The sequence below is a fragment of the Brienomyrus brachyistius genome, chromosome 22, assembly GCF_023856365.1.
Source record: "Brienomyrus brachyistius isolate T26 chromosome 22, BBRACH_0.4, whole genome shotgun sequence".
NCBI classification, from domain to species: Eukaryota; Metazoa; Chordata; class Actinopteri; order Osteoglossiformes; family Mormyridae; genus Brienomyrus; species Brienomyrus brachyistius.
This window is the reverse complement of record NC_064554.1, coordinates 12,801,003-12,924,705: the sequence shown is the minus strand read 5'-3', so window position 1 is coordinate 12,924,705 and position 123,703 is coordinate 12,801,003. Positions and strand designations below refer to the sequence as shown.

At 46.9% G+C, this 123,703-nt stretch overlaps 4 protein-coding genes across 7 annotated transcripts; 3 read left to right on the top strand and 1 right to left on the bottom strand.

The window, feature by feature from the left end:
• Positions 1 to 2,864: 2,864 nt before the first annotated feature.
• On the bottom strand, positions 2,865 to 4,814 carry socs1a (suppressor of cytokine signaling 1a). The gene is made up of 2 exons (XM_048991276.1): positions 4,284 to 4,814; positions 2,865 to 3,755 (listed from the first exon to the last, which is right to left on the bottom strand). Exon 2 carries the CDS (start codon positions 3,709 to 3,711, stop codon positions 3,094 to 3,096), a length of 618 nt encoding a protein of 205 aa, XP_048847233.1. The 5' UTR covers positions 3,712 to 3,755; positions 4,284 to 4,814; the 3' UTR covers positions 2,865 to 3,093.
• Positions 4,815 to 14,940: 10,126 nt separating this feature from the next.
• Positions 14,941 to 65,463, top strand: LOC125717893 (protein kinase C beta type). Of its 3 annotated transcripts, none has more exons than XM_048991244.1 (17): positions 14,941 to 15,295; positions 15,816 to 15,847; positions 35,823 to 35,905; positions 42,958 to 43,069; positions 43,884 to 44,012; positions 47,094 to 47,250; positions 47,546 to 47,680; positions 47,829 to 47,925; positions 48,103 to 48,249; positions 49,740 to 49,913; positions 50,041 to 50,132; positions 51,278 to 51,340; positions 51,931 to 52,069; positions 52,648 to 52,728; positions 53,275 to 53,382; positions 55,749 to 55,889; positions 62,900 to 65,463. In XM_048991244.1, the coding sequence occupies exons 1-17, from the start codon at positions 15,126 to 15,128 to the stop codon at positions 63,050 to 63,052; spliced, it is 2,013 nt and encodes a 670-aa protein (XP_048847201.1). In that variant the 5' UTR covers positions 14,941 to 15,125; the 3' UTR covers positions 63,053 to 65,463. The 3 variants fall into 3 exon arrangements, with proteins under 3 accessions (XP_048847201.1, XP_048847200.1, XP_048847202.1); XM_048991243.1 differs by lacking the exon at positions 62,900 to 65,463 and adding an exon at positions 58,701 to 60,702 and having other exon boundaries at positions 14,945 to 15,295; XM_048991245.1 differs by lacking the exons at positions 14,941 to 15,295; positions 15,816 to 15,847; positions 62,900 to 65,463 and adding exons at positions 33,728 to 33,888; positions 58,701 to 60,702.
• A 12,604-nt stretch (positions 65,464 to 78,067) lies between these two features.
• LOC125718403 (voltage-dependent calcium channel gamma-3 subunit-like) lies at positions 78,068 to 93,936 on the top strand. Its single transcript, XM_048992249.1, has 5 exons — positions 78,068 to 78,152; positions 79,162 to 80,454; positions 87,513 to 87,590; positions 92,835 to 92,975; positions 93,455 to 93,936. Exons 2-5 carry the CDS (start codon positions 80,250 to 80,252, stop codon positions 93,934 to 93,936), a joined length of 906 nt encoding a protein of 301 aa, XP_048848206.1. The 5' UTR covers positions 78,068 to 78,152; positions 79,162 to 80,249.
• Positions 93,937 to 109,664: 15,728 nt separating this feature from the next.
• On the top strand, positions 109,665 to 123,294 carry rbbp6 (retinoblastoma binding protein 6). 2 transcript variants are annotated; one of them, XM_048990526.1, is made up of 17 exons: positions 109,665 to 110,772; positions 111,753 to 111,852; positions 111,963 to 111,999; positions 114,264 to 114,308; positions 115,922 to 116,010; positions 116,091 to 116,187; positions 116,300 to 116,439; positions 116,566 to 116,738; positions 116,834 to 116,937; positions 117,119 to 117,486; positions 117,631 to 117,709; positions 117,796 to 117,856; positions 117,972 to 118,023; positions 118,108 to 118,467; positions 118,733 to 118,825; positions 118,911 to 120,785; positions 120,936 to 123,294. In XM_048990526.1, exons 1-17 carry the CDS (start codon positions 110,607 to 110,609, stop codon positions 122,551 to 122,553), a joined length of 5,457 nt encoding a protein of 1,818 aa, XP_048846483.1. In that variant the 5' UTR covers positions 109,665 to 110,606; the 3' UTR covers positions 122,554 to 123,294. The 2 variants fall into 2 exon arrangements, with proteins under 2 accessions (XP_048846483.1, XP_048846482.1); XM_048990525.1 differs by having other exon boundaries at positions 118,709 to 118,825.
• The last annotated feature ends 409 nt before the right edge of the window (positions 123,295 to 123,703 follow it).

Below are 123,703 nucleotides of genomic sequence, written 5' to 3'. Positions count from 1 at the left end.
GGTGAAGCCATGCTGGAGACTAGCCGTCGAACTTTAGTTTGACATTTAGAGCAACTAAGATTTGCTAAGCCCAAACGTTAGGTCAGACTCTATGGTTAGCTAATTAAAACTTCTCCTCAGTCTGGTGAACTAGCATTTGAATGCGGTGAAAGGTGAAAGTAGTGTCACGTGTCTCCAGTAGGGGGCGCCTCTGTGGACCTGCAGGCTGCTGCTTAGTATTGCTGGTGAAGCCACAGTAACTGTAGACCCCACAGACTAAATGCGCAGAGGATAAACTGCATGTCTCTTCGCGGAAATTCAAACACTTTTCCTGGAAGAGATAAAACTCGGTAACATCTTTTTTGTCTTCCTTATCAGAGATACATGCATACACTGGGGTCAGAAGTGATGAATGGCACCTTTAAACGCATGTGTGGATCTCCATGTGTGTGTGTGTGTGTGTGTGTGTGTTGGTTGGTGGTGGGGGTGGGGGGGTTTGCATAGATCACATTTGGGGACCAAAATGTCCCCTAAGTGCGGTAAAACCTGAAACTTCCTTACTTGTGGGGACACTTCTTCAGGTCCCCTTTTGGATCACCTCAGTTTTATAAGAATCTGTGAATGCAATCAAAAAAGTAAAAATGCCGAAAGTCTTGTATTCTGGTTGGTTTGCTTATGGTTTAGGTTGGGTAGGGATTAGGGTTTTTCCCATAGAAATGAATGGACATTTCCCATTTAGATAGGAAGACCAACTCTGTGTGTGTGTGTCACATAGTTATCAGTATTTGACCATTATATTTGTGGTTTTAAAGCTCAAACTAGTGTCCGGTTTTCACCAAACTGAAATCTAAACTACCTTTTTGATTATCCTGTTTCAAGAAGGACGTGTCAGTTAATGTCTGAAAGAGGTAGAGGCTGGTTTTGTGGCAAACGCATATGACACGGGGGAAAAATCCCGATCAAAGTTTGGCAGTATTAATTTCTAGAAATTCCTGCCTATATTATCAACCCGGTGATAAGTCAGGCAGATAATATACGTTTTATCTTTACCCGCGAATGTACAAGCACCATTGCGTCGACTGGTTTTCTTGATCGCCGACCTTCCTAATGTAGGCTGAATGTATTTCTGACAGTAACGCTCCAGTCCTTGAACACCCTGTGCGGTCCATCAGCTCGCGTGATTTCTTCCAAGTATTTTAACTTCTTTCATTATGTAATGAAGTTTTGTAGATAGCCTGTTTTATATTTATATATATATATATATATAAAATCATAATAAATCACATCACAAACACAGCTTCATCTTAGAAGCTGAAGATCATGAAGGAGTTAGGAAGTAATAAAGAATGGAATTCTTCCAGTATTACAAGGTGACTCTAAGCGATTACACTTTTGGGAAATGGGCCTGACTGGATTATAGGTTTCATTTTTACACCGATTTCTCTTTTGATAAACCGACGCAATTCCTGAAAACGAACAGAGAGAAAGAAACCAGGAAGCCCGAAAAAACTTCGAAAATTCCCTGACACGGCACTCAAAACACTTAATCGTTCGATGTTAAGCGTGGTAAATAAATCAATAAACCGTGGTCCTAAGGTACGTACTGTAGGAGCCACGTTTGTTTAAATCTTTAATTGCAAGACTGAAGAAAGTGAAGACTAACATTAAAGGTTATCATCGATGTGATCATTTGAACCTCACTGCTTATATATATTATGACAATCTCCATGAATGCATTTTCTGTAACCGCTTGTATTATGCTTTATATTGTTAACAATTTAATTGAAGGGGCACAAATAATGTAGCATTATGCCATTACGTATGTGTTAATTAACCACAAACTGTCTTAGTTACTGATCTCATGTTAATTCATCATCCATGAATCGTGACGCATGTTTTATCTCAAAGTTACTATATTTGTTACTACGTCTGTTAATTCTGCAAGCCTTTGTAAAGTAGCAAGTATATTTGTTCGTGATTTGTTCATAATTTGTACTTCAGTAATAAGTTATTACTCAGTATTTGTGCCCCGACAAGTAAAGGGTTACCTTTGTATTTATCAGACGGCATAAAATTCACCGACTGACACTTGATAATTTACCACAAATTTACCCAAGATATGCGTAATGACGGCTTTGTTATGGTCGCTTTGCAGGTAGTTAAACCGTACGGCGCTTCAGGTTGTGGCCGCTGTTCGCTATAGACGTCTGGGAGTATTTTAGGGTTGCGTTCCAGGCAAGCCCTGCCCTCGGCTCCCACGGGGTCACGTCAGCGCTACCCGCTACATTTCTTGTAAATGATACCCTGCAGTGCTGGCAGGCACTGGGGGCGGGGCTCCAGTGACAGTAAATCTCGTTTCGTTTGATTTACACATATCAGTCATCACAACCACAATCCAGCGATTAATTAATAACCCTGCGTTTTTAACTTATGGAAGACCGAGCACGAGCAAATCCAAACTTAATGCTGGATTCCCGCTCGTTTAGTTTGGAAAAATAGTGTAAAAACGGCTGATAACTGTATGCAGGGTTCATAAGCATGATTGGAAATCTTAAGAATTGCTTCAACATGTCTAATATTAGCTAGTTCGGTCTTCAGCACGAAACCACTGCCCCCTAGGCTAGCGTATTATTTGGCATGCTCTAAAGATGACTACTAATGAATATTAAAAACTGAAGCTTTCTGGCAGTAAAGATTTAAACGGAAGAGTCAGTAGCTTAAGAGGCGGTGAATATTACCGAGTGGCTATGCGTGTCACTGGCGTAATTCTGAGCTGTTTTGCTTAACGGGATCTGGTAACGCCAACCCTGGACCTTAAAAATTAAGCAAATGAGCGTGGGGGAAAAACTCACGGGCCGTAATGTTACACGATTAGAAACCAAGAATTATTTTTTTCAAAACAAAATTTATTTTCTTTATGAAAATATAAAAATATATTGGTCTGCATAGCAGATGTACGCCTACAGAACAGCGAGTGCCCTGCATAGTGTAAACATTGACAGACGTAAACGATTGAAATTGAGTGTATTGGTTTGCTACGAGATTTCCTAAAACATTGCAACAGAGTAGCAACTAGTAACTTGTCAAATGTTCCCCAGGCGTCCATCCGTACCATTACAAAGGGTATGGAAAAGATTTCAAAAATTTTTGGTGGACAGCGGCCAGTGGGATACTCTCTATTTTCTGTGCGCCCCATGTTTCAATAATCCTTTTCCGACACAACTCTTGGAGGGACTGTACCTTCACTCTTCTGCAAGGCTTGGTCAAAATCTTCTTCTTAACGTAATGTTCCAACAGTTTGAATAGAGAATCAAAAGTCTCCTTACTCCCATTCAAGCTAAAACGCGATCCCTGGAAACTGATGCGGATATTGACAGGCCCGGACGAAGATTTGTAACTCAGTGTGAAGAAGTAGTCCTTCCGGCTGCTGTCTCGGATCAGGAAACTTCCCACAGGTAGGTCCTTGAGATGCAGCTGAGCCTTTTCGGCATTTATGGAATGCCAATAGAAGCCACTTTCCTCCAGCTTTGATGTAGTCATGCTGATGATGCTGAAATCGTTCTGGTTCCTGAAAAGTGGGAAATGTGTTTGACATTCACGGCTGTCGGGTCTGTGCCGAATGGGCTGTATATTATCTGCCAACTGCTGGACTCTGTCGCGCTCTTCTGCTTCATTGCGTTCCACGTTAATAGGTTCTACCATCCTACAGAAAAGACCAGACTGCGTGGTCATCCATAGCGTCCTTCATTAAGGTGATTGAGATAAAGCCTTCTGATCTGGAAAAAAAGGGAAACGCACAAGTTTAATTCGGTGGGATCGGAATATTGCCATTTTACTTACCCCACCTGAACCCATTGTTACAACTGTCGCCACATATTAAAGAATAAAAAATAGAAGTACGCGCTGCTTTCACCCGACGTTCGAACCACGCTAATTATAATGAACTATATAGCTATAATTAAGTGGGAAAATGTTCGCCGCAAAGCTTTGGCAATTCCATTTACTGACACCTGGCTAGTAATTTTTCAGTTTTAGTTAACTCTAAGCTAACCGTATTCGCAAGTAATGCTGCGGCATCGCATTCGGGAAAAACATCTGATTCCCATATAGTCCACAACTGACTCTGGATGCGGCACACCAGCATCAACTAAAACGCAAACCAGTTGCTTCTTTAAGATACTAAGAGAAATATCTTGGTTAGCATTTAGCCTAATGGGTTTTAGGGAAGGATCAATTGTTTTTCCTAAAACCCACACTTATTAACATAAAGCAAGGCAACGATCTTCAAGAATGAACCACCTTACCGTCGGCACTATAAGCAATCTCCTTTGACAAATGCGCCCGCTGTGCAGCTGGCAGACAAATCCGTACAACCTACGTGTCTTGACTGCTCGTGTTGAAGCAGAGCAGATCTCACTCGGTGTGATTATTGTTTTCATCGACTCCGTTACTCTTGCCTTTAGACAAACACTTCGTGTGACGGATCAGGAAAGTAGATCCTTCTCTTACATGCCCAACATATGCATTGTGTCGAGCTCCGTCTATGGGTTTTACTTGCCGCTTAGCTCCACCCCGCGTTTGGCTTTCTTAGAATCCTTTCTGTTTCGTTTTAACTGATTCCGATGGAGAAATCTCAAAATGCTTTCATGTATTTTCTTGGCGTTTCTCTTCGAGGGAATAGGGAGTAGTGATGATTTTGAAGAGCATCATCGATTCATCAAAGAAAAACCACAGAATATTTTTTCCACGTTGCAAAGTGATGGCGGTGTACAGTTCTGCCTTTCAGGATCCTGATCGTAATTCGCATTGTTAAACGCATCGGATTTAGCTGCACCCGCAGAAATGAAATCACGATCGTGTAAACACGTGACCTGGTGAATAAAGATGTTTTGTAACAATGAATGATATATTTTATTAGTAATTTAAGTTGGTATTCAATACATTGCATGTCTCGTAAAAAAACGCAAACGCACAATGCAATTAATTAGCAATTTGCCGCCCCCTTGTGCAATCTCCTAAAAGAGAGATGTTTTTTACGGAAACTGTCGACCTAAAATCGCAAAATGAGTGCAAATGACAGCAAAAACATGCAGAATTCCTGGCTGCAAAGCTACAATTCTACTACTATAAAAATGACATAAAGATGGCGCGCAAAAACTACGTTGCTTCCAAAGAAATAAGAAAAGAAACCAAAAGTTAAAAAGGTCAAATTTACTTTCTGACTGTCTTTCTCTGTAAAGGTTGGGGGGGGGGGAGGGGTGGGGAGGGGTGGAAATGAAACCCTATAATCCAGCTGAGGGTCGCCATGGGGATGTGGGAGCTCTTGCCTCAGTATCATTTCTGTAGAACCACTAGATGATGCCTGTATACTGTCATTCCTGCCTAGTTCCCTTTAAGCAAATCTCCCTTCTTTCAACAGCATGTAATCTTTGTTGACACAGTAAACTAGCGCTGGTTTAGTTTGCTCTATAATCACTTTCTGCATTTCATGACAGAACATGTAAAACCCAGTATCTCCATATTGGTACCTAATCACAGCCAAGCATTTATACCTAGATATACTTTGGGCCTCAGGTGAGGAAAAAGGACCCCGAACGGTATCCTGGTGACCAAGCTAGGGTATTTTTTTGTGATTTATTGTTTTGCTGTTTTTTATGTTCTGGTGGGGAAAATGTTGAGATTTTGGTTTAGGAAATAAACCTGCTGATTGTAATCCATTCACCTAATAGGACCTAAATGTCGTCTGATACAAGGGTTAACGTAAGTTGCAGATTGAAAAAACAAGAGGTCATCTGGAAAGCACTTCTCACTAGCATTTAAAAAGATGTATATGCGGTTTATATTTGCATTTTTTTTATGTTTTGCTCCAGCTAGAACTTCAGGGTGTTTGTACCTCCTGGCTATAGAAAATTGGATGGATAGCTTGTGTTTACCTGTAAAGAAAGTTTAGACTCATACAAAATATTAATACCTGTCAATAGCCATTCTTCCTCTTTTGACGTCTTATGCTGTCTCAGTATCATATTTTTTTACATGTTTCTCAGTGGCTTAGTGGGCCTCACTGTGACCTCAGCCCACCAGGATTGAGGGTCCGATTCCTGCTCTTACTGTGTGGTGTTTGCATGTTCTCTGAAGATTTGCTGAAGTTTCTCCCAGTTTCTCCAAATTGCTTACAGTGTGTGAGTTTGTGCCCCTGTGCCTCACGGGATACGTGATTTAGAGGATGGATGTACAAAAAATGTGTACAGCATCTAAAACAATGTCTCTTCCCAGTCACCCTTCCTGAAAATCAAAAGCGTGAAACTGACCCTTCGGATAAAGCCAAGGTTTACAGGAAATTCAAGGTAAAGTTATCTGCAGAAGCTGCTCATTGGGGCCCTCTACTGGGCCTTTTCAGAATCCATTGCGACATGCGTTTCGGGTAGAGATATGGGTTTATGGGAAATCGAAAGTGAAAGTTGCTAAATCCAACCAGCTGACCGGCCCCTGTTACCCTCACAGATGGCCCTACCCCTTGAAACCTGAAACTCAGTTTACGGATATATTTTGAAAGTTACCATTGCTGCTCTAGCCTAACATGATCATGATAAATTTCAGTGTTAGTCTGACAGAAGGGTGCGCGACTGCTGCAATTCCAATTTGATGCAGTCAGGTTTGCCGTTGAATTAAACTGTGAGGTTTGCAGATGTTTACAAGAGCCAAGATTTTTTGGCACGTTTGGAATCATGTGCAGCTCACTCGATTTCAATCCCTGATCTCTGGTATTTGCAAAGATAAAATAAGATAAAATACATTGCACCCGCTGTTTCATCAATTCAATGAAAAGTTTCCTTACACTATTTAGCCTTATGCATAATAATTTCAGGAGCACGCCTGTCTCAGAAGGAAGAAACTGTGGATTTAATATACATCTTATTCTTATTATCTAATATACATATCTTATTCTTCTTAGAAAAGTTCAAAGATGCAAATTGCTTAGATGCATATATTATATTGAAGCATGGCTATTTTAAGTAAATAGCGTCTCCTTTTAATAGGGACGCACTATATGTCAAAATTAATTTGCTATTTACTTTAAATAAAAACTATGGAAACCTAACATGACCGACCCAGGGCCAGCTGGCTGGGACGCTTGTAATTTCACTGATGAAGTGCTATTCCCAGAAATCACGTGGGCAGAAACGAGCCAATCGCGAGAGTCCGTACTTTCGTTCGTCAGTTCAACGGGTGCATTGTTGAAACTCCTGGGAAAACAGACTCAAAGGCAAACAAATATCCCTGCCCCTATATCATCTTAGAATACATAGCGAGACGAATTAAGAACGTGACAAAACAAATTTGTACCAGATGGTTGCGTTCACTTACGAAAGACTGAGATTACGGGTAAACTTGCGGAAGATGAGTCGGTGCCTAAGAGGGAACATGGGGATAAAGAGAGATTAAAACGGTGGTGGCACAACAACCCTCACGTAGGAAAGCCTCATTCAATTAAATAATCTTAAATGATACGCCAAATAGCGGCTAAAGGTTACAGGGATTAAATAAACCGGAAGTTTAACAAATCTCACTTTGCAGTATAAAATGATGTCCTCCACCGCTTCTTCAGGCGCCCACTTTTGCATTAGATGAAAGTTGATGCCTATTTGTGCACTGAGGTAGTTCATCAAAATACATTAGTGTCTAAACCATTGGTACAATCCTAGGTTAGGTTGCTTTCCTTCAGATGCATGCAGTGCTGGCTCCCCCTTGTGGATACTATAAATATCACGCCTAAGGTACCGTCAGAGTCCATCCGTTCACGATCGGCTTTCAATATTATTTGAACCTTATGAAATCTGGGCTTACTGAATAAACACATTCCCTGTAATAATACGGCGCATCCATAGGTTACAATTATAGAATACCGATGCGTAAGGTTAATTTTAAAATTATTTCCAGTATTCTGTACGTTCATTAGCCTAATATGCATTTGCGCTGGAAAAAAACTTATGTGTAAAATTTAATTTATGCCGTGTACATATTTAGCAGACACCTTTGTCAAAAGCGACGTACAGGTGAGGCATGTAGCATATTGCAAGCATTCATGCTGTCAATGAGTCGACTAGGCGTAATTGCGGCTAGGCTGAGCTTCCAATGAATGCCCTATCTATATGAATGAATGTTTAAACAAAATGACAATTAAATTATGTTATTTTATTTTGATTGCGGTAGAAACATGCGCATGAAAATTAACACGGCGTAGGCTGCGGTTTCCCGACTGAAATACAGAAGATCATTTCGAAGCCCACGCAAGTCCCCGTGAAAAATGGGATGTCCTGTTCCCCAATCAGCTGATCAAAAGGAGCACGTGGCGGTTGCCAGATTAATCTTGCCATGGCCTACTTATGATGTGATTATTGTTAGCCGCTGAATTGCTGCATCTAATCTTTCGACCAGAACACATTAAAACTTAAGATATACGTCATATTTCTTTACCGTTAAGGTTTGTAGTAGACTGGTGGTGCAACAAAAAATAAACACAAAAACATAACAAAAAGGCGGGGCTTCTTTAATTCCATGAATGACAGGCATGCTTACTATGTCTTAAGTACAATTCAACGGTCTGTGCAAAGCGCTGTCAGTTCAGGTGATAAGGGAGTCAAGTCTTAGAGGTTTTGGCAACGAGACTAGCGATTTGACGGTGAATGGGGTGCGGGGGGCGGGGGGAAGGTTGAAAAATGCCCTCGTTGTCATGGTAACTGCCCAAGGACAGTGGCCTCGTCTTTCAAGTGACTAAATCACAGGAAAACAGCGTGAAACCATTTACTGTATAGCTCAGTCCCTCTACGCTTGTCTGTTCGGTATGATCCGGAATAGACAATGGGAGATTTGATGTTCTCATTGACTCGCCTTTGATTTCCCCGCGATGCAGTAATGCCGCTCTCTTCATGCTCAGCGTGCTCCTCTAGTGGAAGCCGAAGCAATGGCACAGTTCAGTGCTCGCAGCCAGCCAGCAGGGTACGTGGGCTATGATCTAATTTAGACCGCTGCCCGGAGGGAAAGAGTGGCTGAGACGCCGATTATTTTTATTTGATTTCCCCAAGAGCCGTCCTAGTCATATTTAAATGAGCATGGCTGTCACAGTGAACAAACTGTAAAGTGAAGGAGCAGAGACTTTATGAGTTAAGGAATCATAAAGTGCAGACATTCCTTTTATAATAATGTAAATTATTTACCTTACCTGCCCATCCGACGTTTAATTATATCACTACCGAGGGCTTTCAAAACGTTCAGCGGTTTAGTTGTGGTACTGTTTCCCAGTAAATATTATCAAGGTAACTACCTTATCCTCTTACCATTATCAGAACGATGGAGTTGAACTGTGGACTCTCGAATCAACATCAGAATCACGATTAAAAGAGAAAGTCTGCCCACTATATGGACACCACAACACGATACCTATAGAGGATGCGGGAATTATTGTTTTTTTTTTTTGCTAATGGTTTACCGTGTTCACAGGTGCGCACGGCTCCGTTCTGTGGCATAATCGACTTTCCGCCGCAGAGCTTATAGATCAGAGCCAAACTCGTGAGCGAACCGCCAGTCAACGGCCTATTCACCTCCTATGCGGTGACGTTACATAAGTGCGATCCCGCCTGTAGATTAGTCATGGTTGGTTTTTCCCAGGTTGTTCTGCAAATGAAGACGCATGCTGTGATGAGGAGGAAAATGTAGACTATTCTTCTTCTTTATTCTATTATTCTAACTTCTGAAAAAATAAACATTTTAATCAAGCTAGACACGAAGATCAACACATTGCCAATAAACAGAAATACTCTCCGTACCGACTTGCCTCATAATAATAACAATATTAATATAATATAAGCATAGGCCTACCATTTCTTAGGACAACTTATAAATCGTCAAAGGTTGACATATCCCCAGATCTTTTCAATAGCGAGAAACTCCCTTGGTGGCTTGCTAAGGCAGTTATGAAATGCAAGAGTATAGTTACCACTATCATTATGGGTCTGCTGTTACGCTGCATGCAGGTCGCTACGCCTGCAACGGCTGCATAGACTGAACAACAGAGTCACGGGGGCAGCTAAGGGAACCGGGTCGTCTGTACGGCGTTTGGGTCCGTGTCGCGCTCCTCTGAGCTTCCGGGGATTTAATGGCTGATGTTACGTTTAAGATTAATAATGGTACTTTATCCCGTTATCAGAACGGTTCGCTACCTACTCACTTAAGATACCGATAACACATCACACCAGGAGACATAACCCGGACTACCAAGTAAAATTATAATGCAAAATTAAATCGAATAACCTTTCCTACATAACAGCTTTATTAGTTTAAGTGCAGAACTCAGACAACTTTTATAATAAAACATTAAGTAAAGTAAGTAAGTCTTTTGAGTATAGGCTATTTTTGAAACAGTGAGGTCGGTCACGTTTATGGCAGTGATCCCAAGAAGGCGAGGATGGTTTTGCTGTAAACATTGTTTTGTTACTTTAGATGCTAAGAAGCACCGGTGCATTAATGTAAGTCTCGACTAATGGATGAACATCCAAAAGCGACAGCATGGGATACTGCCGGCCGCTACACACACAATGAGGTCGGGCACGTAATGCCCTTTCTCCCCTTTTCTCGATACGCAGGGACATTATCGCTGATGAAGTAAATCTATTTAGTTCTACTTTATAATTCAACAATAAATAAATGATACAGTTGTACGTGTGACTGGATGAATATTCATCTACTTGTTCATTATCTCAGAATCCCAGAGTGAGCACTGTTTATAACACTGGGGCTAGGCCAGATTATTGACGCCTTTTTGTTTTTCATAAGGGCATTTCCATGGCAACTATATAAAAAAAGCCTTTCACACTTCCGGCATCACCAATTAGCTTCATAAGTGGTCTGAGTCAAGAATATTTCACAGGTAGGGAGAATGAAAGCAGTCTTTCGGGTCACAAGTAACGTCAATAATCTAAAATGTAATACTGCAGTTTCCCCATCAGGGGTTAGCGTTTTGTGTAGCACTGAGAGCATTTTGTATGTAGGATAAACATCCACTGTTTATGCGTCAAAAACAGATTATTGTTAAAGGAGCTCCGGCAGAGATGCCCGTTGTTTTTTTCCCCACACACACACCACCTCACTGGAACACTAGATTGTCATTCCGACGCTTTATTCCCATAGGCAGTAGTTAAGATTGAGGAGCACCTTCCTGCATTCCGCAGAGAGCTCTGCCACACACACACACACACACACACACACACACACACACGCACACACACCTACTAATTGGGGACCCGGTGCACCGGCGCGGCGCCCTTCAGCCTCATGGCCGTGCGGGTCGGAACAGCAGAGGATGGCGGACGCGAGGCAGCGCTGCGGCTCCGTAGGCGTTCCGCAGGTGCGCCGGCAGTGAGAAGCGGGGAGCAGGTGGGCAAGGCGGCCCACAGCGTGCGCTCACCGCTCGCTCTCCTTCTCACTCTTTTCTAGCTGTTCTCACCGCTGCCGCAGAGCCCGGCAATTTAGCCCTGAGAAATAAAGACAATATATGGATAAAGAGACCACTGAGTTCAATATACTGCGGAGCTGTGTTTACTAAGCAGAAAGTGGGCACAGTAAGAATTTGGTTTTCATAACTTGGCCTATATGAAACGATTCACTGCGAATTATATGCTAATACCAAATTCATTAGCACAAAATTAGACAAACTGTAAAAACGGTTTGTATTCTTTTGTGCACAATAACAGTTTTTTCTGGTGTTATACAGAATATGTTTATTACAATGGAGCATCTCGAATTATTGGACGCTTCCATTGCACCTAATTGAATTATCTGAACGCAGTGATTTTATATAGAGTAACATTTAAGTTATATAAATATATTTTTTGTAGGCCTGTATATACAGACTGTAACGTAAAGCCATATGATATTCAATCTGAAATAACCATTAGTTGAAGTCTCGCTATGTAGTTGCATGTTAGGTGTGCATCTGCTAAATACAATCTGGCGATCTTAATAATTTGCGATCAAAGCTCATCCTCGCGTCAGTTTTTAACCAGAATTAGGCTACTGAAAAATCGTGAGTTCCCGTATAACGAGGACGTGATTAAGTATACAACCGCAGTCCCTAGAATGGTTTTACAGTTATAGGCTAATTTCATTACGTTGAAAATTTTGGACTCAAGCCTGTGCTGAGCCGTATAGCATTATTAAACAGTCCGGCGGGATGTTGGGCCGCTGTTTGGTTGCCCCCCACCTTGCACCTCACCGCTGGATCATCTCGAGGCAGCGAAGCGCGGTTTACATAAAACCAGGGTCGCCTGCTCTGCTGCCGCCTTCTGCCAGCGGATGCATAACGTCAAGGTGTCTTTCCTATAATAGACCATCTCACGGTGAAGGGAAATAGTGGTATTTAAATTGATTTTATCCATTTATTTTAGTGGCGTATTAATTACTTTGATCATTTTATGCCAGACGTGTCCCAAAATATTATATTAGTCACAGTGTATAGGCCTACTTTTTGCATACGAACGATGAGCATTTCAAGTGACGAAAGATTACCGTAAATAGGCCTACATACGATATATTGAGAATAATGGGCGTCTCATTCTCAGAGTATTACGATTAAGATTGTAAGGAATTACGAATTTATCGTTAAACACTAGAACCCGTATGTTACTATACCTGATGTCGAAAGTCTAAATATGTACTTGAATAATAACATAAATAAGCTGACTCACTATTCTAAATATAGATATTTTTATGCACATTATCCAGGCAATATCATATTTAATAAAATTCTTGTTTTATTTTGTAGTGTTTGACAGAAAGTTTCAAGGTAAATGATGAATGTTAAAAATTAAATGTTAAAATTATAAAATTAATATGCATAGCTGTGGAACATTGCGTGTAAATATGCATTTTAATGACCTGTACATATAGTACATGGCAGACTTATCTTGATTTTATTTATTTCATATGCAAAGCTTATATCCATAAACAAACAAACTATTCGAAATCAACTAAAGCGCATAACGGGTGTCGTTTAAATGTATGTTTTACTAAAACGTAGAACAATCAAACGAAAGCTTGCTTGTATAGATATTAGACTGGTGGTCTTTAAATAAAGCCAGGGGCAACGCAAAACAGAAAAGTATTTAGGCATGTTTATTATGAGAAGTCGATGAAATATATAAACCAACGAGAAGCAACATTTTACCGATGTGGGAGATAGGCGTACTTGTGTAAGGGGGCTCCTGTCTGGCGGCCAAATATACATGCATGCACATGTCCACATGAAGGCACAGGTGAGCACTGTAACGCAAAGTCAGTGTGTTTTGCGGATGGACTCTGCATATAGCCCATGCAAATTGGAAAGCAATTGCATGGAAACACTTTCATGACGCACAGTATTTATGCACCAGTGAAAGACGAATGGCTTACATGCCGGTGTTAAATTGCAGATATATTCTCTATTGAAGACAATGTTTTTTGTAAATATCCTTTATGGAGGAGATACGAAATTCAGAATTAGGTATACGTAGTATGCTGCCACACGGCCATCCATAGCTGTAGTGTGAAATTTCTTCCGCCCTTCTTTTCCAGTGTGGTCAGTAGAGCACAATTTTCAGTTTACACACGTGGCCTCGGCCTCGTTAAAGAACGCAATCTGTTATGGGCTCTCTCCTTAACGGCAGTTTCTCAATTGCAACGCACTTTCCAGTCTGTTCTCCACCATGGTGCCTCTCACGTCAATTTTAGACTCCGCTTCTCGCTGCCAGCTAACTGGAGAACCAAAACTGAGTCTTGAAAGAAGGCTGACCTCATTCGGATTAAACTGTGCGCCAGTGTCGTAATGAAACCTGTATGAGTTTCCCGTTGGTAAAACTCAAGTAGGACAGTAAAAAAATGCTTTGTTTTCATCAGAAGCAAATAACAGTTGCTGTTACTGCCATAGATCCCCTATTCTGAGAACGGAAGTCAGTGTGGAGCCACCGCCGAGTTCAATCAATAACTTGGTGTTTTTCAGAAAACGGGTGGAAAGGGCACTTGGATGCGCCGAAAGCAAGCTCTTTTGCCACCTGCTGCAACAAATTCAATTTATCAGAGGGCTCCCGACCTACGTAGCCGGTGCCCCGGGTCTCACGGGGCGATAGTAACCTGTAGCAGAAAAACAGTGGCAAAAAAAAGATAAAGACGCAGCTCACCGCCTACCCATGAAAAGCGGGAACAACAAAAGAGAAAGAACTTTATCCTTCTTTTCTCAGACTGTTGTCGCCATGAAGGTCTACAAATTTGCGCGTTTTCCAGCTAAATATAGTTTGGTAACTCAGTGATGCCGTTAGTTTGGCACTTTGATAGCAGGTACGCCGCCTGAGCTTTTCTGGGACTTGAACCCGCGGTCTTTGTTTCAGTCTATTTTTTCCTTAAAAGCTACGTCACTTCCTATGTTAAGTGAACTGACTATGCCTGACAGAAGGATAAAGTAGCATAAAATAGTCATGGTATTAATAGTATGATTACATAAAATAGACTTATTCCCGGGACAGGCTTCTGATGGCTGCGACCTTAATTGGATAAGTGGTTACAAAAAACGAATAGACGGATGCTGTGCGATGTATAAGCAAAAAATGTACTACATGCCCAAAAGCTTAGGGTTACGACCTCGAATTCTAGCAGTTATAACGGATATTTGGTTTATTTTGCATCAACAGATCATCATTCCCAGACCACGTTTCCAAAAGGATGTTGGCACTGAAGATCGTCAAACGATTTATGCGCGTGTTTGCACGACAATATGTTACTTTTCTCACAGAAATCAACTGATTTTAAGGTAATGGAGTTGCATCTGATTCACGCCGAGAAAAAACTCCAGCGCACCGCTGATTTACATATTGCAGCCTACTTGGAGAAGGCTGTCAGCCTCACACATTAAACTGGGCTGAAATAAAAACGGGAGAGGCGGGGTTTCGCAGCATCACATGTTACTGTGAGTGGGAGAAGCGAGGCTCCCTGCCCCTCAGTGCGCTGTACCCGCGGCTTCAGACGGCGACAGCGAAGCTCAGCACCCGGTCGCACAGACTCGAGACCGCAAACCATCTCACACATTGCAAAACTTGCAGTTTTACTCCATTTCCGCGTACAAGATGGCTGACAACGCACAGGGCAGCGACGGCGAAGGGGGTGAGCGGATGAGGGGCTTCGCAAGGCAGGGCGCCCTGAGGCAGAAGAACGTGCATGAAGTGAAGAACCATAAGTTCATCGCCCGCTTCTTCAAGCAGCCGACGTTTTGCAGCCACTGCACGGACTTCATCTGGTGAGGCAGTCCGGAGACTTAACCCGATGGATATTCTGATAACGTTAGTCAGGCGGTGTACACTACGGGTGACACTTGATGCCTAGGATGTTTGAATTACTCTGCCATGTAATTCATTTTCAATGCAGTCCTGTAAAGCTGCACAGACTCGTGTACTGGCATTAAGGTGAATTATTAACATTTCCAGCATAAACATTTCATCATGTAGTCCAGTTTGGTGATTTTAAGAATTTCAATCAATTTTTAAATTGCATTAAATGGGACACGTAACACGATGTTTACAAATAAGACACTTTGAACATAACCCAGAAAAGTTGTGTATATGAAGTGCTAATAATATAAATAGAAAATGTTTTAATTACATATTTGTTCAGAGTCCCCCCCCCCATATCCTAGCGATGTAAGTTAAAAATAATCAAAACTGCATATATTTTCTATTTTACACAACAAGTGTTTTATCACGCTTAAGTATTAACTTTAAAATTTTTCACCAATACCTATTTATTTGTTTGACTTTCAGGGGGTTCGGCAAACAGGGATTTCAGTGTCAAGGTAGGCAACCGAGAGCATCGGCCGCTTTAGAAAGACAATTGGAGAGATTTCTTCTCCAGCTACAGGCGGCAAAATGTTCGCATCCCTTGGCTGCATTTTACTGTGGAGCCCTTAAGCCGAGCGATGCCTTTCAGCACACGTCAATTACAGGGTCTCCACTGTACGTTAATTACGACTATAGGGCGATAAATCTTATTTTAAAAATGTGTTATTATTGTGTTAAAGTGCCACGGCTGCCTTAAATCATTAAGATGGATTCGGGACCTTGTCAATGACACCTGTATGAAGAGGCGATTTGTCGCTCATCTCCGTTTGTTGCCGGCAGTAGTGAAGCAGTTTTATTCTTTAATATTAATCATACGACTCTGAAACGGAAAACGTTTAAAAATACGGCATGAACTTACTTATTTTCTTTAACAGACAATTAACATGTTGGAGACTAGCTATGTAGCTAGTGCCATTAACAATGCAATTACATTAGCGTACACCTGCTCGTTTGACGTCCATGATTGAATGCGCACTGGAAGGTATTAACCTACATGTATACTGATCATCGCGCGTGAGGGTTAATTATGTAATTAGCGGGAGGCGCGGCCTCTCCCCAGCTGTGACAAAGTGATACGCTGTGACTTCCTAATCACACTCAATACGCGTAAAACCCGAACGTGTCTTCTGCGCATCTGAATCAATCGGGGACTAAGATTCCCGGCAACCATCCCTGCTGGTGAAGGGTTTCTTGATGTAATGGTGACCAGGGTAAAAGATACTCTTGACATTGTACAAGAAAAGGAATTCTCTACTGTATATTTCAGTTCTATTGCTTTCTCTTGACCCTAAACAAAATCTTGCAGAATTTATGGCCACTATGATAGGGGAATAGTCACCTCAGCTTTCCACTGCGACAAATGTGAAATATTTCATATGTAGCTAGACCTAGTAGGGGGTTTTTTAAAATAGATAATTCCTCTATTATGCGTTCCCCCCCAGGGGAAGATGCATTAAATCCCTATGCGTCATGTTGCCGTCGTTGATCACAAATGCCAGATAAATTTTCAGATCCTGTATTCTAAAACGAGCCAAATGCTTTGGATACGAAGGTGAAACACATGTAAATGTATATACTGAGATCTTGCATCACCTGGGTCACTGGTTGGCATGAGGATGTGTAGGTCTCTCATCCTTGTATGGATGTACATTGGCTTTGTATACATTGATGCCAGGGCTAGTTGAACTGTTTGCGCCGTCAAACCACATGATCTCTCTGCTGACTCACAAGGCGTCTTACAGGGTCAGGGTCCCGCAGTGGAGGTTGTAGCTGTCTTTGAGCAGCATGCTGCCGCACCTCCAGTCCACTTGCAGAACCGATAGTCGACATCCCACTCGGTGGCCTAGGTCTCTGTGCCTGTGATCGGAAGGTTGTCGGTTCGAGCCCGGCACATCCGCGAGACCTTGATCAAGGCCCCTAACCCCCAAGCACCCTAGACATTGCTATAGGTGACCAGTTTGCTCTCGCCTACAGAGATCGAGTTGAGGGGAGGCGCAAAGAGAATTTCCTCAGGGGGGGTCAATACAGTGTCAGTAATTTTTAATCCATCTTTTGGCTGCTTATGAGGGATGGGGTCATAGAAAAGCTTACAGTGGGGCCTGAGGTAAACTGTCATGTCAGTCCATATTCACACACACTATGGGCAATTTATAAACACCCGCTAGCCTGATTGCATTGCGGATAGAAACACACACAACATGCTATCTTTATACATATGAAAAGGAAGTGGGATTTGAACTGCAATCCTGGCGGCAGCAGGCAGCAAGGTTACCCACAGAGTCACTACGCCACTGGATGTGGGTTCTGCTTTTCTTGGCGTACAAACCACACGGATTGTTCATCTCCAGAGTTGTACTGAGCAGAAACATCCTTTAAAATGGCAAAGCTCAGCGATGGCTGTTTTTAACACAAACCTAAAATCATAAGCTCTTAATCTGCTGGTGGGATGGATAATTGTCTTTAATTCCACTTAAAGGCCTGATATGTAAATTCTGCATGGGCAGATGGTTTGCACCTAATTGTGCTTTATAATTCAGAGTAGTAATTTCTGATTAGTGGAAAATCGCGTTATGTAAAATAGACTAGTAACTTTTTTTTTAAAACAAAATGTAATATTTGATGCGACTGGTTACTGTAGAGATTTTTAGCAGGCTGGCCCAAACCCATGTGATGTCACATAGGGTCAGGGTCAGCTGAGCTCGTTTGGTTGTCTTCACCTATCCTGCTTACCGAGGGGTGGATCTCTTTAAGCCCCACCCCCTTGATCCATCTCACCTCAGAAACCCTTGGGCTTCCCAGACCTCACATCCAGCAGGATGCCGGGGCTCTGCTTAGGGGGTGGTGTGTGTCTGCATGTGTGTGTGGCTGTTTTTTTTTTTCCTTCTCAATGGTCTATTTTATTTTTTTTTGCGCCCCCAAAATGGTGAGTGGGTCAGTGTGATGTAGCTCTGGGCAACGGTGCCAATAAAATAAATAATAATGGCGGCCTGATCCCATTTTACTGTGATGCACGGCTGTAACGATTGCGCTCATTTCGGAGGTGCTTTTATACAGTGGTGGCCGGTGCCTCGCATGCTCTGATGAGGCGGTACATCGTACAGGTTCTTCCCACAAGTAAACAGGAACGAACAAACGTTGCACCTTGTTCTAGTTTCCGTTACTTCTGCAGGCCCCGCCTTTCCTGTGATTACTGACGGTCCCCCAACCATGACCTAATCCGTTTGCGTGTCCTTTCAAAGAAAGACACTCCACTATTATTTATCATATACCAGCCCCATTGGCAATCAAACTCTTCCACCTGCTCTAGTTAGAATTGATTGTTTGTTTTTTTTTTATTTCAGCTGAATTAACAACAGTGTGGACGGTTTTGAATTATTCTCTCCAGAAATGCTGGCAGTTCTGGGTGCCACTTTGCATCGCCTACAAACACAGCATGACCCAGCGAATGAGGAAGTTCAGGACGATCTACATGCAAACATTTGTCTTCTCAAAATAAAGCCCTAGCTTAGGACATTGACTGGGTGACTAACTTCACACAAGGGGATTGGACCCGCTGCCCTTCCCACTATCTCCATGGGTGGACTTTGTCGCTCCCTGTGACTTTTATCAGCTTTTAATGTGGAAGCTCGTCTGATGCATCCGATTAAAGCGATTCCTCCTGTCCAGCTCCATGCATTTCGAGATGAGTATAGGTTGCGTACCTGGCCGTGTGACACTGTGGCAAGGCTCCTATTGGGCTGCCAACCTGTGGTTTTTTTTTTTTTGTCTTTTAGCCACTATGCCACCTTCTGGTCAGATTAGGTCTGAAAGGAAAGACGATGGCAGAGCTACGGGGAGTTCGCCATAGTGAGATTTTTGCGTTAGAAGAAGCACCTCGAATTGTGTGAAACTGCTCTAGCCTGTAGACAGTATTTCATTAGCTACCAAGAAATTGTTTTTTGTGCAAGTGTTACTGTCAGTTGTATTTAACCTCGGCAACACTGTCACATTTTTTGAAAGCCCAGGATTTGTTTTTACTACAGCTGCGAAGTAACCCTGCCAACGAACTGCCTTAACAAGTGATTAGTTGATTGATAAATTTTCCTCCGATTTACATGGAAGCTTCCGGACAAAAAAAAAAACCCCTGATAGAATCGGATTCTTCCTGCCACTGGTGCCTTAGCTTCGTATTGAGGAGCCTGGCAGCCACCAGAATGTCGTAAGGAATAAGCATCAGCGCACAGATGGTTTATCGTTACCCAAGTGCGTTATCCGGGATCTGATGATCGCAGCTCTGGTGGCTCGGCGCTGACTGTACGCGATTCCCAAACACTCCTGCTGATGGAGTGAGAGAGACATGGCGAATGGCCGCATCTCGCGCTTTTTACATGGCAGAGATTTAAGTCCCGCCCTGTGGTCTCAGCGTGGGGGCTGTCTTGTCGGATAGCAGTCACCCAGGTCCCCGGGAGGAATCAGAATACCTCCTTAGCTCCACGCTCTAACTGTCGTTGTACCGTCATGTTTGAAAATGAAACCTCGGTTGCGGCAGATAGACCACCTGCTCAGCAATGTCATGTTTTGCTGTGTTCTCTCAAGCACCTGTGAGTCTTTCGGCATAGAAGCTGGTTGGAAATCCCCCCCCCCGCCCCCCCTCGCCCCCATAAGGCTGATGCAGGAAGATGGCAATTCAGTCTCAAGTTCCCCTGAACCCTGAATTCCAGGCCAACTTGGCCCCTGTGGTCCCCCCCCCAACGGACGCCAGTGAGATACCTGGACGCCGAGGCCCGTGATCTGCTCCCTGTCACCACGGAGACGCCTGGATGTTGGGGGGGGGAGGGAATGGGGGGGAGAGAGGCAGGTAGTGATGAGAGAGAGAGAGAGAGAGAGAGAGAGAGATGTAATCAGGAATAAGGTGCAGAAAATAAGTTTAGTGTTTTTGGCTGTATTCTTTGTTACTGGTTTATGATATGATATGATGTATTATTATGGTATATTATGGCTTCTCACGGACTTAGAGGCACTGGCCCCAGCTGAAGGCTCCCATCACTCACCAATTCAAAACAAAACATTGGCTAATGATAACGTTGATCCCTTTGTATGAATTATGGCCACTCTTATGCCTCAAATCGCCCCTTGCTGTTTCTGCTCTGTCAATACAAAATGATGTGATTCTAAATGAGAGAGAGGGAGGGAGAGAAGGTAATGGAGGCTAAGAAAAGGGCAAGTGCTGGGAAGATGCAAAGAGCCCGAGTCACAGGTGGATGGTGGGTGATGGTGTGACAGGGTCCCTGGGCCAGGATGAGAGGAGGAAAGGGCAGCAGGGTCGAGGGGGTGTGGGGGCAGGAGAGATGGACAGACAGCCCACGGGCTGAGCAGTCCAGCTGTCAGTCCAACCCCCTCCTCCCACTCAGAGGCACCCTATTCAGGCAAGAGCCTCTGAATATTACTCCAATTTACAAACTGCAAGTTTTCCCTTCCTGCTGTGTGTAGTATGCACTCTGCCAGGCACTCCTCTTGATTTAAGGCAGCTTCCTCGTAGCCGTCTGGGTGTTAATGGATGTACGTCGCTCAAGGGTACAACTGGAATTCCCATGACCCGTGTTAGCCACCAGCCCAGCTCCTGGCCTGCCAAGCCGCCCATCGCCCCAGTCGCTCTCTGCCCCCGATAATGTGGCCGGCCTCTGGAAATCCTGCAAACTTCACACTCACTGTTTACACTGCCGCTCCAGGAAACTTGTGTGTGGAAACATGGCGTCCGGCCTGGACTTCCTTCAGTCCCAGTGCCTCATGGGAATTAGAGCGACTGCGAGGGAACACATGGCGGCTTTGGAGTATCGTTATAATTAGCTACTCAGCATCTTTATTTATGCCGGACGCCATGTCGCTGAGAATACACCGAAAATGTGTTAGAGGGACAACTTTGCTAACCAGTCAAACGAGGTTAACAGTTATCTGACCTCGCTTAGTACTGGACCAGTCCGCTACATCGTTACTGAAGCCATTACACATGTATTGCATTTAATTTTTTTTTATCAGGCATTGTTGAGAATGCAGGGTCAGACAGTCCCTAGAGGGTTAAGGACTTACCCAGTGGCTTCACAGGTAATTAATCTGTTGACCGTGGGATTTGAACCACCGATCTTCTGTCTGATGACAGGCACAGCATCCTAACCTGCTAAGCCTCACCCTGCCCCCCCCCCGTGAGCGTATCCTAAGCGTGTCACGGCTTAACAATCTCTGTGTCCGCATGGTCATTTTTACCCATCGCTCTTGTGCGTCAAGTGGGTGGAGGGTATGGTGGCGACAGGCAGTGATGACAGTGTTCTGGCACTGAATGATCTATCTGTCTAATCCTGGTTCATACCCCAGATTCACCCCCCCCCCCCCCACCCACAGATCATTGCCCAAATGAACCCTGGGGTCACAGCCTGCAGGGATCCCCAAAGGGTTTGACCTCATTATCTTTTTCACCCCAGATTCTCGAGGAAATCCAAATTGACGTTCTGATCCTTCTCTCCGCTCGAGGTGCCACTGCTATCTCCGAGCCTCGCTTCTAAAACTGCGGGCTCTTTGAAGGCCCTATAAATAGCTGACATGTTCCATAGAGGAGGGATGGGGGGGGGGGGGGCGGGGGGATCTGCGTGGGTGGTGGAGTGAAGAGATTTGTGCTACTAGATATGTGAGAGGAGAAAATGACAGCTGCGAGAAACGGGTTGTGCAGATGAACAGCGTTAACGGATTTTGTGTTGTCTGTGTGTCGGGGAGCTGACCCCCCACCCCCCCCCCCCCCCACTACCCCAGGTCCCCCACTCTGCTGGTTTTAGAAAAGGTGTTTTCAGTGCCGCCTGACTGACAGCTTAAATATCCGGAGAGGTAGCTCAGTGTCCAAATATCGACGCTGGAAAGCAGAGCTGTACTGAGGCTGAGCCAGAAGCAGTTCTTTACAAGGTTCACAATGAGCTCCGGCATTTTCCAGAGAGGACTTCACTAAAGAATCCGTCCATATAATGTATGATCTAATTGCCCTGCATGTCATTATTGATGCGGTGGTGGCTTTAAATTTAGGCTCATCATTGTAGGTCAACTGTAGGGTCGTTCATCTTGAAGACTACAGTGGTTCTGTGACAAATTATCAGGAAGGTTGAGATTCTAATTCATCAGCCCAGAGCAGGGAGATACCATCTGTATGCTGGGGGGAGGGGTGTGCAGGAGAAACCATTTCATCAACTGTATCAGCAAATGACTCATGTGAAGTTCCCTGTGGCGATGTCCTCTTAGGAACTTTAAGAACACACTACGGATTAGGTGGTCACCTGTGACCATGCCGACAGGTGGCATTCATGAAAGTTCTTGCCGAATTCTCACACCAAGATCCCCAAAGTCATTGAGAATGCAGCGGTATATAGCCCTTGACATTGGCTTGTCTTACTTGGCTTTTTCCACTTACTATCTGCCATCACATTAGAGGATGCACCGTATTGATACCTCTTGGTTTGTTGTTTAGGCCGTGGGTGCTAATCTGATCGGTAAGATTGTGAATGAAATTGTCAGGTTTATTGTAAATGTGCTTCACTGGGAAGGGTGGCTCTTGGAAAACTTACTTCATTTTATGTCGAGTGTCGTTAGATCAGACTCCTTGAATCATGTCGTGAGTCTTGTGCCATGATGACCCAGAATCAAAAAGGAATCTGGTTCAACTTACTGCATAAGCAAGCAGCAAGGTTCTGGTGCCATTGTCCGGTTGCAGGACCTTATGGGTAAGCTCGACTAGTGATAGTAGCTGCACTGGGAGGCTTGAGTCCTACCTGTTGTCTCTTATTTCCCATCTTGGTGGTTCTCAGAAGCAGCTGGGAATTTTTGCAGATGCCGTGGGTGCAGAACTAGCGTTTTTGTTCAGGACTCGCCTGAAATGGAAGTGTTGAAAAGGTGGTCGATAACTCCTCACTTGCAGCTCTGTGGGAACAAGCGAGTTTTTGTGATGGAAACCCGGTGCCGGTTTTTCCTGTGGTTCGGCCTTCTCCGCTTTGGTTCATGCCAGCCTGCTCCCCAGATCTGTGGGCTGAGCTCCTCTCACTGCTGGGTCTTCCTCGTCTTGGCAGCCTGGCGCCCGGTCGGGGGGCCTGTCGCGCTCCTCTTTGAATGGTCATGTCACCGTGCTGTCGTCTGGAAAGGTCGCGCCGGATTTGGGTTGGCGACAGAATCGTTAACATCGTTGAGTCCCGGACTGCGGTGCTGCTCTCCTCATCTGTCACAAAGCTGTTTTCCCATCAACGAGCCGTGTTTTCGTAAAAAACAAAACCCTGTCAGGCTTCACCTGCCCACACAGCTGCTCGCGTCTGTTTGGGCCTCAGTAAACAGGCAGGCTGGGTGTTCTGTTGAACTGGGTGTTTTGTAGACTAGCGAGAGTCATAATGCCCTGTAATTAACTGCTTAACGCCGTATTACTTAAATGAAGTTTATATATTCACTCTTTTGTTTTAAATAACATTACTGCAATCTTTCTGTTCTGTCTTGGACCACTTAGTGGTCTACGGGAAGCTCCTCTGTAATGCTGACGCACGTTTTGAGGTTTAGCATATTCATGTAGTCTTTTTGCTCACTTATCTCGGCAGATGAGATACTCGCGGTTTGATATTTGTCGCTCGGTGGCACCAATTTGCTCTCGGTAATTTTTGGTTGGCGTCTAGTGGTGGAACGGAGTCACCCCTTGGTTCTTTGTTACTTTGACGCAGGTCAGTTTGAGCAGTTTGTTAAAATGGGTTGGGATCGTGCTTCAGAAGTCCCGCCCACCGTGGACATGTGACCTGGCATATGTTTGGCTTTTCTTTCCCACAGTAGTGTTTAGTAGTGTAATATGAATACATTTCTGTATATTTTGCCTTGCGTTTCCATTCTTTTTTTTCACCCTCCCCCCATGGGTCTCAGTCCATTGTCTACATTATCATCTTCTGTATGGTACATGTGGAATTGTGGGTAACCCCTATTTTGTGGTTGGCCCCGCCCATGTGACATTTTGCCTTGAAGTTGGCGCTGTCTGTCACCAGGTGATTGATTTTCCACAGAAGAGTGATGACAGCCTTTCGGGTTCTTCCTACTCAGTAAATAGTTTTTTTTTTTCCTGAGAATAATTCATTCTAAAATTTTATTATGCCGAAGTGTGTGAGGGGTTGGGGGGTGTATGACGTTCACTGCTAGTGTGACTCTTGTGCGACGAACAATCGGCAGGCAGGTTCTGGTGGTTCGTACTTCCCACTGAGGCTCCTGTCTCTCCAGCAGCAGCCTCCAGCATTCCCCATGACTCCTCTGCCACTCCCAGGCATGTATTCCTGGGGTTGGTCACTGCAGGTCCAGGGGATGATCATGTTTGCCTTTGTGGGGGGGGAGCAGAGAAGCCAATGGCGAGCATGCACCAATGTGCAGGCACAATATAAATAATGAATCACTAGACGGCCGCCGCCGCTGATTAATATTACATCAGCATATTGTGTTGTCATCTGGGTTTCGGGGGGTGGGGGGAGGGGGGAGGGGGGGTATTGTACGGCTGTCGAAACACCTAGTGGCGTCGATTCAGCTGTTGAGCGGAAAGACGCGCTGTGGCAAAGCGTTTGTTCGTTAATATTCATGCCCCCCAATGTGGCACGACAGCCGCTCATCAGGAAACGTTAGGGTCCAGTCTCCCCCCCCCCACCCCCCCCCCCCCCGCCACCCGTTCATATAAATAATGGTTGAGTCTGTTTCGAAGCTCCTGCTCGCGCCGATTCTCCTGTCCCCTGTGAAATGCCTGTCTCTTTGTGCCCGCAGTCCATTGTCAAGGTGTTGGAGCCCCCCCCCGGGCTCTCTGGCCTCTGACGCCGTTTTCTGGGCTCTATTGGACAAACTATAAAAAGACGCGTGCGAGGAATCCGCAGACACATCCACCGATCTCCACCATGAGCCTTTCACTCATTCATTGACGTTTCATTGGAATTGCCACAGAAATTCCCTCTAGGCACTTCCACTGAACCTACTTATTTGTTAATTTTGCATTTGAAAGGAATTGCAGTTTCTTGGACACCATTGTACCCCCCCGTTAACTCCATTTGGTCTTCTGTAAGGTCATGTGACACGGTGGATGCTGAACAGATTAGCTTGGCTTGGGTGTTGACTCCCCATTCCTGCGCCCCCACCTGGTCGAACCTCTCCAGATGTTCTGTCTTGAGACCAGCCGCCCTGGCAGAAGCAGATAGACACAATCACATTGATTCTTGCCATATGGGTGTGGAGGGGGGGGGGTCAAATTAATTACTGTTGGTTTGAGCCATTAATTACAGTGTGCTTTTTTTTTGTCAGACCTGCTAATTGAATTGACTTGTGTATGTGGCCATGGAGTTATCTAAAGCGCTACCTTGAAGGCGTTCATGGCTGAAGCACATGCGTGGCTCTGTGGGCGTCACACATGACCTTGGAGCACGTTGCCCCCGAGATCACCTCTGCAAATTTATGAGTTTGCAACCGTGATTCATCTGCAGTATGAGGGAGTGAACACCAACTTCTCCGGCGGAGAAACCGGAGCGCCGCTTTGCGGTCTGCCTATCCCGGGCCCCTGCCTTCGGCTTCTCCATGTTTATTAGAGGTCATCGCGTTCCCGTTTCACGAGTGACCGGAATTCTGGGCCATCTCGCCGCCAAATCAATTATTAAACTGTAATATCTGCGCGCTTCCACGCCCCCAGTATTTACCTTGTGATTATTCACTAAGCATTTCATTACTCGACAGGAGAACTGAAGACGCTGGGGAGTACTGGTACCCCAGTATAATTTAAAATTGGTGCTATGAAGTATTGATCGGTAGGTCGAGATGGAAGAAGAGACACTGAGCAGAACAAGTGGGGAAAATGATAACAGGCTGAAAACACTGAAGGGAAGAGGTGTGAGATGCTGTAGTTTTGCTCTTTGACTTACTCTTAGGTATGAATTTTCGGGTTGTTTTGAAATGCGACGCCTGCACTCACATAGTTAAGCTTTAGATATTTTTCTCAGAAGTTCCCCGCAGAGACTGGCTTTTGCATAATGTCGGGATCCTCGCTGCTCCGGTTCTAGGTGTTAATCAGGACCGGCGTCGCGGAGTTTCATTTGTTTGCGTAGGGGGGTCCAGGAAGGATGGAGTAATTATGCTGCATTTCCTCTTCAAATGACTTTAATGTGAGTGGGTCCTGCCTGGTTGCTAGGCAACAGGGCGACGTGGATGCTGCAGTCTTGGAGAGAAGGTCCGGGGCCTGGGTTATGCCGTGCGTGCTGAGAGTCGGCCTCCTGAAATGTGCCACCGCAAATTTTGCTAAGCTGCACATCCATGTTGCCATGACTGGCTGGGAACGAGCCCTGAAGTTTGGCGACCTTGCTGTTAACAGTGGACCTTCCGGAACAGCCTGTTGGCCTGGTTTCCTTCCACTGGGCATCACCTGTAAACATGCATTAGTGCTGTTACTATATCAACATCCAGTTTGCATGGGTGGGTGCAGTTTGACTTCTGCTTCTAGTCTTGGGAATTCCTGAAAGTCTCCTGTCCGTTTTCTTCCTCCCCTGACTAATCACGGCTTGTCCATGATTTGCATCTCCTAATGGTCCCGCATGCGAATAGCCCAGCGCGGTGGAAAGTAACGTTGAACATCTGCCGAGAGCGGCAACAACGAGGGAAGCGGCCAGGAGGTTAAAGCCTCGACCACTTAATTCACCGCCTGCCCGCTCGCTGGTCGGCACAGCAGCCCCCATGTGCCTGTCACCGAGATGGAAAGCTAATCAGAGGCTCCCCTGCAGCCCCGTCACCTGAACAGAGCAGAGAGCTTTCTCAAGCATTTCACACAATATGTAACACAACTGAGGAGAAGTGAATTACACTGGATGGATTAACTACCAGCCAGCCAGCCAACTGCCCCTACTTGTAATAATTTCAGCCGGTTTGATATTTCCTAAGGAACCATCTGTAATCTGGGTGTTTGTGTGAAAAAATGCTTCGAAAAATGAGTCAGGGCAGAGGAAAGGCAAATCACGGAGGTTTGGTTCCACAGTTCAGCACGATCTGGGTGGAGTGATATGCAGCATTTCTTTTGGACTTTTGTTTTTTGCGGTGAGTTGGGGTTTTTATCAGTTTTGCTTCTTATCACTAATGAACCCCTTCCTCCTGTCTGTTATGTCAAGGCCTGTCTGTGCGGAGATTTCTGCAGCAGAGTTTGCTGCTGAAGACTGACATCTGGTTGCTAAGCAATCTGGTTCACCTGGTTTGACGTCATGTTGAATCCTCAAGGCATCTCAAAAATCGGGAGATTTCCAGTAATTTAGGACAGGAATTAAATAGACGAAGTACAGACCGAAAACTTGCCGTCTGGGTGCAACGGAGGCCTGGGCTGACCAGCTGAAGGAGGTTGAGGGGTAAAGGATTCGGGAACATGGGGTGTTTTCAGGGAGAGAGATTCTGATAAAGTTCCAATGAAATGTTTACCCTACAAAGGAAAGCTAGAATCAATGCATCAGGTGTCTCGTGGTGCCTGAGAAGAATATGGGGATTTTTCAAGAAATCGCCTTTATTCAGGGTGGCTGTGAAACCAGGTCAGGTAGAAGTCAGCTGTGCTGGGAGTTTGCGTGCACTCAGAGAGATGTCACACATGGCTTTCCAGAACTACTATTCCTGTATGAGAAACAAATGTCGACATCCAGAACTAATGAATAGCAGGTGCTTTTATAGGGGAAAATAGAGATTTTCATCAATGTCAGCCCACCGAGAAGTGGTATTCTTTAAGCTTCACTGAGCTTCGTGCAAAGCCCATAGGGTTTTTCGGGGGTTGTTGACAGAAGCTAGGCCCTCACCCCTTCCTGTTTTGAGGGCTGTGTTCATCTGGTGGTGGGGGGGGGGAAGGAGAGACTAGCTCTCTCAAACACCCTTAACCCTATTAGCATTGCAGGCAGTGTTAGGATGCTAACCTCGATTAGCGTCAGTAGATGGAGTCGGGATGCTAGCTTTGGTTAGCATCTGCAGATAGAGTCAGTGTGCTAGTCTCAGTTAGTACCTGCAGATTGGGTTTGGAGTCCTACCTCCTTTAGCACACTGGCAATGCAGTCAGGATGCTAAAATCAGTTAGCACGCTGCAGAAGGGATCACGATACTGGTACTAGTAAGCACACAATCATGCTAACTATTACTTGGTCAGTGGGTATAGTCAGGATGTTAGCTTCAGTTAGCACTTCGGAGAACCATTCAGTCTGGCATCGAAGGGGGGGATCTTAGCTGATTCATCTCCTCTTTTTCTCCCGCTTTTGTTTTCCTCTGTTCCTCCATCTCTCCTCCCTTGTTATTCCCCATCCTACCAGAAGGTTCTGGTTGCGTGGGCTGGGAATAGGTGTGCATGCGGGGGCCTCGTATAGCTCAGGGTAGGTGGTGGTGATGAGGAGGGTTGTGTTATCGCGGGTGGTACACCGGAGAGAGTGGCCCTTCACTGGGAGATGAAATGCGGATTTAAGAGTCATCGTCATAGAGACGGGCCTGGCTGAGCTGGGGGGCCCGGCGCTGATACGCGTGCCTCTGACACCGGGGGGCACCGTGAGCGGCAGTATGGCAGCTCGGCCGGCATCCATCATGGTTTTCATTTCTCTCTTTTGTAATTTCAATTGCTTTAATAATCAGATTGCTCATCATTTAGCGCAAGTGAGGGCCCTTGATTATTTTTGATTGGCTGTTATTCAGAGTCGACAAGTGGCCAGCCGTGCTATTTTTTGCAGCTAATGCGTTGTAGCCGGGCCACGCTGCTCCCCTGGCTCACCTTTCAGGAAGTCCAACTGCGAGGTGTCCAAATTACCAGCACTTTCCGAGATAATGACCTCACGGGGACCTCACTCCAGACGGAATGATTTCCCCCTCAGGCTCACTCCGGGCAGTTGGATTTTTTTGGGGGTGACGGTACTCAGCCGCCACCGAACAGAATCACCGGGCCAAACTGAGAGGGAGGAAGACTATGACGGTACCAGATCGAAGGGTGACTCAGTGACCCTGCCTTGAGTCTCCTGGAGTCAGCGTGCCCCACCAACAGAGCGGATGTATTTATGTGTAGTGCGTAGGTTGGTGTTCACTTGCATAACTTTTTTTTTTTATAAAGGAATGAAAGGTGAAAATCATGTTCTTGGAATTTTCCGGAATTCTTTGCTGTTATTTCTTTTCATCTGGAGTCCACTGTTTAATGCTGCGTGACATTTGAGGAAATGTGCCGAACATAAAGGGTGCTTCCCGACAGGAGCGGTGAAAAGTTCTGCCTATTGTTTGCCCTCGAGAGTCATTTGTGGACACATTGTCAGAGGTAGTTGTGCTCTTGTTGACATGGTTCATTGGGTTCTTTGTCATGAATTCCATGCTTACAGCTTGGGAACTGGCCATTATACTTAACCGCGGTGTCCATAACAGCAGACAGTATTGGGGAGGCATCGGTAAATGCAAATCAGCTCCCAGCATCTGAACACCTGCTGATGTTTGCTGATCAATCACTACCCACTTGACGACACGTTACAACCTCGTAACTCAGTTTCCCAAAACCTCCACCCATGGAGAACATAGGTGGCAGTCATTCTAATCGCCCTGACAGGCCACTGGACGAGGTCGATCCGTTCGTCTGTTGGAGGGGCACCGTCTACTGATGTCTCTTCCTGTCCTGTCTGGGACCTCTCCAGGACGCACAGGTCGTGTTTTACATTGAAATTAATCAATAAAAAAAAACACATTGTAAGTTTGGGGGGAAAAAAAACAATTTTACTGAGATAATAGTATCGTTCTGATTGCTGGAATTGTGCTAAAATGTGGGTATATGGCCCTGAATTTTAATCACTTTGTTATTAGTTTGGGAATTGAACAGAATGTTTGCAGGATTCGGCTGAAGTGACTGCTGCTTTCAGGCAATCAAGCAAGCAGAAGCCCGTCAGAACCGAGCCGGGCTCTCACCGTGAACGAGACTTCGTTCGACCCTGTTCTAGTGGTTTTGGATTGGTTTTGTCACCGCGCTCCCTGTGGGCTGCGGTCATTTATGTTCGCAGTCGCTTCTCCGGTGCTTTCAAACATAAGTATTGTGGACGGAAAAAAAGAGGCGGCGATATCACACAGTTACACTTATCTAGTGCGTTTCCTTCCATTTTTCTGACATTTTAAGAAGAAAGAAGAATCATTGGAGGGAAGAGACCGTCTCCTCGTCTGAGCTCCGGAAAGTTTCTTCCCCCGTTTCCTTGAAGTATCACGGATGCTGCGCTTGCTGTAGTTAAGATAAGGCAAAATCCTGAAAAAGCAGGAATCGCAGGAATGCTCCGGCGCAGCTGAACGCCTTGATGTCTGCAGCATCCGCGCAGCCCGGGCCGCCATCTCACGCCGCTGGCTTTCTGTTGTCTGATTGTTTGTCGCTGCTCCATGGACGCGTTCGGCACGCCACTGCTACGGCGCGGCTTTCCGAGAGACGCTCTTCCATGTGGCGGATGTAAAAATGACAATAGCTACAAAGCGATATGTGCTTCTTGCTGTTATATCACTGGATACTGTGTGACCTCGGGTTCATTATTGCACTCGGTAGCTTTCCGTTTTGAATAAGCACCTGTGGTGTTTCTGACATCCCCCCCCCTCTGGTAATAGTCCTGCAGTTCTTATGTCAGTGCCATTTATCATTAGGGTAGGTGATACTGTTAAGATATAAATTAATCTTCTGTGTGACTCACCAGGCTTAAATAGGAAATGAAGCTGCTTTATAGAAACTTCTCATTAAATGGCTGCGGATTAAAATTAGGAAACTCGTACGTTATCCTGGGTATCCGCAAATACTTTATAGCAGTGTTTTCCAGTCCAGCCCTTTTTTTTGCATCCTCCCAGCTCCTTACTGTGGGAGGGAGCAACAATGTGGACCGGTTGTTGGTCTCCCAGGACCGGATTGAAAAACACTGTTTTAAAGGGATTGGCCCGTGTGTTTTATCATGTATATTGTTCAGCATGACCAAAGCAGACGCTGGCCCATTTTGATAAGGAACACAGATTTCATTGTGAGAGATACGGCTTGTCCTCCTATCTCTCCCATTCTCCACATCCTTTCCCCCCTCCCTCCCTCAAACGCGCCTTTGACCGCTCCCTCCTTTATCATTGGGCTCTCTGTTCAGTTTTTAGAGCTCTGTTGGGGTGATTTTAAAAAGTTACGCTACTGAGAACAAGTGGCGTAAGAAAACGGTGGATGGTAAATACCTCGAGGCTGACTAACATCGAGCTTTTTAGAGAGACGAGAGGAAAATGAGCCGGGACCTGCCTCAGACCGCGCAGTCACTCCTGGGTCGGATGGTAGGAACAGACACGGAAGTAAAACGATGGTCGCTTTCGCCTTGCCTCCTTCAAAGCTGTTGTTGGTTCCTATAGTCTGTTCTTCTCAGAGGAAAGGAAGCATGTTTTATTTTCGCCAGCTAACGGTGGTTTCACACTTCCTCCTTCCATTTACTAATACGTCTATTTATTTAGCAGGTGCTTCATGTGCAGCTAAGCAGATACTGCATCGCAAACTTAGGGACGAGGACTGTTGAATTGCGCATCCAGTGAGTGACCTGTAGCAAGTGCAAGTTTCGCATCGGACCAAGGGTTAGATGATTCATGGCACTAATGTGAGGAGCTAAAAGAAGAGCTGGGCTCCTAATAGACGTGTAAAATACGTACATGATTATCCAGTGTTGCCAGTAGACCATAACTAACGGATGGTAGAAGAAAGAGCAGGTTAGTTGTCGGATGAGCTAGTTGAGGTGGTTTAGGAAGAAATGGGTCTTGAGGTATTTCTTTAAATTTCAGTGGGATTCTGATGACCTGATGTGGATGAGTAGCTTGCTTCACCATCGAGGAACCGTCGGCAAGAAATGTCTGAGACTTGTTTTCATGTGGCTCGTCTTTCCCTCGCCCCCCACCCCCCCCCCAACTCTCTCTTTCCCTACTGCCATCTCCCGCTCAGCTCAAGGAGTCGGCATAAAAGAGGGTCATCCATGTGGGCCAGGCTTCTGAAGAGGCGCCGGCGGGGGGGGCGCCGGGGGGAAGGCAGTCGCAGGCGTGTGACACACTTCCTCAGCAGCTACCTGGGTATGGAGCGGCACTGAAGAATGTCGCCATGGTTAACAATACTTGTTGGTCGAGAGCCAGTGGCAAGGAGTTTAAGCGTGACCCGTTCCCCTGGCAACCCACTAAGGTGGTTGCAGGAATATTGTGTCCCTCAGGGTTGTGTATCGAGACCCGTCATGAGTGACCTGGTTTCTTAATGATTCTTCAGAGCCACATTGGATTGGCTGTTACTAGAAGTAGGAGGTTTTATGCTGTGGATACTGGGAGGAGGGTTATCGAGTAAAAAGGCTGGGAACAGGAAGGTTCTGGAAATCGACTTGCGCCTCCCCAGCCTTCTTTTCTCTCTCTTCGAGAACAGTTGTCCCCGAGGGAGCCCCACCCCCTTTCTGTTTTCGGCCGCCGGTGTCTGAGCTGGGCCACAGATGTTTGTCAGTTTCCGGAAATTCCAGGAAATCGAAGAGCTAGACTTCTGGCCCACTTCTCAGTGTCAAACTTCTGGCTGAGACTTGCTATCTCAGCCATGAGGTAGCCGTTAGGATCCCAGCTGGCCTCCGGGCATGCCTTAACTCCAGCTTCCACATTCCGGTCAGTCTCCTCAGTAGGACTCCTCCGAGGAGCACTTGTTAACTTGGTGTTGACACTGACTGCCCGCTCGTGGCATGTAGCACCCTGCCAGCAGGTGAAGGGCACCCAGCACAGACTGGTTTGACGAGCGCGGTGCACGCACAGCGGATGCTAATTAAATAACGCCTTGGCTCCGAGCGCAGTTGCTTCCCACCAGTGGCCATGTCTCTGCCAAGGAGCTCCGGAGACCATCTCTCTCAGGCCTGGGCATCTCTCCCAAACTGCCAGCAGGGGGAGCTTCGGGGGGGGGGGTGGTGTTGGTTCCGACCGAGGAGGCGGTTTTTAACTGTATGCCCGGCTGTTTGCAGGGCAGTTGCCGAACTGCAAACACTGCTAGCTGCCAGGACTGCATGAAGATGGGTCGTGCTGCACTGGCATGCGGACGCCACACTGGCGCCTACATCCGAACGCAAGCTGCCGATCTTCTGCTGCCCCCTTATTTTGGGGGGGGACGTGTCTTGTTGTTTTGTTGCACCATAAGGATTGGATCTCAGGGGAGTGCCGATAATCACGCTGCTAAATTCGCTTAGCATCAGGTAGCTGCGGTGACACTTTATTTCAACTTCACATCTAAAGTAGCCATGAAACGAATCCAATTATTATTGATGTGTTCATCTATCCCTGCCTACTTATTCTATTTTTAAAGCCGGAATCGTCCGGGTTGGGAGCTTAACGGGCCAGTCATCGAGTTGCCTTTCAGTCTTGCTGAAACAAAACCCAAACGGGGACGGGAGCGAGGCACAAAATGACGGCTGCATTTCATTGGCTTATTTGTTTTTATTTAGACGAGTCAACGGGTCATGCCGAAATCAAAAAGGTAGGTTGCCCTCGGTTACCGCTGCGTCTCCGACGTGTGTTATCGCTAAACGGCCTCTCTTCCTTCATGCTACCTGCTTCAGGCTTCCACACGGCTCTTCTTGACAGACGTGCTCTTTGCCCTTGAACACGGGACGCCTCGTTCTTCCCCTGGCGGCGTTCCCCCCCCCCTCCCCCCGCGTCCCCCCCCCCCCCCCCCCACGCGCTGCCTCCGAGCCGCTCTCTCGATGAGCCCTCGGTTGCGTAACCGGAGCTTCTCCCATTGTTGCGGCGGAATTGATTCGTGTCCCTGGCTGATTTTCACGTCCCATAAATCTTCCGTTGCACGCGGGCGGGGATAGTGTCGCTCCGCGCGCCGCGGTTTTGGTGGCTCCGCTCCGCTTCTCATCCACGCCGATGTTTCTGTTCCTTTTTCCCTCCGCCTCCTCATCCTGAATTACATACACCGACTGGTGTTTTTCTTTCTTTCTCAAACTCCCAGACAGTTTTAACACCTAGACAGAGTATTTGTTATACACAATTACGTGTTTTTACTCACTTTTTCATTGTGTGTGTCTTTTTTTTTTGTGTGGGAGAGAGGAAGACATCGGCTGAGTGACCGTGTGTGTGGGAGTACGAGGGGACCGCAGACCAGTGACGTGTGTGTGTGTGTGTGTGTGTGTGTGTGTGTGTGTGTGTGTTCCTTCTCGGTGTGCATGACTCCAGTTGAAATAAGGACTAGAATGGCGATTTGTCCTGCTTGTAGGAGAGAATAAAAAAATAATAATATAAAGTAGATGGTGACAGAGCGAGTGAGTCATGCCGTCTGTCCCAGCATCCTCTGCTCCTGCGGCCACAGCGGTCAGTGGCCTGCATAATCAGTGACTAATTATGAACTAGAAACCTGTGGTTCGGGGGGGGGGGGGGGGGGGGGGGGGCTGCAGCATGTGGCCCTAATAGTCACCTTCTTAACTTTACTCATGGGTGTTTTAACCCTTTTGTTCATCCAAAGTGACTTTTGCCATTTATATAAGAGCTACTCGGATGCAGTGCTCAGCTCAAAGGTACAAGGCCTGGCTCTTTAATTGCCCGGGGGAGTGTGGGGGTGCACGCGAGAGGCGCAGCTTGGCCCGTCGTCTTTCATCTTGCGGCGCGTATTTTCCCCACGTCCGCTTTAATCAGTCCTGCGGCTCACTGCCCTTTGATATCACATGTAGGGTGCAGTAAAACGGAGTGACCAGTTTGATTGTGGCCCGTTACTCTTACAGACAGGCGCTCGGCTGTCATGTTCTGGTCCGCCTGCCGCCCGCTGGAGCGATTTACATAGCCTCTATCCCCCCACCGCCCCCGGTCGTATGAGTGCCAGCACTAAGCTTTCACCGAGAGCCTTGCCAGCATTCTCTGTTTGTTCACAACGGCCTCCCAGACCTTGCAGTCCAGATGTGGTAGAGCGATCCAGCCTTGGGTTGTTTTGGGAAATGTGTCGAACCCAGAGCCAGCTGCAACGACCCATTTCACACCTCGAGCTTATAACCTCGTGTTTGTGTAAGAGATGCAGCTTGAGTAACGCTTCGCCGTAGTGCCACACACACACATTTCTACTCATATCTTTGTGGGGACTCTCCATTCATTTCTATGGGCAAAATCTTAATCCCAACCTTAACCCCTAACCCAATAAGTAACCAAACCAAATACAAGGCTTTTTGCATTTAAATTGTTTTTGATTGCAGTCACAGATTGTTATAAAATTGAATTCCCCCTTGTGGAGATCGAGAAATTGGTCCCCAGAATGTCAAAATAATAGGTTTTTATCACATTGTTGGGACATTCGTGGGGTCTATCTGACCCCCGCCCACACACACACACACACACACACACACACACACACACAAACAAGCCTCATGTGTCTGGCACAGCTAACTGACTCTCCTCTCCCCCCTCTCCTTATCTCCACAGTTTGCTGCTTCGTCGTGCACAAACGGTGCCATGAATTTGTCACCTTCACGTGCCCCGGCGCGGACAAGGGCCCTTCCTCAGACGTGAGTGAGCCAACATCCCCATCTCCCTGCCCTGAACCTGATCCATTTTCTCAAGTCAGCCAGGAGAGACAAGCAGACTCCACATGGAATCTGGTCTGTGCAGGACTAAACACCAGTCCCCTGATGCAACCGCTCATTATCCCTACAGAGCATTCGGGCCCCGAATTGATCCTTGTCCATTTAACTTCCGGTTCCCCCACCAAATGACGACCCCCACTAAATTAATCTTGAGGTTAATTTCTGGGTGCTATATATACCGGATAAACCCCGTTAGGGTGCCAGGCAGTAACGAGGGACTAATCGGAAGATGCGGCCTCCTCTTAATTAAGATGACCTGTGACTCGGTGACGAACCCCTCCATAGTCAGGAGGCTGTCAGGAGACTCGCAGTCAATGTCACCCCAAGATGAGTCTCTCCCGTAATCAATTACGAAGGGAATCGCTCGCCGCCCGTTATAGAACTGGGTTAATTAGAGCGATACTGCTGGGATTGGTGCACAGTTGGGCCTCTTACACTTTATCATATTATCAGCTAATGAAGCCTACATTCCCTCTGATTTCGCCGTGCCAGGATGCCGGCGCTTTTCGCCAAGCGGTTTGCACCGCGGCCGCTTTGGAAGGGGACCAGGAGTGGGAGCTGAGCGAGGGAGCGACGGCTGTGGGCGGGAGGGCAGGCGAGTGGGCGAGTTTCCCTCCCGCGTCCAGAGACGGCGGCCCCGCGGCCTTTGGGGACGAGGCAGGACTCTAGCTCTGGGAGCGTGGGCTTGAGGGTAGACCGGCAGCGATCTTTAGGACTGCAAAGAGGCTCCTCGTAGTCACGGTACTCGGATTAAAACCTGCTGGAAGTGCACAGCACGGCTGCATTCAAAGCATAGTCTAGGTAAGGGGACGGACTCACAGACCAGGGGTGCGAGCACAGGGGCATTGGCCCCAACTAAAAACTGATGGGGGCCCTCCAGTGTCACTCAATTTTAAACATATCATTGGCTAATGATGAGGTCGGCCTCGCTGTATGAATCGTCGCCTCTTAGAGCACCCACCTTAAAAAAAATCCTAGAATCTTCCCTGCCAGGAAGTGACACAGTACTGGGTCATCTGCCAGCTTGGGATGGTGTGGTTACCATGTCAACGCCAGACTACATGAATGACACCACCAGGGGGCGCCAAACCCTATGGAGGTTCAGGGTGACTAATTAATGCTGTAAAGGAAGGGAAGTCCTTTAAGGATGACGGTCCTACTCTGTGCTCAGGAAGTGAAGCGGTACAAATGTGTGAATGGATTCTTAATTCGTCTGTCCGTCTGTGCAATGAGCCTCTGCCAGGTTTGAGACACGATTGGGGGGTGGTTATCTTAGCTAAGATAAGGGGCACTTGGAGGCTGCTTTTATGGTTCCCTTATGAATAAAAAGTTTGTCCGATAAACTTACACTGGGAATTTGTATCTGTCTTGTATCTGCCTATCCAGGATCACGGGCAGGCTTGGAGCTGTCCCAGGCAGCAGTGGGGTCCGAGGCTGGGGTGCACTCTGGATGGGATGCCGCTGCATTGCAGGGCACCCACACGCATGCACTCATGATGTAAGCGTAGTTTAGCGTGACTACATGTCTTTGGACTGCAGCAGGAAGCCAGAGCAGACAGTGAGAACATGTAAAAAAAACACACATGCAAGGCGGAGGCTGGACCTGAACCACCAAGCCTGGAGGTGTGAGGCCAGTGTGCTGCCCTCTAGGGGTGACGCAGGACATTACTGATCTACCCACAGAGTCCGTCTTTCTCTCTCTCATATGGCTGGTGGCTCCTCGCTATCCGCGGTCTTGTTACTGTAACTCAGGCGCAAGCGTTCCCTCGGGGTCTATTGCCCTCCAATGATTCGTCACTTTCTATGTCTCGGCGTGGCCCCGGCAAGAGTTGGCTGGTATCAGCTCGCCGAGCTCGGCACACGCAAACGCACAAAGGCGCGGCCTTCTGGGCCTTCAGCACCTGCCACCTTATCGAGGTTATACCAGCGCAGCCCGGAAGCACTATTGATTGGCTGTGACCGACTGATCTGACCAATCCCATGGCACGCCCAGCCCTGTGACTGGCTAAATCTCGAACCCCGAGGCTCTTAAAGCGAGACGAGCAGACTCATTGCGTGGAGTTTTTTTTTTTTTCGTAAGACTTTGTGGAAATGAATCAGAGCCGCAGCCCCATGGCCTCTGTGGACACCCCAGTGTAGCAGAGCATTCCAGTCTGTTGGGGGGGGGCTGTTTAATTAATCTCTTAATTAAAAATCCTCAGTTCTTGGACTGGCTGACATTCAGATCTCTAATACAGTGACACAGATGTTGAGTATTTGGTCTGCTATAAAATTTAAAATAAGATGTTCCCTTTCTTCGTGCCGTTTATTTGCCCAGTTCGGAGCTCACCCAGGAACAATGCGGACTGGCCACCCTCCTCATACACGGGCAGCCGGCGTCAGCCCGGGAGGAACACGCTAAGCTATGTTTGCAGGCCTCCTAAGCATATAGAAGGATTCCAGCACCACGCCAATCAAGCCTGGCCTGTCAGAGCAGATCCTTCGAGGAGGTTAAGCAAACTTAGACCTTAGATCGAGAAGGTCGCCTGTTTTGATTGAGCAGTTGGCACGGTGATTTCGTGTAGTGATACAGCTAAAATTAAGCGGCAGAGACAATATGGGCTTTCTGTGGGCAATTTCGGTAAATATTTGCCTTTCCACTGAGTGTGCAGCCATTGGTTGCCATGGGATTCTATTTACCTTGGCTATTCTCTTTTTTAATTATTTTCATCTGACAGGTGTCGTTTGCTGTATTAGTCATCCTAGAATTCTTGCTAAAATGGAGAAGATTTTACACAACAAGGAGGAGCGGCACAGATTTAAGGCCCAGCTTTTAAGACGGCCTGATGTGGTACAAGGGAAATATATTTGTGTTTTTTTTTTTTAAACCACTGGATGCAGCGGTAAGGTGGTTGCTACCTTGTTACCCATTGACGAAAAACAAACACGACTTTTGGCTGCGTAGCAGCTAATGCTAATAGCCGACAATCATTTAGCGAAAGAACCTTACTTTGGTGAAAAGAACGAGTGGGGCGGAGCACAATGTGCCTGCACGTGGGAAAGCTCCTTACCCACCTCCGACCCCCACCCATGTCCAAAGGGGGCCACTATTTCCCTCGAGCAAGACCTGCGAGACCTCGCTTCCTGTCAGATCAGAGGTTAGCCTCTAGCTCACGGCTTCGCTTAGCGTTCGGCTACAAAGTCATTCGTTGGTATATAGCTGTAACTAATCGGCCGGGCGTCCCTTCCCATGTCGACACAGCCCATATGGAATCACAGTCCCCTGCAGCCGGGCCTGTCGTCTCTGCGATCCGGAGCCTTCCGTCAGACATGCTGCCAGGTTCGATTGAGTCCCTCCAGATCTCCACGGGAGGTCGAAATTTTTTTTTTCCTTTTTTTTTTCTTTTTTCTTTCTTTCTTTCTTCAGATGGTGGCTATAATTACCCAGCCTGAGATTCTCACAGCCTGAGCGGAGTCCCTGAAGTGGGTTCAAATTAGAAGGCAATTATGGTGGGGTCGGTACAGCGTCTCAAAGCTGTGGAGTGCTGACAGGGGTGCTGAAGACTGACAGATGCATCGAAAACCACGTTGTGCTCAAAAGACTGGGTGGTGAAGAAAGGGACTTATAAGCTAAACAGACCGGCTTCCGGGTCCCAGGAAGGATACAGCTGTCATGGCTTAGGGGTGAAAGAACACCGTGTACCTGTGCAAATCATCAGGAAAAATACCCAGCTCTTTTAATAAGCTGGAAGAAGAATGTCTGCTAAATAAGTGATGATACATTCTGAATTACCCTTTCATTAAGGGGTCACAGCGAAGAGAGATTATCCAGGGAAATAAAAATGATGGGGGCGGGGGGTGACTTCACAAGAACAGAAATAGTAAAGCATTTAAATGAGGGCTGTACCTTTCATTTCCCCAGATGGAAGCGTTAATTCCCAGTCAAGCCACTAAGTGGTAGCATGCCATACATGCAAACACAACGTTGTCCGACTCAGCTAGGTGGTAGCACATACTAGGCTAATGTTGCCCAAGCAAACCCTTTGTACCAAGTCGTATAACTTTTCTTGTGTGTTTGCTTCTCTGGTCCACTCCTAGGGCTCTGTTTTGACGTTCTAACGCAAGGCGTACTTAATAGTTATGGGCGTTTCCAAATCCATTTCGCTATTTTGATGGTGGAAAAACCAGACTTCGCACCAGCGCAAGGCGGAAAGGGGCTGTCCTAACTATCTTAATTATTCAGAGAAGTGTTTCGGGCGTAACATGCAATTAACGAATCGGAATGTCGCGTCTACTGCGGATTGCTATTACAATGGCAAATCAGATCGCTTTTCAAAGCAACTTGCTCTTTCGCAAGTTGAAAAGGCGTGAGCACGTCGTCTTCGGAAGTGCCACCGTACCATTTCGAGTGAAGCAGACATGGGATGACTTAGCGGCGAGTGTGTTCTCGTTTTCTGGCATCACCAGATCATCCACCCAGTGCCGAAAGCAGTATAATGATGTCAGAAGACGGGGAAAACGGAAGCTTGCTGCTGAACGAGAGCAGCGGCTGGTAACAGGGATTTAATTATGCGTGTGTATTTTATTTTGGGTCTGCAGTCTGCAAAATATTAATGAAAGTGCGATCTTTGTTCAAACAAAACACAACCTACAGTTTTTAAATATTCATATAAAATGCAACAGGACTGTTTTTTTACTTTCACAATTTAGATTCCTTACCAGGCTACAGGCGATTCAGCTCCTGTGCTAGCTGATCTCTCCTTGCCTGTGCTGCCGCCGTACACTCCTTTGTTGGCATCGGCTCATGTATAGTTAGCATCACGCCTTCTAAAGTCCTCTACTGTGTCCTCATTTATGTCCAACAGACATCCTTCACACATGGCAATGTTATGCAACATACAACATGCCACAAAAAACGCTGCGGCCGTCTGAAGGCTGTATTGTAGTGTTCCACCCGACTAATCTAAATATCTGAAACGCATTTTCCGCCACCAAAATGTCCTTTCAACCGCAGTATGTGCTTTATTCTGATAATGGACTCGAAAGGTTTTTTAATGCTACGGTTTGTTACTTAATATATATTAGTTTCCTTTTGGTTCTTTGGTTCAGATGGAAAATAGAGCCCATAGACTTCCTCAGGTCTGAGGATCCTGCATGCAGCTGGTGTGGACGTGGTGGAACCGATCCCTTTTGTCTGGTGCTGTGGGTCCCTGGGGCTTTTTGTTGTACATCCCCTCACCCATCCTGAGAGGGGTACTTCCCGCATCTATATTCCATCACGTTTGAGCCACACCCTCAACCCCCAATTGCTCACCCTACACTATGGACCAATGAGAGACTAACGTGAACAATGGAAAAAAAAATAAAAGAAGGCATCCAGGGTAAAACATAGATTTACTCAGTGCTGCTGTCATGGATGCATTCCTCCTGCACTGGGCAGTGACTGTACCGTAATCATATAACGCCCTCTAGTGGACAGCCATCAGATCTGGGTCCTGAGGTGTCAGTTGCTGCAGTTTCTCCGGTAATATAAGCTTACCTGAGCGATTGATGGCATAATCATAACTATAGACATAATCTGAACTGTCATGACTTGGCAGAGATGGCTCCTCAGACTCCGGATATAACGATGCACCATGAAACAATTAATTGAGCCTTTAAGTAACCAAGAGGGTTAATTAGGCCTGAGGGGGAAGCTGAAAAATTATTGTTTTTTATTGGTTAATATGCAGAAATGAACCAAATCATTTAACCTATTAAAATTTTCCAATATTCATGTGTTTAGCTCATTGACACTAAGCCTCAGGTCTGCTGACCCGGGAATCTGCATCCACTAGGAGTCTAAACTAATCCGCATCTGTGGGTGAGCTGATTTTCTGATTGCAGCTGGTTCATGTCAGAGCTCAGATATCAGCTGTAAGGGAGGCAGCGGTAGGACCCCGCCGAGGTTTGAGGTTGTCAGTCAGTACATGTACATTTAACATATTTAGCAGACATTTTTGTCCAAAGTGGCGTACAAGTGAGCCAAGTGGCACATTGCGAGCATTCATGCTGTCAAGGAGTCGGTTAGGTGTAAGTGCAGCTAGGCCGAGCTTCCAATGAATGCCCAGGTATGAGTGTAAGCATGTAGCAGCTAGAGAACAACTTCTGAGAAATCAATAGAGTTGTGTGATTAGATCCATCATACATCCTCCCAGATCCAACCTGCAGTCCCTGGACCCACCAGTAGTTCCAATTTTCACCACAGTCCCTGGGCCAAAACCCCATTTCTTGGTCCTGAAGTACACTAGACATATAGTAATTGCTTTTATTCAAAAACCACTTTTGCTTAAAACGGTTATTTTAAGTGCAGTGGCTCTGGCCATTACTCTGAAGCAGGGTCTACATCACACCGATCTGATCATTCTGGCTGCCGGTCCTCGTACATGAATACCTCGCTACTGGAATGCTCAGCATTACCTTCAAGTACCTTCTCACATCGCTCATGAACAGTTCTGCCCATCCCCTCCAGGGGGCACTGCCTTTGCAGTGCCAGCTCATTCCACCAGTGTGCTTTCTGCCTGCTGCCGACAATATGTACATATACACATACACGTACCTGCCGTTAATGACTTTTCGTTTAATGTTCTTTTTTAGGGTGTTTCGTTTGTATATTGTGTATTTTTAAAAGTGTTTACTTGCCTGCACTATATGTACTCCCTTTGCACTTTGTCTTGTTTTGCACTTTATGTTTGTTTGTCTGCACTTTATGTACTTTGTTGCCTTATTCACCAGAACTTCCCCCTGGTATCAATAAAGTTCCTCTTTCCTCATCTCCTCACCATATGCTTATGTAACCGCTGCTGTCTTTGTTTGTATATCCTTGTTCCTTATTGCTTCCTCTGAGCTGACAGTCCTCTGATCTAGTCTAGGTGTGTTTGGGTAGGGGGTGGGGGGTGTCGCCGAAGATGCCAGACTCTCTGGTTTCACGCCTTTCACTTTGTCGCCCTCTGCAGGATCCACGGAGCAAACACAAGTTCAAGGTGCACACCTACTCCAGCCCCACGTTTTGTGACCACTGCGGCTCTCTGCTGTACGGCCTCATCCACCAGGGGATGCGCTGCGACAGTACGTACACTCCTCGGCCGTTCTGGTCGGTTTGCTCGTGGAACTTTAGCTAATGGAAGTTTACCATCATCTTCACCGGTAAATGCCATTTTTTTTGTGTGCCTGATAGTGACACCTGGAGGGAGCATGTGGTATTGCACCATTACCTTTGCATTCTGTGGTAAATCCGATCGATGTGTTCAATGGACTATGAAGAGCAAGTCTATAAAAGTAAATCAGGCAACATATAGATCAGCTATGCTTAAATATGTAGTAAAATTATGCCTTTGGATCAGTGAACTCCAGAGTGGGACTTGCTAAAAATAAACATGGAAATCACTCCATCACTGGTGAAACGTGACAGTGATGGATGGTGTGTTGCTGTCTGTGTAAGGAACTGCCCTTCGAACCTTGTTCACTTGTCTCTCAGAGTCTATGTAGAGTTACTTTGTGGAGTGAAGTTCACTTAGGCCAAAGTATGTTCAGGTGTGTGTGTGTGTGTGTGTGTGTCACCAGCGCAGAGGTCGTGCTGTTCCCTCCGCTCCACGGTCTCTGCCCCAGCTTTTTGCACCGAGCCCCAGTCAAACCCTCCCATAGTCCCCAGTCATTGCCTGTCGTGGCTGGGAGCCTTTTGCTGTCCCGGCTGCGATGCCAAGCCGTCCTAAGCAGGTTTCGACTGGCAGCCTGACCGTCGGTGCAGGATTCTGGGGAGTGGACTCTCAGCAATGGCCACGCTCCCATACAGAATGCTTGCAAGAATAATGTAGTTGCCCCTTGGTGCCAGAAGGGGGCGACTTCACGCCTGTACCCTCTTCCCTCCTGGTCTTCTGCGCAGCCTGCATGATGAACATCCACAAACGCTGCGTGGCCAACGTGCCGAGCCTGTGCGGGACAGACCACACGGAGCGGCGGGGGCGAATTTACATCAAAGCCGAGATCAAGAACACCCTGCTGACCGTTTCGGGTGAGTTGCCCCAGCGGGCCGGCATGGCGCACGGGGGTCTCTGCACCAATCACGGTGTGTCCAGAGTGTGTTCAGATTGACTCGTCGTACACGCACACAGATGCCGTTCAGTGTGTGCGCATACTCGTATAGCCAGATACATGGTCCATTGTATGCACACGCTTGGGCGAGAGCGCCTGCAGACATGCACACGCTCTACGGCACGCACACGCTACAGCACACACCCACGTACATGGGTCCAGGGACTGACACGCGGAATCGGCCCGGCCTCACACACTGACAAGACTCCCACGCGAACAAAACGTTGCATAAGCGTAGATTACATACCGCAGGGGCACTGAAGTGCACGCGCATATATACACACTCGCTCGCGCACACACACACACACACAACTGTCCATGATTTATCGATACAGACGTGTTTACTGTCACTTTTAAAATATGGTGGACTAAGGACCCTCGCTATCCACAGCATGAAAATCGCATAATCACCTGTCACAGTGTAATCGCTCTGGAAAGCACGGCAATTTACCGCTTTACTCTGTTAAATTACATGTTAAATAAAAGCTAGTGATCAGCAGTAGAGGCCTCACTCGTTCTCGCATACTGCCCAGCGCTGTGAAAACAGCCCCTTGACATTCAAATTTCTTGGAGGTCATTCTTGGCTTTTAATTGCCACCTAGTGGTGGCAGCTGGGACTTACATAAGAACATCAAAAATAGCATTTGTCCTTGCTGTCTTGATGAATTTTACAGAGTACAAAGAGTACAGACTACAGAGGTTTAATAATAGGCGCCTTTCATGTTGCCCTGCTCCTATTTTTGGGAAGTAAAAACACTTTTGCCATAAAGTAAAACAATATGCATCTGAATCGATTAACTTTACAAACAGCAAGAACGGTGACATGCTTCAGCTGAAGATTTAGCATCGGGCTGAATGTTAGTCGTGTGTTCGACTTGGCTAGTTGTAGCTAGCATTGCAGCATTAATGGTGTGATCAGGGTGAGGGGGTTTTCGACGGACTGGATGCCTAGGAGCTGAACACCTTGTGTCCTTTCATAGTGAGCCTCTACTGCCCCGTTCTTTGTGATGTCATCCCATGTTAGTTCTTAATTGCGCAAAGCCTCACCATACCACTAGGTGGCAGCAGCAATTCAGCGACATAGACTATAAGGCACATTAGGCATTTGTGTACCTATTCTGAAATGATGGCTCCAAACAGGTTTTCTGTTAGTCCAATGCAGTGTGCCATAAAATGCTTTAAATGTTATAAATAGCCATATGCCATGTGAAAAGGAAGGGTAAATATACTGGGAGCCAAATACTGAATGGTAATTACAACAGATGTTCTCCAATATCTCCAGCAGGGGGCAGCATAAGCTAAGTTCTCAGTTGACTTCAGGCATGGCCCCTGACTCATATTGAAGTCAGGGCTTCTGAGTCAGGCTATAGGGCCACGGAGTTCATTCTAATGGAGCCAGATGTCCTGTGGCTTCATCACCAGCATAACATTGTTTTGCTTAATTCTGTTAATTAGCTGACATATTTAAAAGCATCTTAACGTGTTACTGGCCTTAGACCATTGTTTTTACTTGACTAAACTAAGTACCTCACATTTATTTATTTATTTATCACATGCATTTGTTCAAGGCGACGTACAAAGCGAGGCAGACAATATATCACAAACGAACGGCTGCCGGGGAGGAAGCTTTAGAACAAGTGCTGTTAGACTGAGTGCTGGAACAAGAGCCACACAAATCATTGTTAGAACATTGTCCTACCCCCTAGGACTTGAACCAGCAGCCCTTTCCATCCACCTTACATCACTGGCCTCCCTAGATTGATGTAAGACGGGCTGTACTGGAATCCTTGCAGCTTCAGTGGCTCAGCTTGGTGGATTTCACCGATCAACACGTCTCACATTTAATTTGTTTGCCTTGCACTCCTGAGTGACTGTGAATTATTTATTTGCTAAGCAGGTCAAACGCATTTGATCAGCAGTGGCTGACGGGCTGAGGATGTTTCTCATCTAGGGTGCAGGGGACTCGTCTCACAGAGTAGATTTTCCCTCCCTTTTTTGAAGTCTTGCTTCTGTCTCCCTTACTTTTGCCTCTGGTAGCTCTAGATCCCTGTAGCCATGCAAGCTCACTCGGAAGCCTTAGGCCAGGTATACATTGTCGGATTTGTAGTAGATTCGTAATGCCCTAAAACTGGAAGTGATGTCACAATGCGGCCATGAGGTGACTTCCTGTCCAAGGCCATTTTTTTCGCTCTGCTTTAACAGCAGTGTACTTTCACGATCCGCTCAGCAAGAATTTAGAAGAAAGGGACCATAGATTCATTTATGTTTGCTCATGAGGTTGTTCCCAACATTTGAATAGTTAATGAAAAAAACGCCTCTCGATTTGTAGGATCTCGTCATATTCTGTTTGACACAGGACTAGGTCACACTATGCTTTATAATTCAGTATGGTATCAGGGCAGATTGACCAACAGGGTGAAGAGTGGGGTGAATGGAATTGTTCCTGAAGTGTGATGCCAACTTCCTGCCGCTCATTAGTGACTCGTCAGCATGCTTTTCGCTGTTCCCAAAGCTATTCAGCGTTTTTTCCATTCACTACAGAAATCTGGGCTTGGCACATGGTCCTGGATCAAGTCACGCTTCTGCCAGAGCAGTTAGTTGGCTGTTGGGAGAACGTTGTCATGCCACTAGAAAACCTCCTGGCCTTTACACTGTGACTGCTGACAAGTCCAACTACACCGGTGGTCGAGAGGCCCAATGCCAGAGGGTGACACGGAAAGCCCTAATAATCACTGCGGGTAGACATGCTCTGGTGTAATCCCACCCGGTTCTGCATACTACGACATATTCAATTGTTCATATGTCAGTAGAACTGTAATCACAATAAAGTTGCAAACTAAACGTACAAACATGAATCAGAGTGACTTAGTGACCAGCAGTACAAGCAGCTGTCCGCGAAATGCCCAAGGGACCCAAGATGGAGCCCAGATGGACCTCATGTTTATACCCCTAATGAGGAACATTTGTGTTTATCTCTCTTTCTCTGTCTCTGCCATCATAGTCAAGGAGGCTAGGAACCTGGTGCCCATGGACCCCAATGGTCTGTCGGACCCTTATGTGAAACTGAAGCTCATTCCTGACCCGAAGAGTGAGAGCAAGCAGAAGACCAAGACCATCAAGTGCTGCCTCAACCCAACTTGGAATGAGAACTTTAAATTGTGCGTCTTAATACCCTCTGTGCTCATTTACCTCTCATCTGTTCTCTAAAGCCAGGTCATACATTTTCATTTTTCAACTCATTAGAAATTAAATTAGACTTGGTGCGCTTAATCAAAGGCCCAGCCCGGGCCTCCTCTTCAGCTGCTTGCTAAAATTCTTCTGTTGTTCTTATGAAGTTTATTTTGGTGCTCATAAAAATGTAATAGCTCTCGTGTGACACTCCCTGCTCCTGTCAGACCTCAATGTCATTAGGATGACCCCCCGCCCCCTCCCCTTTTCCCGCCTGTAATTCAGCAATCTGAAGGAGGCTGACAAAGACCGAAGGCTGTCCGTGGAGATTTGGGACTGGGACCTGACCAGCCGCAATGACTTCATGGGCTCGTTGTCATTCGGGATCTCAGAGCTGCAGAAGCAGGGGGTGGATGGCTGGTAAGGGGGCAGGGTTGCTCAGGGCGGGGTGGGGGGGGGGGGCCACCGCTGGGGCCCGACGTTCACTGGGCGTGAAATGCACCACTGACAGCTTTGATTGTCTCTACTGACTCGTCCCAAATGGCCCACCCCTTCACCTCGGCTTAAGGTTCAAGCTGCTCAGTCAGGAGGAAGGAGAGTACTTCAATGTTCCTGTACCCCCCGAGGGAGAGGAAGGCAACGAGGAGCTGATGCAGAAGTTCCAGGTGAACAGCCCTGTCCACCATCACCATGTATGACCACCCCCTGCCACCCCCCCACCCCCCCCCCGAATGGTCCTAGTGCCCCCATCTTCACTCTTCGCTACATCCCTCCCTTTTGTGACAGAGGTTTTGTCAGTCCCCCATCCCGCACACGAGTCACCAGTCCCCCTTGTTCCACAGAGAGCCAAGGTCGGCCCCAGCACGAAGAACACGGACAGCTCCTCCTCCAACGCTATCTCCAAGTACGACAGCAATGGCAACCAGGATCGCATGAAGCTGTCTGACTTCAACTTCCTCATGGTCCTGGGGAAGGGCAGTTTTGGGAAGGTAATTTTCCCCCTCCCCCTCCCAGGACAGCACATCACCCAATCCTAGATTCCTTCTATACTCTGTTTTCCCTCCACCTGGTTGGCTGTTTGCCTGTGGGCGGGGCTATGGCTGAGCATCTGTGGGCGGGGCTAAGCTGGGTCCCTGCTGACTGAACATGACAGCGGTGTGTCACACGCTGCGATTCGCTGAGTCGTTCGGCACTGAGAAGGGCAAACAGGCTTAAGAGGATGAAAGAGACTGGGGGGTGGGGAAGAGACAGAGACGGAGGAGGCGAGATAGAGAGAGCGAGAGAGTGTGAGCTAGTGCAGGGGTTTCTAGGTGGCCAGGGGTACTCTGGGAGCATGTGGTTTCTATGGCAACGAGCATTCCAATTGGTATCGATATGTTAATGCAGGCCAGCCGTCCGCCATTACACTCATTAGCCAGAGTCCTGGTTGACATTGTCGCTGTGGTATGGCTAGAAAATCATTTGGACTTTTATTCCAGTCCCTGCCACTGATGAAGCAGCTCATCACAGACGGGTATACAGATACTTCTAGGTTTATTTAGAAAGGCTTTGGCTTGTTAACCTGAATAATTACCAAGAAATTCAGCAATGAACTGTGAGCTCTTACAGACAAGTTTGATACCAGAACCAGTGCAGGCAGGGGAGATGGAAATGCAGTTAAATTTTTAACGTTTAATTTGACATATTTAGCAGATGATTTTGTCCAGAACGACAAACACCACATTGCAAACGTCCGTGCCGTCAAGGAGTCGGCTAGACGCAAGTGTAGCTAGGCTGAGCTACCACTGAACGCCCAGATACAAGCCATGTTGGAGCAGGAGCTCCACAGCAACACCTAACAAAGCAAAAAACTTAATATGAGTAATTAATGTCCAAAAGTGCAAAATAACATTCAGTGAATGTAGGGAGGCATTTAAGGTTAGAGAAATGAATTGAAGAGATGGGTCTTCAGGCTCCTTGAAGGTGGAGAGGGAGTCTGATGACCGGACGTCGTTCGCCAGTTTCTCTGGCCTGTTTCCAAGAGGAAATACTTTTTTTCACACCTGGAAAATAAGAACTTTAGTAAATGTATGAGAATATAATCAAATCCAAAGTGTGATGACAATTTGACACCAGCCCCCGTGCTGCAGACTCCATTGGTCTTTTCCGTCCGCCTGTCTGTGCTACTAGTCCCAAAAGCACCTCGGAAGCAAAGCCATTAGCATTAGCATGTAGCGCCACCCCTGTCCTGCCCTAGTCATAGCGGGTGTTAATATGTAGCGCCACCTCTCTCCTGTCCTGGTCATAGCAGGTATTAGCGGGTGTTAGCATGTGTTAGCATGTAGCGCCACCTCTCTCCTGCCCTGGTCATGGCAGGTATTAGCGGGTGTTAGCATGTGTTAGCATGTAGCGCCACCTCTCTCCTGCCCTGGTCATGGCAGGTATTAGCGGGTGTCAGCCTGTGGCTCCGGCCCCCCTAACAGCATTAACCATCTCTCAGGTGATGCTGGCGGATCGAAAGGGCACAGAGGAGCTGTACGCCATCAAGATCCTGAAGAAGGATGTGGTGATCCAGGACGACGATGTGGAATGCACCATGGTGGAGAAGAGAGTGCTGGCGCTGGCGGGGAAACCGCCCTTCCTGACCCAGCTACACTCCTGCTTCCAGACTATGGTGCGTCCCTGTTTGTCTGTCTGTCAGTCTGTATCTAAATGCATATGTGACTCTGACATCAGCCCTAAATGCTAGTTTGAGACACACACCTTTGTAGTCACATATTTGTCCCACCATCCTACTGCAGGACCGCCTGTACTTTGTGATGGAGTACATCAACGGGGGAGACCTCATGTACCAGATCCAACAAGTAGGGAAGTTCAAGGAACCTCACGCAGTGTGAGTACCAAGTCATCCTCTCCGCTGATTGTTTGGGTGACATTGCATATTCCAATATGTATTCACCAATTAGCTTGTTGTGGGTGAGGATGCCATCTGCTGATTCGGGGGGGGTGTTCAGGGACAGTATGTGGGGCATTGGCTGAGCTGGGGTGGGCTAATATGGGGTGACAAGGTGCCTTAATACATCTGACCCCTACCACTAGTCCAAAACCCCAGAAGAGCTAGATCTCACCTTAGCACAGGGCACATCGCTAATTTAGCAGCAGTCCTCATCATTTAAAACAGGAAAATGGTTCTGAATGCTACCATGAATCATCAGGGTGGGGGGGAGGGTGGAGGGTGGAGGGGGGATGTAGCTGATTAACTGCACTTGTTTCCATACCTACAAGGGCAGAGATTTTTTTTTTTTCCTAACAACACTGTCGCTGCATAATGTAAGATCTGGGAATTATTATTATTTTTTTTGTGAGTTCAGTGTTGTGTCAAGCACCTGGACCCGTGTGTGTGCGTACATGCATGTGTGCGTGCATGCATGTGTGTGCATGCATGTGTGTACGTGCACGCATGGAAGTGGCACTTGGACAGCATTTAAGCGTGTTGGAGATACATACAGAACATGAGATTTGTCAGTTTCAGTGTGACCTTGGAGGGATGCTATGATCGTGTGTTCATCTCAGCCCTGCTCCTGTATTCTCCACACTGAAGAACCAGGGGTATTTTAAGCACCACTAGAGGGCAGTATGTAGTATAGGTGTGTCATTTTCACGCCTGTGTAGAGCTGTCCCTCTGTGCTGATCAGCCCATCCCTTAAAGGGCTTGTTTACAGGTTTCCTTCACCCTAAATACCATGGATGCGTTGATTGCATCTTGACCAAAACGAGACCAATCCCATGATTCATTGCATCCCAAGTTCATTCTTGGAAGGCAAGTTAGCAAGACTGGTCTTGTAAAGACCACAAGTACAATCTTTGACGTATTGACATTGAGAAACACCTGAGGTAACTGGAAAGATAGTCGGTGTACTGGGTTTTGTATTTGAAGGATGCTTCCTTCCATATCAGGGCAGTCCCCCCCAATCCCCATAAGGGTCTCTAGTGATGACCACCTTCACCTACATGACTGCTCACCTTTGCTTCTGGCAGGTTCTACGCAGCTGAGATTGCCATTGGCCTCTTCTTTCTGCACACAAAGGGTATCATTTACAGGTGAGATGCTGGGTGGGTGGAGCTGTGGGGAGTGGGTGGGGCGAGGCTGAAATAAAACCAGCCATTCCCCTTTCTGGCCACTAGGGCTCCGTGCTACATTTACATATAGAATCTCGGACTGTTCCGGCAACCAGGCAAACCTCAACTGGACGGGTAAGGGGGTGCGATAATCAGTGATATTCTTGGTATGCAGATAAAAGCTTTCGAATATTTAAACATTTTCAGCACAAGGTCCTGAACACTGGGGTAAACTGGAACGTGGAATTGGGGCAAGGCCAAGATGACCATCTTTAAAAGCTGCTTCTGGAAGTTCTGGAAGTTTCTATTACGCAATGCAGTAGCACGTAAAGCCAGAGTTGGGTAGGAATACTGATCATTTCCGGTTACAGTTACGCATGTTCCTTGAGGTTAGTTTAGAGCGTACTGCAGGTTTGCACAGCTAAGCATCCTCATCTGTTTGTCACATGTGACATGTCTGGTGCCACGTTGGTAGGGAAAAAAGGGGAGAAGAGCCCATTTGAGCAGGCGAGGGGTTTTGTGCTGCCCCACCTGGTGGCCAAAGGGAGCCTCTGAGACCTGTTCTGCTGCAGGGACCTGAAACTGGACAATGTGATGCTGGACGCCGAGGGTCACATCAAGATCGCCGATTTCGGAATGTGCAAGGAGAACATGTGGGATGCGGTGACCACCAAGACCTTCTGCGGCACCCCTGATTACATCGCCCCTGAGGTGAAGCCCTGTGTGTGTGTGTGTGTGTGTGTGTGTGTGTGTGTGTGTGTGTGTGGGTGTCTTATTTCACACCTTCCTGTTTGCCAGCTTTCGAAGTCCATCACACACACATGCATTCTAAGAACTGGACAGCAGGTGGCACTGTTGGGGGAGGGGGTCTTAACTGTGCCAAGGGCGTACAGAGATGATTTAAACACCAACATGCACACTCACACACACAAATGAATGAAAATAAACACACGTGTGCCCCTGTAAAGGAACATGGACATCATACATATTCACAAACACAGAAGCGTATACGCAGGTAGGGAGGGTTAAAAGCACGCACACACACACACACACACGCACACACACACACACACACACACACACACACACACACACACACACACACACACGCATACACCTTGCTGTGGGCTCTTGACTCTCCCCCACACCTATTATTTGTGAACTCTGACTAACCCTCCTGGCAGTAGTTTTTTGGTTCGCCGGGGGCAACCCGTTAAGCGTGATCCCCCCCATGCCCTCACCAAGCAACCGTGATGTGCCGTAATCCCACCCACTATCCTCTTTTCCAGATCATCGCATACCAACCGTATGGAAAGTCAGTGGATTGGTGGGCCTTTGGGGTCCTCCTCTATGAGATGCTCGCTGGCCAGGTAAGGGGTCGACTGGGGTCGCCTATGAAACACCGTACCCTCTACTGCCCTCTGGTGGACTGGAGGGCAAAGTGTGACTTTCACAGCAGGTTCATTTTCCGTTCAAGGTCAGGTTCCCTTTGTTTAAAGCTTCCCGTTTAAATCCGCGGTCAGAGGCCTGCAGGTGCTTCCTGCTTTCCCAACAGTTTGCCCTGCGTGAAACATTTGAAAGTTTGCCATCTGCAGCCCAGGTACCTGGGCGCCCAGCAGGATAAAGGGTTGTGTGTAGCATTTATCTAACAATTTGAAAATAATTCATGAAAAAGAGGGAAAACCGGAACAAAACCACAAGCACAGCACAGAGGAGGCCCTCTGTGATGACAAAGCTCTTCTGAACAGTGTGCGCTTGTTTGTCAGAGGGAGGCAATGCTGATGCTGCCGAGGAACGTTTGAGCTACACAGAGGTGCGAGCTGGTCTGTCACCTTCTACAGGGGGAGCGTGGTAGTTCCGCGCCCCACCCCAGGGTCATGTGACTCACTGCTGCCATCTCTCCTCCTCTCTCCCAGCCCCCATTTGACGGGGAGGATGAGGACGAGCTCTTCCAGTCTATAATGGAGCACCACGTGTCCTACCCCAAGTCTATGTCCAAGGAAGCCGTCGCCATCTGTAAAGGGGTATGTGATCAGTGGGGCAGAGTTTGGGTGGGGCTGCGGGCGGGGCTCCATCATAATTGGCCAGATAGGGTGGGGGAGAAGTTTGGGGGGGCTGGAGGTGGGGCTCCATCAGAATGGATACATAGGTTGGGCAGAAGTTTGGGTGGAGCTGGGGGCAGGGGCTCCATCAGAATGGGCAAAGATAGGGTGGGGGAGAAGTTTGGGTGGGGCTCCATCAGAATGGGCACAGGAATGTTTGGGGCGGAATTTGGGTGGAGCTCCAGCAGAAAGGGGCCCTCGGGATGCAAGCCTCATACATTCCTGCTAATGTAAGCATTAAAGAATGAAGCAACTCTGCATGCTCAGTGTGAATCATCCTATCCTGCCACCTCGATGAAAATGTGGACCCAGCTGATGCAGAATTGTCCGGGCACAAAGCTGTGGTCTCTTCGCCCCTCCCCCCCAACCCCCACAGGTGCCATTTCCTACCCACCCTCGTCCACCCCCAGTCCATCCCTTTACCCCGCTGTGTGCCGGACTTCATACACTGAAGAGGAGCTGGGGAGTGGGGGGAACTTTTACTCACTAAGCCCCCCACTGCCCCCTTCCCCTCCTGTATGTGGTTTGGGAGCTGAAATTCTGCTCAGGTGTTGGTTTGAGCCCAGTCAGGTGTAATGCTTTTGTACCTTTGAATCAGCTGCAAATCCAAATAAACAGTGACTGAAGCATGAAATAATAATCACTGTTTTTTTCTATTATTATTATTGTTGTTGTTATTATTATTATTATTGTTATTATTATCTGTTAGCTGTGGAAGCCGTGGCCAGCGCTAGCTAAACGGTATGATGTAAGGCCCCCATGCACAGCCTACATGGCTACAGCGGCCGTCTGTGCGGCTCTGAGTGGGTGGGGGCACAGCAGCACTGGGCTGCGATCCTGAAAAGAGAGAGAGCTTAGTGAGCGGAGCAGCGAAGGCGGCCCTTGTAAGGGCTTTGTTCTGCGAGAGGAAGCTGCTGCGCGTGCGTGTGCGTGCGTGCGGGTGTGTGCGCGCGCGCGCGTGTGTCCGACTGATGCGGCAGCCAGCACCCAGCTGATCAATATTCCGCGGAGCGTAGGCCTCCAGCAAACCGCTCTTGTTCCTGCACTGCGACCAGCCGGACCAATCGCGAGAGCTCGGCTGGTTGACGGACACACAGATGGGCCAATCATGCCTGGGAGTGGGGGCGGGGCCCAAGGTTTAGAGCGACACTGATGAACTCTGTTAGAGGAGATTATACAGTATACTGATGTCAGCGAGGATAGAAGGAGACCTCTCCGTAGGTCAGCTGTCTCCGCACGGCCTTGTGGGATTGGCTGCTGCCTCCCAAGCCTGTCTGTCTGACTCTTAACCTTGCCGCAGTCCTGTAAGGAAAGATATTTTTTCCCCTTGAATACAAATGGGGTTTTTTGTAATCAGTAGTGACGCAGGGCGTCTGGGGAGAGAGAGAGCGGGGCTGTCAATCGCTTCTAATCTCAAGGTAAGTGCTCAGGCTGTGCCGGCGATGGAAGCTAGGAAAATTTCTTCCTTCTTGGCCACGTTTATTATTATTGGATGGACTGTTCAGATACAAAGTCATGCCATTGGGGGACAGCTCATGAATTTTTAGTAGAAGTCAGGGACAGCTGTCGATTTTGCTCTTTGGATGCCCCCCACCCCCCCCCCACATTTTACTGTAGTCCCCCCCCCCCCAAAAAATGTAGCCATCCCACATCCTCAGTAGTACTTCCTGTCAAGAGCCCTTCGTGAGGGAATAAGGCTGTGGGGTCTACGTCCCTTAAAGGCACAGCGCAGCATCACTGGTGAAGAGCTCATGTACGCAGTATGCAGACCCCGTCATGGCGACGGTTGCCTAGTAACATAAGCATTTATGATTGTTCGTGTCAACTGTGTGAGAAGGTGTAGTGCAGGTTAGGGAGACACTATAAGGTTCCCCATGGAATAATAATAATACTATTCGGTTCCCCTTCTCTCACCCTGTTGGAGACTAACCCTGCGTGGCAATTTCTGGCAGATCTTAATGCTGACCCAGGGTTTTGAGGAATTAAATTTCTCATTTCTGGTTCACCAGTGAGATCGCTCACCTGCTTTCTACAGGTGAAAGTGTTCAAGCAACGAGGGTAGTAATCAGTGTTTAGACCCGGGATGTGTCTGCTGAAGTGGTGTGAGCACTGTGTTGCTGGTGCACTGTGCACTGCGTCGCACACCTGCCAGTGTACTGGGCCCTGAGGGGGCGTGGCTACACCAGCACCAGACCCTCTACAGCACTGCTGGGCAGATACTCTTCAGGTTTAACGTGTCCGTCGATTATTTACTTAATGATGTGTTAATGTCACTTTCTAACCCCCAGCTGATGACGAAGCATCCCGGCAAGCGGCTGGGCTGTGGCCCCGAGGGCGAGCGTGACATCCGAGAGCACAGCTTCTTCCGCTACATGGACTGGGAGAAGCTGGAGAACAAGGAGGTCCAGCCGCCATTCAAACCCAAAGCGGTAAGTCAGTCCCCTCCCTCCAGAAACCCTGAAAGTGTGGCCCCACCCGAGTAAGTACCCGCCTCCTTCCTCCAGAAACCCCAAAATCACAACACCCCCTTCCAGAATAGCAGTGCTAACCCGCAGGTAAGCCTGGGGAGGGAGGGGGGGGGGGGGTATGAACCGCTGTGAGGAGGTCTCTCTCCGGAATGTTCCATCTGGAAATACTCGCGCCATGACCGAGAACTTTGATCCTGAAGGATCCCCTGAGTGACCCATATCCGAGAGGAATGGGAGGAAGGTCAGCAGGCTCTGTGTGCCGCGTTTAGCCGAGAGGACCGAGTCTCACCCGGATGATTCAGAGGAGGTGTCGCAGGAGCACTGAGGGGATGAGGAGATGCGGAGAGGTTAGGCCAGGGGGGGGTCACAGTCCTGGCCCATAGTTTTGGAAGCTCGGCCATTCCTGCAATGTGGCTGCACATTTCATCTCGCCAGGCGTCCCAACCCCCCCCCCCAGAGAGAGCAGTCGGGCTTTAAGTCAGAAGGGCTCAGAGTTCAAGTGACTGTGCCTGTAATGTGCTTAAGTAGGGTGTATGCGTGTGTGTGGATTAGGGTTATATTACGTTGTGGGGACCATTGTTCAGGTTCTGTGAATGCAATCAAAACCAAATCAAAAGTAACGATACCTAAAGTCTCATATTTTGTTTGGTTGGGTCATCATGTTGGATCAGATTATGATTTTCCCCATAGAAGTGAATGGAGAGTCCCCACAAAGATATAATTACAATCCTGTGTGTGTGTGTGTGTGTGTGTGTGTGTGTGTGTGTGCGTGCATGTGCGCCTGTATGTATGCATGTGTGTGTGCCTGCATGTGAGTGTGTGTGTGTGTGTGGCAGGCAGGCAAGGAGGGCATGAGGACAAGCACATGCGAAAATTTAGCACCTAGCAGCTGTGCTGCCAGCAGGGGGCGCCACTCTCTGGGCCTGTTCCCATACGCGGTGATTCCCCTCCAGCAGACAGAGAGCAGGAGGGTGCCTGGCAGCACTGGGCTGCATTCTGGGTCCCGGCAGAAGGCTGCCAGTGCCTCAGACTCTGTGCTGCTCTGAGGGTACGCCTTGCCTGTGGGGGCTGGGAAGGTGCGGGGGGGGGGGGGTGACAAAACATCAAGGCATGCTCTGCTGGCATAAGAGCTGCGATGTCCTGCCGATGCAGAAGGACAGAGCTAATCGCTTTTAAATCAGAGCAGAGAGAGGTACAGCAGCGTTGGCACCTCACCAGGGTCATTTAACATCTCGCGTGGCGTCAATTCCCTGTTAAAGGAAGCTCGTACAATCCCTGCTGTTTCAGACCTCAGGGTTTCTCTTCTGGCATGGGAGCGGTGCATCATGGGAGCGGTGCATCATGGGTAGGGACTGTCCGAACTTCAGGAAGCCTATTAGCATAGCGTGTCGCTCTAGCAATGTAGCATGCATGTCGTCGGAGGATGCTAGTACAGAGAAGGGCCGAATGCGACAAAACTCACATTAAACTCTCCCTGTGTGGCCACACTAACCAAAACGGCGCCCCTCACTGTGTCCCTCTAGACCTGTACACCATGCATTTCCTCATCAGTCCAAAACCAATGCAATCGGTGCTCGTTTGGTCATGTCTGATGCCGTTCCCCCCACCATTGTCTGTGATTATATCTGTGTGAAGGGAGTTAATGTGGCGGAGCATTAAAATCTTGAACACGTGATGAAGTCATTCATGTTTCCAGATCATCCCAGGCAGACCGTGGTAAACTTAAACGGAAATCTTCACCGTTACTCTGAAATCCACGAAACTCAAACGGGACAAACTGAAGCTACCGAATCTCGATCACTTTCCCTTCGTCGTATTCCCCGGATGGGTCCCGAGTGCAGGAATAACGAAACTCCCGGAAATACACGTGACAGGAAGTGCTTCTTAAAAACTGCGAGTTGCACCAGGCCAACATGACGTGACGTTTTCAGTCATGTCGCAGCCGCAGGCCATAGCGAGAGTCACGTATCCATGGCGCCACGTGCTCTAGGGTGAAGGTACATTAACATGTGTGTCTTCAGTCTGTTCGCTGGGCCAGAGTTATCACATGTGAGGCTGAGATTCCAAGAGCTGGACTTCCACTTCTGCATGGGTGGTACAATGGATTTAAATAAAAATTATTGTCAAATGAATCCCCGGGGGAAGATCTTATGTTTTGTATAATCTCTTTAATAAAGTGACTAATAGCTGAGGTTTAAATCCCAGCATGTTGATGCATCCCAGCTATAAGGTTGTCAATCAAGTCTTTATGCTATGATGGTCCTATGACTGTAGATGAGAACTGATACAGGGTCAAGAAAGAGAGAACAGTTTCTGCTTCCCACGCCAACATTTCAGCAAACTACAGTCATTTTGTGAGAACCACATCATTTTTGAATGTGGTTTGATGTGTGACATAGCATCCTCAACTCATTCACTTTAATTCGTTCCCTTTTCATTACTTTTCAGTGTTTCTGTAAATGGGTTGTTTGCACGTTTTGGTGTTGTTGTTTTTTTTATATGTATGTTTTGGCTGTTTTTGTGATTCTGTGTTTGTATTTGGTTGTATTTTTGTTAGTCTGGTTGTATGTGTTTAGGTTGTCTGGTTGTATTTTCTTTGTTAGTCTTTACCTATCCATGTTAGATTAATTTGTGATTTTGTTTTGTTTTTGTTTCGTTTGCTTGAATGTTTCGTCACTGTTTGTTTGTCTTTTGCTTAGTTTTATATCCATTCCCATACCCCCCCCACCCACCCATCATCCTCTTTTTTTGTTCTCTTCTTCCTCCCTGCAGTGCGGCCGCGACGCTGAGAACTTTGATCGCTTTTTCACCCGCCACCCTCCAGTGTTAACCCCGCCTGACCAGGAGGTCATCATGAACATTGACCAGGACGAGTTTGAGGGCTTTTCGTTTATTAACCCCGAGTACCCTGTTATGGAAGTCAAGAGTTAAGGACGTTCTCATCGGCTCTTAGATGCATCTAAAGTATATGAATATACTCTCTCATGCTTGATGTGTTTGTACGGTATGTAGATAATGCAAGAAAACTAAACAACAAACGAAAAAAAAACTAACTTACTTAGGATGATCCCCATTATCTTATCTTAATGCTCCTCAGTCTGGGACCAATATCTTCAGTTTTAAATGTCATGTTTGCAAACTGTCAGAATGAGGGCCGTTTTCCCGGAATGTGCCCTTACTGTAATCCAGTCAGAAACCCCAAGGCACCCCCCCCCCCATCACAGCCCTAGCCACGGCCCTCTCCCTCCGCTGTGCATGGCGTAGTCACCCTGTTCCTTCAGACCCTCATCCCAGTAAACCAGCCTCTGGGTTTTGCTTGAACCATCCAACGATCGATTCCAGGGTCATTCACGATGGAGTCTCTCTTTTTTTTTAATTGCTGCTCCAGTATGACCAGTTAAGCAAATGTTTATTTTTTTTTGTTTTGTTCGTATAATACTGCAAAGATTTGGACCAGACTAAACCCAAAATAGGAACTAAGCAGAAATCAGACAACCCATTTTTTTTTTATGCATGTGCTGTTTTATAGCAACTTGTAACTTATATAGGTAGTTAAAAAGCTAGACTGAAATTATGATTTTTTTTAAGAAGCATTTTAATCACTATATCATATAGGAGTGCTTACTTAATAGTTTTTTTTTTTTTTTAAGCATGAAACGATGTTTACAGGATGAATCTGTCCAGCTGTTCTTGTTGACTTGAGCTTCAGTGATTATGATGCTGTTTTTCTTCTTGTGCATCTGCCTGTACATAGAACAGCCCCTTCAATCCAGCCGCTCCAGCCTTGGAGCCATAGATTCATAACAATTCCCGACCCCATCGAGGCGAACACAGTGACGGTGCGTTTTTTCCGGGGGGTGTATTAGCACGCCGCTTCGCCTTATTGTCGGTCAGCCCCAGCAGCCCAGCTTCACAAACCACTACAACCAAGCGGTTGCGTGAAACTGAGCCCAGCTGTTAGACCCGAACCTCGGCTTGCTTTTCCCAGCATGCAGTGCAGCGTAGCCGTATGCAAAATTATGTGACACACTGAGCGGCTCGGTAAGAAGGAGTGTGTCAGAAGAGCAGCCCCCCGCCCCGACCTCGGAGAACGAATCCCGTGCGTGATTAACCTCGGCGACCTGCCGGGTGACTCCTCTCCCCCCGAGGCTCCCTGCAGTGGGGGGCTCCTGATTTTAAGGGATTTTAAGGGATTTTAGGGGAAATGGTGCCAAAAGAATTCATCATAGGTTATAAGCAGTTCCAATAACAGCTAAAACAGATGGATTTTTGTCAAATATATATAATATCTAAATTGAGTTTTTTTTTCCATTTCTGCCAGACATGTAGTCTACTTTATTACGGGGCGTAGATATTTTTGTAAGCAGCTTGATAACGAAAATTATAAAATAGTGTATTAAAAGTGTCAAATAATGTTAAGTCAATTTCCTTGCTTAAAAAATACTATAAAAATTGTTTGTGTTTCTCTTAAACTGACGATGCTACCTGGGTTGGTATTGACATGAGAACCAAGCTTTCTGCATGAATTATTAACTAAGAACTGTGATTTTTTTTTTTCATCTTACGTTTGATCATTTGTGTTTCTAACAACGCTTTTGGCCTGTTATGCGTGCGTGTGTGTATGTATGTGTGTGTGTGTGTGTGAGTGTGCGTGTGTATGTGTGTGTGTGCGCACGTGTGTGATCCGTTCACTATATCTCACAGCTTTTTATGTGCTAAGACAGTGTCCATAAAAGGTATATAAAAAATACATGAAATAAATCTTTAACATTTATTGCCATGTGAAGACTTTTTCTTTGGATGGTACCAGACTGGATTCGGTTACTGAGGCTTTCTGGGTGTTTTCTGAACTGGGGCCGAGTTCCGATGACCACAGCGACTTCACGCGGGACGGTCCTATCGGGACACGCCAGACAGGCCTGAGAGGGCACGACTGTGTGCCGTCACACGTGTGATTGTCTGCCCTTTATGAGAGAGATTTTCAGCGCTGCGATGCTGCTATTTTTTATGGCGTGTAATTACCCTGCCAGTTATTACTATTAAAATTTGAGTTATTATTGGTCTTATTATGATTACATCGCTGTGTATCCTTTTAAAATATTGCTAGAGGTATTCACCGCTGAGCTGCTTGCATTTAGCACACGGATGTTAATGAATTCCGGAATCCACATCCTGGAATTAAAGCCGGTAGCTTAGTAGGAGCCTGCCGTTTATCTGCAGAAAACAGGTGACGCTCCACCAGCACCTGCCAGAAAAGCCCCCCCCCCCCCCACACCTGCGCACCTTAACATTTCGAGGAACGAATAAACTACAGCCCCCCCGGGGGTAGGCGTGGGAGGTTGGGGGAGAGATAGCTAGTCTGGGGTGTGCAAGAACAAATGTTCCATTTAAGAGGGTTTGGTCCCCCCAGGTATCCGTACTGCATGACCCGCCCCCCCCCATCCTGTCAGCTGTCATCTATTTTTCAGCCATGAATAAGGTTCTCACAGCCCCTATATTACAACGAGTTGCCTACTTATGAGAATCCAGTTGCATCATCATATGACTTAACATCACCCAAACCTCAAAACCGAAAGCCCTGCTGTTTTCCCACCCCTTAAAAGCAAACATGAATTTGAGGTGTTTCATCATGGGCGGCATGGCCCCACTGCCAGACAGCCATCATCGCAAAGCCCACTGTTTCCGCATGTTCCTGCACGGTTGGGTCTCACGGTTCTGTGCAAGCACATGTCCAGCCACTTCCACAGCAGCCCTACAGGACGTCGTAATCCATTTTAGAATTACTGTGTGGCTGGTCTCACCCAATAAAAAAACAGAAATGAGCTTAAACACCACAAGGAGCTACATTAAAACAAAACTTTGCTGCGATTTGATTTATTCTCTGCTGTAAATTCCATATATAGGAATGCTCTATTATGAAATGCATTTTGTTAAATCAATACTTACTTTACCAAGACGCCTACTTGCTCAGGGTGGATTTATGACTAGCAGTTGTGTAGGCCTCATGTGACCAGGCACTCCAGTGAAGCTGATGCCCAGGTTTCCTGCACTGGAGCTGGGCCTTATGTGCAGCCTACCCCTGGGGCTGAGGGCCTTCAAGGGATGTGCCGCCGAAGGTAGGATACTGAGCTCTAAACCTGTCTCTAAACCCTTCTCAGATCGCTATATTTTCCATCTCCTCAGTCCTACCTGTATGTTTGGCTGCCTTCCCACAGCTGCCAGCTGTCACGTGTAGCGTGAGTAACATGTTTGCAGTCGGTCTCCATTCTGTTCCGCCGCTGCTGCTGTTTTCCCGTCACTGCCACTTTTGATGTTCCTTGGGTGCCGTTTCCTCGTCCAGTTCCCCTTTTAAATGTCTCCGCGGTCGACCGTTTCAGCTTGCGGTTTGACCGGCGTCCTTCCTTTACCCGTCTGTTGCGTGCTGTGTATGTCGGAGGCTCTCCGGATTTCAGGGCTGCCCCGTGGCGCGTAGCCTTAGGTGTCCGAAAAGGCCACGTGCGACGTCCTGTTGACGTCCAGATGAGGTTCCGCTCTTCCTTCTGTGGGATCTGATCTCTTTGGGCTCCTCATTTAAGCCACTTATGGCACTTTCCTCCCGTCTCACACAGACCTACATCGCATATGTATTAATTATAATCTCTCTCATCATTTTCATTGCAATAACTGCCCCCACTCCTATCTGACTCCTATCTTTCCTTTCTTGGAAATCCCCCTCATCACCCCTAGCCACTCATTCGTAACTCTGGACCCCACCCCCACTGCTCATCTGGGTACAAGGTAACAGTGCCGTCTTGACCAAGGAGGGAACAGGACTGCTAGGTCAGCACGAGCTGCAGCGTTGGGGCTTATAATAGAGAGGGGAAGGTGCCAGGCTTGCGGTGCACAGAGTCTTAAACCGCCATCAGCTTTCCCTGGTACCCTAGAATCGTCACAGAATCCTTCACCCTCTTCCTGTTTTCTCTCCCAATCAGAAAAACAAGAAGGACACATGCAACTTCGACAAGGAGTTCACCAAGATGCCCGTGGAGATGACCCCCACTGACAAGCTCTTCATCATGAACCTGGACCAGAACGAGTTCATGGGCTTCACCTACACCAACCCTGAGTTTGTCATCCAGGTGTAGCCTAGCATGGGAAGTCACAATCTCCAACCTTAGGCTGCTGTCTGCGTGTCTGTGTGTGTTTACTGTGTGTTTGTGTGTGCGCGTGTGTGCGTGCGTGTGTGTGTGTGTGTGTGTGTGTTCATGCGCCTGCAGTTACCCTCAGGGAGCTATGACCTCACTCCGCAACTTCCTGGATTGGCAGGAAATTTAAAGACAGGGTCAGAGGTTTAAATAGTTCTGGACTGTTTTTTGTTTTGTTTTTGTTTCGTTTTGTTTTGTTTTGTTTTGTTTTGTTTTCCTCCGCTGTGGCAGTCAAAGCTGTGGATTTGTCTGGTAGGCAAATCTAGACTATGTTGCTTGGACCTAGGCATAGCAGGAAACACCGCAAGGCAGCACCGTCTGCCAAGCAACAGTACGAGTGACTTCATAGCCTCCTTGTGTGTCACTATTCTGACGACTCTATTTTTCTATTTTTCTAAGGCTGCGTTTAAGCCTCCTCTGCTTGGTGTTGTCAGACTGCCGTCTTGCTGCAGGTAATCCTGCAGAAAATTGAGAGAACAGCAACAGCAAACATGACAAACCCCAAGGAAGCAATTTAACGAACAACAATAACACATCCCTCAATTATTTATTTGTGTTTGTTGTTCAGCTGCTCCGTTTCTCAGAACAGTGTATTTATTTTATTTATTTTTTTGTTTGTCTGTTTTCTTTTGCAGTAATGTTTATTTCATTGCCTCGAACTTATTAGTTCATGGCCGGCAAAGCCACCGGAAATGATTTCCTAAGTTGGCTGAGTCTTTCAAGGTCACCCAGCCTTTTTTTTTGTTGGTCTCTCAGTGCTAACAGTAAGGCTAAAAGGGCAGGCAGAACATGTTTACACTGCAAGCTTCCATACGGCAATGATGAATATTTGGAGGTGACGCCGAACCTGTCCGAATCTACCGATGCTGCGGCTTTTTAAGAAGGGGAAGCGGGACAATGGGGGCTAATCAGGGCTGCACAGCTGTGCCCCCACCCACCCCCACCCTCCGCTCACGGAGATGAAGCTCCTCAAAAACCCTCCCAGGAGCTGATGAAACGTCTTCACTCCTGCTACATTGCGACTCTGTATGTATAGCTGCAATATTCCGGGGCGGATCGGCAACTGACTACAGCACTGATTTCAGGAAAATATAAGCACGGTTTTAGGGCACATTTATTTGCTTTTCTTATATGGGGTGTTTAATTATTGGATGTAGATTTCCCCGAAGCACACACACATACGCTGTACTCTGTCAGTACTCTGTCAGTACTCTGTCAGTACTCTGTCAGTACTCTGTCCATGCCTGGCGTGTCTTGCCTGTCGTGGGACCTGCAGAAAATGGGCATGTGTCCCGTCACATAGTAGCTCGCTCCTGTCAGTGCTGTGTTCTCGTCTCGAACCTGAGCCCTCGTCAGACCGTACTTTTTCACAAGGTTAGTGCCTCTGAACACACGGCTTATGCAAACCATCCATCCGGAGATTTGTGACGAGACATGGGTCACATATTACGGAGAAATTCTTGAGCACAGTTCATATAGGAGTAAATTAATGGACTATAACTATTATTATCACTAATATTAATATTTTTTGGTCTAGCCAAAACAGAAGGGAAATTTTAGTCTAGATTTTATAGTTATTCTATGCATGCATGTTTTATTTGATTCAATAATGTTAGTACTGTATATCATGTTAATTCTGACGTGAATTTGTTCAACGCTCTTGTATGTGTATACTATGCTTTTTTGCCAAATAGAAAATAGATATTTTTGTTCCTTTATAAATGTCCCAGTATCTTAAAGTCAGATGATGGGTGAAATTGTTCAGCATACATATTAATGCGAGAAGCTGACAGGACATGGAGACTGAATGGGGAATGAGAAATTTGAATATTCAGATCTGTGAGTCAGTTTGCAAAATCTGGCTGAATTTTTCAAGGTCGATCAACGTGATTGACACACATCTGCACGCTGAAGTAAACTTCTGTATGAAAACATGAATATTGTTTTCTGTTTGGCATTCCCTAATGTGTATATAGTCTTCCAGTTAGAATCTTGAAGATATTAATGGGACTTTGATCGCAGTCTTGCGTCGGTAAAGACTCCGCATATCCATGCCGGTTTTCTCGCTTCTCTTTTGCGCCGGTTAGAGGCTACGTTGATGCGTATCGATGGCCTCCCTGCCCAGTTAGTCTGCACACCCGAAGTAGAGGTAGCACCGTGATGACATCAGCATCAGCTGGGCCCTAGCTGCTTTCCCATTGGCTGACTGGAAACACCGGTGCTGCTCCGGGCGGGACGGGTCGGTTGCCGCGGGAACGCCGCCTGCTTCAACAGAGTTATTGTAAACTGCAGCAGTGTGTTCCCATGTTTGTGGTTGTGACCCCAATAAATTTTTCTCACCTATGGAACAAGCGAAATGTTGTTTGTCCTTTTCTTGCCGTGTTTTACTCTGAGTATCGCGGAAATACGGTCGCATTTATGAGCGGTTTCGATAGCTAATGGTCGTCTTCTCTGTTTATCGGCCTGTTAAGGTTCCTAGTCCGGCTTACAGACCCTTAGTGCTGTTACCCGCCCCTGTTACGTGAATGAGAGACATAAGGAATTAAGAAGGAGGTGTGTGTGAGTCCCTCTGGCTCGGAAAATAAGATATTGGTTTGGCCTAATAACAAGTGAATAGAGAAACTGCACCCCCGCCCTAGTCACTACTGGTTTCTCTCGCCTCCGCCTGGGTTTGAAATGTTGTGACCCACCCCCCTTTCACAAATAAGGTCCCGAAACGTGAGCTTCCCACCTGCCAGACTGAATAAGAGGACCTTCTGAGAACATATGTTTATGTTGCCCGTTGCTATAATTCCCTGGGGCTTCCCCTCAATTAGACGTCCGAAAGATTAGCGTCATAACTCAGCAGCGAGTGGTTAAGCAGCTGTGACCCTGGCTCCCCAGCCTCGTGCCCCCCCCACCCCCCGCCAGCCTTCTGGTGAAGACAAGGCTGGTGACACTTCACCAACGACCTTGGCCATTTATTAGCATTAAAAGTTGCAGACGAAAATTGCAGAGCTTAAGCCTCAGCAGCCGAATGTCGGGTGTGCAGGTCTAGGCGTGATTCGGGGACGGACCCAAGACGCGTGCTGACGGAACGTTCCGGAATAGCCAGGGCACTGACGATCAATGAGCCTCCAAAACATTCCATTGTTTTGTTCAGCTTTGGTCCAAATGTAAAAATTGTGTCATTCATGAGACTGACAGGAATGTTTGGTTACTGTATCTTTGGTATTAATGATGGTGGGTGGGAGACTCACAGTACAGACTTCGTTAATGAAGCAAGGTACCTAAGAAAATTTTAAAGTTTTGCCCCCCCCCTCCGCCAATCAGGGAAATACTAAAAAAATAATCAGAAATAATCCAAGCCCTCGCACTCAGGCACGACCGAGGTCTGAGTTGCTTGACCAATGGGGCATAACTCATTAGTTATAAAGGTGGGTTAGTTTTGGTTGGGGGTATGTATACATATATATAGAGCTGTCACTAAAGGCCAATTGGTCCTAATGTAACTCCACCACTCTGCACCACCTCCTTTTATGTGTTGTGGGGTGGGGGTGGCAGAATTCGGTCAGCCGGGGTCTCCATGCAGTCAGCTGACCATTCTCCACTTTTGGGGGAGTTCCTTACAGTAGCTTCCCATTGGCCCAGTACTGTGCTGATAAACTGGGCTGTTCTAGACCAAGGGGCGATGACATACGGTGATGTGCGAGGTTGCTCCTGGCCTTCATTGAATTTCTAGAAGCATTTGGGGTGTGTCACACGACTGGGGGGAATTATAGGATTTATTGAGCCCACCCCCCTCCATTTTTGTTTTTTTTTTCCCTTCTTTAATTGGGATGAGTGCTTTGCTTGTCCCTGCGTGCAGAGGCAAAACAATTTAAAAAGCAATCTCCTCTTTTAATGAGAACAAGCTGGAAACCCTGGATGGGAGCTAATGAAATTGGCTGAGTTATTGCGGCTGCTCTCTGAATTGACAACCAGGAGGGCTGTTCACACAGCTGCTTTTACATCTGGGGATGGGGTGCTGGGGTTGTCATAGCAGGTGTATGCTGAGTGGTTGGGGGAGGGGGAAGGTGTGGAGCCCTCTTAGATCCTCATCGACCACTTCCAAGCGAGAAGGATGCTTCCGTAATTTGACTGAAATTCAACAGATGGGTCAGGTGACACAGTCATGAGACCGGGGTGAGGTCGCATGGTCATGTGACTGGGGTGAGGTCACCTGGTCGTGTGACCGTGGCACAGTTGTGTAATGTTCAAGCTAATGCCCCTTACTGGAGGTGCTGTGCTATTCACTGGGTTCTGAGTATTTACCTTCCTGACTGCATGGGATGCTTAGGCACAGTCAGTGGCTGTTTCAGCACCATGGAGAGCGACTTTCCAGAGGCAGATTATAAAAGCAGCGATTGTTTACATGTGGACTTGAGGTGTAACTAGTCAGATCTGTGTGTTCCAGATATAAGTACTGTATAACAAAAGAATGTAATGCAGTAAACAGATCTATTAACCAGAATTTATTCTATAATTGATCTATGTTTATGATTATGCATGAAGCGGTATAAATATATAAGGATTTATAGGTACACAAAGCAGAAAGTCAGTGTCACCCCTGTCTGCCGCCTTGCATTAACAGAAGTATATAAATTCACTCACTTGTCAAATTCAAATGTCTATATTGGCAGAGGAATCGAAACGCCCCCAGGATTCCTGTCACTCAGCCGCGGCTGGACGCCCACTGAGCCGGACAGGGAGTCGGCATCAGAGCTGCGCTGTCATTACTGCAGCCACACATCCACCCGAGCAGGAAACAAGTCACGAGACAGCAGGACGAAGAGCCGCGGCAGCCCAAAGGGACCCTGGCATGCCTAAGGAACCTCAGCACTCCAAAGGAGCCCTGGTACCTCAATGGAGCCCCGGCACCCCAAACGAACCCCGGCACCTCAATGGTGCCCCAGTACCCCAAACAAACCCCGGCACCTCAATTGAGCCCTGGCACCCCAAAGGGACCCTGGCATGCCTAAGGAACCTCAGCACTCCAAAGGAGCCCTGGCACCCCAAACAAACCCCGGCACCTCAATGGAGCCCCAGCACCCCAAACGAACCCCGGCACCTCAATGGAGCCCCGGCACCCCAAAGAAGCCCCGGCATCCCAGAGGAGACCCAGAACCCCAAAGGATCCCCAACAACCAAAAGAACCTCAGCACCCGCAGCAACACCACCAGTTTCTAATTACCCATGAATGCTGCTTAACGGAACTGCTGCTCCCCATCTCTGGATCTTAGCTCTAATATCTGCACTAATAAGATCACAGGTGTTTTTTCTAATGAGTTTTCATGAAATTTGTGTTGTACGTATGTAGAAAAATCTGTATTTAGGTGCAGTTAGGTTGATTACTCCGAAACCCTTCAGCAAAATTGTGTGTGATGAGTTTAAGTCTATATCTCCCCCATGCTACACAGTTCAGAACCACAGTTATTCAGTCGGTTCTGTGATCACTCAGCTTGAACAATCCCACCCTCCCCCCCAGTCCTGCAAGTCTGACTGCCCAAACCCTCCACTCGTTATCATCTATTACAGTAGGATATGGTTATTTGTCATGCCGATATACACCCCCCACCCCCCATGTGAGCTAGAGGATGGTGTCCTTTATTTTTTTAACCTTTCGCTGTTCGCTCCCATACCTCCCACAGTGCGACATTCTCTCTCCAGGGGCATCTCGATCAGCGGATTGGATTACCATTAACGAGCATGGACAAGCTGCTCTCCTATTGCAGTGGCAATTCGGGGTTTCCTTTGCCCCTGTGTGTCATGAGAGAAAACTCGGTAGAGATCAAAGAGCTGAGAAAGTCGGTGGTTTTATTAGGACCAGGGCAAACAGAAGCAGAATTGAGACGCTGAAATGTGGTCAGGGTCACGGAGTGTATAGTCATGAACGGTGGGATTGTCAGTCCTACACAGGAGATGATGGATGGGGATGGACAGAACACAGGGATCCGGGGGAAACAGGGGCGGATGGGAACCTGGCAGGCAGGTCAGGACAGGGCTACACAGAAGACACACTTAGTATGGTGGCACAAAGAAGAATAAGCCCCAGGCTTTTTTAAGGGACTAATGGCAGGTGCGGTTAATTTTCTGAGCGAGCTGGCATTCTCACAAGGCGGAGAATGACAGAAGCCTCCCCCGATGGTCACCGACTGGAGGCAGAAGGTGGTGATGGGGCCAACCCTGGGGTCAGAGGGCAGGTTTATCCGGGTGGTCTTAGTGGAAGGCAGAGATCAGGTCTGGGCCGACAACATCTGTCGCTACCACCCAGGCCCATTCTTCAAGGCCGTAACCTTCCCAATCCACTACGTGTTGTAGCTTCCCCAGCCAACCTGCAGGTTTTTGGGTGTCTGCCTAGTGTTAGGCGCAGACCAGGCAAAGGAGCACAAACTCTTCCACCTCCTTTGTCCAGCCAGGCCACCAGTTTCGTCGGGCCAGGAGCTGAGGAAGGAATGTACCCATTATGTGGTGGCCAACCGAAAGGAGAAGGGAATATAGACCTTTCTGAGGGGACAGCTGGCTGGAGTGGACTTGTTGCACTGGGCTTCTTGAATTGAGTGGTTGAGGTCCCAGGTGATAGGACTGAGGAAACAAAGGTCAGGTTAGATTGGGATGGGTTCTTCGTTTTCGACTGGAGGGATAAACTGATGAGAGAGATCGTTCACCTTGATGTTATTCACCCCAGGAAGGTACGATACCCTGAATTAAAAGTATGTGAAGAAGAGTGTCCACAAAGCTTGTAGAAGGTTGAGACGTTTAGCAGACTTGAGATATTCAAGGTTGCAATGATCATTGAGATCCTCAAAGGGTTGAGTAGTGCCCTCCAGCCAGTGTTACCACTGTTTCAGTGCCAATTTGATGGCCAGCAGCTCCTTGTTGCCAGTGTCATAGTTTCGCTCTGCAGGGGTCGACTTTCTGGAAAAGAACATATATGGATGCAACATCCCCCTCCCCCCTGGCATTAAGAAAACACAGCCCCCACTACCAACTCAGAAGCGTGTACTTCAACGATGAATGGCATCATAGGATTGGCTTCTTGAAGGACTGGTGCGGAGCAAAAGTGGTCTTTGAGGTGTTGGAGCACTCCCTCTGCTTCCGGGTTCCAGCAGAGAGTGGTCCAACAGGCTTGGAGCAGAGCAGCGAGAGGGGCAGCCTCCAGGCTGAATCTGAAGTTGAACAGGTGATAAAAGTTGGCAAAGCCCAGAAAACATTGGAGCTCTTTCGCTGTGTGGAGGCTGCGGCCAGTTTCAAACAGCTTTCACCTTCTCTTCATCCATGCCTACACCCCTGGGGTGGATCTTTCTTGTAACCAAGGAACTTGAGTGTGGTCTAGTGAAATTCATATTTGCCTCCTTTGATGAACAGGTTATTCTCTTGGAGACACTGCAGCACCCTCTAGACATGTTGGACGTGTTCCTTGGGGAAGGAGGAGTACACCAGGATATCGTCCATGTAGAAGATGCTGCTCATGAAACCCTGAAAGATCAAAGGGCTGTTGGCTAACCCTTAAGGCATTACCAGATATTGGAACTGACCCATGATGGTGTTGAAGGACATCTTTCATTCATCCTCAGCTCTGATCAAACTGCAGGCACTGTGGAGATGCTTAGTGAAGACTTGAGGATCATGGAGCTGGTCCAGGGCTAAGGGGATCACAGGTAAGGGCTCAGGGCACTTATGGGTAATAACGTTCAGAGCTCAATAATTGATGCATGATCAGAGACTTCCATCCTTCTTCTTGGGTGGACAGGTAGATCATACCTTGTGCCGGAGCCTCTTTGATGTACATCTCCTTTGCCTCCTCTTCTGGCTGGGGCACCATAAACAGCTGACCCTCTGGCAAGGATGCCATCAGGTCAATTACACAGTCCAACCTCCAGTGCAGAGGCAGTTCAAAGCCTTAGCCTTACTGAAGACATCAACAAAGTAGCGATACTCCTCTGGAACCTGGGTTTCGCCCTCAGGGAGAAAAATCTCCACGGAGGAGACTCTGCATGGTAGGATAACACTCTTCATGAGAAGGTGAGCAGACCAGGTTTTTATCTTTCCCTCAGCCTAGTCCATATCGGGGTTATGGAGCTGCAACCAGGGATGTCTCATGCTCAAACCATCGCTGACCGCCAACAGGACCAAGAACTGAATCTCCTCGCTGTGGGCATCACCTGACTGGCAACTAGCAGAGTTCCATCTGCCCTCCCTAACTGTTAGAGGTGAAGACAGTGGCTTGAGGGGAATCAAATGGCATCATGCCAGGTGGAATCCATAAAGTTACCTGTTGCTCCGGAGTCGAACAAGGCTCTTTCCACCAGTTAACCCTGTGCCCAGGAACATACATCTGATGGTGAGTGGGCTCTGGGACTGGGATGAATGGAGCAAGTATGAAAGGCATGACTTAGTTCTCCGTAATAAATGAAAAGTCACTGCTGGAGGCAGCAGTGGTTTTCCAACAGGGATAGCGGGGTTCAATCCAGCTGTATGGGTTCTAGCTCGAGAGCAGGGAGGTTCCGAGCAGCTCCAGGGTGAGATCGAGGTAATCGGTGCTCACAAACGATGGTGCCCAAAGTGATGGATAGCTGGACCTAGAGCTATTTGCATTACTTGTGTTTGTTAACACATCTATGAGCATTTCCTGTGTTAGCTAGCTTCAGCTGTGAGCGTTAATCATGTTTACTAACACAGCTATGAGTATTAATTATGTTGGCTAACACAGCTATGAGCATTACCTGCATTCAGGTGAGACTATATTGTTTCTTTATTGCTGAAGTCATTTCTATGCTAATTAGACTCTCAAATAGATAAGGCAGTCTGAGGAAGCCCCCCTCCCAGGCTCAGATTTACAGTGGGGTGCCCCCCCATCCCTTATGATGTGTTATTCATTATTCATTTATTCCTTCACTTATTCAGTCCAACTCCCCTGTTTGTTTGTCTGCAGACTGACCGGGAAACGAGACTCCAGTCGAAGATGAAGGCTGCTTTACACAAGCATCTTTGTCTGAAGACCCAGGGATCGAACACAGGAGGAGTCACTCTGTTTGCTTGTTGAGTGTGTGCATGTGTTAGGGAGCGGAGTAGGGGGGGCGCTGACGGGACCCGACCTCATGCGACCCGAGCCACCCCAGCGGGCAGCAGGTATAAGTTAAAACGAGGATGACTGATTTGCTGCGTAGGACACTGCCCCTTACTGGTGTCATGGGGCATAGATGATGCAGCCTGAGTCTAACAGCCCTTTTCTTCCTCCTCTCTTCAAGCTTGTTTAAGGAGTGAAGGAGAGCAGCCGAGCCCCAGCAGAGGATGCCAGTCATTGAATGAGGATTGATGGTCCATTGGCTGGGTGTGGCTGGGACCACAGGGGCAGGAGCTCCAAGTCATCCCCCTTAAAATTTCCCAAATGGGAATTCTTAAAGTGGCTCGAAACCCCCCCTAGTATCCGCATCATCAACTGTGGTCCTGGTGATTTGCTGGCTGAGGCTCTGAGAGACAGAGAGAGAGAGAAGGAGACTGGATGAGGTAAGGCCCAATGTTGGCATTCACTTTTCCATACCTCATCTGCAGGTGTTTGGATTAGCTCAATCCTTGTAGTAGCCCATCCTTGTAGTAGCCCATCCTTGTAGTAGCCCATCCTTGTAGTAGCTTCTCAGACAGTAACAGAGGGAGTACTTGCCTCCTGCGTGCTCCCTGACACGTCCAGCCCCGCTGTTGCCAACTTCCAGGAATGTAAAGGAACTCCCCAACCAGGCCAGGCCCAGATTTCAGGCCAAGCCACTATTCCTGCCACTAAGCCCCATTTGGTGTGTAGCGCATGGGGCCACCTGTTGGCCACAATCATTCACTGCACTAAGTATTAAATAAATGTTCTTTATTAGGAGATACTGAGGCTGCATATTCTGCTAACCAGCTAGCTACTATCATCTGACTGTACTTGCTAGCTAATTATACCCACCCTGCCTGTATGGGCCTTGAGTCACCATCTTAACTGAACAAGGGCTTGAAACTGGATAGCAGGCTGAGTGGAGATTGCTGTTTGCTGCTGAAATGACACCATGTTACAAAAGCTATTTTGACATCTCTCTGTCTTCCTAATATCTCAATGTTTCACTCTTGCTGTTGATTTAGTGCAGTCTGCTCTCATAAGGCAAACAGGGGATAATCAAATTTGAACATGCCAAAATTACTGATGTGTTTGATGAACGACTGTCATTATAATTGTTTGACCACAGAACTGACATTTGATGGTTCCCTGACCCCAAATAACCCTTGCAGGTGAGACTAAATTTATTATGTCAATGAAAAAATAAAATAAAATAGCAATAATAATCAAATGCCACATGCCATCACGTCACAAACATCGGGGGTGACCTTCATGCAAGGTGAGCCCTCCAGACACTGCGGTCCTTTGAAAACCCACCATAAAGTTTGGTCACTTTTTAATTGACTTAAAAGCACATCAGGTGAACACTGCCGACTCGGCGACATCACTGCACAACAGAACACAGAATAAATCATTGAGAACAATAACTGAAGGAACAAAATCATCATGGATACCAATATTATGGATTACGGGCTAATCTGGGCAATTAAAATTAATCGGTTATTAAATGTTTTAAATTTTGATTGGGATGAATGTAAAAGATAATTAACCAATTAACGATGTGTTGGCGCACGAAGTTCCTTTCAAAGATATTAATTACCATTTACTGCTAATTAAAATGAAAAATAACACAGCTTTGGATTAATTCAAGTAAATTCGCTACGATTGAAATCCTCATTCTCTGGCTGCAGAGGGCTGCTCATTCTCAGAAAGCCTCGGGCCTTTCCAAATAAAATTACAATTTACACTCAAAGTTTAAATTTAAACACATTAAAACACGGCAAACTTGTCATCCACTAACCCCCAAGGCTTTTTATTTCAGTTTTCGCCACAGCATCTTATGAAATTAACTTGAAAAGCTTGGAACATAATGAAGTGAGTCGAAGGTCTGTGTTCTGCATTGACGTTGATTATTCGGATGAGGGGTCTTGCTGGTCCTCCTGTTACTCTGGCTACGCCAGTGGTGTTTGCCATCACTCAAAGCGCACATTGGTGTGGGGCCCCAGAGGTTTTGAGGCCCCCTATTGGCCACACACTGTCACTGCACTAAATACTAAATATATTAGGAGACGCTGAAGCAACATGCTCTGCTAACCAGCTAGCTACCATCTTCTGACTACTCGCCAGCTACTTATTTAGTGACCTTTTGAGTTGGGCCCCTGAAACAACAAACCTACCCCTGGGTGCCTGAGTTTATAAGAGCCCCCCCCCCCCCCCCCCCCCCCGCTCATTTCCGTAAGGCTGCCTGTGACCAAGAACAACCCCCTGTTGCTTAAAAGCAATTCAGTCTGAAGTGTTTTCCATGTTGTGCTTTTCGCAGCATCAGTTTCCCCCGAGTGGTTAAAGAAGATTTAACCGCATCGCCGACATCAGCAGGTTATGTGTTATATGTTATTAAATGTCCGAGCAGAAAAAGTCAGATAATTTTAAAATTACACAGCTGTTTTAGCAGGGAACAAAGCTCTAGGAGTCGAAGGCCGATCCAACCGTTTTCTGAAACTGCTTGCCCTATTCAGGGTCACGGGGGGGGGGGGGTCTGGAGCCTATCCTAGAGGGTACCAGCGCAAGGCAGGGACCAACTCCAAATGGGGCGCCAACCCATTGCAGCGCACACACACACCAGTCAGTCATACCTGCACACCCATGGGCAATTTTGCAACTCCAATTAGCCTCAGCATATATTTGGACTGTGGAGCGAAACCGGAGTACCCAGAGGAAACCCCACAATGAAACGGGGAGAAGGTGCAAACTCCACACACATGGAGCCATAGCTGTGACCAAATCCAAGTCCCAGATGTGCGAGGCCACAGTGCTAACCACTGCACCTCCACGCCACCCCCTTTAAGCCCAGTCCCGGAGTGCAAGACTTTAAATCTGTGCTGTGTGTTTTGGTCAATGTTTCGGGCAGATTCCGTGCTACAGTGCTGATCTGAAGAGAACGTGGGCACTAGTTGCGTGAAGAGGTACTGAAGGAATCACATTCACGTTTAGCAGATGGGTTTGTGCAAAGTGACATGCAAATGAGGCAGATGATGTATCGGGAGTGTAGGGGTGCTTGGGAGTTGTGCTTTGGGTACAGCAGCTGTTGGGCTGAGCTTCTGAGGAGTGACCAGCAACTACTGCAGGATCGGTCTGGGAGTAAATGACATACAGACACTTTTTAGAACCTAACATCAGACAAGCTATACAAATAAATATCACCTCAGGGAATCACCACTCAGCACGCAGATTAATGGTAAACCTGCATCGTACCATGTATGACCCCCCCCCCCCCTTTGCTCTCCTGAACTGCTAAAGATAGACTAGTTGTGCGTTCAGAGAAGCTTCCTGTGCAGCACTGCTGTACTGAGCTGTTATTTTGGCACTTTGGCCCTTCCTGTTAGCTTTAACGAGTCTGGCCGTCCTCCCCTGACCTCTCTCATTATCAAGGCGTTTTCAGCCACAGAACTGCCCCCCGAAAGGATGTTTTTTTGTTTACCGCGCCATTCACTGTAAACTCTCGGCAGTGCAATGCATGAAAATCCCAGGGGGGGCGACGGCTGTGTCTGAGATCCTGGAAGCACACTGTCTGGCGGCAGCAGTCGCGCCATCTTTAGAATCACTTTGATCACGTGTCTTAGCCATTATAACACTTATTCGTGCAGCTACTGAACCTCATGATCCCAGCTGCATCCATCCATCTTCTATGGTCGACTTAGAGATACTGGTTATCCTGCCTGCAAGTTTTTGGAACGGCAGATGGAATCCAGAGTACCATGAGGAGAACATGCAAACATCACACGCTCCCAACCATGGAGATATCAGACAACACTGCTTTCCAGTGAGTCACCATGCAGCCCCAAGCCTACATGCTGTGTTTGATCTGTTCTAGTCACATGACTTCCTGTTTAGAGGTATAGGGTGACTGTGTTAAGGAGCAGGTGTATCCGACACATCAAGTCTATGGGGGTTAACTGTAAGTGTGACCTACAATGACAAAGCATCTAGTAGTTCCAGCTGAAACCGCATCAGTGGGTCAGTCAACCGACACAGCGAGGTGGTGAGGGTCAGTGAATTGATGACATTAGTTGAGATGTTCTCTGAAGATATGAGTCCTAAAATATGCCTTGAAGGTCATGAGGGACTAAAGAGATTGGATGCAAGCTTGTTCCACCTACAAGGAACCATGCGTGAAAAACATATATTAAGAGGCTTGTGGACAGGGGAGGACTGGCAACAAAATGCAGCGTGGGAATTTACCGTTGATCGGAGGTGGGGGGGGGGGGGGGTGTCCCCCTTGGTATATTTCGCTACCGACCGATTGGTCAGTTAATCATCTCCTGGTATCAACCTGGAAACACGCCAAGATCAACCAACGGTTTGGGCACCTCTGGTATACAAGATATATAATTCCAGGATTGGGGAAGAAAGTCCGGTCCTCTTAAGAGCGGCACACCAGGAAAATTCCCAAACATCCTGATAGCCAGTGCACGCCTGCTTGTGGAGGATTTGTCATGTGACAGTGGCTTGCTGGCTGTTGAGTACAGGAAGGAACATGATATATCAACTACACGGTCACGGTGAGCAGTTCGATGTTAGTTGGCGCTGCTCCAGTAAGATCTCTGAAAGCTGCAGCCGCAAGGGTGTGAGCTTGGTGCGTGTGCCCATCGGAAGCTGATGGAATAAATAGGACAGGGGTTACCCGTTTCAGCTGCTCAAATACCAAACGTGCTTCTGCATTTGAATCCTCTGCGGTGGTTGCACAGCAAATACCAGCTGATAACGTATTCTCAGTTTATTAGGTTTAATTATTTATTGTGGGATTTAATTGTTGTTATATTGCATTCAGTGAAATGATTCCGTAAAAAATATTCCCAAGGAGAATCTGAAGTCCGTGTCAGGGCTGCGACTGACAGCCCCGCTGTGCCTTTTCTGGTTGGAGCTGAAGAGAGAAGCCATCGCAGCATCGGCTTGAGATTATACCAAACTGTTCTTGTACCTTGAAAAAAAAAGAAAGAAAAAAAAAACTTCAGCCAAACCGCACCGCTAATCAGTTCCTGTTTCCGAGGTGCCGCGACAGCAAGTGATAATATCATCACAATGTGCAAGAACAATGTGCAACGTGCAAAAACACACCAGTTGTGATAGCTGTCTCTGAGAGCTGACTCCTACAAGCCCCGCCCCTTTCTCACTCTCTATTCCCACGTCTGTATCCCTGAGACAAACAGAAATTAACCAAGTATAAATAATTCTGCGTACATTTTTTTGCATCACAACCCCCACTTGGACAAGCGGAACGGAAAATTACTTGAGTTTAGGAGTACTGAAGTTTTCACTTTGAAATTAGATGCATTATCTACTGGAAATAATCGTAATTTAATAATGATATGAGACTTCAAATGTCTTTATTTAAATATTCATTTCTGTCAGGCTTGCGTTTAACATCAATAATAAATATGACCACAGGAAATTAGGGGAAGCTGACTCTCTGACTTCGCGTCTGATACGGGCAGATTCACACTCGCTCACTTGATTTATTACCATTCTGGAGTATCTCATTTTATGTTTAAATGTGTCTCCGTATTACATGTATGGATCTCTACTGTCAAAATTATCTACATCCATCCACAGGGGCTCTCCACTGGCTCTTCTCACAAACTGGGCCGTGTTTCATGACCTGGTTCAAATCCCAGAGGTTCCAATAGACGGCCAGGTTCCCCTACCAGACCTCACGGACGGGGCTATGTGACACACGGACGTGTTAGACCCTCTCTCATCACTCCATAGCGACGTCTACAGTCAGCAGGGTGTCTGTGGGGCTGTGTCTGGAATCCAGCGAGTGGCTGGTGTTACCTCGCTCCGTGAAACCTGCAGCAAGCGGGTGGCTGGCAGAATACACACCGGAGGAGGCGTCAATCCCGACCGCTGCTCGGCCGGCATGGGCGCCGTTAGGTAAAAGTTAAAAAATACAGCAACCGAAATAGGTTTAATATGAAAACATTTTTGTTCTTCATTGTCATCCTAACCGTAACTTCTCCAACGTGTTCGTTCATTCATTCATTCATTCATTCATTCATTCATCGATTTACACAAATTGATGGATTTTCATGGCATATTTATCACGAAATTGCTTATTACACTGTATGATATCTGGTGAAATTACTTCTAAAATAGTGTAGATCACAAAACCATTAAAAAGCAATATATTACGTCCCCTTCCTCTAAAAAGAGAGCCTGTTTTAGTAATCTATATCAGAAGGATATGTGGTGATTTAACTAAGAAGTGCTAAAGTAGTGAAGCGGAGCGGCCGCGGTGTTAGTTTAGAGGTCGCTGGAAATGGCTACGCCTTTAATCCACCTTCCCACCTACAGGATTACGATACACGCAGTTCACACAGCAGTGCCGAAAGCGAATAATAAGTAGCAGTGTTTCCCGGCGATTCAAGGCGCCACATTTCAATATTTACCGTCGTCAGATAAACTGTAGGCTATATAACAGATGCACCTGTACGACGACAGAGAGAATGAAAGGCAGGACCTGACTCTGCTGTCTTCGCCTGTCACGTGCAGGAGTCCAATAAGTCCTTATTAATAATACATTTTTTTATTTGTTCAGATCGCAATGCACGGTTTCCTGCGGTCTGTTCTATATGACAATATCCGAATTGTGACAACAGGCGAAAATGACAGTTAGAATAATCAATCATCGCGCTTAATTAACAAAAGCGATAATTAAAACCCGTTGGCATCTGTTTTCCTTTTTCATATTTTCTCACGTGTATATTTTAGTGAAAGGCAAGAACTGCCTGATATGATCAATCTTGGTAGCAATTTGCACCCATTATGTTACACGGAGATATTTAGAGATGTCTGTTAGTCTCTTTTGGTACGTTTATGTCCTCCGGGGTCGATTTTTTATGCATCACTTGACAATATTTTCTCTTGCATATGGGGGCCTAAGTGGCACCGTCGGAGCCGCCGGGGGCACCGCTTCAGAATCGTCCATGCAGAAGCGCTGCGTCCGTCCGGCCGCCCTCCTCCCTGCCTGCCTCCCTCCGCCCGGCGCGGCTGTGGGCGTTGTTTCGGAGCGCAACGTGGGGGCTGTCATTTCGGTGCCACATTGGCAGGAGCCAGAAACAGCCCCTCGGCTGCAGCTACCGGCACTTGTGCAGCCACTGCCGCTATTGAGATTACGTGAATGCGCCCGATTATATACGTTTTTTTTTTTTTTTTTTTTTTTTGCTGATTTCTTCGTCGGCGCCTCTCCAGCCGGTGCCTCTGTGTCACCTGTCTGTACTTAGATAAGCGCATCCGTTCAGGAAATCCGCTGGAGAGCAGAAGATGACATTTGGAAGAATTTATATATCAACGACGACCTGTCATTAGGTATTTGCCGTTTTATATTACAGAGCTGTGACCGATTCTTACGTGCTGCATTGAACTATGTTTCATCTGGAGAGCAAAAATCGACAATTTTGCCTGACGCCTTTGCTTAACTTGTTAGACTGTTTCATAAACATATTTTTTAAATTAGTATTTTTCCAGTGATTAAAGTATTCTAGTTGAAATAGTTGCGCTTTCTTTATTTCTATAAAAGATATTTTGTACGGAAGAATTTCTGGACTCATTTTATACATTAGTTGTGTTTATTTTGCTGGTCTGTGCTTCACTAAATAAGGTTATTACAATTTATTCCGTTGGTCTCCCCTACCGGCTTTCTAAGAAATAGGAGAATAACAAGTCTTCACTTAAGAGGTGCCGATGCACCTCCTCCAATGGGGACTTCTGAAGGATCTGGACACTGAAGTCATTACAGGTTGCGAGAGGTTCATTTTAAGAAAAAAAGGAAGAGTACCACAGCCGCTACAGCCCCGACAACCGTGGAAAAAAAGTTGAAGATCATGCAATTTCTTGCTGAAGTCGATTGGAGTCTTGTGTCGGGAGGCAGCGAAGCAGGCAGGCGGGGGCATCTGTAATTCGCGCCCAGTTTTATTGTTTTGATTATTTTTTTTTATAAATCCCCGTACCCTGGAATGAAGCACAGCGACAATGTGTGACAGAGGTGTCCAGATACTGATTACCACGGTGGGCGCATTCGCCGCTTTCAGCCTAATGACAATAGCGGTGGGCACAGACTACTGGTTATATTCCAGGGGCGTGTGTCGGATTAAAGCGCCGGGCGACAACGAGACCAACCGGAAGAATGAAGAAGTGTTGACCCACTCGGGGCTGTGGAGGACCTGCTGCCTGGAAGGTCGGTTGGCCGGATGGGCGAGTTCAAACCCCATAGTGGCTTAGCCTTCGTCTTTTCCATAGGCACAGAGCATGTGAAAGAAATGTCACTAAATCTGCGTCTTTTGGCTTTTCGTGAGGTGTCCTTTTCCAAGCAGCAAGGTAGATTGAGAACTCGGTAGTAGTTTGGAAACAAATTAACGTGTCCGTGTCCCTTATGGACTCTGTGTGAAGGCATTAGAATTGGAGGCAGCAGTCGTTCCCATCTGGAGTTATTCCCGGAATCTGTTATGCGTGTATGTTCTCGGGGAGCATAAATGATCGGTAAAGACCGGGGTTTCAGTGGGTGCGTAAGGTTTATAAGATGTCCTAGACGTTATACTTTAAAATGGAAGCCTTTCACCTCTGCTTCGCCCTATGTCTGCTGTCTGTCTCCCAAACTTATTTGGTTTTGGTTCTGATTCAGGGTCTGCATTGCCTATCCTTCATTAACGCATTTTGATGAAGGAATTGGGAGGGGGGATTTAAATAAAACCCATGAGTCATTTGTACCCTTTAAGTGTCAAAAAATGTGAACATCTGTACAGTACTCACCCGCTCTTTTTATTTAATAGCGACTCCAGTGATCTTCGGCACTGAATTATGAATGTTAACCTAGCCTAAGTAATACATATTCGCGATGTGCTGTTCTTGCACATTTACATTATGTTATACTAGCGCTTTAAGGTGACTAAGATGATCGTCGTTAAACACCGTGAACCAGCATAAGGAATGGATGTGAATCTTACAGGTATGCCGCATCTGAAATCAGCACCCAGCACCTACACATGTAGTGCGCATTTGCCCCCCGTATATCCTCAAGCGCAGTCTGAATATAACGCGAAGTGTTTTCCAGTGGTGAGATTCCTGCTTTTTATCTTGAGCAGAAAATATTAAACACATTTATTAAACCTAAAATGCAGCCATTTTAGGTCTTGTTCGGCCCTTATGAAGATAATTTGTTTAAGAAAACGTTACGGCGTGTTGACCTGACAGTACGTGAACCCTGTAAAATTTCTGTGAAGATTGCGTAGTGATGACAAGAAGGAGGTACCAGTTGGACAGTGGAAATCAAGCTTTGATCTCCTGTCATACTTGTCATCTTCTTGGAACATATTACGGCCATGACATGTCGTCAAGTGACGTCCATTTAATTCGGTATAGCCCACTCGCCCATTCTCAGACCCGGGCGCTGAATCCCTGAAAGACTAGTTGTGTGTGTGCTAAGCAGGGTTTGACAGAACGTAGCCCACATCTGTGTAAACAAAGCAGGCTCTGGATAAGGCTTGCTTGCAACAATTTTATTATCTTGCTTATAACTCGTATTATAAACACAAAATATATTTTATGGGTGTTGATCTCACGGCACCTGAAGAACGCTTCTGTTGTAAACATAGTTAAATCGATCTCACTTGCTAAGAAATACTATATAATACCTTTCACTGTTTTGAAAATATCTCCTAGGTTTCATTTCTGAAGGACACCATTTCTGAGAAGGAAACACTGGTGGCGGTGGGAGGTGGGGTTGTATGGTGCTTTGATGAAATTAGCTAGGGATTTGCAAAGCTGGTGTGACATAGAGCGTGTCTGAGCTGGTGCGAACGCCTCCTACAGTCGCAACAGCCAGAGTGCGGGATAAAGGTGCGGCAACGAGAGGACTCTCCTCTCCGTGAGGTTTTATTGCCTCGGTGTCTTCCCTCTTTCATCCCATTTCTCACCATAAAGAGAGTAGAATACCAGGCTGACCAATAAAATAGCGCCTAGCCTGGATGACTAAGGGGATAGCGTCTTGTTTGGCTGGCTCATAGGATAGCTTATTCCTTATTTAACCAATAGAATAGCTTGACTGGCTGACCCACAGTGTAGTGTCTTGCTTAACTTACTAATATGACAGTCTCTTGATTGGCTGACTTTTAGGATAGTGTCTTATTTGGCTGGCCAATAGGATAATAAATTGCTTGACTGACCAAATGGTTTGTTTGTGGCCATGGATGACACCTACTTAAGACACCGTTATAAAACTTAAAGGTACGCTATTGGCTTGACCCCTGCTGAATAAAGAGGGGCCCACCATCATCATAAATTTTTGGTTTGTCACATTATAAAGTCAGCCTAAATGGTTGTTTTGGTTGCTACATTATTGCTTACGATTGCGAAACACAGATTTGAATAAATGCTAATCAGGACTAATTATTACGGTTTCCCCTTATCATTAAAGTGTAGCCGCAAGCTAATTGCAAAGGCATTTCCTCTGCAGACTGATGAAGGTACTGCCCTTCACAGAGGCGTGATGGCGCATGGCTTTAGCAGAAAGTGCGCACTGTACTGGAAACTTCACGAAGTCTTCATTGTGACACTAGGGGGCGACGTTATTATCTAACTGCAGTACAGGAATCTGCCATGGGCCAGATCAAATGTTATTTTTCTCTTGAAAGTGTAACTTTCCACCAACTCCTTTGAGTAAAACTCTTTGGCTTTTTCTCCAGTTTGGTTTCTATGTAATGTTAATTTTTTTCCACTGAAGTGCCAGTCTGGACCTTTTGTCTGGTCGTCCTCCCACGTTGAGTTACTCTACCTGGTTTTGTCTCGCTCTCTATTATTTTTTTATGGTATTTTTCCACTGTCAATACATACTACACATGACAACAACGGAATGGACTTCCACTTTTCATCCACTGCATAATACAGGGCAGACATTAGAGGAAATGGGCAGCTATTTAAAACAGAATTTCACAGGATCGTAAACGAGCTTTTTCAGGCAAACTTTTTCACTCACTGTGTATTAGGGCTCAGACTTTCCTGCTTGTTTGTTTTTATTATTCAAAACCAGGCAAGGAAAATACAGAGACCAGGCAAGCCCAGAACAAGGTAGGGGTCTAGTGTCAGTCAAATCAGTGGGGCACTGAATCTCCCAAGGTTCCTTCCACGGATCAGACTTCCTGGACTCTGCTGGAAGGCAAAGATATATTCAACATCTTGGTCTTCCATTATCCCTTTAAAGGTGTTTGATTTGATCCAGCTAACAGCGACTGTATATTCTTGTAGGGAAACCATTCCCACTCGGGTTGCTGAGAAAGAACAGTAGGATATAGGTAGCAACATGCATGATCTCTCACAGACAAATGCATGCCCATCCATAGAGTACCGATTTGTACTCGACATCACTGATATGGCTCCATCCACCACAGAAATCAGTTTTAAAGCACAATGAACTGAAATTGCGTTTTTCTCATGTTCTTTCCAGCAGGGGTTATGGTTCTGGCTGTGCTGTGATTCTGACTGTCTGTGAATGAGAAAGCTGTCTGTGAATGAGCAAGCTGTCTGTGAATGAGTGAGCTGTCTGTGAATGAGATAACCGGGCTGAGTTAATTGGGGGCAAATTGTAAGATTGCCTCCGCAGATAGCACAGGAAGACGAGCCAGAGACACTCTGCTTGTTTTCGGCTTTTTGAATGCCGCGGTGCACATTCTGGAATCTCGCAGCCGAATGTGAAGGCTGTGACTCGCCAGAGCTGGACAAATTATCAGCAGTGCCTTTTCATTGGCATAGTGAGAAACAGCAACTGGGCACAGGGATGAGAGAAAGACAAATGGATGTGATGTAGACTCCATGATGTGAGCTTCACTTTCTGTGGGGACCTGGACAGCCTGCTTTAATTTAAACTGGGTATTTAAATATTAACAGACTTTCATTCATTTTTTTTTCTTAAGAATGGGAAGCCTTTAGATGCTAACCACAGTCAGGCAGGCTCCAGTTTCTGGTCTTGATCCCAAGATTTTGAGGGAAAAACCGGAAGGGCAGGGCTGTAACCTTTCCAGGCCACCCGTCAACAGTCTTAGCCTGTTGGCTGTGCCGTAACGCCAAGTGTGAGAGCCAGGTTTGATTTGTTCCACGTCACCCATGAGGCTGCTGCTGTCTGCTCTTTTATTAAGGGTCACCAGCACAGGGTGTCCCCTTCACTCACGTCTTTTTGCACTGTCATTGACGTGTTGAGACACCCCTCCTTTGGCTGAGAGCTGGCCTGCTGCCGTGCGAAAAGGAATCAGCCAATCAGACTCTACAAGCGGAAAGAGAGGGAGACCGGGGAGCTGGAAAGGCATGGAATGTGGAAGGATAGCGTTTCACTCTTTCCACATAATTCCCATCCTCTCCATCTTTGTCTCAAGCCGCTTTGCTCTGTCATTCTCAGTGATGAGAGTCATGTGGCCAATGAGCACAGGGAAGGCGATGCATTAAGCTGTGTGTGTGTGTGTGTGTGTGTGTGTATAGTTCAGTTATACATTACATTGTGGGGACCAAATGTCCGCACAATGTGATAAAGACCTATTAGTTTGATGCTGTGGAGACCATTTTGTCAGTCATCACAAGGGGAAATTCAATGTAATAAAAATCTGAATGCAATCAGAAAACTAAAAATGCCAAAAGACTTGTATTTCGTTTGGTTACTTATGATTAAGGTTAGGGCTGGATAGGGGTTAAGGTTGTCATTGCTGGGATTAGGGTTTTGCCGATAGAAATTAATGGACAGTGCCTACAAAGATATGAGTACAAGTGTTTATTCAGGTCCCCACAAATATCTGTGAATGCAATCAAAATATTAACAATGCCAAAAGTCTCATATTTTGTTTGGTCACTTATGCTTAAAGTTAGGTCCAGGTAGGGGTTAAGGTCATCGTGTTGGAATTAGAGTTTTCTCCATAGAAATGAGTGTCCCCACAAAGATATAATTACTAACCTGTGTGTGTGTGTGTGTGTGCGTGTGTGTGCAGTGGGGATGCCTCGGCCTCCATGCTTATGGAATGGTATTGGGAACACACCTGCAGACGTTTACAGCCAAGTGCTGCGTGGGAGATTAGCTGGGGATGGGGGGGGGGGGGGGGTTCTACATGAGATGGGGGTGGTGCTGGTTACTGGAGAGGGTGGGGGGATGACTCACTGTCTGACTCACCGTGTCGTTTGTATGAGACCTGGTTTCATTCAACTGCCTGAATCGCTGCCCACATGTACACACGAATGTACACACACACAAGCCACAAAGAACCACACACACACACACACCTCACAAAGAGAGAGACACATATCTCACATCTCACAAAAAGACCTACACAAACACACACACACCACGGAGATGCTACCAAGAGAGACACACCTCAGAAAGAGACACATCTATCCATTTTCTGTAATTGCTTAGCCTATGGGGGGCAAATCCAGAGCCTATCCCATAGTCACATATATACACCCCAAAAGAGACACACACGGAAGACACACACAAACAGGCGTTAACATCATACCACTCCACTTAATCCTCTGCCCTACCACACCATTCCCCCTTGTTCATCGCGCAGACCCCATTTAATACCCTGCGCTTTGTCACACAGGTTGTCGCAAAGCTGTGGATTTACACACGGCGCGAAGAAACCCCGCGCGCCGCTCCCAGCGGCCCGGAGCGCCTGTGCGCCGTCCTCCCACCGAGCAGGGCGCTTTAAGCCAGCGACCGTCTCCCGTTTATTCGTGATTCAGCTCTCTCCGTCGAGAGTGCGGAAGACCTCCGGCTCCAGAGGAATGGCGCTTAATTACCTCTCCTCATTAAGCTCCCGGGTCTCTGCTCTGCCACCTGGGCTGAAAAGCCGTTTATGTCACCTGAGCGGCAGATGAATTAAAGCTCTACCCATGCATTACAGCTGGCTGTTTGCACTGAAGCAATTTAGGTATAAGGATTACAGATGGAGGCTCTTGTGTGTATCTGTACAGTTGTACATTTTTTTAAAAATCCCTCGATGGTACTACAGTTTCCATTGTGAGATCTGAGCATGCAGTACACAGTAACCGGTACCTCGCACCTAACCGGGGAGATTGCTATCCGCGACTCTCATGCCGGCCGGCAGCGGCAGTACGCATAGCCGCCTAAAGCGCTTATGTCCCCGCCAAAACGTTCACCAGCTGGTGAGCAGGAAGACGGGTGACAGACACTCAGTCGCATCACCGATTATATAGTTTAATGGACGTGGCAACTTTTAATTTGGGAGATTATTTTACGGGGGGACCCACTCAGTCACGTTAGCAAAAAGATCAGGATTTCTGTTACTGCTAAACGAATATTATCAAAATACAGTGCAATACCAAAATGATGGTTTTTTTATATATCGTATTTGAATAACACCCAGCAACTCCTGGACGGTGGTTAAATGTGAATAACCTGTAATTTTTAAATCATTTGGATAAATATTTCTTAAAGTAGCACACCATAATACATTATTGCTGTTTTCCTTTGAATAAGGCTTGCAGCGTCTTTTTAAGACAGAGCATGTTGGATGGTGAATCGGTCGATTTCCCATGTTCTCAGTGAAAACGAAAAGGCTTTGCTCTTCGCGGACGTGACAGCACAGTCTGGGCGATTTTATTCTCATATCTGAAAAGTACAGAGGCAAGGCAGTTTCTCGACAAAACAAAGCGCTTGAGGTGTGTGGATTCCGGGCACTGACTGCTTACAGAGTTTCCCCAGCTGTCAGGTCTTCTGAGGTATTCAGGTCTTCCTCACACTAAATTCACAACTGTCAGTGTAACACATGAATAAAAATAGGCGTTTAAAAATTCAGCATATTTTTTTCCGCTGCACCTGAAAACATTAATAACCCTGATAGGTGGAATTCTGCTTCTATTACGTGTTCTTTGACCACCACCCCGCCCCAGAAGCATGTTGAAAAACCTCCACCATCACCACCACCCAGGTTGGTTGTCATGAATTTATAAAGAGCGATTGAAAAAGCATCCAGGCGAGTAATAAGAGTGCGGCCAGATCACACGGTTCAGGCTACGGTTCAGTCTCTGTCGGGTCACTAGCCGGGGGCAGGAAGCGAGCGAGTGTTTATCTGTCACGCTGAGTGTCACGCAAATAGCGCAGTGACCCGCACTCCTCGTTAAGCCCGGAGCGCGGAGGCTGCAGGTCGGGCACGCAAACGACCTCGCTCACATACTCGCGGTAACGCTCAGACCCGCATTAGCACCGGCTGGATGTGACCCCAGTCTTTCTCACCCACACAGGAGCGTTCCGAGGCATCTGTAAGAGGATCGACCACTTTCCGGAGGATGTCGAATTTGACAGGGCGGATTACATACTGCGTGAGTGTGCCGCCGTGACTTTCATGACACACCCACCGGCCTCTCCATTACTTTTTTAAACCCTTTTATAACCCGATTCTCATTGACACACCCTGTCTGTCTCCACCCCCTATTTCTCATTGGAGAATCTTTTTCCGCCCTTTCATTGACACATCTAGTTTGTCTCCACCCCCTAATTCCCATTGGTGAGTCTTTTTCCCGCCCTCTGACTCTCATTCACACACCCAGTTTGTCTCCACCCCTTAATTCTCATTGGAGAATCTTTTTCCCCCCCTTTGATTTTCATTGACACACCTAGTTTGTCTCCACCCCCTAATTTCCATTGGCGAGTCTTTTTTCCGCCCTCTGACTCTCATTCACACACCCAGTTTGTCTCCACCCCCTAATTCTCATTGGCGAGTCTTTTTCCCGCCCTCTGACTCTCACTCACACACCCAGTTTGTCTCCACCCCCTATCTCTCATTGGCGAGTCTTTTCTCTGCCCGCTGACTCATTGACACACCTAGTTTGTCTCCACCCCCTAATTCTCTCTAGTGTGCCTTTTCCCCACCCCTTGTTTGTCATTGACACACCCTGTGTACACCCCCTAATTCTCACTGGCAAATCTTTTCTCCGCCCTTTGACTTTTATTGACGCACCCTGTGTATATCCACCCCCTAATGCTCAGTGGCATTGCCAGTCTGATGTAGCAGAAAAATAACCAAGACGTATTGCTTTCAGCGTCTGGCTTATTGAAAAGAAAATGCTTTAATATAAGCTCTAGTCTCAGCCTGCATGCATGCCGCATTTTAAATGCTTGATTTTGAACACAAACTGTACCATTTTGCATTTTTGATGACCTGCGCATAAAAAGTAAGATTCATAATGAAGTCAGCTTATATTACAGTACCCTGAGGGAAGGGGCTGTGAGGTTACATAATGAAAGACCTCGGGGTAAAAATCCTACTTTCTTGTGACTTTCAGCGTCTTTGTGCTGGGGATGAATAACACAGATGCGAAGGAGTTATCTGTAGTTGTTTGGCAGTGTGCGTGTCCGAGCATGTGCTCCGTGTCTGTGTGCATCTGAGCGGGTGAGCTCTGTGTATGTGTGTCTGAGCAATGCTGCCGATTAGAGATGTCTGACAAAGCAATGAGGTGCCCTGCTCCACGCCCACACGGAGGCTCTCGAACGGCAATACAGACACACAGACCCGGCTGAGGCCGGGGGCGGCCAAAGTGGGTCAAATGTCTGATAAATTCTTGGTCATTCTGATGTTCAGAGTGCGGACGGAGTTGCAGCCAATGATGGAATGCAGCGAGAGGCAGCCAATAATTGAGCAGGGTGAGTGACAGTCACAGAGAGGTCAAGTGGAGTAGCAGCCAATGGGGGAAGAGAGATATTATGCAAGAGGACTGGCAGCTGATGATTGTGCGGAGGGAGCATCAGCCAATGAAGGAACAGGGCTATTGTGCAGGAGGGCTGGCAGCCAGTGATCGTGCAGAAGGAGCATCAGCCAATGAGGGAACAGGGCTATTGTGCAGGAGGACTGACAGCCAATGATGGTGCCGAGGGAGCATCAGCCAATGAGGATAAAGGGTCCCATTGACCTTTACTATGCAGCTGCTCCAGGGAAGAGCCTTTTCAGTGCTTCGCCTTAACGCAGTTCTGAGAACACGGCTGGTTCACCAATCAGTATGCAAGATATTGATAGTACCCTCAAATGACCATGGCTCAGACACACATGCAGCAATGGCCAATACAGGGTAATTTTCTCAACAGACCTTTATTGGAATAAGTTTTAATTGCAGCTGACCTGTTTCAGAGGTGGGATTTCTGTGTGTCTCTGACTAAAGGTGTAGGCAGGGCTGGCCAATGAGAAAAATGGACCCGGGGGCAGGGCAAGCCATGGAAACTTAGAGGTTTGTGTCTGCTCGCTAACTGCCCCCCCCCCCCCCCCCCAACCACCGTACTGAGATATTTTGTAATCACTGCTGCCCTGGGCTTCTCCGTAACAGACATTCACTGCCTCAATAAGTGACTTAAACCTGACAAAACTGGGGTGGCAGGCAAACGGAATGAGAGGGAAATATCTCATGCCAACCCAGGCTCTGCAACATTGATGAGATGCATCATGGGAGATTGCCTCCTCCAAGGAAAGAACTGATCAAGTGATGAGGAAGGAAGAAACACGCAGAGGTTTATGTGTGGGAGGAGGGATTAGGAGAGTTGTGGTCTGAATGTGGACCAGGCAGGAGCAGTCAGCACATCTCAGTGGGCGGGGCTTGCTGAAAAACGATATCCTGTCTCGTGTCCAGCTTAATTCCTGCCAATGTCAACCCTAGTTCCCATAAACTCCAGTATCACTGAGGTCATTCCACCAGGTCGAGAGACAACATCCTCGATGTGACTGAGGCCAAATTCAACTCTTCGCCCCTTTCTACAGGTTACTGCGAAGGGGCAGAGCATTTCCTCCAGTCTATTTCCCATTTACAGGGCTGCCACAGCAACTCAACATTGCTAAGCCTACCATGCTCACAACCACAGACTCTAAACTTGATTTGAAATTGTTATGCGAGTTTCGGTAACACAAACATTAGCATGAGGTTTGCTATGATGAACACTGCCGCTTTCAATGGCTTGCCACCTCCCAGAATGCCTTCAGGGTCTAATTCCACTGAGATGAGGCCTGTGTAACTGCATGCTGTTTGCGGGCCTGTTTCCTGAGTCCTCATTTTCCCTGAGCAGTTATTACATATTCCGAGGTAACCCCATGAGACAGGGGTAGACACGGATAACCCCAAAGCTAACCGGAATGAGGCAGCGTTGGCTAGTTCAGACGGGTGCTGTGAAGGTCCCTGGGTCTTCCAGTGAGACTGGGAAATTCCTACCACAGTGAGGCACTAGTCAGTCATGAAAACAAGAAGCTTTTTAAATTTAAGAGTTTTATTTTCTAGTGCCCTAGTTATGGGGAGGAAATTCAGCTGCAGCAACTCTCTGCACACAGGGCGAGTTGGTTTATGAGCACATCAAAGGAAACAAGCACCTCTGCCTGGCCCAGAAAGGAAGATTAGGAAGCAATATCTTGGTAAAAGTAAACACCTCGCGGTCACTACTCCATGTTAACCGGATGTTTGGCAAACACCACAGAAGTACAATATCAAAATTTACCACAGAATTGAATCGGCACCTGTGTGACCTAGACCCCACGAAAAGCAGGCCACGTTCTTCACAAAACCGGAATGTATGGCAGGCCTGCTATTTGGAAAGCACCCAGGCAGGCCGCACAAATACGCATAACCTTATGTGAGGAGCACAGAACCTGGACCGCTGAGCGACAGAAAAACGTCCTGTGGTCTGATGAGTCACCTTTTACCCTGTTTTTCTGCGACCAGAAAGGTTTATGCTTGTAAATAGCTAAAGGATGCTGGGGGGTGTGTGTAATGATCAACGATGTTATTTTACACTTTTACCACAAGGTTTGAAAACAGTTTCCACCTAAAAGCCATCAACCGTAGCCAATTATAGGATGCAAGGACTCTTCAGATGAAACTGCCAGTCACCTAAAGACTTTCTTTATTATTAGTACTCTCATGACCAATTGCTTTCCTTATAATTATTGTTCAATGTTAAGTGTCATTGTTTTGTTATTATCCGTGTTACTTACATTTTATGTTGTCGTCACTGATGCTGCTGCTTCCTGTCCTTTTTTGTTGATGTACTATTCACCGGTAGCCTGCAGGGGGCGTGCGAGAACCCCTCTGACCATATGAAACACATATGATGGTAAACCTGAACTTTTCGCTGGAGCGGGAGCACACCGTTCCCTTATGATGGTCCAAGATGACGATGTCCCCATACAGGTTGCTAAGCAAATTCAAGGCTGTCTTCTTGAATGCCAGGATGGAGCCAAACATCAGCTGTAGCCCGCCCAGGTCCTAGGTCTAAATGGTCTAAATGTGTTAAGCTGTTTGAAGGCAAAAGGTGGCCCTGCTCCTAATAAGGCCTTCAATATTAATACTTTACATGTCCATTATTTTACCCCCCACCCCCTCCATATCTGCCAATATACAGGCAGCTCTCGACTGATGTCAGTATTCAGCTCCACAAACCCTTACCTAAGTCGGATTTTACGCGAGTTGGATTTCAGCTTGTGTTAGTGCTTCTGTAAACTATATGTATCATGGATGATTTTTGTGTGCAAGTCGAGGGCTGCCTGTAAATGTTTACACTATGTAAGTCCCTGTGGTTTACTGATGAATAATAGTATGCAGTACCAGTCAAAAGTCTGGATACAGCTACAGCTGGAAATCATTTGTTTTTCAACAAGATAACCCAAAGCACACCTCAAGATTATGCGAGTGCTTATCATCTGATGACCAAGGACAGATGTGCTGTGACAGGTGACCTGGCCCCCACAGTCCCCCGACCTTAACCCTATAGAGCTGGTTTGGGATGATTTGGAGCGAAGAGTAAGAGAAAAGTAGCCAACTGTGACCAGAACTTGTGGAAACTCTCTTAGGACTGTAGGAGAAGCGTTCCAGGTGGCTACATCTGGAAGCTGGTTGAAAGAATATCAAGAGTCTTCAATGCTGTCATGCAAGGCAAAGGGGGCTGTTGGGAGAAACCTTACATTTGAGATGTTAAATGCTCCCTTGGTCTTTGCCATATTTGATACGTGTTACTTTCTTGCCTCGAGACATTTTGCTGCAGGCAGTCCCCAGGTTACAAATGAGATCCATTCCCTAAGTCAAATTTGTAAGCAAGTCAGAAAAACAACAGTACAGGCCACAATAATCATAATTATATACAAATAATAAAAGTTACTACATACGGTACTATACTGTACCTCAAGCTGAACCACTGAAGGTTTTTTATAATTAGAAAGAGAGTTGTGTAGCTGTGTGCTGTGGTGCAGGACCAGTCTACTGTGTTGGGTTTGTTAGTACGAGTTGTGTAAAATGCTTTCTTGAACCCTATCCCAAATTCCGACAGTCTCGTGCCCCAGGGTGCCCTCGAACCCGGTATCAGTCCGTCGGAAATCCCGCGAGTCGTGGGGAATTGGCGTCTGTTTTTAAGTACGAATAGCCCGAAAGTCAGATGTTTTTAATTCCGGGACTGCCTGTATGAGGTGAATAATATAGCTGAAATAGACACAAATACATTACAAGTAGCTGTGTTCAGACTTCTGCCTGGCATCATAATGTGCGGATTGATCAGCACGTGTCTATGAGAGTTTGTGTCCCCCCTCCCCCCGCCCCCCCCAGGTGCCCTGCGGGCTTCCAGCATCTTCCCCATCATGAGTGTGGGCCTCCTCTTCATGGGTGGCCTATGCGTGGCCCTCAGCGAGTTCTACCGGAACCGGCACAACGTTATCCTCAGCGGTGGCATCTTCTTCGTGTCTGCCGGTGAGGGGACCTTCCCCCCCCCCATAAAGCCTATCACTTATCACCCCCCCCCCCCCCCATCGCTATATCCATTGCTATAAGGCGCATCCCACCATGGCAAAGGGATGGGCTATTTGCACTGAAAGGCCCTCCCCCCCGGAGAAAGGCCGGGGTATCCTGCGAGTGCATGAGTGCAGCATGCGTATATATATAATGGGCTGCAGTAATTCCTGTGACAGGAAAAACAAGGGGATCCAGCGAAATTAAAATGTTCTCACTCTGCATGATGGATGTGCTATGTGATAAAACGGTAATTTGAGCCATACGCTCTTGAGATTCGTTCTCGTAGGATCGTTTATAACATGAGCCGCACACCGCTGTGATGTGACGGGACACATGCATTGGTGTCTTGTGTGTTTTTTGGGCAATGACACCATGCGGCCGCCTGCCATAACTCCCATCTCTCCAAAACCCCACCACCCTTCCCCGCTGGCCTTCAGGGCTCAGCAACATCATCGGGATCATCGTGTACATTTCGGCCAACTCGGGGGACCCCAGCCAGAGCGACTCGAAGAAGACCTACTCCTACGGTTGGAGCTTTTACTTCGGCGCGCTCTCCTTCATCGTGGCGGAGACCGTGGGCGTGCTGGCCGTGCACCTGTTCATCGAACGGCACCGGCAGCTGCGCGCTCAGTCGCGCGCTGAGCTTCTAAAGAAGCCACCCTCTGGGCAGTCGGGGGGCCGCCACCGACGCCGCTTCCGCCGCCGGTCCAGCTGCCGCTCGGCGGAGCCTGGCTCCCGCGATGCCTCCCCCGCACGGGGCTACGCCGGGCCGGCCGACGCCGACATCTCCATGTACACGCTGCCCCGGGAACCCGGCAAGGCCGACGCGGACAGGGAGTTCCTACAGGCCCACGGCACAGGCCAGAAGGACTACCAGGACACCCTGCAGCGAGAAAACCGCCGGACCACCCCTGTGTGAGGGGGGGGGGGTGGGTGGGGAGGGGGGGGGGGTGGGTGGGGAGAGGGGGGGGAGCTCGAGAAGCACAAGCACAAAAGTGCCAAAAGCCGCCTATAAAACACCCGTGAAACCGGCAGGGCTGAACATTCTTCCAACAGTGTCTTGGTGGGTGGAGTTTTGTGTGGGTGGAGTATAGGGTGGGGTGAGCACAGGGACACCCTTCCTCCACCTTTAAATAGCTAATAACCTCAGTGCTCAGCGAGGAGCTTCAGTGAATTCAATTAGGGAAGGGATTAGAGCAGGAATGTATGCTTGTGTCGCAGCCCTCCAGAGCCAGTCTCTGTAACCCAGTTCCGTGAAGTAGTAATATACATTATATTTGTTGTATATTCAGTTCTTCCTTTCGTTTGTCCTTTCCCTTGCTGGTTTTTTACTCCGTCAGCCTTGGCGTTAGGAATAGGTCCTTTCTTCTGTGTCTCATTATGAAATAATATAATAAGATATATGTTTACGAGCTGGAAGTTGTGCAGGATTCATGAGATCCTGACCTTTAGTTTAGATCAGATGTGAAAGAGACCTGTGTAGCTGTGCATGGGGGTGCAGAGCCAGTCCAGTGTGTTGGGTTTGTTGAGTAGGAGTCATGTGAAATGCGAACTCTACCCCAAACTCAGGCAGTCTTGTGCTCAGGGGTGACCCCGAGCCTCATATCAGTCCACCCGAAGGTCCGCGAGTTGCGGAGACCCTTCCACCACGACTGTGCGCCTGTGACCTGCGTTGGCCAATCCGTTGGCGTCTCCCGCCCCTAAGCTCCTCCCCAACTTAACCTAACCCCGCTTCCCATACGCAACATTCCACCGTAAGGCTCGTCTCGCTCGTCCGTCTCGCCATTTTACACACTAGTGCCACGGTTTCCCATAATGCCATGAAGGACAATGGGGAGGGGGGAAGAGATACTAGGGCAACACCCCCTAGCCACAGGCTAAAAGATAATAAGCTGCTGTAACACCGAGTGTGCTGGGGATTGTGGGCGTTGCTCTCTGACCTTGACAAGCCACTATGGAAGCCATAGTCTACTGCCAACCAAAATCAATGTGTGTAAAGACATCATGGAAACATGCAGCCGGAAAGGAAAACATGGTGCAAGAACAGGGAAAAGAAATGCAGGAATTGCCCCCCCCCCCCCCCCCCCCCCGTGCACCACATACACAGGGCGCCTGCAGGGGGAGCCATCAGAGCAGAAAGCGCTGTGGCATTACGGCATGCTCTCTGGGCCGCAGGGAAAAGCGGGAGTGATGACCTTTCTGGTTTTACTGTGAAGCTGTCGCTGTAGCAGGAGGTGTGGGAGCCGAAGAATGCCACACGGGGTGGGGGGGGGCACATGACCGCCATCTCCACATCTCTTCCTCCTAACGAGTTTGACTGGCTGAAAACACCTGGCACTATTCATTAAAGGCGTTAAAAAACTATGTATCCTTGGAATGGATAATTCAGCCTGGTGCTCAGCAGATAATCAGAGAGCACAGTGCCCACCCCATCCCGCACCGCCCCCCCCCCCCCACCCTGGGTGTCCACTTTTTTGCGTTTGTGTGGGTCTGCGCGGGTCATATCGGCACGGCATAAAATCCGCACTATTTTGTACAGAGCTGACTGTTCTCTCAAAGGGCTCTTGATTTCTGAAGCAACGGCATACACACACACACAGGTTAGTAATTATATCTTTGTGGGGACTCTCCATTCATTTCTATGGGGAAAACCCTAATCACAACATGACAACCTTAACCCCACCCAGCCCTGACCTTAACCTTAAGCAACCAAACAAAATATAAGATTTTTGTCATTTTTACTTTTTCGTGTTGTGGTCTCCACAACATCAAAAAAAACATTTGGTCCCCACAAAGTAATATAAACCTAATTCACACACGTACACACACACACACACACACAAAGGGCTTCTAACACGCGACGAAGTACCTCATTGGCGGGACTTGCAGGAGAAGTGTCAGTTTGTTCATTATTTTTTGTTTTAGACGTGGCCAGCCGGGAGCTGTTTCGGATGGGTGAACGTGTTGTGGAGTCATGACAGCACATGTAAAATGCGTGTCCACCACCCCCCCCCCCACCACCTGGCCCCCGCCGTGACATGCTTTCTGCTCCCACAAGGCCTCTCCCCCCACGCAGCTCGCGGCCCCACCTCCGCCAATTAGCTGACCAAATCCGAGTGTTTGATCTGCTGTACACCGTTATGGCGAATCTACTGGAATATACCACTTTGATAACTTTATTTATTTAATTGAATTAATTATCAATTATTTATTGGAATATAGTAATATATCTACTTAATATTTGTTTCTATGTTATATAGAAGTATCAGTTTTATATCCAGGAGACCATTTTCGTCTAGCAAATCTATCTCTGCTGTTTAACCTACCCCATAACCAAGAAGAGAAGTATGGGTAGTGGTGATGTTTTTCTTTATCCTTACCCAAAATTCTTAGCGGCTTCCTTTCCAGCCCTTTCCCAAGCTCATTATTCCCACTCCCCATTGTCCGCCCCCCCCCCCGTCAGAGCTGCAACACCCCCCATGTCACCAACCTCCCCTTCACTGGTCTCATTCCAGAATTGTAGTAGAAAAAAGCACATACTTTTCTTATTTAAAATACAGATGTTGTAAATAGAGAGTATCTAGAAATTACGAAATAAAGTTCATTTTAAGAGATGAAAAATGTGTCTCTGGGTCTGTGCTTCTTTGTAAATGTCATCTCTCCCCCATGACAAACATGCTGTCATATTGTAATGACCTATTGTAATGATATTAACTGTTAGGGGTGGTGAGGTAGGGTTGTGTTCTCACTCTGCCTGCAAGAATATTCTCTGGGTGTGTCACTTCCAATCCCAAGGCGTGTGGCATTTTGTCTCTGAATTGCCCTTTGTGTGTGTGTGTGTGTGTATGTGGTGTGTTTGCAATGCTGGGAAAATGACTGATTGAATGAATATTGATTATTAGAATATTTCCTTCTGCGCCTGTTAAGTAACAATAAAGAGTCTCTTGGCAGCATGAAGGCATGTAATCATACACCAAAGCAACATGATGACACTGTTATTTAAAGGCTCTTACTGCACCCAGAGCTGTTAATCAACCACGTTTACAAACTCCCTCAATAGAAATCTGAAAAGTGCGTTTTCAGAGATGACAGAAAGATGTCTACCGTTAATGAGAAGAATTGATAGATCTTAGCTTATTCTTTAAGAGCTGCTGCGAGAGCAGAATCAAATTGCCTCTCTTTCCCGATGGCCCACGAGCCGTGGAGGGTTTGCAGGCAACATTAATGCCACGCTTTCCATGGCCTGACTGAACAGCCATGTACTGCAGAAATGTTAAGTACCATTTCATCACCAATTAAGCAGCTTCATCACCAATTAAGCAGCTTCATCACCAATTAAGCCTACCTTTACACCATAAGCATCAAACTGAATATTTCCGCTTTTATTTATTTATTTTTTATTCGAAGCCATTTGGGATGTGAATTATGGGTAATGTCACTTTAATTTCTGCTGCTTGATCCACTGCCTTGTGCATCCACCACCCAGCCTGGCCCTCCTGGTCCCCGGCATGGCCCGGCTTTACCCACCGCTGCGACCGGAGGTGTGGAGCGATCGCAGGAGTCACAGCTGGGGTGGCAGTAGTCACGTGAGGGCCAACGCGTGAGCCAGGTGAACTGTAGCTCCCCACCGTGACAAGACTTACTTCCCCATGATTCCTATATAATGGGTGGGGGAGAGGCTCAGAATGAACACGACCACATTGGTACGGCACTGCAGTCCAGATGGTGATCACATAAAAAGGTCATATACCCCCAGTGGTGCTACCAGTCCCCACACACACACACACACCTCCTTTCTCATGACCCTGGCAACATAGCAGACAGTAGGAGCATACAGGTGCCCGTTGGCCCGAGAGCCTCATCACGATGAATCACTGCTCCGTTAATCCAGAAACTTCAACTTCCACATCTGAGATAGAGCATCCCCCGTCTCAGATTAAGACGATAAATAAGGGGGGCTGTCACGAGCGCCACCTACACGCTTGGTTATTGAAGTATTTTTCTCCAGACCAGTAAACAAGAGGAACCTTATTCAATTCAGTTCAGCTTGTTTTTATATAGCACCATGCACAACGCCGTCTCAGCGATCTGTAATTACGTTGTTTTTACAGAATGGCGCATGAACCTGGGAAAAGGAGGGAGAGAAAAAGGGAATTCCAACAGACGTCGTGGTCAATGTTCTTAGCATTGGTCACTAATTGGTTCCAGGATCTTCAGTGAGGGATTCCTAATCCCGCCGGTGCATCTCGACCAGTGTAGGGCTACAATCCTGGTACCCCCCCCCCCCCCCCCGATCAAACAATGTCACTCCGTTTCAACCCTGCCACCATTTAATTTTCCCTTTCAACCTTTTAATTTATTTACTCCCTCGACTGCCCCCCCCCCCCACCACCCCGACAGGCATGCAGAAAGCAGCTGAAGATGAAATTGTCTTTCGCAGCCTCCTTTGGTGCTCAGCTATTCATAAGCGATGAAATCATTTCACTGGTACTCAAAATGAGTGGGCTGGGGGGAGGGTGGTAGGGGGGTCGGGTGGCGTGTACAGAGAGAAGGACTGGGGCCCAGATTCCAGAACCATCCGCAGCACAGAAGCAGTGGATTGCAGTGGTTGACAAGGTGGGAACGTCAGACAATGGCTGATAACACGCAGTGATTGATTGATTGATTTATTGATTGATTGATTGATTGATCAGGCACGTCATTCATCTCAGGGGGGAAATTTTCATAGTCCAGCAGCAAGGACTATACTAAAAATAAATATTTAAAAAAATCAAATCAATAGGAATCAGAATGCATGCATGGGACACAAATCTACGGTATATACAGAATTTACAGAAATCACAAACAAAGCAAGATAAAGACAATGCAGTGAGACAGAATAGTACTTAGTGCAATAGTGCAATCAATAGTGCAAACAATACAAAACACAACATAAGTTTAAAATGGTGCAAAAGGTGCAAAATGTGTGTGACCATGTAATATACACTAGTAATGTAACAGCCGTGTGACGGGAGAGATGTACACAGCAGTCAAAAATGCGGGGATTTTTTGCACAGACTAGGCTTGTAGCTCAGAGATAATGGGTTTTCGGAAATTTCTGCCATCTGAGTGGTGCTGGAGCCCTCGGCAGAGGGGGCATCGAACAGCCGAAAGGCAGGAGCTCCCCAGGAGTATGTGAAGCTCTTGCTTTGCACCCTGGGGATTCTCGGCCTGAACTTGCTTCTCAGCTCTCCATTGAGGGGACAGGCCTCACGTTCGGATGGCACGCTCCTCTCCACGGCTGCCTCCAGTGCGTCCAGCCTCATCCCTATGACAGATGCGGCCTCCTTGATCGAGTCAGCCCCCCCCCCTCCTCTTGGTGGATGTCGACAATACCACACTGGTAGAACACAATCTTGTAGCAAAAGTCAGCTGGTCTGGTAGCAGAGTTTCGATGCGTCTGTCCTCTGGTCTGACGCAGAAAAACAGAAGTAACAGCTCTTGAGATCTCGCAGCAGACAGTCCAGGTCCAGGTCATCCCCGGCAGTGTCCCCCGCAGCAGCTACACTCCCAGCGAAGCGGTACGGGTAGCAGAATCTGCAGGGTGACACCTGTGGGTGTCCAGGTGCTCAACGTCTTCCCCACAGGGTGACAAAATCTCACAAAACCCCAGAGGCATTTTAGCATTTATTATTTATTTGGAAGGTCTTTTTTATCCAAAAGCAGGGTCTAACAGTCTCTGGAGCAACTGGCGGGTTAATGGCCATGCTCAGGGGCTTTGCCCGCAATGGGATTCGAACCAGCAACCTTCTGGTCATGAAAAAAAATAAACAGAACAACCTTGGGATCAGGAATCTTGCAGGATCTTCTCCGGGGAACACTCTTCTTTTTTGGCCCTCGTCACCGCTGTGCCTCAGAAGGTCCTACACAAAGACAGCTCAACACGCTGTCACCTTCTCAAACGCAAAGCAGCGGCACCAGTGAAATCGCCGTCAGAAACATGACTTACAGGATTCACACTGTATTTATGTGTCTGCTTTTTTATGTAAAAATGCATGCACGTTGTTTCTCTCTCTCTCTCTCTAAATGAAGAGCTCCACGTGGGCGGTTCAGGACATGGAAACCAGCCGCCAAGCCGCCAAAATCCCTCCATCGCCCTGAAAACCGATTTGCCTTTAAAGGTTTTCTTTTGTTTTTGTTTTCCCCGCAAGTCCTGTTCTCAATTCCATGGGGCTTTTCCGGCTCCCGAGGGTGGAATTCAGGTCCGACGTGAGCGGCTTTGCGGGGGTCGGGTTCCCCCCCCCCTCCACTTCACACCTCCAGCTTGTGGGAGATGTGTTTTTTTTTTTTCTCAACTCGTCAGGCAGAATGAATCGCGTCAATCAGCTGAACGCACCTTCTGTGCGCCGCTGCGGCACAGCTAGGCCGAGTGACTCACCAGCGTGCACCTTGTGCCGGATCCGGAGACATCTCCCACTTCGGAGCTAATTACCTCTTGGAATGACGGGCCTCTCCTCTTTTTTCCCGCAGTGGCCTTTTGTTCCATGATGATGATGATGGAGGTGATGAGCATTTCTTTTGATGGTGTGTATTTAAGTAACGGGAACGCCCCCACGCAGCCAGCGACGGTCAAGGGAGACCCCTGCCGCTCGTTCTCCTGTCAGACGCTCCGATGATAGGCCGTGTTCCCGAATCCACCCCACCTTAATTACACGGGTAGACGTAATTACAGGTGCACCAAGGTGACGAGTCCCAGAATTTTTTGTGTGGGCCTTTCAGAGAGGAAATCCGCCTCACTTTGTTTAGCAAGTTTTATCGAATAAAAAGCAACGACAGGTATAATGGATATGCATCCCCAGGAGCACCGTCAGCAGGGAGGGGGGGGTGTTTACTTCCAATGTCCCCACCCCCTCTGGGGTCATGACCTTTAAGTCCCAATAAACATGCAGCCTCAGATTTTGTCACTGCAAGCGCGGTCACCATCTTGGAAAACGGGACTTGTATGTTTCCAGGGATATCAAAGAGCCCAGAGACGGGGCTGTTCATGGGAGGCGGGAGGCACAGCAAACATTTTCCCTTGTGTGTGTGCCGCAACGTGTATGTTCGCATCAGGGCAGCGCAGACTCTCACAATGCTCTGTGATTGGCTTTCATTCAGCCGAGAGCATCCTGTACCACCACCCCCCCCCCTCGTCCCCACAGAGCTTCTCTCCAAGCGCTTAATGATGGGTTGATTTTAATTGCCTTCCGTGAATGGCTGCCGTGCGACTAGCATACGGCGGGGGGGCTTTAAGGCGTCATCGCAGGCAGCACCTGCACGCTGCTTTTCAGCCCCGCCGACACGCGCAGCCGGCCGTTTCCTGGAAGCGCTGCTTACCCTGCGCCTGCACCAAACTTTCCGACCAACGGCGCTAAATAAAAGACTGACGAACGAGAAAGTCTGAGCTGCAGCTCGGGCCGTGTGCAGGTTACGTAAGACCTGCTCTTATTAACGATGCCAATGGCACACCTGCATGGCGATAGCGGGGGGGGGGGCGGAGGGGGGTCACTGAGGGGGCATGCTACCGTTCCAGAATCGGGCAGGGGCAATTCTAGGAATTCATAAAGTGGAGAGGGCGGAGGTCATAAGAGGGTCCATAATTCATACAGATGGCCCGTCCTTATCATTAGCCAATGATATGTTTTTAATTGGTGCTCCATCTTGTTTTATTCTCCTGTGCCCATAGCTTCTGGGGAGGCCATAGACCCTCATGACTCTGCACAGGACAAGTGGGTATATAAGATGGATGGATGGATAGGTGGATGGATGGATGGACAGGGGAGGGGGCAAATCTGCTTTCAGTGAGGCCAGTGGCCCTATGGCCCCACCCCTGTATATGCCCCCAGTTGAGGGTACCTGTCGTTGGGTGTTGCTTATTTCACTGTCACTGCAATGACCCAGAACGGCTCCTTTTAACGTGTCAGAATAAGGGCCCCCTAAGCTATACCAACGGTGCCCTCAATCTGGACCCCCTACTGTTTATTTTACCACCCCCATTCAAAGCCAGGAACTGCTTGCTTGGCCACACTGGCATTGCACTGTTGCCCACCAACCCACCAGATGCCCAAACCACACCCACTGGAACACCGGTCTACGAGTCATGAAGCTCAATAAATGAATTAATGTGATCAGAAGGTTGTTGGTTCAAATCCTAAAGAATGATGCTACCTTTAGGTCCTTGACCAAGGTCCTCCATTCCCAATTGATCCAAGGACTGTAAGACCTATTGACTGTGTGCTTTTTGAAAAATAACATGTATGTCGCTTTGGTTAAAATCATCTGCTAAATAAATAAGAATGTTAATGTAATATGTCGCGCGTACAGTTACCCATGTGAGATGTTCAGTCGACGCCTAGAAATGGCGGAACTCTAGACATTAGCAAGGGGTCATCTGTGAATGCTTACTTCCAGAGAGAGAAAGGGGGAATGTGAGTAGTTAGTGCAAAAATAGAGCTCTAACAAGCGGATGGGAGGCTGGCAGAGGGGAGCGGCAGCTGACTGGCAGGCCTGCAAGAGCCGTGACGGGCCGCCCCTGCTGGGGAGCACGGGGCTCCCTGATCCGCCCTCCTGCCCCCCATCAGTAGCGAGATTCCCCGTGACACACATCGCTGATGTGTCCGATAGATGGGAAAGGAGGGGGCAACTACATTATGAGAGCCCAGTGAGGTTCAATTATAAATCTGACCTCAACCCTGGATCCACTGTGGGCTTTGAAACGTGGATTGGAATTGGACAACACATGGAATTTAGGGTGAACCTTATTTTGATAGTAGGGCTGCGATTGTTTCTGTGGTAGTATGGAAGGACAGGGAAGGAGAGTAGACCTGTTTTCCGTAATGTAGACCATCATGGATTGTGTGTGTCTGTGTGTGTATGTGTGTGTCTGTGTGTGTATGTGTGTGTCTGTGTGTGTCTGTGTGTGTCTGTGTGTGCATGTGTGTGTCTGTGTGTGTATGTGTGTGTCTGTGTGTGTGTGTCTGTGTGTGTATGTGTGTGTGTGTGTGTGTCTGTGTGTGTCTGTGTGTGCACGTGTCTGTGCGTCGGTGGATTTGTATATACAGGTATCCTCCGCTTTATGAACATTCATATTCTGTCACTTTGCTTTTAGGAAAGACCTACATTAGCATCTGCTTTCACTAACTGAAAGAAATCTGAAGAGGAATTTCATTTTTATGAAGCCAATTTGTAGATATATAAGTTGTGTTCGCAATGTCCTCCTCCACACTATATATTGTACTATATAGGGAGTTGGCTGTTTTTGTAGTGCTGTTTGAATTCTCAGCCGTAAATCAGAGCAAGGCATCGCAAAATGTAGGGAGTTTTTCAATGAGCTTACTCGACCATACTTGTGTTCTTGTGTACCCATTTTATGTCATATTCCATTGCTGAAGACCAGTTCCAATACCAAGAACAGAAGTACGAAGGGAAACCAATCCTATGATTGATTGCACCACAAGTTCGTTCTTGAGAGGCAAGCTAGCAAGACCAGTTTTGTAAAGAGCAGAAACACAATCCTTGCATTCTTGATACAAGAAACACCTGTACAATAGTTGTACCTTACATTGTGCGACTTAAACCATCATGCATTGCAGCCTGTCATGTTAGTGTCTGAACTGTATTTGAGAAACTTTGCTTCGTCCAAACTTTTAACCGTTGTGAAGCAGCTGGCTTACAGCATGTGAGCTACAACACTGGCAGGGCCACCACTGCTGTAAAAACAAATGGTTATTTTAATGTATTTTATTGCTTTACATGAGTAACGTTAATGCACAATATTATTAGATATTTGCAGACTCCATCATGCTTGCATTAGTGAATACAATACAGTAAAGTATGTTGTAAATTAAGTTAGGCCTATGTGTTCACAGATTTATGTTGTAAAGTTTTATTTTTATTTCAACATTGTGAAAACATGTCAGTCACAACACGTACCTATCCAAAAAACCCAACCTTGGTGTCTATGGTCTATTATGTTTTACCTGTCACGATGCTAACAAGAAGTACAAATATTACAGAGAAAATACGATAAAAAAAAAAAAAGTTTTATCATCGTTTAACGCTAGATGGAATATTCTGGTATTTGTTTATGCGACAGAGATTATGAATATCCGGCTCATAATTATGTAGCAGCGTCACCCTCGCAGAGTCCGAAATGTATGAACCGCTGTCTGCACTTATCCCCTGGTGAGTGTTCTATGTAGTGAATCCTATGTAGTGAGTAAACAAGTGGACATTTCTAACACAGCCATATTCACGCGTCACATAACCACATTTGGGTCGACGACGGACCGCGTATACGACACTGTCCCATAAGATTATAACGGACCTGAAAAATTCCAATCGCGTAGTGACGTCTTAACCGTCATAACGTCATAACGCGATGTCTCACGTGTTCGTGCTGATGCTGGCGTAAACAAACCTATTCCGCTGCCAGTTTTCACATGTAGCACATACAACTGTATGCAGTATATAATACTTGATAATTATTCTAAACAACTATGTTACTCGATTATGTATTTATCATAGTGACACTGTACTATTTATCGTTACTTAGGCTATACCATAGTAGGCTATAGCATCTAGGTTTGTGTAAGTACACTCTACGATGATCAACGGCGAAATGGCCTAACGACGCGTTTCTCAAACGTATACCTGTTGATGACACCTGACTGTATTGATTCTAGTAAGTGAAACAGCAGTGTACTTACATTTGTACTTTATACAGGCTGTCTATTTAAAAGATGTTAATGCTCTTACAATATATTAATGTTATTTTAGGTTTTATGTGTTTTTTTGGTATGATACGGTAATTTCCCATATAAATTAATGGTAATTCTTTCTTCGCTTTATGCCATTTCAGATGAGATAAGATTTAATAGGAACGCTCTAGTTTCATAAAGTGGCTGGATACCTGTATTACAGTGTGGGGACTCAGTGTTCCCACAAATTGATAAAATCCTGATACTTTTTACCCTGTGGAGACATTTTTCAGTTCCCCGTAAGGAAAGACTCAATTTTATAAAAAATCTGTGATTGCGATCAAAAAACGAAAATAGCCAAAACTCTTGTATTTTTGATTGGTTATTAATGGTTAAAGTTACTGCTGGGTAGGGGTTAAGGTTGTCATAGAGGGGAGTAGTTTTTTGCCCTGAATAGATTCCCCACAAACTTTACTTGTGTGTGTGTGATGTTTGTGTATGTCACTGATGGGACTGCCATGTTTCTGTTGACAGGCAGGGGGCACCAACAGCCCAACCTATCACCTGTCAGTGCCAAGTAATGGTCATTGTTTTGTTAGACTCATATTTTGCTACGATAAATGGATTTTGCCAAAGGCTTGGGAATTAGTATTATTTAAAAAGTAATAATTTCAGGGGCAGCCCAGGGGTCCTCGCCGAGCCTGTTCCAGTGTCGGAGTAGCAGATGCAGGCCGACAGCTTCGGACATCGAGGCACCGCGCTCGTAGGTCTCCTTCCTGTTAGCAGTGGCTACAGCACATGAGGCTTCTGGGGTGGAGGCTTTGGTCCGTTGCCACGGGCAGCCAGCTGCCGCTAATCACGGTAATTTGGGACACTCTCGCGTGTCAGCGGGTTCTGCTGGTGCAAATTCGCCAGTGCGGGTGGGATCCGTGCATGTGCGTGTGTGTGAGAATGGCTGTGAGTAACGGTATCAGGGGACATGAGTGTGTATGTGTGTGTGTATCTGGGGGGGGGGTTATATATATATATTTCATTGTGGGGACATGTGATAAGAACCTGTTATTTTGATGTTGTGGGGACCATTTTTTCACTCCCAACAAGGGGAAGCTCAATTTAGTAAAAATCTGTGACTGCATTCAAAAAACTAAAAATGCTAGAAGGCTTGTACTTTATTTGGTTACTTATGGTTAATGTTAGGACTGGGTAGGGGTTAAGGTTGCCATTGCTGGGATTAAGGTTTTTCCATAAAAACGAATGGAGAGTCCCCACAATGATATACTTAAAAACCTGTCGGTGTGTGTGTGTGTGTGCGCATGGCTGTGTGAGCAAGAGAGAGGTGCATGTTGGTGTTTTGTTGATTCCCCTTGAGCCGATTTGCAATTCTTCAGATGGTGATAAGCGCTTTGTGTGTGGGGGTGGTGGGTGGGGGGCACTTTCATGCTTTTCACTTGCTTTTTGCCTTCAGAGAACAATTGAGCAGTAACCCCCGATAAGGTAGGTCAAAGCTTTATACTGAGAGACTGGCTACAATACAGGGATGTGTGTGTCTAAGGAGGGGGTAGTCAGTAACATACCCCCGCTTCAAAAATGTTCCCTCTCATGTGACAGCCAGCAGCTACTTGTTGTACAGCCAGATCCTCCCCAGCGTGAAAAATCTTCCCTCGTGCCACCCCCCTTCCTTTGTGCTTATGCTAATGCCACAGCCAACAGAATAAAAACATGAAATCAGACAAGGCAAAGCTCCAAAGAATCTCTCCACAGTCAAGAAAAGTGTTTGCGCCTTTGGAGGTGTCAATTAACTCCCTCATCGCAGAAGGCTATCGATTGTAAAAGCACATTGGCCCACCCCATCCTGGCCAGTAACAGCACCCCCTCCCTGTTGGAGGACTGCACATCAGATTCACCTGCTTTGATGTTTGAGATTCAATAAGATAAGTGTATGAATGAATGGTGCATCTTTTGTCCATGTGGTGGAACCAGAGAAAAGAGGGAAAGGTGAGGAGAGGACAGAGAGGTAATGAGCAGAGATACGGACAGTGAAAATGAGCCCCTTTACTGAAGCATTAAAGCAGAAATGCTGATAAGTAATGGTGCAGTTAACGAACGACTAATTAGGATAAATAAATGTGGAATGTGGGTTGGAGTGAATCCCAGCAGGCAAATCACACACCAGGACAGGAGCCCGAGATTTTTGCAAGCGATTGTGTATGTGAAGCGGCTTTATTGTGAAGCTCAGCATATAGTGGATGCCTGACTTCTAAAAGTCATTTTTCCAGCTGCAATAAAATGTTAGACTTCGGCTGGAAATCAGACCCGGAAATGTCCTGGTGTCTCCAATGATGTTCCGAGGATTGACGGACCTCATGGCTAGAATCATCCTCATCAAATTTTTCAATCATCACACATCAAACACATATACAACACACTCATTTATTATTATTCCCTTCTAACTGTTAATTTATTTATGTAATATTACAATATTCTAGTTTTCGGGGTATTCTGTTTGTGTACTGTGTCCTTTGGACATTTATTTGCACCATGATTATTTGTTTGCACTTTGTGTGCTGACTTTGCACCTTGTCTGCTTTGCTCTGTTTGTATGTTCATAGTTTCCCCCCACAGATCTGAAACAGGCTAAGGTGAACTGGAGTTCCTAAACAGGTGCATGTGTGTGAGTGAGTGCTGTGTGACTGTGCCCTGTGATGGGTTGGCGCCCCATCCTGGGTTATTCCCTGCATTGCACCCGTAGCCTCCTGGACAGGCTCCGGACCCCCTTGGACTCTGAGTAGGACATGCAGTTTCATAAAATGGGTTAATGGATGTATATGTGTTCATCTGTGTGCAACCTTCTTGCTGCTGCATGTGTCAGATGTTCCTCCTGGGATTGATAATGTTCATCCTAAGCTTAGTCGTAATAGGTCACGTGTGGCTCAGTGGCCTAAGCCACTGAACATGTGATCATGACATCGCTGATTTGGGCCCTGGTCTTGGCAGAGTTTATATGTGTCTGTGGGCCCTTAACACCCGGCTCCAGGGCTGCTGTGTGCTGGCTGCCCCTGCCATGTGACCCCCCAAGTTTGCTCTCAAATGTATGTGTCTCTCACGGAGAGCAAGATGGAGTAGGTGAAAAGAGAATTTCCCCACAGGCACTAATAAAGTATCACTATTCTATATCAGCTTCTTTGGTTACATGTATAGGTGGTGTAAAGGTTTGCCTGTTAACATATACTGTCCATCTTCTGATTTATGTTGATGTTAAAGGGCTGAATTGTGTAATTGTATAATGTGTCCTTCTTTGAACAATGGTGGACACACACCTGGGTTTTTATTTGATTTTAAGAAAAGGACTTGAATGACGTATGACCCAATTCACACACAGTTCCGGTTGAGGGCTAGCCACAGCGGGAATCCGCTGCTAAGTCCTTTCCCGCTTGAGGAAGTGAGAAGCTGCACACCACATGAGATGACCAGCCTGCCAAGGAGCCCTTTTGTCAGTCTGGCTCCCATTAGAGGCGGAATGCTGCGATCCACTACAACAAGTGTGAAACACCGTGGTGGGACAGAGGGGGCGGTAATTGCTTTCAGTGGTAGGAGCTCCATTGTAACCACTTGAATCTGAGCACAGGGCCAGTGGTATGTTTCCAGCTCCAAAGAAAACACAGAGGAGGTACACACAAAGAATAACATTTAGTAGAATGAACTGTAAATGTAGAATGAACTGTAGTAATCATGTAATTTATAACAATAATGCTATCTGCTGTATATTGAATTCATGGTTAGTTTGCCACCTAGTGGCAAATATTTTAAAATGTCAGATTGGTATTGTTTGCAGTGCAGAACTGCACTGCACTGCATGTAAAGTGCATGTGTATGAACATATATATGAATGGCTCCACCCTTATGTGTATAGCCTTTATCTTGTTCTAGGTTGCACTGTGGTCCTGGGGAACTACAGGGTTGCTAAGTCAGTTTGTTGGCGTGAGATTTTCAATTTGAGACAAGTCTGCTCACATGTTTATTGCATTGTAAATAGTCTATAGGGTTAGCAAAACTACCCTCAGCGCTTTTGATGTAGTTAATTTGAGGTTTGTAATTGAGTAATATGGATTTGCCGTAAGAGTTCTTGCAGGAGCATGAGAGTCTGAAAGCGTGAATGTCATGTCAGGTGCGGGAGAGTTGGTGACCCTGGAACTACATTTTGTATCACTGTACTGTCATGTATAGATGATAAAACCTACTTGGCCTGAGATTTTCATGAAGAGGCCGACTCCGTTATAACCATTTACTAGCTCTGTGGCGTCATTAACCACAGCTCTGGGGCCGGTGTCCTGAAGCTGGTTAACTAATTAATTAAATGTTCCCTTACTTTTAGCTCATCTTAAATCTGACATGTTATCTGGCTAAGCAAGAAATCCTCCTTTGTGATACAGGCGGATTTATGTTCGAGTTTGGTTCCCAAACAGATAAAATGAAATGTATGCCAAATGTCTACACTTTCTTATTCCTTGGTGGAGAAGCATGTACTGAAAATTCACAGCCATGTGTGTGTGTGTGTGTGTGTATCAAGAGTCAAGTTGGATTTATAGCCATGCCCATATACACATGTAAAACCATATATACGCAAGCCTGTTGAGGTTTTATGGTTGGTTGTGTTTTAAGCAGCTTTCAGATTGGAGCAGGAGGAATTGATATAATTTTGACAGAGCACCGTTACATGTTCTGGCAGCACCTACGAAAGACTGAAACGGCGCCTGAGAAAAGAATGAAGAATTGAAGTATTTAGAAGGTTTGGGTTTATTTTTGTTATGTACACTCCACATATGTAGGGGACGGTATAAAGCGTTACTGTTAAAGAATGAGCCGCCAATAAAGAGAAGAAGGCGACGGCGTCATTACGCATAACGTCGGGTTACGTGCCCCTTGCGTTTTGCCTTGGAAACCCCTGATGTATCACAGAGCTGTCCGCCATAATTCTTTTCAGAGATTTGGTAGTTACACAAGCGGCTGTACGGACGACGGTTAATTCGATTTTCCCCCCTTAAAAATAGAACGTTAATGCAGTGTTTTCTTTTTGGGATTATAGTTAAAAATTACTGGGTTATTTCGGGGAGGGTTGTGTTTAAGGTTTTGATGTAAGGCGGATGCGACGTTTTTGGTAGACGGCCTTTTTTGTTTTGGTGAGAGGGGAAAGGGAGGCCATTTTAGGCCGCTCTTCCCCCTTCTTTCTCTCCTTTGTCACATTTCAGCTCCTTAAGCTTTTCACCCTCCGCCATTTACTGCGCGGACACGACGGATTTCTAGAGGAGTACCGAGGACTTGCTTTAAATTGCTCGACTGGACTGTGCTACGTTCTGGGGAGAGAGAAAGAGACTGATTTTGAAGTCACGGACGCTGAGAGGAGGCCGACATTAACCGCCATCGCGGTTCGGACTCTTTGGCTACCCTCTCCTACTCTCTTTTCAGTTTCGTTGATACTTGGTGTCGTTTGGACCCAACTGGACTCTTTTTCTGCCAAGGATCTGGAAGACCGTTCGCGGCTCTGATCACTTTACACTGACGGACTGCAGTTGTGGAAGTCTTATTTGAGACTATGTCGTTTAATATTGGTTGAATTTTTATTGGTGTGAATGTAGGTTGATGATTCCCCCGCCTCCTTTCCTTCCCAATTCGATTAATTAAGAGAAGAACATTTTACTCCTGCTGACTCATGTTGAAACATCTACATTTATGATGGTTATCTATAATAACTAGCCAGCTAGCGGTTGTTGGCAAAACGCAGGTTGAGTGATCGCGTTGCATTCTCTAGGGTTTGATTGTACGTTGGATTTTTCCATTGTTTGGCCAATTCAGCTAGTGTATTCTGGTTAACACGATGTCCTGTGTGCATTATAAATTTTCATCTAAACTGAATTATGACACGGTCACGTTTGATGGGCTGCACATTACGCTCAGTGACCTAAAGCGACAGATAATGGGTCGCGAAAAACTCAAAGCGGCCGACTGCGATTTGCAGATAACCAACGCCCAGACTAAAGAGGGTAAGTAACACTTCATTTGTATATTCAGTACACACTGTAAAATGGCGTGGTAGGTCAGTATATGCCTACTTAGTAACCATGTTTACAGACAATTCGTATGGAAGATTGGACTTAACGCTGTCGATCATAGCATTACATCTATTTAGCTTGTCGAAAGTAAAGCTGACATGCTTTTTCCGAAACTGTGACCTCTTGATATTTTCTTGGATCGGTTTTATTTCGGTACCTTGTGATGCTAAAGAGTTTGTTAATTTTAGTCCTTTAAACCATTCGAACTTTGGCCTTTATTTTGAAACGAAGCGATCGCCCACCACGGAAGGGAGCCTTTCAGCATGGACGTGGTGGCTTAACTTGCTTGTTCCGATCGGCGCACGTGGGCTCGCGAGCTGATCCGGCCCAGCTGGTTTGCGGTGTCTGCTTCTCGCAGTTCCTCGGGAGGGTTAATGTAGTGATATGTACTACGTGTAATTGGTAGGGTTGCGTGAGTTTCTACATAAGTATTGTCTTCCTGTGGGCCGTTGAGTGTATGGGCATTGTTTTCAGGACCTGTTCTGGTTATACCTTCAAGGAATTATAGTTAAAAACTATGCTAATTTATAGTTGATTTTTCTTCACCAATAGAAAATTGCATTGAATGTTATTTGTTATAAAAATGCCGGGAGCTCGTCACGGCGATATAAGTTAAATTGTTCATGTATTACCAGCGGTTTGCTGTCGTTTTGGCGCATGCGCATTGCATTCCGTTCGTGTGCAAACTCGTGCTTCTGGAATCCATTTTGCGTGTCACACTCTTGCCAGCCAGCTGCGGTGTTTTCCGTGAACCAGCTGACAATCTGTAGGAAGCCACCTTGTGCGTTTGAGTGCATCTCCCCACTGTAGCCAAACAGCAAATGTCTGGAAATGTCACTGTTTCTCTGTCACAGTTTTCTCTGAAGTCGTAAGAATAATCGAATGCGTGCTCATTTGATCCGTTTCTCTAGAGTACACTGATGATGGAGCGCTCATTCCAAAAAACTCCTCGGTCATCATCAGAAGAATTCCCATTGGTGGAGTCAAGTCCACAAGCAAAACATATGTCATGTAAGTGTGTTTTTTTTCTGTGCTTTTACGTAAAGTTTAACGTATGGAAATTTTAACTTCAAGTGTTCCTGCAGTTGATGTAACCCTCCCTTTTTTTGTCTGCCTTGCAGTGACCGCTCTGAACCTTCAAGTGGACCTTCTAAAGCAGTATGTAAAAAAACACTCACCTTTTTTACTAGATATTCTACTATTTCTACATTCTTACAAAGCACTTTATTCCTATAGTTTTAGTATGGGAAACAGTGTATCCTCTGAAGCGTGTGCTTCTGCTGTTAGAATGTTGTATCTTTTTTGTATGGTAAAGATCTACATAAATGCAATTAATTTTATGACTGCACAGCACTGAACCCTGTGTGTATTGTTTTGTGCATGCCGTTGCACTGTATTTCATATTGGAATATCGTGGGTGAAGCACACAATGTACCGATTATTGTGTAATCGATCAGATCATGTGATTGTGGTATCGAGTGAACATGATGGCATGTTCAAAGTTTGTCTGTCTTAAAGTGTCACATTTTGTAAAAGCTGTTTTTTTTTGTTTCCTAATAAAAATGTATTGAGTCATATTTTTAATTTCACCTTGTATTGCACCGCTCGGATGTCTGACTTGATGCTCTGAGGATTTTTTGCTTTTTTTCTGTGGTGAGGTTATGCCAGTCGTCCACAGAGAGAATTGAATTTAATCACCAACTGTTATTTTTCCAAGACGCAGCAGCAGTTTGCAAGGCTCAAGCACCCCCTTTTTTTTCCTCGAGTGTTTATAACAAAATACCAGAGGCACTGAATACACTTTGTATATTAAAATGACACCGTTGAAGGTCAGATTCACACCCATTTTTGGAGACAAGTCAAATTTGTTGCACTGAAACAGAAAAATGGTAAAAGTACATAAGTGTTTATGAACTGACAATGCTGGTTGCTCTTAGCATTTTTGAATTGTCCTTGAGTCATGAGCTGCCTTTCATCCAAGCTTTTTTCTAGCTTGCATCTAATGTTACGAATATCTAGATGGTTATTACGATTACGAGATTCAGCACTGGTTAACTTTTTTTTTTTTATCGACCAAGTTTTTACTGGGCTGAAATTCAACGTGAAGCTGTAATTCTAGTATTACAAAACAATTTGGAAGAATGGGGGGGCGGGGGAGATAATGTGTCCTTGTTGAAAGTCTTGGAAATGCAATCATGTGGCTTTTGGTGTGAATTGACCTTTGGTCCTCAGTTATGATGCATTGTCTGAGCCTTAGTTTGCCATTTATGATTAAAAGGCAATGACTTCCGGGTTACTTTATGATTAAAGGCAGCTTGAGAAATGTGTGTATTGAACAAACAAGTGTGCGTTTTTCTTTTTTGTTTTCATTTTTTTATTTGAATGATGCTAATGCAAGTGCCTCGAAGTATAAACTTAGACCACATTGACGGTTGACCTTCGCATTCTGTCGGGTTGTTTCCTGGGTATTTGATGCGTGTACTGTTTACCGACGCTGACCAGTTTTAGTACTGTGTATGATGCAGAACGCAATCTTTCTCAATAAAACATCTCTCTGCAATTTCTGAGCACCTCTTGCAAGGTCTTGTGTGTTCACTTTTAAGTGAGTTCAGCACAAAGGTAGGCACTCTCATCGGGGTGTGAGTCGACTACTACGGACTTTAGGCGTGACCTTAGGCAGGTGTGACCTGGTCCGTGTGATGCTCAAGAGGAGCCAGTCTGTAAATGTGAATTTTCAGACTGCTTCCCAGACCTATTATGTATCACCTCTTTGGAGTGTGACTTAACCTTGCCTCACAATGAGTGCTGTAATGTGTAGGTTTTGGACCTTAATTTGATTATGGTGCCAGACTCAACACAGTGTTGATTAGAACCTTTTCAGGTTTTTGTGACAACCTTGACGTTCAACACGGAGGTAGTCGCCATTGGAAGGTTTTTTTTTTTTTCCCCCCTCACGTCCCTCCCCCCTTTGTGACTGTGCTTCAGAAATTAGTGATGAGCTGTCAATCATAATCTACTTTTTTAAAATAAGGTCATGCAATGGTGAATGATTGGTTAGGGGACTTTTTACTTTTAGCCTGAGAAGTTATACATTTTTCTGCAGCACAATTGGCTTAACCATAACATGCTGCAGTAAATGTTCTGAAATAGATGCTGCCTTACTGTGGTTCACATTGTGTATGAAGTGGAAGAGTAAAAAGTTTAACCGAATCAGAGTTGAGCATAAATATTGTTAGCGAATGGGGTAAAAACTGCAACGTAATGCTGTAGGATGTAACTATATAACCCTTTTTTTTTATTGTAGGGGGTTTGCATTTTACTGCCGTTTGTGACTCCAGGGTTGCCATACAATGTGTTTTTTGTGTGTGTGAAATCGTGTTTTATCATAGCATTAAACTCTGTTTTCAATTTTCTGCAAACAGATCGATGATTCTGCTGCTTCAATTACACTGGCCCAGCTGTCTAAGGTACACTCCTTCCTGCGCTTTCTGTCAATGCTCACTGCCCGACCTGTACCTCCGCTGACGCGCATCATTTTACTGTAAATGGCCACCCGAGTGCACCCCATGGAATTGACTCTGGTCCCAAACAGCAATAACTGGGTTAATGGCCTACGTGCTGGCCGTAGTTATTGGAAGCGTCTGATGTTAATGATTTGGTCTGCTGTGGATTTCACTGCTCAGTTGTCTGAGAAGGAGCTGTCTGCAGTACAGCATTCAAAATAACGTCCTGTTTGCCCTGCAGTATCTGATGTAACGTTACACTGGTTTTGCTTTACTGGTGTTTTTTTTTTTTTAATTCTTATGAAAGTTTTATTGTTTCAAAATGTGCCTTTTTTATGCATAAGGTGAAATGCTTCCGTTTTGAAAGATTTATTTAATTTTGTTGGACACTAATGTGTGTGAAGGTATTGTGGGGATACTGACTGACAGTGGCTAAGTAGTGTGCAGGGTGGTTACTCAGTTCCTCTTAACCACCATAGAGTGAAACTTTTATGTCTGATCACTATAGGGCCGTTTTGCTCTGCAGTATCCCCTGTAGGATGTGTTTTTGGCATCTGCCCAACTGTGTGCATGTCTGGTCCTGTAGAGAGCTGACCCTCTGCCAGTGTGGGGTGATTTTGGCGGGAAGAGCGACGTTTTTCGACGTGTTACCAGCTTTTAGGTCAATTTTTGATTAAGTTTTGAGCATTTTATAGATCAGTTTTGCCATCAGAAAAGTGACATTTTCTGTAATCCTTCATGAGGTGCTTTTCTTTTGTTTTATTCTGAACTTCAGTACTGGGCAACACGTTAACCTCTGTTTGAATGTGTGCACTGGTTTGTTTGAACAAAGCCATAGACTGCTCTAATGTCTGATCACGGTGGCTTTTCCCCATATTTTTAAAATCATAATGCAGTCAAATGAGATGCTGCATCTGTGCAAACAAACCTGATGTATGTTGCTTACAGCATTGTAGGTGGTTCAGCATTAATGCTCGAACTGCCAATAGTTGGATGCCACCCTGATCAGTGATTATGTACACAAGTCTTGAAGATAAACCTTTTCAAGATGGGCTTTTTCTGCATCTCTGTGACTGGGTGTAACTTGAGACATTAAAATAGTTTCGTATTTAATGTCAGGTTTCTAAAACATGGGCTTTTCAATGTCTGCTTGGCTTTGAAGACCTGTTACTTAAATAAATAAATACATAAAGATCCCCTAATAAATGCCCACCCCCTTTCCCACTAAGATTTGTTATTGGCTTTATAATGTCCTACGAAAGTAAATGTTTGCATTGAATATTAACAGCAGGTTAACAGTGTGGCGTCCATTTTACACTTGTAACCCACCTTGTATGAGGAGGGCTTAATGAAAAACTATGACATGCAGCTGAGCGGTCAACAATCCTAACCCACCTGCAGGGGGCACCTCTGAAGGCTTTGTAGCCTGCTGGTCTGTCTCGGCTCCCCAGATGTTTGGCTTTGGGCCTGTTAGCTACTCTACAGGATTGGACGTGCTCACTTTAATAGCTCTATGGAAGCAGTTTGTGTTTTTTTGGTCCTGCTTTTGTAAATAAAGATTGTTGCCTGTTGCACAGACCGCCAACCTCGCTGAGGCCAATGCTTCTGAAGAAGATAAAATTAGAGCTATGATGTCACAGTCTAATCACGAATATGATCCTGTTCAGTAAGTATGCCGTTATCATGTGACGGACACCACCCCCACCCCAGATGTGTTGCGGTTGTAATAGGTTGTCTTCTCTGCAGTTACATGAAGAAAATGGTTGGACCGCCACCTCCAAACTACACCTGCTTCCGCTGTGGGAAAAATGGACACTACATACGAAACTGTCCAACCAATGGGGTAAGAGGATGTCATGTGACGTGTGGGCTTCTGGGTGAGATGTGGAGTTGCTTGAATCAAACCACACACAGATCTCTACTCTTGAGTCAGCCATACTCCATCGTGCCTGCAGGACAAGAGCTTTGAGGCACCGCAGCGTATCAAGAAGAGCACTGGGATCCCACGTAGCTTTATGATGGAGGTGGATGACCCCAGCATGAAAGGAGCCATGTTAACTAACACTGGCAGATACGCCATTCCCACCATTGATGCGTAAGTGTTCTGTTGTGTTCAGTGGCCTTTACACTATGATCTACAGTGACTGAGATTAGGGGAGCCTGTCCATTTACTGAGTCTGTGGAGTGAAACAACCCTGTCCTCGTCTCCTGGGTCATATAGAGAGGCCTATGCCATTGGCAAAAAGGAGAAGCCCCCATTCTTGCCGCCGGAACAGTCGTCATCCTCGGAGGAGGAGGACCCTGTGCCAGATGAACTGCTATGCCTGATCTGCAAAGACCTGATGACTGATGCGGTGGTCATCCCCTGCTGCGGGAACAGCTATTGTGACGACTGTGAGTCCCCTTCCAGTTGCTGCTTGCTTGGCCTAAGGGTGGGCAAGGAGAAGGTGATGGGTAGGTGAAGCACAATCATCTCCTTTCCCTTTCAGGTATCAGAACATGTCTCCTAGAATCTGAAGAGCACGTGTGTCCCACCTGCCACCAATCTGATGTTTCTCCTGATGCTTTAATTGCTAATAAGTTCCTGCGACAGGTAATTATATTCATGTGTTGCCTTGAACTAATTGGCCAAGTGTGTCTGTATTGCAGAATGAATGTAATACTGATATTTGCTCACAGTTGAGTATTGTCAGAATGGCGGTGACTGATGTATCTATTTTAGTGTGTCCTGTCGTCTCGTGGGGCCAAACGTAAAAAATTAAATCTCCCACCAGGCTGTTAATAACTTCAAAAACGAGACGGGCTACACCAAACGTATGCGCAAGGCTCCGGCCCAACCAGCAGCGCCTGTGGTCCCACCCCAGCCAAGGGTGCAGCGGCCCGTCCAGCCAATAAGGCCCCCCACATCCCGGCAGCAAGATCCATTACTTGCTAACGTTCCCCGACCTACGACAACTGCCACCCCTCCTCCAGCAACCCCTGCAGTGAGCGCACCAGGGACACACGTGGTCCCCACCCCGCCCACTGCTGCGGCTAGCACCCCCTCCATGCAGGCTGGTGCTGCGGCAGGTGTGCCAGGTTACAGCGCTGCCTCTCCCTCCCCCCAGAGGTCCATCAAGCAGGAGGAGCCTGTGCTTTCCAAGTGAGTCTCACCCATTATTGGTCCGAATATCTCTTGTCGAGTTTGGGATTTGTTACTCCTCCCACTACAGCCTTTTATCCATAACCAGGTTAAACTGCACTAAAATTAAACCATTTTTTGTCTCCCATTCCAAATATTCCGCAGGGAGCTTGAGAATGTCCCATCGGCACCCTCGGTAATGGTGTCAGCTGACCCGCCATTGACAACCCCTGTCATTCCAAAGGTAAGCACATGACAGGGATGTTACTTTAATCTCCGAAGGCGCTTCTAACCGGTCATTTAAGTTCCTAATTTTTCCTTCATCTGCAGGGATTTCACGTGCCAGTGATGGATCAACCGCACTCCCTTGGCCATTCCATCCCCAGAACAGGTAAGATCTTTGTGAAGGATCCTGGGAAAGGTGGCTGTTCGGGCACCTTTTAATTAATGGTGTGCGACATCCATGTGAAGACTGATCTAGTGGATCTGACTCTGCTTCTCTATAGGACAGCTACTTCGACCCAACCTGCCCAGGCCCAGCAGACCTGCTTGGGACACGTAAGTCTCCTGTGCCTACATTCAGTTCAGTCATTACTACTGAAGATTTGCATTATAGAAAAATGTTTACATATTCCCCTCCAGGACTGCAGGCAGAGGGCGCTCTCATTCTGACCGTCCTCAGCGGCTGCAGGCACCCCTCCCAGTGCCGCCCCCAGTCTACATGCCCACCCCCGCCCTCTTTGCCCCTCCGCAACATGCCATGCCCCAGCCGCCTGGCCTGGCCCCGCAGCCATACCCCCTGCAGTACCCAACAGGCCAGCCACCTGCCACCAACTACAACGTACCACCGCCCGTCTACCCACCAGCCCCAGCTGCGGTGTCCACCCAGTGGGTGCCCCCTGGGGCCCAGCCCCCCATCGGCAACCCCATACCCCAGCTTGGGCCGGCACCTTTCCTGTCCAAGGAAGAGTTCTACAGGCAGCAACGCAGGTTGAAGGAAGAGTGAGTTTTTAAGCTACGTTTATCTAGTGCATTGATGATCTAAACAGTTTCCCTAAGCTAATGGACACACCTTATTGGTTTAATCTTTTCTGTACTTGTAGTGTTTCATTGATCTTGTGTTTAAAATATGATGGCAATATTTTGAATGATTATCCTGTGATTGTTTTGTAGTAATGATGACATGATGCCCTTGCCTGATTTAACTGTCGAGTTTTATCTCCTTCCTGTTTTCAATAAATAGTTCGCACTGTCAATTCATTGCCAGGGAGAAGTCTAAGCTTGAGGAATTCACCAATGATTTTGCCAAAGAATTACTGGCGTACAGGAAGATTCAGAAACAGCGGCGCTCGTATTCCAGGTAAAATGTCTTGAATTTTTTCTGGAGTTTGAATTGGTCCCATTTTTCTGTGTCTGATTGCCTGTTCAAACCTCTCTCCTTGCAGATCTAAGTCTCCCTATAGAGGGTCATCATACAGCGAGAGCTCCTACTCCTACTCTAAATCACGATCCAGGTCCCGGTCCCCTCGCTCCTACTCCCGTTCCCTGAGTCGCTCCAGGTCCCGGTCTCGCTCCAGGTCCCGGTCCCGGTCCTACTCCCGGTCCCCATATGGTCGGCGTGGAGGTCGAGGCCGCAGCCGCAGCTACCGTTCCAGGTCCCGCTCCCATGGTTACCACCGCTCCCGTACTCGTTCCCCATCCTACAGGGGCCGAGATGGTGGCAGCACGAGTGCAGGGGCTTACCGTTCACGGTCACGCTCGCCGGCCGCTTACAGGAGTCACACCCCGCCAAAGAAGCCCATGCCTCTTCTGCAGCTTGATGGAGATCGCAAGTATGTGAACCGCTACCGGGAACCTCCTCCATATGATGCCAAGGCATATTATGGCCGCAACATTGACCAGGGAGACCCATATGAGAGGGAGAGATACAGGGAATGGGAGAGGGAGTATCGGGAATGGTATGAGAAATACTTCAAGAACTACAACAATCCACCAGGCAACATGCCCCGAGGGAGGGCTCCACCAGCGGGCAGAGAACCATTCACCCCAGAACGGTTTGCCCCACCACGACCCAGGGAGAACTCGCCATATGGACGTGGGAGAAGGGAAGAGTACTCTGCTCCAGGCCAGAGCCATAGCTTACTCCCAAGAGGTCGTCATGGGCCACAGGCCTACCAGGACAAATTTCCATTTAAGGAGGGTCATGGCCTTGGCGGTGTAGGCAATGCAGGGAAAGAGCCACAGAAGGGTCCTAAAGATAGGGAGCCTAGCGGAAGTGGCCCTGGAGATCCCAAAGGCTTGAAGCACAAGAAGCACCGGAAAAAGAGGAAAGGAGAGGAGGGAGATTCCTTCAGTCACTCAGATTCCATGGATGATGGGAGGAAGGAGGACCGGAAGGGAGATGGCATGCTGATGGCCTCCAGTCGTGATGATGCTACACCCGTTAGGGATGAACCCATGGAGAGCCCAACCGTGCCCTACAAGGCTTCCTCAGACAAAGATCGCAGGGACAAAGTCAAAGGTAAAAGTGAGAAGCTGAAGCGGAAACCAGAGGCAAATACCCCTAAGAAGGAGTCGTCTATGAAGACCTCAAAGTCCTGCAGGGAGAAAGAAGCAGACCTGGATCGTGAAAAGTCACCCCGCTGTGAGCCGGTAGTCAAAAGGGCAAAGGAGGACTTCTCTCAGAAAGTAGATTCTGGCAAGCAGCACACATCACAGAGAGAGGAAAAGGCTCCACCAACCCGAAGGGTGGTACAAAAGCCCACGAAACATAGCCAGGAGCCCAAGCCTGCAAAAGAAGAGCCAAAGGTGAAGAAAGAGCATGTGAAGGAGGCTCCCAGACATGACAAAGCCCCCAACAAGGACGAGAAGCCCAAAACAGAGACTGAGAAGGCCATCAAGAGCGAGGATAGGCCGGCCAACAAAACCACCGAAGCCAAACCCGAGAAAAGGAAACGAAAAGAGGAGAAAGCTCCAGAGAAGGACCCAGATGGCTCTCTGGTCAGATCACCCAAAGTTGAAGCGACCGAGGTGGCCAAAGGATCCCCAAAACCCAAACCCAAGCCTGAGGGTGAAAAGCCTGCAGAGAAAGAAAGACCAGCTATTCGACCTCTGATGGAGAAGGAGGTAAAGCCTGTGCCTTTGAGGAAGATCAAGATTAACCGTGAGATTGGCAAGAAGATAGGGAGCACGGACTGCGCACCTATTGTAGAGGAATCTTCAGATGGTGCTGGAAAGAGCAGACCTGAGAAGACAAAGAGCAAGATCCGTAGGAAAATACCAGCTCCTGATGGCTCCAGCTTGTTGGTAGACTATACCAGGTAAGACCATTTTTATTGTTTGAAAGTTTGAAAATGTGAAATCAGAGAATTGTGTATATATACAAAGTGTCTTATTGCCTGTTAGTTATGAGGACATTTTTGTAATGCTTTGTGTATGAAATAAAGGTGCCATTTCTCTCTTGATTTTAGTACAAGTTCCACAGGGGGAAGTCCCATCAAGAAGGTCGAGGAGAAGCAGGACCTGAAGAAAACTGTGGTGAAAACCCTAGAGGAGTATACTAATGACAGCTCCACTCCTGCAGAAGATGAGATAGTCATGATCCAAGTTCCTCGCTCCAAATGGGAAAAGGAAGATTATGAATCTGAGGATGAGGAGGCCAAGGCATCCTTGCCCCCGGGGAAGGACAACTCCACACCTGCCCCCGCTGCCCCTGAAAGCACCGCTGTGAGGGCCAATGACAAGAACTCACCGCAGCCAGAACGAGTTACCCCTGCTGCTAAGGAAACTGTGAAGGTTGAAGTTGTGACAGAAACTAAGCCTGCAAAGGTCTCCCCTCCAAATGACAAAGAGAGGGATAAAGAGAAGGAGTGGGAGAGAGAACGAGAGAAGGGGAGGGAGAGGGAGCGGAGCGCTGCAGAGAGGGAGTCTGCAGACAAGAGAAAACCTATGGTCCTGAGCACAGACAGGGAGAGGAACAGAGAGAAAGAGGGAGAACGTGGCGGTGACCATGGTAGTGATAGGAGCAGCTCTTCTACTTCTCACTCCTCTAGGGACAGGCCAGCAGACAAAGCTGATGCAACATCACGGAAGCCTGGCAGCAAGGAAGGTAGCTCTGCTAGCTCTGACAGGAGACCAGAGCACAGGCCAAGCCAAAGGGATCACTCTTCATCAAAACCCAAAGACAGCAAACCCAGGGAACCTGCCAAAAGGCGGGAGTCCCCACAACCCTCAAAGGAGCACAGCCAGCCTCCCCGCAATAGAGAGAGAGATAGAGAGAGGGATACAGATGTGGCAAAGAGGGGATTGGGGGGGTCTGGGCCCTCAGAGTCCCGGAGGTCAGAGCACAGCCCCAGCCGAGACAAGAAGCCATCTCAGAGTGCCCCAGAGCCACCAAGACAAGAGTCTGAACCTCGGAAGGCTGAGAGGTCATCTGGCAAAGAAGGGCAGAGCAATAGGCACCAGGACACAAGGGAGTCTAGAGATGTAAGGGACAGTAAGGACACAAGGGAGACAAGGGACTCCAGAGACAAGGAGCACAGCTCCCACAAGCCCCCCCATAGGGCCAGCTCCCCTGAACCCAGGACTGAGACAGATCGGGCTGGAGGCCGTGTCGAGCGTGACCACAGCAAAGCCAAGCCTCCCTCAGTCCGGTCCACACGACTTTCCTCCGACCTGGGCCGCGAGACGGACGAGGCAGCCTTCGTCCCCGACTACAGTGAGAGTGACAGCGAAGCCTCGGATGCCGATGGACGAGCAGAGCAGAGGGCCAGGGACCGGGGCCCGGACAGCAGCCCGAGTGCCAGTGCCAGCCCCTCCCCTTCGGGAAGTCATGCCCGCAGCAGCAGTGCCAGCTCCGGTGGCAGCCAGGACAGCAAGAAGAAGCGTAAAGACAAAAAGGAAAAGAAGGACAAGAAGAAGCATAAGAAGCACAAGAAACACAAAAAACACAAGAAGCACACAAGCAATGAGTCCGAGACTGAGCAGAAAGGTCAGAAACACAAGCATAAGAAAAAGAAGTCGAAAAAGAACAAGGAAAAGGACAAAGACGAGAAGGAGAAAGAAAAAGAGAAAGACGACCAAAAATAAAAGGGTCTGTTTGAGATCTCAGACGGCAGCAGTTGACTTAATTTACTCAAGTCATTTTTTTGTAACAATGTCGGTATTGTACAGGAAATACAATTTTGTAAATACACAGATGGTGAGAAGACTGCATGTAAAGATAATACTGCTGTTTTTTTTCCCCTCCTGCAATAATCTTGTCTTCTGAGGTTTCTAATGCAATTCTGTATAATGGTATTGATTTGACCATGCAATTACCCGCAGCATTGCTGAGAGATTAGCTACTTGAAAAGGCGAAAGTGAAAACTTCTTTTGTATGTCGATCGACATGCGAAGGACAAGGGTCTAGAGAATCCTTAGTCTACTTTTTAAACACCGTAAATGTAAATCTAGGAGTACCGACTTTAATAAGCAGGCGTTCGGTAAAAGCATTGTACAGTGAAAGCACTTTATAGATGTGAAATTTGCTGCATAGCTTGCCGGAAGCGATGTCGTTACGTACCTCATTCTGTCTAGGTGTGCGAGTATATTTGTAGCCTGAAAGTACAGCAATTACTGGTAGAACTGGAGCGTCTTATTGAAGAGCGGCTTGGTGACACATCGAGTCTATTTGTGGGATTAATTGTGACTGTGAATATTTTCTTCCACGTTTTATTTTATCTTTTTGCATTGCCTTCACATTTAATTTAAAATTCATGCTGAATACTGCGGAGGGGAAACCTTTGTTTTGAAGACAATAAACGTTTTTCAGCAAAACATGAAACATTCTCCCTCTTGTCTCGCGTGTGATCTGTTCAAATTTAGAATCGATCTTCATTGTCATATTTGTTTTACTAATAGATATTTGATATCTAAATACAAACTGGTTTGCCATATTTCCGTCTTGTATACCCATGAAATGGATTGTGAATTCATCTATGTAGGATTTAGCATTTAATTTGCGACCAAGCTCCATTAAACCGTAAAGGTCGTATTTAGTTACTTTAAGAATAAAGCTTTTAAATGTGTTTGAACTTGTCCATATTTATATAACCGCTCGAACTTAATTGATGGTAGCTAGATGGCATAGTCGGGTCGCTTGCGTTTTACTAAAATATCTGTTGGTGGTAATCCAACGAGCAATACCGGTTTATGTGGGGAATGTCTGGGCTTTATGATCATAAACCCGTGGCCTGTA

Coding starts and splice junctions, on each gene's coding strand:
- LOC125717893 (XM_048991243.1), top strand. CDS start 15,126: ATGGCTGACAACGCACAGGGCAGCGACGGCGAAGGGGGTGAGCGGATG. Junction 47,926..48,102: donor AGCTGATGCAGAAGTTCCAG/GTGAACAGCCCT, acceptor CTTGTTCCACAG/AGAGCCAAGGTCGGCCCCAG. Junction 55,890..58,700: donor CGCCATTCAAACCCAAAGCG/GTAAGTCAGTCC, acceptor TCCTCCCTGCAG/TGCGGCCGCGACGCTGAGAA.
- LOC125718403 (XM_048992249.1), top strand. CDS start 80,250: ATGTGTGACAGAGGTGTCCAGATACTGATTACCACGGTGGGCGCATTC. Junction 80,455..87,512: donor GAGGACCTGCTGCCTGGAAG/GTCGGTTGGCCG, acceptor TCACCCACACAG/GAGCGTTCCGAGGCATCTGT. Junction 87,591..92,834: donor CAGGGCGGATTACATACTGC/GTGAGTGTGCCG, acceptor CGCCCCCCCCAG/GTGCCCTGCGGGCTTCCAGC.
- socs1a (XM_048991276.1), bottom strand. CDS start 3,711: ATGACCACGCAGTCTGGTCTTTTCTGTAGGATGGTAGAACCTATTAAC.
- rbbp6 (XM_048990525.1), top strand. CDS start 110,607: ATGTCCTGTGTGCATTATAAATTTTCATCTAAACTGAATTATGACACG. Junction 111,853..111,962: donor ACAAGCAAAACATATGTCAT/GTAAGTGTGTTT, acceptor TCTGCCTTGCAG/TGACCGCTCTGAACCTTCAA. Junction 116,011..116,090: donor CACGAATATGATCCTGTTCA/GTAAGTATGCCG, acceptor TCTTCTCTGCAG/TTACATGAAGAAAATGGTTG.